This window comes from Tursiops truncatus, chromosome 19, assembly GCF_011762595.2.
Source record: "Tursiops truncatus isolate mTurTru1 chromosome 19, mTurTru1.mat.Y, whole genome shotgun sequence".
In the NCBI taxonomy this organism is placed as follows: Eukaryota; Metazoa; Chordata; class Mammalia; order Artiodactyla; family Delphinidae; genus Tursiops; species Tursiops truncatus.
Window position 1 is genome coordinate 2,029,825 of NC_047052.1, and position 140,994 is coordinate 2,170,818.

The 140,994-nt window shown below is 48.7% G+C and overlaps 3 protein-coding genes across 10 annotated transcripts in view; 2 read left to right on the top strand and 1 right to left on the bottom strand.

Moving 5' to 3' along the window:
• Positions 1–20,871: 20,871 nt before the first annotated feature.
• Positions 20,872–80,198, top strand: ZCCHC14 (zinc finger CCHC-type containing 14). The gene is made up of 13 exons (XM_019934968.3): positions 20,872–21,515; positions 46,351–46,474; positions 53,643–53,716; positions 64,774–64,845; positions 67,490–67,599; positions 68,377–68,471; positions 68,553–68,607; positions 69,629–69,908; positions 71,386–71,477; positions 71,850–71,977; positions 73,198–73,338; positions 73,422–74,915; positions 76,050–80,198. The coding sequence occupies exons 1-13, from the start codon at positions 20,949–20,951 to the stop codon at positions 76,103–76,105; spliced, it is 3,288 nt and encodes a 1,095-aa protein (XP_019790527.2). The 5' UTR covers positions 20,872–20,948; the 3' UTR covers positions 76,106–80,198.
• Positions 80,199–81,772: 1,574 nt separating this feature from the next.
• MAP1LC3B (microtubule associated protein 1 light chain 3 beta) lies at positions 81,773–94,101 on the bottom strand. Its single transcript, XM_019934976.3, has 4 exons — positions 93,945–94,101; positions 86,922–86,977; positions 84,248–84,354; positions 81,773–83,080 (listed from the first exon to the last, which is right to left on the bottom strand). Exons 1-4 carry the CDS (start codon positions 93,982–93,984, stop codon positions 82,906–82,908), a joined length of 378 nt encoding a protein of 125 aa, XP_019790535.1. The 5' UTR covers positions 93,985–94,101; the 3' UTR covers positions 81,773–82,905.
• A 7,369-nt stretch (positions 94,102–101,470) lies between these two features.
• FBXO31 (F-box protein 31) overlaps positions 101,471–140,994 on the top strand; it is a 46,382-nt gene continuing 6,858 nt past the window's right edge. For 2 of the 8 annotated variants that reach the window (XR_004523523.2, XM_033846167.2), the window contains exons 1-8: positions 112,135–115,284; positions 116,399–116,470; positions 119,895–119,981; positions 127,586–127,662; positions 130,235–130,402; positions 131,018–131,092; positions 138,459–138,568; positions 140,183–140,336. Coding sequence is in view for 7 of the 8 variants with exons in the window: in XM_033846167.2 (XP_033702058.1) it covers positions 114,780–115,284; positions 116,399–116,470; positions 119,895–119,981; positions 127,586–127,662; positions 130,235–130,402; positions 131,018–131,092; positions 138,459–138,568; positions 140,183–140,336 (1,248 nt within the window). In the remaining variant the exon portion in view is untranslated. Of the gene's footprint in view, positions 101,851–112,122; positions 115,285–116,398; positions 116,471–119,894; positions 119,982–121,889; positions 122,807–127,585; positions 127,663–130,234; positions 130,403–131,017; positions 131,093–138,458; positions 138,569–140,182; positions 140,337–140,994 lie in introns of those variants that run through there. The other 6 variants (XM_033846169.2, XM_033846172.2, XM_033846170.2 and 3 more) reach the window with 6 other exon arrangements.

Genomic DNA, 140,994 nt, shown 5'->3' on the forward strand with positions numbered 1-140,994 from the left:
ATAAACATTCCTAACATCACTTTTTCTCAGCTGGGGGGCCAAGGGAGCAGCTGGGAGACCTGCAAGCAGGGAGGAGCGTGTTTGTTTTCTGGAGCTCGGGTGAGAATCTTTTCTCCAGGAGACCCCAGGAACTTGTTCCAAACAAACAGAACGCCTGCTGGGGAATCTGGTAGCCAGGAACCCAGGGAGGCCAGTGCAGCCCTGGGAAGCAGGACAGGGTCAGCAAAGGCTGGTGTTGCTGGTACAGGGCATCACTGCTCTGCGTGTCCATGGCAACAACTGGGGGTGGGGAGGTGCGGGCAGGATTGTCCCATCGTCCAGATGAGGAAAGCAGAGGCTCAGAGAGGTGATGTGACGGTCCCGCGGCCAGAACCCAGTCTGAGCTCAGAGCGATGTTTTCCCAACTCTTGTCAACCTCCCTTGGGTCTCAGGCTTATCTGGGAATACGGTTAAAGTTATGGACCCTTTGCTGTAAAAAGTGGGTACAGGCATTTACATGCAAATGTTGTGTGTAATTTCAGGGAGGTCAAGTTCTCCTTGAAAGACTTGGATAAGAATCCCTACCAACCATCCAAATGCATATGTCTCCACACTCCATCGCCAAGCCAGGCGTGGGCTCTGGGTGAAGCGGGGGAGGGACACTGGTCTCCACTTCCTGCCCCTTGAAGTCTTGAAGGGGGGAAAGATCCACAACTGTGCTTTCTCTGTAAGGTCCTGTGCACTTAGGACTGGCACCCATGTGCGGTAGGGGAGCCAGAGCCATCCCCCCATTTCTGGCTATTAGATGCTCTCGTCCCCCCGCCACCCAACCCTCACTCTGCTGAGAAGTAAGAACGACACGGAGCGGGGAAGGGGCTCCTTAGTCCAGTTCTAATAAATCAGTACACAAACGAACAAACAGACAAAATCCTCTAGCAAACACCTTCTCTGTACAGCAGGCCCTCCCCACCAATAAAAAAAAACATCTAGGCCCTCACCATTTGCCTGTAGTCATCCCCGTTACAGAGTTCTCGATTACATAGTGCATAAAGCTAAAATGTTTCCTACAATCGGTCACTGTTTGATATGGGGTTTTTGTTTCCATTTTTGTTTTGACAGCTAATAGACATGAATTCTTTACGGCAAAAACTTTCCAGCACAATATATGTGTGTTTTAAAATTTATGAATTAGACCCATGTGCCTCTGTTCTCATATTTTATGCAAAAATCATGAGACCCATATCAACACGGAAATTTGGTGGGGGGCACGTACCGTGTGGCTTGTGGGACTGACCAGGGATTGAACACTGGCGAGTCCTAACCATTGGACCATCAGGGAATTCCCTCAACAGGGAAATTTTTAAGGGCTGAGTAAGAGATGAAATGATGTTTTTTAATGTCCTGCTAATTGTCAGCTTCTATCATCACTGACTCAAAGCAGAAAGATGCCTTTGGGTGAGGATTTTTGCCAATAATCATGGCTTTTTGAATACGTGTTTCAAATAGACTTCTTGATCATCTGGAATCTGGGGTTGTCTTTGAGGTCAGATTGGATGACCGTCTTTGTTTTCTCCGTGGGACACGTCTGATAAAGAGCTTAGGCAGGAATAGGACAGCTGCCTCTGCCGCTTTCTGGCTCTTACTTGTGTTCAAGTTTCGTAGTATTTGCTTCAATCCTCAGTTTCTTTGCAGGAATCTTTCTAAGGCACGTGTTTAATTTAGTTAGGACTAGACGAGGTGGGTATAGAACCTGCAAATCCACTTTGTGAAGCCAACATGTCACAACTTTATGTTGCAGTAGGCTAAGAGCTAGCAAACCAGCCAATGGGACTTTGCAGGGGAATTCTCGCTCTTTCCAAAGGATACGCGTTGGGAGACGGGTGAGGAGTGACCACGTGCAGCATCACCCTTCCGGGGGCCGAGCTTGTGTTGCCCTCTGCTACTGCATGTTACCTCTCTGCCCCTCCAGCCTTCCACACCTGTTCCACCAGTGCCCTGTGTTGAATTCTCCTGCCAAAAGAGCTGGGGTGGTCTGTTTTCCTGTCTGGACTCCCGTGGATACAGAGGGCCAATGTCAATCCAGAGCCAGATCTCTTAGTCTTCAGAAATGACCTAGGATCTCTTTCTGGTGCTCAGCAGATGGTGTCACCCCAGGAGTGTGGTCACAGCCTGGAGCATTGAGCACACTGCACTTTTTTCTTTTTTATGTGGACCGTTTTTAAAGTCTTTATTGAATTTGTTACAATATTGCTTCTGTTTTATGTTTTGGTTTTTTGGCGGCAAGGCATGTGGGATCTTAGCTCCCTGACCAGGGATCGAACCCTCACCCCCTACATTGGAAGGCGAAGTCTTAACTACGGGACGGCCAGGGAAGTCCCGAGCACACTGCACTTTTAATGCACGTGTTTTAAACTTGTAAGACTAATTTCAGGGACTTCTCTTGGCGGTCCCGTGGGTAAGACTCCACACTCCCAATGCAGGGGCCCAGGTTCGATCCCTGGTCGGGGAACTAGATCCCACGTGCATGCCGCAACTAAGACACGGCACAGCCTAAATAAATAAATAATAAATATTTTAAAAAAAGACTAATTTCTGACCTCCAGAACTGTAAGATAATAAATACATGTCAAGGTACCAAGCAGCCAGAGGGAGCTGCTACACTCACCCGGAAGGAAACATAAATCCATGGGATGTTTCTTTCGGAGTTCCCTGGACAAAGTGAGGAAGCTCACGAGACTTTGAAGTCTGCCTTCACAGGAAAATTTAAACTCTCATTTCAGAGTCTGCCAAGATGTCAGGTGACTACCGGATCAATTCACTTCATTTGACTCCAACTCAGCCACACCCAAGTGTGGTAAGAAATTGGCCCATAGTTTATAAAACTCAGCAGTTTCATGGAGGAGCCCTGACTTCGTCCCAAGTTTTACTGGCCCGAGTCCAGTGATAATGGCACTCATGGCCGCTGCCCCTGGGTGCCAGCCACTTGTCAAGTCTCAGTATCCTTGGTCCCTGAGCCACATAGCAGCCCTGCAATGCGGCGCCCCATTACACAGATAAGAAAACTGGGGTACAGAGGGCATAAGTGGCACGCCCAAAGCCAAGGTAGGAAAGACAGAACCCAAGTTTCCAAAGCTCTGGGCTTTCCCAGCTGTCCCGCTTCTGACGTCGCTGACTGTTCATGAACCCAGATGGCAGGAAGGTTTTAGCCCCTATCAGCTCAGGACCAAGGCAGGGCATAGCCCGTTTCCATGCCAGTGGCACCCACTCCCCACTTAGCCGCGGCAGTGGACCATAAATGGGTTAGACAGCAAATCCAGGGGTGCTCCAGCCTCATGACGCACAGCCACTCGAACCTCCTCCCTCGTCAAACTTCCCAGGGATGCTAATGAGTGATGCAGGCAGACACAACAACTTCCTTCCCAGTCCTAGCATGGCGCTCATTCAGAGAACTAGCTGAGGGGTGGACAAGGAGGAAGAAAGCACGAGAGGCTGCAGAGTCCATCTCCAGAGAAGTGGAGGTGATTAACCTGGCAGACTTGACCTTCACACTATGTTGGAATGAGCTATGGGATTATCTGGGGCTAGACTCTATCTGCCCAGCTATAAGAATAATGATTACGGAGCACCCACACACACATAAGCTGGCTCTAATGGAGTACGATGGTCACCGTGATTATGACCGTAAAAAAGGTAATAACAGCCCTGTAATGATATAAGCCCTTCCCTATCCAATCTTGCCACCTCGTGTAAAGAACCAGGGTAGTCTGGTGGAGAGAGATTTGGGGTGAGACAGATCTGCGTTAGAAATCTGGCATACAGTATACCAGATGTGACCTCCTGCAAGTTATATAACCTCTGTGAGCCCCAGTGTCCTCATTTGCAAGCAGAGCCCTGACATTGTTCTGCCTTCCACACTCTCTGCACATCCATGGGCTTCAGGAGAGGCTGGCTCCAGCCCCAGAAGGCATATCCTGATTGGTCAAGGGCCACCATGATGACTCTCTTCCTCTTGTCTGTGATTAATTTAAGCATGGGCATATGATACAACCTAAGTTAAGGGGCTTCAGTAAAAGATTTTTGTTTTGTTTGTTTTTATTTTTTTGCCCTTAAAATTGTTACACAAAGAAAGATAATCTTTCTTCTTCTTCTGGATGCCAGATGTGATGCCTGGAACAGCTGCAGCCACTTGTGAGCATGAGGAGAGCCAAACTAAGGTCAAGGCTGACACACTGAGGAGGGCAGAAGAAGCTTGGGTCCTCAATGGTGTCCTTGAGCCAATACATTCACCAACTCCAGAATCTTCACACCTCAGGACTTTTTGACAATGAATTTCTTTTTTGTTTAAGCCCCTTTGGGTTGGATTTTCCAGTACATGTAGTCAAGAGCATCCATTCTATTGCAGGGCCGTGCTGAGAATTAAATATATAAAGTGCCCACTATAATCCCTGGTAGCCGGCAGCTTTCATTGCCTTGTGAGGTGATAATATATGAAGCAAGCACAGCAAACCTCCATGATTCCGAGGGCTTTCTTCATTCATGTGTGTACATTATGCTCCCTGGCTAGAGATGTAAACTCCCTAAGAGAGACAGTGCCTTGGACCTCTGTGCTATGCTCCAGTGTCTGCTTAATGAATGCTCTCCTACTACCCCAGGGTAAACAATGAGGTTTGCCTACTGTATCAGGTAACCATGGCCCCAACAATGCTGAATAAAATGTCATCACAAACAGCAATCAATGTTGATCAAAGGGTCATCACAAACATTCAGTTACAAGATGAATAAGTTCTGGGGATCTAATATACAGCATGGTGACTAGAGTTAATACTGTATAGTGCCCCTGAAATTTGCTAAGACAGTAGGCTTTTAAGGGTTCTCATCACAGACCAAAAAAGGTAACTATAAGACACTGATGAAAGAAACTGAAGACAATACAAACAAATGGAAAGATTTATAGTACTCATGGATAGGAAGAATTAATGTTGCTGAAATGACCATACTCCCTGAAGCAGTCTACAGATTCAATGCAATCTCTATCAAAATACCAATGGCATTTTTCACAGAACTAGAACAAATAATTCTGAAATTTGTATGTAAACACAAAAGACCCCAAATAGGCAAAACAATCTTGAGAAAGAAGAACAAAGCTGGAGGCATTGTACTTCCTGACTTTAGACTATACTACAAAGCTAAAGTGATCAAAACAGTATGGTACTGGCACAAAACCAGACACATAGATAAATGCAACAGAATAGAGAGCCCGGGAATAAACCCACACACATATGGTCAATTAGTCTATGACAAAAGAGGCAAGAATATACAATGGGGGAAAGACAGCTTCTTCAATAAATCGTGTTCGGAAGACTGGACAGCTACATGTGAAAGAATCAAACTGGACTACTTTCTTAACCATATATAAAAATAAACTGAAATGGATTAAAGACTTACACGTAAGACCTGAAACCATAAAAATCCTTGAAGAAAACATAGGCAGTACATTCTTTGACAGTGGTTTTAGCAGTATTTTCTTTTTTTTATACCTGTCTGCTCAGGCAAGGGACAAATGCAAAAATAAACAAATGCTACTATATCAAACTAAAAATCTTTTGTACAGCACAGGAAATTATCAACAAAACGAAAAGGCAGCCTACTGAATGGGAGACAGATATTTGCAAATGAGATTTCTGACAAGAGGTTAATATCCAAATATACAAACCACTCATACAACTCAACATAAAAAAAAATAACCTGCTTGAAAAATGGGCAGAGGATCTGAATAGACATTTTTCCAGGTAGACATACAGATGGCCAACATTACATGAAAAGATGCTCAACATCACTAATCATCAGGGAAATACAAATCAAAACCACCATGAGTTATCACCTCACACCTATCAGAATGGCTGTTATCAAAAAGACTACAAATAAGAAGTATTGGCGAGGATGTGGAGAAAAAGGAACCCTCATACACTGTTGGTGGGAATGTAAATTGGTGCAGCCACTCTGAAAACAACATGGAGCTTCCTTTAAAAATTAAAAATAGAACTACCGTATGATCCAGCAATTCCACTTCTGAGTATTTTTCTGAAGAACACAAAAACATTAATTTGAAAAGATATATGCACCCCTATGTTCACTGCAGCATTATTTACAATAGCCAAGATAGTGAAGCAACCCAACTGTTCATTGCTGGATAAATGGATAAAGAAAATGCGGTATGCATAGTCAAGGACTATTACTCAGCCGTAATAAAGAATAAAATCTTGCCATTTGTGACAACATGGATGGACCTGGAGGGTATTATGCTGAGTGAAAGAAGTCAGGCAGAGGAAGACAAATATAATGATTTCACTTATATGTGGAATCTAAAAATCAAAACAAATGAACAAACATAACAAAACAGAAACGGACTTATACACGGTTGCCAGAGGGGATGGGGGTGGGAGGAATGAATGAAATAGGTGAGGGAGATTAACAGGTACAAACTTCCAGTTACAAAATAAATGAGTCATGGGGATGGAATTGTACAGCATGGGGAATACAAACAATAATATTGTAGTAACTTTGTATGGTGACAGATGGTAACTAGACTTATGGCGGGGACCATTTTGTTATGTATAGAAACACTGAGTCATTGTGTTGTGCACCTGGAACCAACGTAGTGACGTAGGTCAATTATACTTCAATTAATAAAAAAAAGAAGCTAACTATGTGAGGTGATGGAAATGTTAATTAGCTTGATTGCGGTAATCACTTCACAGTATATGTGTACATCAAATCATCAGGTTGTACACCTTAAATGTATTTAATTTTATTTGTCAGTTATACCTCAAAAAGATGGGGAAAGCTGACACATGCTACAACATGGACGAACCTTGTAAACATCACGCTAACTTAAAGCAGTCAGTAGCAGAAGACCAAATATTGTACAATTGCATCTATATGAAATGCCCAGAAGAGGCAAATCCACAGAGGTGGAAAATAGATCAGTGGTTGCCAGGGCTGGGGTTGTTGTGGATAACTGAGGAGTGATAGTAATAGGTACAGGGTTTCTTTTTTTTTGCAGTATGCGGGCCTCTCACTGTTGTGGCCTCTCCCGTTGCGGAGCACAGGCTCTGGATGCACAGGCTCAATGGCCATGGCTCACGGGAGGGTTTCTTTTGGGGTGGTTAAAATGTTCTAAAATTGTAGTGATGGTTGTAATCTTTTAATTTTTAACTAAAAACTATTGAATTGTACACTGCTGATTTCTTCCCTTCCTCCGATTTTCCTGCATTTAGTGTAGGATGCGATGCCTGGAGCGGTGGCAGCCATATTGGTACCATGAGGAAAGGCCAAAAAGAATCATGGATGCTGTCCCTGACGTCACTGAGCATCATTGCTGGAGCAGCACCACCAACACTACCCATCTCTGGATTTCTTGTCATGTGAGAAAAACAAACCCTAAATGTTTAACATCACTGTCCATTGCAACCAAAGATATTTCTCACTAAAACCCAGCAGCAATTAGACAGGATGGTCTAGGATGCCTGCTGAGTGGGCCATCAGACTTAATGAGAAAGTCATATGCAACATTTCAATCCAAGTTTCATCAATCATTCAGTCGATTATCTCACATGTACTAGTCACCGTGAGCAAGCAGAGCTGCTCTTGGGAGCTGCTAGTTAGCAGGGCACATGGATAAAGTCAAACCTGATGTCAGACGCATGGATCGACAGTGACCAGCACATGTTAGTGCAAGATGTTAACACATATGAAAAACAGAGAAATTTGGTCAAACATGTAGTTGATCCGGACTTCCCTGGTGGCGCAGTGGTTGAGAATCCGCCTGCCAATGCAGGGGACACGGGGTCGAGCCCCGGTCCGGGAAGATCCCACGTGCCGCGGAGCAACGAAGCCCGTGCGCCACAACTACTGAGCCTGCGCTCTACAGCCCGCGAGCCACAACTACTGAGCCCACGTGCCACAACTACTGAAGCCCACAGGCCTAGAGCCCGTGCTCCACAGCAAGAGAAGCCACCACAATGAGAAGCCCGCGCACCGCAACGAAGAGTAGTAGCTCCTGCTCGCCGCAACTACAGAAAGCCCACGTGCAGCAATGAAGACCCAATGCAGCCAAATAAATAAATAAATAATAGAATTATTTAAAAAAAACATGTAGTTGATCAAAAATCTGAAGAGGTTGTAAATCACTTCAATTACTTTCTGCACCAGCAATCACTCCCCAACGCGGGTGATAAGTGGGTTGGTTGGGTGATCCCTGGTAGCCCTTTACCCCTTTTCTTCATCTGCTAGTTAAGAAGTTAACCTGCCTGACTGCTAAATTCTCTTTCAGCTCAAGTCTTTCCCATCCTGGGATTGATGCTATGTTATAAGGAAATATCAACAATATTTTTGAAAACATTCCACTTTGCAAGCACTTGGGTAGAACCATAATTATACACAAGAGATCATAATTGACAAGCTATCCCACTAATTGGAGAAATTAGCACAGTACCACGATCTTTACAGAAGAAAATGTTTCTGTTTGGGAGAAACATCACAAAAACTTATTTGGGAATTCAGAATGACCACCTCAAACATTTAATAAATGCCTACTATGTACAAGGCAACTGTCTAGAGCTGGAAACCCAAAGTGACAAAAAAGTACCAGACCTGGTCCCTGCTCTCAGGGAACTCAGATTTAATTAAGCCACCAGCACATGTGTTTTGACAGTACTAACCTTCACCTGGGACATCCCAGCATGGCCTTGCTGTCTATTGTAGCCAGGAATGGTTCTGAATGCTCTGTCCAGAAGTTCTTGAGGAATACTGTCCCTGCAGGAAAGAAAATAAGTCTCATGACCAAGAATCACACGTGTGATAGGTGGACCAATGGTTAAAAACCTTAGCCACAGGACATCCTCTTCAAACAAAATCTTAAGCAGAAGCCAAATACATATTAATATATAAACATACATCATACGTACGTATCAGACCGGCTCTGGTGAAAACGCCGGGCAAAGGTCCCTACTTGGTCAGGAAACCCCCATATGGTGATTAGCGTCACACAGCGGGGAGGATATGGGGTCTGTCCTTGCTGGCTGTCTACATGGGCAAGTGGCCTCTCTGAGTCCAAAGAGAGCCGAGCGAGATTATGATGCAAAGCACCGAGCCTCCAGTAGGTCTCGACAGGTGTTAGCTCCTTGACACCAGGGTCACCTGAGCCCCAGTGACCCTCCTCGCCCACAGAGGTGTCATCCTGACCCGGGCTTGATCTTCTGCCTTTCTGGAGGACACAGGGCAGTACGATTTGGGGTCAGGAATCTTTTGTTCTAGGCTGAGCTCCGCCGGTATCTGTTCTCCTTCCCCCAGGCCTGATCGCCTCCTTTACCAGCTGAGGATAAGGATCTATTGATTTCAAAGCATGTTACAAGGTTAAATGAGGCATGAAAGTGCTCTGTCCCCTGGCACTTCTGCCCTTCCTGCTCTCAGTGCCAAAACCCTTAGCTTGGCCAGAGGCACCAGGAGCTGCCGGCCTCGAGGCCTAGCTCTGTCGCTTGCTGTCTGTCTTCTGGCAGGTGACTTGCCGGCGCCGTGCTCTGTGCACAGAACCCATGCCCTCGGTGGCAATGACCATGATGATACAGGGCTGTTCTTGTTCTCTGACGTGGGCGTCTGTAATGTAAACACGCCCACGCGCTGAGGTGAGGGGACCCATATGGTGTCAAGTGCTTGTTCAAAGTCCCGGTGAGAGGGACCGGTCCTCGCCCTAGCCCTGTCTACAGCATTTCCGGTGCTGGGGCTCTTGTGGAGCCTCTACGTACATTAGAACCTGGGGCTGAAGATGCTCCTGGAAGTGGTGGCAGCCGCTACTTGTCAACCATCTGCCACGCACTTGCATCATCTTAACTATCTAGCCACCTTCCCAAGTCGATATCTTTATCTCCATATCGAGGGGGCTGAGGCGCTGGGAGGAGGGGGCGAATTGCAAGCTGGGGGTGAGGGAGCCGCCGTTAGAGTTTGCTCTTCTGACGTCCGGAGCGCCTGCCCTTACCCCTCTGGTCCACCGGAGGGAAGACAGGTTTGGGAAGGCTCCCCGGGGGAGACCACAGTATCGAGGAAGGCATGCATTCGGCAGCAGGTAGCAGAAAACCCGAGTAACCTGACAAATGTGGTTTTATTTTTCTCGTGGGAGAAGCTGAGTTGAGCACCTGGGTGACGTCCCAGCATCGCTGGCAGCGTGGTCCCCAGTGCCGTGCCCCCCTACACTGCGGCCATGCTGTGCTCAAGGAAGCCCCGTCGGGGAGGGTAAAGAGGGATGCCTGACACACTTCTTCTATTAAAGAAGCAGAAGTGTTCTAGAAACTTCTCAGCAGACGTACTTGGGTCTTGTTGGCCAGAACGGGATCATACAGTGACTCCTGGATGCAAGGGAAGCTGGGCACATGGAAATTTGTTTTCCCACGTTTGTAGTCTGAGACAGCAAGACAGAACAGGTTGGGATGGGTCTCAGGTAGTTCATGGGCAGTGTTGCACATTCACCAATCGGCCATCCCCGCCCTGGCCTGGGAGACTGGAGCAGTGTCCTGGGGCGGCCACAACAAAGGACCATGAACTGGGGGCGGGGTGGGGGGGGGCGTTAAAACAACAGCAATGGATTCTCTCACAGTTTGGAGACCTAAAGTCTGAAGTCCATGTGTGGGCAGGGCCGTGCTCCCTCTTGGGGCTCTAGGGAGGGTCCTTCCTGCCTCTTCCAGTTTCTGGGGATCCAGGTATCCTTGGCTTGGGGCTGCCTCCCCCCAGTCTCGGCCTCCGTCTTCACATGGCCTCTCGCCTTTGTGTTTCCTCTTCGTATAAGGACACCAGGCCTAATGGATTAAGATCCACCCTAACGATTTGATCTCAACCTGATTATATCTGCAAAGACCCTATTTCTAATAAGGCCACATTCCCATGTAACAGGGTTCAGGACTTAAACACATCTTCTGGGAGGAAGCGATTCAGCTCAGAACAGAGACCACATCGGCCTTCTGTCTTCTTCGGGAGGGGAGGTAAGGGCCACACCTGTGCCGTCTTCCTCCAAGATCAGACCCCCTACCCCTGCTCCCATTCCTGGGGTCATTCTTGCCTGAGCAAGGGCCGTCCCCAACCCCCTCTCCTGCCTCACGCCCGCCTCCTCAGGAAACCTTCCAGCATCCTCTGATTGTTCCTCCTCACGCGTGAGGGTTGTCTCAGACATGCCTGAAACACTGGTTTTCAAAGCCCTAACTGGTCCGCTCGGCACCGACCCCTCCTCCCACCCACACCTGACACTGCCGTTCAGTGATGCTCAGGGGTCTGGGCCATATTCCCAGGCAGAGGCTCAGCTCCTCCCTAGACCAGGGGATGCTCCGGTGCAGGCAGGGCTGCAAGTCTCCCCTCTAGTCTCACCTTTGTGACGGGACGCAGAGACCCGCCCTGGGTCACGCAGCTTCACAACGGTGATATCCAGGATGGGTGGTGCAATCAGCCTTCCACCTCAGGGTCATCATCCCCACTGCTAACGTTAACTGAGCATCTGCTGGACGCCAAGTGCCCCACACCTACCACCTCAACTCTACGAGGGAGGAGAGCAGCAAGGCGCAGCGTACCCAGAGCTGTGACATGCCCAACACTCTGCCGCTTACTTATTTTTTGTTTTTTCAGTGGGGGGACGGGAATGCAACTTTCTGGGCTGTTACCCTAAAGGGGGAATTGATTGTGTTAAGGGACTTTATCAAGGTTCTTTGGTTCTAGGAAGGTCTAAAACACCTGGATAAAAGGAGGTTAGACTCACCTGGTTCCCGGGTCTTCAGTAACTGGTTGACCACAAGAGGGGCGCTTGGCTGTTTTCCATCAGCCTCTGGAGCAGAGGACCCCCACAGCCAGCTCATCGTAGTGTCTTTCCGTCGCGTGCAGGGACCAGGAGCTCTGGTAGATCCCACGGATGAACACAGGATGGAGGTGTGCCAGTGGAAGAGATGGAGTTGCCTGACCCCAATCTCTGGGTCCTCCCCGACCTGCATCAAGAGCAGAGGCAGGTTAGCATCTCCTGCTGCACAAGTTACCACAAACTTAGTGGCTTAAACTAACACCCACTTATCACCTGACAGTTCCGTGGGCCAGAAATCTGAACAGGCTCTACTGGGTTCTCTGTTCAGGTCTCACAGCCGAAAAGCCCCGTGTCCCCCAGCTGGGCTCCCCTCTGCGGGAGAATCTGCTTCCCCGAGGCTGTGGGTCTGAGGTCCCGTGTCCTTGCTGGCTGTGGGCTGGGGCCATGCTCTGCCCTGGAGGCCACCCGCATTCTTTCCCACGTGGCCCCAGCGGTCTTCAGAGCAGAAACGGCGGCGTGTCACGGCCTCCCGATTCTTCTAACATCTCTGTCAGCCCCCTCAGCCTCCAGCCAGAGAAAACGCTCTGCTTTTATAAGACTCACCTGAATGAGTCAGGGCCGCCCAGATAATCTGCGTATTTTAAGATCACCTGACCTGGGACGTTAATCTGCAAAATCACTTCACAGCAGCACCTGGGTTAGTGTTTGGCTAACGAGGGACTGGGGCTGGGGTGGAGGCTGGGGGCATCCTTAGAATCCTACCTACCCTGGTGGGGTCTTTAGGGGGGATTAGCTGCAAAGACAGCCCTCCCCTGGATCTCCGGGTGGAGACACCACCCCTCTCCTTCTCTGGTACAAAATGGGCCGACTTTTGGCACAGAGGGATTTATAATATGAATTCACCCCTTACACTGAAGGAAAAAGCATAACAGAGGCCAGGCCTCCAGGGGGAAACCCAAATATTTATATCGAACAAGCCTGTCTTCTGTAAGGCTGTGGGGCAGGCCAACTATTCGTTCACACTTAGGAGACTTGGCCTCTGGTTTCTTTTTCCTTTTCTCAGAACATTTTATTTATTTATTTAAAATTTTTTTACAATTAATTAATTTTTATTATTTATTTATTTATTTTTGGCTGCGTTGGGTCACCGTCGTTGCGCGCGGGCTTTCTCTAGTTGTGGCGAGCGGGCGCTATTCGTTGCAGTGCGCGGGCTTCTCATTGCGGTGGCTTCTCTTGTTGAGGAGCACAGGCTCTAGGCACGTGGGCTTCAGTAGTTGTGGCACGTGGGCTCAGTAGCTGTGGCTCGTGGGCTTAGTTGCTCTGTGGCATGTGGGATCCTCCCGGACCAGGGATCGAACCCGTGTCCCCTGCATTGGCAGGCAGATTCTTAACCACTGGACCACCAGGGAAGTCCCTTTCTCAGAACATTTTAAAGTGACCACCTGTCAGTGCTTTTCAAAACTGATTCTCAGAGTAAAGTCTGATGAGTTTCCCAATTCAGCAGACTGTTTGTCACTCCTGAACGACTTCAACAGCAGCATAAGGCATCCATGGAGGGCCCCCAGGCTCTCAGCACACAGGCTGCAGGGGCTCCGGATAGCTCTGCTTTTCCCTCTCTGTCCCCCCAGAATTCATGTCTACCTCGAACCTATGAAGGAGACCTTATTTGGAAATAGGGTCTTTGGAGATGTAATCAAGTTAAACGGGGTCACCTGGATAAGGGTGGTCCCTGAATCCAACTGGTGTCCTCATGAAAAGACGGAAGTCTGGACACAGACACACAGGGAGGAAGCCACGTGAAGACAGAGGCAGAGATTAGAGTGATTGTGGCCGTAAGGCAAGGAAAGCCAGGGATTGCTGTGAATCACAGAAGCTGGGAGAGTGGCCTGGATCAGGTTCTCCCTCAGAGACATCAGAAGGAACCAACCCTGCTGACACCTTGATTTCAAACTTCTGGCCTCCAGAGCTGCGAGAGAATAAATTTCTGTTGTTTTAAGCCACCGAGTTTGTGATCATTCGTTTCCGGCAGCCCTAGGAAACTAATATACCCGCTGTGTGGTTGTGTTTTTTAAATGTAATCTCTGGTTGGCCGTAGACCTCACCACGCCCTATTTTATTCTACCCTCTATAGCTTTGCTCATTAGCTTTCTGCCTGGCTCTTCAAAGCATTTTAAAACCCAAAAAACAGATGGTTTAATGAGTACATCTAATAGAACTGGGTTTCAAAAGCAAATACCTCATATTTTACGTAAGAGTAAACGCCAAGCAGATCAGGGATCTAAATATGACAAAACGAAACCGTATACATAGTAGAAGAGAACATGGGTCAATTTCTTTATAAGCTGGGTGTAAGGAAAGGTTTCCTAACCACAATTCCAAATCCCCATGCAATAAGAGATGAATAAATTTAACTACATAAAACTAAAAGAAATCTTTTCAAGGTAAAAACACCATAAACGAAGTCAAAGGCAATTGACAAATTGAGAGAGAATATTTACAACATAAATCACAGAGAAAGGGCTAATATCCCTAATATACTAAAAAAAAATCTTAAAAATGGACAGAAACAAAGACCCAAAACTTGATAGAAAAATGGGCAAAAAACATGAACAGGCAATTCGTTTACAAAAAGACACAAGAATGGCAACCACACCCGGTTCTCCGACCCTGCCAGATTCTCACTTCTCTGCTATAATTTAATAAACCTGTTTCTGCTCAAACTAGACATAGCAAATTCTGGGTTTGCAATTTATTTGGTGAACACAGGCTATTCCCAGATCTCAATGTACCTAGAAGCATGAAGACTTTTCAGCCTACGGTACATCCAGACATTATTTACACAAGACTCTGGAGACAGTTTTAAAAGAGTTCACGGATGTATTTTCAAGCAATCACAGTTTTCTCTCAGTAAGAGGACTGCATTCCGGGGTGACTACTTTGAAGGAGGGAGAGTTACTGTGTTGGGTGAGCTCTGGTATGATTGTTTGAAAAGAAACTTTCCGTACTTTGGAGTTACACCACCTTGTCACCCAAACAACACGTTCTCTCCCTTTGGAAGGTGGTTTTCACCCACACTTGGGTCTGGGTGTGTCTTGTGTCTTGAGACTTCAAACCAAGAACTGAAGACTTGGCTGGGGAGGCACTGGGAACTACCCAGTGCCTCTGTCTCTGCCCCTGCCTGACACTTCTCAGAAACCCACGCAGGATCTAGAGGAGGCGGGTCAGGCTTCAGCCTAGGGCAAAGTCCAGGACAAGCAGAACTGCCTTTTCAAACTCAGCAGATGACAGAAACAACCTGAATGCCTGACAACAGGGGATTAGTTGAATAAATCACGATACATTCAAACAAGATTCTGGGCCGCCCTTGAAAATCACGATTTGGAAGACATTCCATGACATGGATAGACATCTGGGGTATACTGTAAGGTGGACAAAACAGATGGCAAAAAGGGGAGCACAGTCCTAATTTCGAGAAATATACCATTTTTGTAAAAATAGGTGTGCATGTGTATATATGAATACAATAGTGTCTAGAAAAATATATTTTAAAATGTTAATGTCGGTTATGATTGACAAGTGACATTATTTGACTTTTAAGTTGTTTTAAGTGAGATAATCTCTTTACAAGGAGCATGTATTATCTTGCAATCAGACAAAATAAGTGTTTTTTAAATATATATATATATAACCCCCAATTTATTTGCTTTAAAATACTGCAGAAAGAAAATATATGTATTTCTCCCACTCCAGAGAGAAATAGATGAAATAAAAGTGGTAAACTGTCATCTCTGTTGGACCTGGGGAACGACTACGCTATTCTCTCGACTTTTGGGTATGTTTGAAAACTTCCATTGTAAAAAGGTAAACAAAAGAAACCCAAAACACTCAAAACCGAGAGCAGCAGTGAACAGTTAGCTTTCAGAGGATATCATTCTTTCGGCGTAAGAAACATAGAAATGTAAATAACAAGCAAATATACAACAGAAATAAGGCTGCAGAACTTAATGATGAGAATTATTAATTATTAATGAATCACTAATCATTGGATGGCCTCTTTAAGCCTCAGTCTCCCCACCTGTAAAATAGGGAGATCCAGGACTTCCCTGGCGGTCCAGTGGTTAAGACTCCGTGTTCCCAATGCAGGGGGCACGGGTTCCATCCCTGGTCGGGCAACTAAGATCCCACATGCCGCACAGCGCAGCCAAAATAAAAATAAAATAAAATAAAACAAAAAATAAACTAAAATAGGGAGATCCTTGCAGAATGGTAGGCCTGTAACACGGACTTCACTCTGATTATGACTGCAGTTGTCGACCCAGGGACGCACACTAGAAGCCTGAGAGCAAGAACGCCTTGCCCGAGGGGGGTCGTCCAACTTCTGTGTGCCCCAGGGAGCTCGCCACATGCAGATTCCAAGGCCCCGCCCCACAGAGTCTGACTCAACACCTGGGGTCCGGTTTGGGAATCTGCATCTTAAGTAAGAGCCCAGGTAACTCCCACTGGGGAAACACTGCCTCCAGCCCAAGGTCAAAGACACCCTGGAAAGCAGATCTGCCCTGGAGGAGAACGTGTGGTCACGCAGAAACAGGGCCAGATGTGGCTGGGGTCAACTGCCCATTTATGACCCCAGGTGGACTCTGGCAGCAGTTAGGGCTAGGAAGAAGTGGCATGCCACAGATACCTTTGGAATCTCCAGTTTGCAGAAACAGAGAATAATGACTTGTCACCTTTGTGCTTTCCTCCCTGAGGGACAGAGTCCTGGCAGTTGACTTAGGTCAGGATCTGGTTCCAACGTATCTGAACCGCGTGCCCCCAGGCCCACAACTGACTGCTCTGCATCTGTAAAATGGGAACAACGACAGCACTATCAGGATTCCTCACACCGGCTCGTGGCCATCACTGCCTCATGGCCATCACTGAGGCTATCTGGAGCCGAGGCACCGAGCAAGGATCCCGCAGTAGGATTTAGGGAGGCACTGCTTAAGTCCTGCACATTAGGGGTCCCTTTCCTTTCTCAATCACAGGAAGGCAGGGCCTAGGACAAACAAAAGCATCTAAGTGGAGACCACACACATCCTGGCCACACATCTCAGGGAAAAATAAGTGGTGGGTCCAGGCACGGAGCCTATGTTTTTAAGGCACCCTCATCTTAATCAGAGTCTCAATCTTAATTCTGTTTTCATTTGCCTAACCACAACCTGGCCTCCAGGCTCTTCCTCTCTGGCCGGGATTCTAAGTGAGAGGAGAAGCAAGGCCATGGGGTGGGGGAGATGGAGAGCCGTACTCCAGCTGGCTGACCTCTTGTCTCAGCCTGGTCCCTGCCTACTGAAGTAATTCAACAGTGTCACTGATTCAGATGCAAGAAGTCATCCCTCGCACATCACAGCTTCATTGCAAAATCATTTGGGGAATTTTGGGTGAACCCCAAATCTTTCTCTTTCTCAAAGATAATATTAATTTCTGCTCCACCCCAGCTCTATGGAAAATGCAGACACATTGTCCTACTGTAGACCGAGAGCTCTCCTAGACTGCACTGTCATCCCCGGGCCCTGTGTCAGGCACAGGTATGTGGCAGGTATGGCCTGAAGGAGCGAGTGAGCCTGCTGTCCTGCTCAGCGTTGTGTGGGGAATCTCTCCCTGCTGAACACACAGCCCCACCTCCCTGTTACCTGCAGCCCCCTTTCTCTCACATGGAGGGATGCCTCTTCAATCTCCTCCCATGGGTCCCCAGCCTCTCTACTTTGTAGCAGCTGGAGAAACACTCAAGTCCCAGTGGAAGCCAGGGGTCACCGGCTGCAGAGCAAGGGAAAGTGAGAAGCTCCAAATAGCCCAGGGCTGGAGGCTGTTTCAGGGAAGGATCCCCGGGTGGCTGGGAGAGCAAGGAGAGCAGAGAAAACAGAGAAAACTGCAGCCTCAGGGCCGGCTGGGAGTCAGTGCCCACCAGCTCCGCTCCCAGGAGGCCCCTGGGGAAGGGAACCGTGTGTGGAAGGGAAAGCTCCCTTGTGGACTGGTGGCCCAGCTGCTTCACAGCAGGGACTCCAGGCCGTCAGTTCCTTAGAGTCGGAGGGCCTGGGTCTCATTTCTCCTTGGAAGCCCCAAACCCTTAGTGGGGTCTGGTCCAGCAGGGCAGGGATTTAATATCTGTTGAATTAAATTGAGCTAGACTGAAGTTGAGGGGGAAACAACACTGTATGAGTTTCCTGGGGCTGCTGTGACAAACAGCCACAAACTTGCTGGCTTAACACAACAGAAATGTATTCTTTTACAGTTCTGGAGGCCAGAAGCTCAAAGTCAACGTGTCTGCTGGGCCATGCTCCCTCTGAAGGCTCCAGGGAGGGTCCTTCCTGCCTCTTCCGGCTCCTGGTGTCTCCAGGTGTCCCTTGGCTCCAAAGCTCTGCCTCTGTCTTTGCATGGCTTTTTCTTCCCGAGTCTCTGGGTTTTTTCCGTCTCTTACAAGGACACTCTCCTTTAGGGCCCACTCTAGTCCATGATCTCATCTTGATTCTCATCTGAATTATAATTACAAAGACCCTATTTCTAAATAAAGTCACAGTCTGAGGTTCTGGGTGAACAAGACCTTTTGGGGGACACCCTTCACCCCAGTGCATACATTAAATAGCAAATAGCACAGGCAGAAGTGGCAAGAAGGCGGCTGGGAGCTGGGAGACCTTGATCCAGTTACTTGTGGCTCAGTTGTCCCAGCTGTCAAGGGCTCCCATTAGCATCTCTGACCTCCACTGCCAGCTGGGAGGCGGGGCTCCCGGCTGCTTTTTACAAATGAGGAAACTGAGGCTCAGAGGGGTTGAATGTACGGCCAAGGTCACACAGCCTGCTAGAGCTGGGAGTAGAATCCAGGTCGACTGGCGCTGGAGCTTAGGGATTTCACAGCCATGAAGGGCTGGGTTTGAGGAAAACCCCAGCACCGATAAGGTCCCAAGATCTTTCCATTCCAAGGAACTTAATTTATCAAAAGAAAGCAACGGTGAACTGTTTTGGTTTTCATGTTCCTTCACTTCCTCATGTCGTAGATTTTGGAATGCGGCTACTTCCCTGGAATCACTTGAGAAGGTGAGGTCGAAGAGAACAAGGATTAAATTATTCGCAGAAATTAGTCTGTACTGGAGAAGTAAGGTGCGGAGACCCAGCTGGACCCAGCCTTGCCCCTGTTGCCTGTGAGGACCTAATACACTTGGGAAGCTACACTGACCTTCACCTGGATGCCTGCTCCTTCCCACGATGGCCAGGAACACCAGGCGGTTCAGGGAAGATTTGTCCCAGGAGTGGAGGGGGTGGGGGATTGGGAAGCAAATCTTCTCCCCCCACCCCAAGTATGGCTCTGCAATGTCTGTTCAACTTTGAAGTCCAGAGGTTGCAGAACGTCTTGTTAGGAAGTTTCTAGTACCTTGGACCATGTCCTGAAGAAATGCATTCATTTATTCAATCAATCTCTATTGTGTACTGCCCAGGACCAGGTTGTCAGCTCCAAAGGCGGGAGGGCAGGCTTTGTTCGCAAGGGGCCCCCCCAGGGCTCAGAACCTGGCGTCCACCAGGCCCCCGTCGAGCTGCTGAACAAATGCAGGAACAGGCCCCGTCCTAGACCACAGGACGTCAGAAGAAAGGTTCTACTGAACGGGCAGGGAAGAATGAATTTGTTGCTCCCGGGCCTCGGTTTCCTTATCTGGAGATGGCGGACCGCTGCCTGCAGCTGTAGGGTTATAGGTGGCTGGACCACCAGCCTCTCCCCCGCCTGTCCCCAACCCAGAATCCGTGCCAATGCAAATGCTCCCTGACCCTGGCCGGTGTGCTTGCATCCTCTCGGTTCCCAGAGCTGAGGAAGTAACCCGCTGAAAGGAGGCCGACTTAATGGCTCAATTTGGATGAGGTTTTCGTACATAGCTTGTTCCCGTCACATCTCAAGGCAGGCCAGCCGCCTCAGAGGTGAGGGCGCCGGGCCTCTGTGAGCTCACGACCTTCTCACGGGCCCCGGGTGCGGTTGTCATCACCCTCATTTTCGGGGGAGGCGCCCAGGACTCAGAGAGGCCAAGCGACTCGCCCAAGGTCACACAGCTTCGCAGAGACAGAGGGGGGATGGGGACGCGGGTCTCTGGAGCCCCGCTCCAGCGGCTTTTCGAAGACACTCGCTGCCTTCCTACTGTGACGCTCAGGAATAAAACGGGAAGCCGGGACTCCCGCTTCCACCTAAAACAATGCTCCACGCAGATCTGTGTGAACAAAAGCAACCAGAAATCCGCCTCGGGTTTTCGGCCCGCCCGGCCCGCCGGCCAATTGACTCCGCCGGCCGCCGCGGGGCGGGCCGGGGCGGTTCCAACGTGATCGACAGCCCCACGGAGGCGTGGCCGGGTCAGGGGCGAATCGGATTGGGGACCCGGAACAATCATGGGTAGAGAAGGCGCAGCCCGAGCCAATCAGCTCGGGGGGCGGGCCCGGCCGCCTGGCTGTCGTGAGAGGCGGCCTCCCCGCCCACTTGCGCCTTGTCCCGGCGCCCGTCAGCTGCGAACGCGGCGCTCGGCCCGGATCCGTCCGCGGCGCTGGGAGCAAAGGCGCGAGGCCGTGGCAAGTGCCGGCGCAGATCCCTCCGCCGCCCGCTCCCGAGCCCGCTCCGAGCGCCGCTCCCGAGCCGCCGCGGCCTCCGTCCCGGGTAACGGCCGTCGGCCCAGCGCGGCGGCGCGGCGGCATGGCCCGGGCGGCTCCGTCGGGGGGCGGCCCGCAGTGACAGACCCTGCGGCGCGGGGGGAGATGGGGGCGGCCGCCTCCCGGGCGACGACGACGACGACGAGGAGCAGCCGCCGCCGCCGCCGCGCACCGGCCGCCGCCGGGGACGGGCGCGGGCCAGGAGCCCGCCCGTGAGCGGGGGGCCCGAGGCCGATCGCCGCCCCCGGCCGCCCCGGCCGCCCCGGGCCCCCCCGGCGCCCCGCGCGCGCCCGCCCGCCGGCCCCTGGCGGGGGTCTCGCCCGCGCCGCGCGCCCCCGGCCCCGGCGCGGCCCTCGGCGCCCGGCCGCCCTCGCCCTCGCCCGGCCCCGGCCGCGCCCCCGGCCGCGCCCGCCCGCGCCCCCGGCCCCGGCCCCGGCCCCGGGCGGCGGCCCCCGGCCCCGCGTGGCGGCGCGGCGCGGGCGGCAGCATGGTGGAGAAGCGCTGCCCGTTGCAGAGGGACGGCGTGTACCGCTGGTTCTCGGAGCTGCCGTCGCCGCAGCGCGTAGAGTTCCTCTGCGGCCTGCTGGACCTGTGCATCCCGCTCGAGCTGCGCTTCCTCGGCTCGTGCCTCGAGGACCTGGCCCGCAAGGACTACCACTCGCTGCGCGACTCGGAGATCAAGGCCAACAACCCGGCCGACCTGGGCAGCCTCACCAACCTGACAGACGAGGTGGTGCGCAGCAAACTGCTCGTGTCGCTGGCGCTGCTGGGCTCGGAGCAGCGCGAGGCGGCGGGCGTGCTCTACCGCACGCTCACGCACATCGACTCCATCATCCACAACTACGGGCTGCAGCTCAACGAGGGCCGCACAGGCGATGAGTTCCTGCTGCTCTTCACCATGGCCTCCAACCACCCGGCCTTCAGCTTCCACCAGAAGCAGGTGCTGCGCCAGGAGCTCACGCAGATCCAGAGCAGCCTGAGCGGCGGCGGCGGCGGCGGCGGCGGGGGCCCCGGGGGCAAGAGCGCGCTGCCCACATGCCCGGCCTGCCACAAGGTGCGTGCCCGCGCCCCAAGCCCCCGCCTGAACCCCAAACCTCACACCTCGCTCCCCAAGCCCCCACTGGCACCCCACATCACCGCAAACCCCTACCCGCACCCCAGGCTTCCGCCCCACCGTCTCCTCGCCACCCCAAGCTTCCACTACGCACTTCACTCCGTGTCCCACGTCTCCCTCCTGCACTTCAGACCCCACCCTCACCTCAACCCCCTATTCCCTCCTTGCACTCCAAACCCGCACCCCTAGACCCCGCCCGGCACCCCACGCCCCCTGGGGCCCGTCGCACCCGCCTTGCTCGGGGGCCCGGGGGAGGGGGCTCCGGGACTGGGGAAGGGCGCACCGGGCAGAGTTCGCGGCCCGCCGGGCCTTCGGTACACGTCTTCCGCGGGAAGCTGGAAGCGCGATAAGGCCTTTGTCCCCTTCATCGGGCTCTTGGGCGACAGATAACTGTTACACATTGTGTCCTCTTGGTTTCTCCAAATCTGGTGTTTATTATCAGAAAAGGAAGCCGCTAGTGAGGTGGAGATTAGAAGGCGCTGTAACGATAGGAGACGTTCGCGGGGTGCTGTGCTGGGGCTCCCACGGCCTAGGTGTCCATTTCCCGGGAGTGGTGGGGTCGGCGTCGCCCCGAGGAGGTTAGGGTCGGCGTGGGCCGCAGGCCGCCATGGGCCGCAGGCCGCCGTGTGCACGTGTGTCAGTGTGTGCGTGTACGTGAGTACACGTCTGCTTGAGTGTATGTGCATTGTGTGTATACGTGAGTGTGTGCTCACGTATATATGTGTATAGAGTGTATATGTGTATTTCTGAATGTGTACGTGTGTCTGTATTTATATTGTGTGTAAGAACAGGGCTGTTGTAACAGACGGAAAAGCAGGTTTGGAGCCTTCAACGCATGTGAAACAGTTATTTCTCCGTGACCCGCCTTCCTTTTTAGAAACAAATCCTAGGCTGATTGAGAGTCCAACTAGGATGAGTTAAAAGATCTCCTGTCTCCAAATTAAACAGGAAGGGCAGAGTGGTCATTCAGTTAGAAATGTGAACTTTTGTCTAGATGTTTAAAAATTATGTAAACACAAAGCATTTGGGGCTCCAGTGTCTTTTTAACAGCCCCCTGGGACCCTGTGCCAGAATTGTGCTCCAAGCAAAAGGATTTATCTTTGACCACGTGTGTTGTGTGATTTAGGATTAAAACTGACTTTCTTTGGTAGTAAAAGATTGCAGTCATACCAGTAGTCTAAGTGCTTTTTGATAGTGTCTGTGCTGTCTGAAACTAAAGCTTTGTTTCTCTGGTTTGCTAGTGGTGGTTTTTAAGCTCTTTCAACTGTGGATTGTGGCTTTTAATGATTTCCTTTGAGACGGGGTTGTGATACCTACATTGGTTGGTTTTTTTTTTTTAGCTGCATTGGGTCTCCATTGCTGCGCGCGGGCTTTCTCTAGTTTCCGCAATCAGGGGCTACTCTTACTTGTGGTGCGTGGGCTTCTCATTGCGGTGTCTTGTTGTGGAGCACAGGCTCTAGGCGCTCAGGCTTCAGGAGTTGTGGCACGCAGGCTCAGTAGTTGTGGCTCGCAGGCTTTAGACTGCAGGCTCAGTAGTTGTGTTGCACGGGCTTAGTTGCTCCGTGGCATTTGGGATCTTCCCGGACCAGGGCTCGAGCCCGTGTCCCCTGCATTGGCAGGCAGATTCTTAAACACTGTGCCACCAGGAAAGCCCCCCTACATTGGTTTTTAACGTGTCGTATCTTTTTTGAGATATGAACCACCTCTGAGACTTTGGTTTCCTGTTTTAAGCGTGTGTTCAAATCCCATCCTAAAAATGTTTTTCCAGCTATGACAAAGGGAAAGCAGGGCCCTATAAGATGTCGTTGTCCACAGGGCACTCAGTAGGCTGTGGGGTGCTGGTGTTCATGGGGTTTCAGTCCCTGGTGGCCGGTTTCATGAGGTCTCAGTCCTCTGTTCGTGTTGGTAAACACTGGTAGTGTCGTACTCCCCTCTTGAAGCGGATTCCTGTGTGTGTACGGATGAATCACTTTATAAAAGCAGAAGGTGCCGATTATTCTGGCGGGGCAGTGAGCTAAAGCTAGAACCAAAATACCTTTTTTAAGAGAGACTTTTTGTCAAGCCAGAAACCCCTTTGATGAGACGCAGGGGCTGGGAATTGACCAGCTGTGTGACCTTGGCCAGAATCCTCTCTCCTCCTGGTTTTCCCTTTTGGGGTGGAAGGCAGGTTACCTGTCTCATGGGCTCGTTTGGAGGGTTCCATGAGGTCCCATGTGAAGCGCCCAGGAGATGTTCTATGAGTGCTGTCTTGGCCCTGTCCTCTCTGGCTTTCCATAGAGGAGTGCTAACTTTGTTTTTGGCTGCAATGCTGGGCTTGTAGGATCTTAGTTCCCCGACCAGGGATGGAACCCCGGCCCCTGACAGTGAGAACGCCAAGTCCTAACCACAGGACCGCCAGAGAATTCCCTAGGAGTACTAACTTAAGCAAGGCACGTTGTCAGGGAGTGACATATTTATGTTTTGGAGTTTTGGTGTTTTCTAAGTTGATTTTTGAATGTGTAGTTACTTGGAGCTGGCTTTTTTTTTGTTCTGTTCATCCGTGGGAAATTGGAGAATTTTGCCTGACATTTAATAATGAGGTTATAATGAGGAGCCTTGGGGCCATTGCTTCCATGTTTCAGAAACAATCATGGTGTCTAGTTTTTTTTTTTATAAATTTATTTATTTTATTTTATTATTTACTTTTGGCCGCATTGGGTCTTTGTTGCTGCGCGCGAGCTTTCTCTAGTTGCAGCGAGCAGGGGCTACTCTTCGTTGTGGTGCACAGGCTTCTCATTGCGGTGCCTTCTCATTGCGGAGCACGGGCTCTAGGCACGTGGGCTTCAGTAGTTGTGGCACACAGGCTCAGTAGTTGTGGCTCGCGGGCTCTAGAGCACAGGCTCAGTAGTTGTGGCACATGGGCTTAGTTGCTCCACGGTATGTGGGATCTTCCTGGACCAGGACTTGAACCCGTGTCTCCTGCAGTGGCAGGTGGATTCTTAACCATTGCGCCACCAGGGAAGCCCATGGTGTCTAGTTTTACCTGGTACATCCCCTGTGTCACTGCTGAACTTAACTTCACTCATATTCATTTAACTTTCTGTTCCTTTGCTGCTTTCAAATTTATGCCTGACACTGATGCACAAGTCCTGTAAAATCTAACAAGTAAGCCTTTTGCCTTGTTAGTATCCCTAAATCTAATATTTAGTGCAGTCCTGAAAAAGCAGCCCCTTAAAGCTGTGTTTGCATTTCTTTTGTAAGACGTTGTGTTTTGTTTTGAACTCTTTGAGCTTAGAGACTTTGTGTTTATCTTTTAGAGATAAAGATGTTGATTGTTTTTTATTCTTTATCCTATTTAAAGGGACATACTTCTTGTAATTAAATTTTCTGATATAGTATTTGCAGTTCCTTCTCCAAAGTCTCACTGGGTTATTTTAAAATTCTTCTTGCTCCAAGGACTTGTAGAAGAAGTTTAAAAGTGTGAAGAATGTAAAATAGACCTTTTTACTTTTAGAAAGGAAGGTGTTCATAGGCTGGAGGGCGAGTGGGTGGCCTCACTGCGCTCGTAGCTGGGTGCTGCAGGTGTGCAGTGCGAAAAACGGTCTTTCCCTTTTATTTAATTATAAAGCCATAGTTTTGGGAAAAGTTTAAATTTATCCTTTACCATCTTTTCTATGTATAAGTGACAAAGTGCTGTGGCATATGCTTATTTATTTATTGAGACTTAATTCGTATATCATGAAATTCACTCCTCTGAAGTGTCTAATTCAGTGGTTTCTAGTATATTCACAGAGCTGTGCAGCCATCACCACTGTCAGATTCCAGAACATTTTCATCACCCCTAAGAGAAACCTGTACCTATTTGCAGTCACTTCCATTCACCCTCCCCCACCGGTGGCAACCACTGATCCACTCTCTGTCTGTGGATCTGCCTGTTGTGGGCGTTTCATGGAAGTGGGGTCACACACTAGGTGGCTTTTTGCGGTTGGCTGCTTTCACTTAGCTTCCTGTTCTCAAGGTTCACTCATGTTCTGTGTAGCCTGTGTCAGCACTTCACTCCTTTCAGGTTGAATAATTTCTGTTGTGTGGCTCTACCCCGTTTTGTCTGTCCATCCATCAGTTGATGGGTTTGTGAGTTGTCTCCGGTGCTTGCTTCTAGACTTTTTCATTCACGGCCAGTAGGCTCGTGTCTTAATCCCTTCCACCTAACACTTGCTCAGTCGCCTCCGGAGCATCGCCCACACACGGCCGTCCGGAGGGACCTGGCTCTCACGTTAAGAGTCCACCCGGCGGATTGCTGGGCGTCGGCGCGGTGCCCGGCAGGTCTGTCCCTGGCCTCCCAGAGGAACTGCAGTGAGAGGTGGCGGAGGCCACTCTGCTCTCAGGACTGATGGTCAGCTCCGTGGTCACGCTGTGAGCCCCTCCTGCCCTCCCGTTCCGGAATCCTCGTGATCAGGATCCTCACGGACCTATTTCTAGAGGGCGTCGAAACTGTGTCTAAAGTGCTTAGTGCAGGAGTGTGGTGGGTGGTGGCCCTTCTCTGGGTGTGTGTCCTCCTCTGAGGGCTGAGTGCCCGAGAAACTTGGGGTCCACGCAGATACGGTGAATAAACCTGCTAATAATCTCTTGCCCAAGGCAGGCGAGAGCTTGCTTTGTCTCGTTGCTTTTCGTAAGCTGTTGGAAATCGTTGCAGTTCAGAGGTGAGACACCTGGTGGTTTGTCACGTGCTGTAGAAATGGCTTCCTCTGGTTTCTCCTTTAACCCTAAACCCTGGACTGTTGGAGCTGAAAGTAGTCTGAAACCACAAGAAGGGACTTTGCCTGGAGCTGCTGTTGTTCCCACTCAGGTTAAAGGAAGAGCTGTGCCTGGAAGGCCAGTGCGGCTCCCTGTTCACACTTGTTCCAGGCAGCTGAGGTCCAAGGTCACCAGTCTCCACGCAAGTCTGGCTTCCTTCATCACACTGCAGGAGAGGGCGTCCTGAGAGGGATTGGAGTGGTTTTTTTTTGGCCAGCTTTTATAGGTCCCAAAGAGTGTCCTCTTTCTGTAGTGAAGTACATGATAAGGAATTGAGACATCCTGGGGTACAGTTTTAATTGCTTTTCTGCTGCTGGTGTGTTCATTGAAAATGAAGACCCGTCACCTGTCCTTGGAGTCGCAGTCCTGCTGTTTTTCTCCTGTATAATGGCTCAGATTGTGTGGCACTTTAATGACTGTCTTTTGCCCTCAGGTTAATTTAAGGCTGTTTACTTTGACACGAGCTAGTTAGCATTTGCTTTATTTAACTCAGCAAACATTTTTGAGTTCCTGTTCCACCTGTGTTCTGGAGTATAGTTGTAGAAGCTGGAAGTGTCATGTCATATTAGGGTGTGATGAGCGATGGGGTAGCATTACTGATACAAGTTAGAACGTAATTGCAGATGAACATCAACATTAGCCTCGTTTCTGCAGTTTTTGAAGTTCATTGTTCACTTAGTCTTTATTGTACCCATCTTTCTTCTCAGTCCTGTATACTTTATTTACCTTCCTTTTGGATTGAGGACATTTTGGATTAGTATACGTATTTTCCCAACAAATTCACTTCCGAGTTTTACAACTTGAAAGGAAGCTAGGAGAAGGGACCCGAGCTGGTACATCCTTTCTGTTTGCTAAATCGTTGACTGCTGACCTCCTTAGAGGCTGTTAGTAAATCAGAGGAAAAATTTTATCACATCTAGGAAAAACAGTCTCTACTTCAGTATTCTTTTTATTTTTTCCTGCCTTAGATGGATTGGATTTTAGAAAAAAAGATCCTTTGGGTATCTTTTTTTTTTTTGAGAACCCTCCTCAGAACACTACTTGTCTCATTAGTTTGAGTAGGAACTGTTGCCCCAAGTTCACTAACTGGTTTACAGATTATTGAAGGGTTTCTGATGTTTGACTTTACCCTTGACATATACAGTTTAGAAATCAGTTTCAACCAGGCAGCTTTTCTCCAGTCTCTGTAGCGGTTTTGTGGGAGCCTCCCTATTTTTAATAGCCACTCTATTTTATAGCTGCCCTGTGAGACCTAACATATTATAGCAGCGTTTCCTGTCAAAAGCGAAAAGCAATTATCAAGAACTAATAAAATATTTGGTTAATTCTTAAGCAGTCTGTTTTGTTTTGGGTTAGAAGGCCTGACGTTATTTAGAGTGAAGAGAAGACAAAGGCAAGACCCACTATCTTTCAAGTAATTGCTCATTTCACATAATCTCTTTGGCACAGTATATGGCCAGGACCTCAGAGGCAGGGCCAGTGGACGCGCCTCTGGGGGTTGGAGCTTCGGGTGGACGTTTTGGGGCAGAGGTTGCCTTTCTGTCCCAGGCAGTCCCTCTGTCTCTGTTCTGGTCACATCTGCCTGTTTCCTCAGGGACATCGTTAGGTCACGTGCTGCGCTTTGCTATTTCCTGACCTCCCCACCTCCCCACAGCAACCTTTGACCTCCACTGTTTTCCCACTTGGAGCATCAGCCCTTTCGTGGAAACAGCGAGACCCTTCCTTCCACGTGTCCCCTCCGTCATCCGCTCACTTCTTGGTTCCTTTGTGACCAAGTCCTGCCCCAGAGCAGTCAGCAGGCCTGCGCTCCAGGGAGAGCCCATTTTTAACAGTTTGGTGTGAATCCTTCTGATGTTCTAATGCCTATATAAATGTATACTTATGTATTCTTTGAAAACATCATATATACATAATTAAATACAAATAGGATCTCCCATACATGCTATTCTGCCCGTGTGTGCGTGCACGCGCACACACACACACACACACACACACACACACACACAAACCCAGTGGTAGAGAATACAGCCAGCCTCCTGGAACCTGGCTTCTGCCCCCAGCCTCTTCAACTAGAACAGTTTTTATTAAAGGGAACCCAATAAATCTTTTAAATTAAAAATATTTTAATAGATAATGAGAAGTAAAAAGAAAATTGAAAAGCTACAAAAGAATATTCAATGAAACATCCCCTTCTTGCCCCTCCCCCATCCCCCATGCAATCAGGGGAGGACACACAGGACGTTTCAAGGTTCCTTTCCTTTACCTGGTTGTTGATACCTTTTATATCACATTAAAAAAACAAGTTTTTGGTTTTTGTTTTTTTTTTACCCAGGAACCCATGCAGTTCCGTTCCCCTCTTTATTCCTTGTAGAACCTTCTAGAAAGACTCTCTGTGTTTACAAATAGGTAACTGGTGTCTTGCTGCACACACAGGTCTGTCCCTTGTTTGCTTCTCTCGGCGACTTTCTTGATGAGCACTCTCATGTCAGTCCACAGAGCTGCTTCATTCTATTTCGTGGCTGCCCTGTGTGTCTCTACTGATGAGCACTGTTCCCATCTTACTGTTACAGACAATGTGTGTCACTTCCATATCATGTACACGTCACCTGCATATGGCCTTTCACATGTTGGTAAGCGTGTCTCCAGAGCAGAAGCCTGGACGTGGCGTTGGTGGCAGGTCACATGGTCTGCGCTTATGTAGTTATTTGGGGTGTCGCCGAGCTGCACCTTGTGGGACCTCCACAGCGTGTGTGAGCACCTGTCTGCGTCCCTCCCGGCCTGCGAGGCGTCAGCGCACCGCTGGCTGCTGCCGGACACTTAGGCGAGGAATGCTGCTCAGTGCAGGGACATGTTTGCAGGTGATCCATTTTATTTATCTTTGTTGAGCTCGCCGTATCCTTTGCCCCTTTCTGTTGGGTTGTTGATCTTTTCTTTATTGTTTTTTAGGAGCTCTTTAAGTTTCAAGGAAATTGTCCTTTTGTCTTTAGTGGAAGTTGTAGGTATTTGTTTTCCAGGTTTGGGTTTTTTGCAAAAGACTTTACTATGCAGTTCTTGTTGTTTGTTTGTTTGTTTTTAATGTCATTCTTACCAGTCTCGTTTGGCTTCTGGGTGTTGTGTCCCAATTAGAAATGCAGTGTACATAATGTGTCGTGCCTAGTACTAGACATATGCATAGATTGTGCTCATACACACATCATGCATTATACATGATAACCGTTCCCGGTGGTGTCTCCTTACGGAACTCGTGTGGTTTCTCATTTTACATTTAACAGATCCATCTGGAGTTTATTTGGTGTAAGGTACAAAGCTGGGTCTATATTTTCCAGATGACCACCTAGTTGTCCCAGTGCCATGTGTTGAATGATGCATCCTTTCCCTCTCAGAGTTGAAGTGCTGTCTCTTACGGTACGGCGTGTTTCCCAAATATGTTTCGGTTTACTTCTAGACTCTCTATTGGGTCTCTCTGATGTCTCTATCTTGATGACCTCTTATTTGCCAGATTCGTTGGCTACTTTTCAGCCCTTATCCTTCTCATCTCTCATTTGTTCTGTGGGTTCCCTGCGCAGTGAAATTCCCCAGGGGATGGTGTTATTTATTTTATTTTTTTTTAAACAAATGGGGCTGCTGAGATGCTGGGTTAAAGGGTCTGGGCGGGGCCTAGTCACCCGCTGCCTGGGAGCCGGGCCCCCTCCCTTACTTCTCTGGCACCGCCGACTTCCTCCTGCTTCTATGAGCGTTTGTTTTCCGTTTCTCTCCTGCCCTTTTGATGATGGTATTCCTCAGGCTTCTCTCCTCCTTTCTCTTCTCTTGTTACTTTATAATTCATGACATATTCAGCTGTGATTTTGCCACTCTCTCTGGTTACCCCCAAATCTCTAACTAACTGGGACTGAGCTGCAGCTGGGTGTCCCAGGGAGCTCAGCGTGTCCAGAGGCAGGGTCCTCTCTTCCCATCCTTTACTGCTGCGCCCTTGTCCTGATCCCCAGCCAGGCGCCCACGCCTGCTTTCTCATTTTCAACCAGCTTGTTCTCGGGTCCCAAGCATCTCCACAGACTTACTGTTCTCCATCGGCCCTGCCGCAGCCCAGGTCAGCGTTGGTTCTGTCCGTCTGTCTGTCCCTTGCTCTCTCCCCACCTCACCTCTCCCTAACACACTTGGCATGATGGTTACATCTGTGGGACACTCCTTAGTAGGTGGATTTGGGGTGGTTTATCAGGGATTCAGGGTACAGATTAAAGCCATCTTCTGGGGACAAGCACAGCCCTAGCCCCACGCAGCCCCGCCTCATCCCAAGTCAAGAAGCAGACAGGAATGTGAGTGAGTGACGACCTCTTTGTAGAATTAACTGATGCCATTGTTTTAAGTCTACAAGAGGCAACTTTATAACTTCTCTTTTTTGTTTGTTGATTAAATTTAAAACAGAAATTTCGGTACCTTAACTCCTTTTAGAAATAACGGTGACATGTTCAGGTGCCGACCTTAACCTGGTTGTAGTCTAGTACCACACCTACTTGTGTCCCTGGCCTGGGTCTGTGTACTGTAGCACCCCGTAGTCCCCCTGGGCCCCTCTGAGCCTCTACCGGCAGTTCGCAGGGTGGCACAGGAACGGTCCTGGTAAGATGCCCGTAGGAGGGGTGGCCTCTGGCACGCAGCTCTCAGCATGGTGTGCTGCGTCCTTCGTGATCTGCCCCTTGCCTGGCTATATGCAGCTTTTATATTGCTCCTGTTCACTGTGTTGCCTCGTTGCCCTGAGCCTTTGCAGATGCTGTTCTCTCAGATGGGACACCTGCTGCCAGGGGCACCCTAGCCCACACTTCCTGGTGCACAGTATTAAGTAAGCCTTCTTCTGGCTCCTGCTGGCCTAGCCCTTACCCTACTATGGTAGGGTTCTTTAAGTTTTCATCACCAAACTTTGCCTTATTGGAGGGCAGAGACTGTGTCTCTGTCTTTTAATCCCAGAGGCCAGCGGTCCCTGCCACCTAGTAGGAGCTGTGTCCTGAGAGTCTGTGAAAACCCAGTGGAAGGGACTTGTTGGTGTTTATGAAAGGCCCCCCAGTGAAAACCTTTTCTTCCTTAGTGCTTTTCTTCTCTATGGCCCTAGTAGTAATATCTGTTACCATCTCACTCTCCGTAGCCTTTATCCAATGGCTGTTTCTCTTACGCATTACACAGCCGTAGATTCTAGTGAAATTTTAACATCTGTATCCTACTTGGTTTTTTTTCAAAAGCCAGCATGCAAAAGCTTCTGTTGGGAGAAACTCTCTGAGTGGGATGGTTTGGCTTTATATTACGCTGTGACAAAACTAAGTTTATGGACAAGTACACCCAGAGCTGGGGAGGAGGTGAGAGCTGGGGACAGGGCGTGTGGTCGTCCGGTGCTCTGGTGGGCTGGTCACTTGTGGAGCCGTGCATGTGGATCAAGTCGTCTTGGAGAGGTGGCTTAGAGCTTGTATCTCTAAACATAAGGCTCTTTCGCTGTTTTCCTTTAGTGTTTGCAGAATTGTAAATCATGGTAAGCCTAGATGTTTTTTAATGTGCTGTAGAACGGCAGTAAACCGAGCGACTGTTATCATCCCAGTTGTTAGTTTATGTGTCTTTTATACTTTAAACATTGACATCAGATTCATTATAAGAAGGGAGCATTACAGCATCATTTCCTGGTTATTTGGGACTTTACATAAGAACTTAAGTAGCATTACTAGAAAGAAATTGTATCCTCAATTTTCTTACTGATTCACAGTGAATCTAATTAAAACATGTATATGTAGGAACTACTTCTAGAAATATTATAGTCTAGGCTAGAAAAAATAACTTTGAAAAAGGAGGAGAGTTAATTTGTGGGGAAGAGAAACAGTCCCTTCTCCCATCACATTTGGGCATTTTAATAAAAATTAAAAGCTTGGGAATAATGGTAACAACCTAGCTATAATAAAGTCAATTAAATTAACGACATACTTTGAACGTACTGGGTGTTGAGGTTGTGTGGGAAGCGCTGGGTGGTGCGTGTACTCCACCTGGACGCAATTAAGTATTAAAATACTCTCCGGAACTCCGCTCTTCCCTGTGGGAGGATGATCCTCCTGTCGCCAGCTTCCTGACAGAGTATGTTTCTGGTACGGGTACTTTGCAGGCTGGGATTTTTCTGAAAACACTTATTTTGTGTGGGTTTTTTCCTGTACTTTAAAGACTGGGTGTGAAGCTCGTGACCCAGTGTGCTGTTCATATTCGTGTTGGGGAGGCTGATTTACCAATCACAATGACTCTCTTTCTTTCAGAATTGTTAGGAAAGAGATGAGTAGAGGACAGGTAGCACGCACACAAGAGGGGTACGTGCCCTGTGCGGGGCACTCTGCGGGCTGCTTCTCATGTGTGTGCGCGGTCTTCCCAGTGAGCCTGTGAGGGAGGTTCCATCCCATCCCGTCCTGTCCCCATTCTGGCAGCAAGGAGACAGACACAGGGCTTAAGGATGCGTAACTTCAGAGGTGACATGAGTAAGGGGCTGTGTGTATTATGTGACACCAAAATTATGTTAAAAGTGGTGGGGTTTTTTACTTCATCATTAAAAGTGAGAGGAAAATCCTGAAGAATATGAAATGAGAAGACAAAGGAGGCTAAGCTCTGTGGCTCGTGGAGTAGGAAGTGGGAGGCATTGGCAGTTATGCGAGCTGCGGGCGCCCAGCCACCTCTGGGCGGCTCTGATTGCTCCTCGAACCTTTTGTCATAGTGATGTGGTTCTTCTCACAGCCACCCCACCCCTACTCATTCATTTTTATTCTTTCAGTAGCCTGTCGTTGATATCCTCAGTATTACAGCTCAGTGTATGTATAGTTTAGTTTAAAGGTAAAACTTACATTCTGTGACTTGCACACTTTTTTTTTTCTGTTTTAACCTTTTTTTTTTTTTTCCGGTACGCGTGTCTCTCACTGTTGTGGCCTCTCCCACTGCAGAGCACAGGCTCCGGACGCGCAGGCTCAGCGGCCATGGCTCACGGGCCCAGCCGCTCCGCGGCACGTGGGATCTTCCCGGACCCGGGCACGAACCCGTGTCCCCTGCATCGGCAGGCGGACTCTCAACCACTGCGCCACCAGGGAAGCCCTAACCATTTTTTAATTTAATTTAACTGATTTATTTTTTGTCATCTTTACTGGAGTATAGTTGCTTTACAATGCTGTGTTAGTTTCTGCTGTATAACAAAGTGGATCAGCTATACGTATACATATATCCTCATATCCCCGCCCTCTTGCGTCTCCCTCCCACCCTCCCTATTCCACCCCTCTAGGTAGTCACAAAGCACTGAGCTGATCTCCCTGTGCTATGCGACTGCTTCCCACTAGCTAGGTATTTTATATTTGCTAACCATTTTTTAAAATTAGAGTATAGTTAATGGACAATGTTTTGTTAGTTTCAGGTGTACAGCATAGCGATTCACTTATACATACATATATTCTTTTTCAGATTCTTTTCCATTATAAATTATTACAAGATACTGAATATAGTTCCCTGTGCTATACAGTAGGCCCTTGTTGTTTACCTATTTTATATATAGTAGTGTGTGTATGTTAATCCCAACCTCCTAGTTTATCTATACCGTCCCCCTGTCCCCCTGCCCCGCTATCCCCTTTGGTAATCATAAGTCTATTTCTGTTTTGTAAGTAAGTTCGTTTGTACCATTTTTTAGATTCCACATATAAGTGATATCATATGATGTTTGTCTTTCTTTGTCTGACTTCACTTAATATGATAATCTCTAGGTCCACCATGTTGCTGCACGTGGCATTATTTCATTCTTTTTTATGGCTGAATAATATTCCATTGTGTGTGTATACCATATCTTCTTTACCCATTCATCTGTTGATGGACATTCCATGTCTTGGGTATTGTAAATAGTGCTGCTATGAACATTGAGGTGCGTGTATCTTTTTGAATTAGAGTTTTCATCTTTTCTGGATATATGCCCAGGAGTGGGATTGCTGGATCATATGATAGCTCTGTTTTTAGTTTTTAAGGAACCTCCATACTGTTCTGCATAGTGGCTGCACCAATTTACATTCCCACCAACAGTGTAGGAGGGTTCCCTTTTCTCCACACCCTCTCCAGCATTTGGTGTTTGTAGACTTTTTGATGATGACCATTCTGACGGGTGTGAGATGATACCTCATTGTAGTTTTGTTTTGCATTTCTCTAATAATTAGTGATGTGGAGCATCTTTTCATGTGTCCGTTGGCCATCTGTATATCTTCTTTGGAGAAATGCTTATTCAGGTTTTCTGCCCATTTTTTAAAAAAATTAATTTCTTTATTTTTGGCTGTGTTGGGTCTTTGTTGCTTTACACGGGCTTTCTCTGAGTTGTGGCGAGCAGGGGCTACTCTTCGCTGTGGTGTGTGGGCTTCTCATTGCAGTGGCTTTCTTGTTGCGGAGCACGGGCTCTTAGGTGCACGGGCTTCAGTAGTTGTGGTGCACAGGCTTAGTTGCACAGCAGCATGTGGGATCTTCCCAGACCAGGGCTTGAACCTGTGTCCTCTGCATTAGCGGGTGGATTCTTAACCACTGCGCCATCAGGGGAGTCCTTCTGCCCATTTTTTTGATTCGGTCGTTTGCTTTTTGGATATTAAGCCACATGAGCTGTTTGTATATTTTGGAAATTCATCCCTTATTGGTCGCACTGTTTGCAAATATTTTCTTCCATTCCATAGGTTGTCTTTTCGTTTTGTTTATGGTTTTCTGTGCTGTGTAAAAAGCTTTTAAGTTTAATTAGATCCCATTTGTTTATTTTTGTTTTTATTTCCATTATTCTAGGAGACAAATCAAAAGAATACTGCTATGATTTACGTCAAAGAGTGTTTTGCCTATGTTTTCCTCTAGGAGTTTTATAGTATCTGGTCTTAACATTTAGGTCTTTAATCCATTTTGAGTTTATTTTTGTGTATGGTGTTAGAGAATGTTCTAATTTCATTCTTTTACATGTAGTTGTCCAGTTTTCCCAGCACCACTTATTTAAGAGACTGTCTTTTCTCCATTGTATATTCTTGCCTCCTGACTGTAAGTGTGTGGGTTTATTTCTGGGCCTTTTGTTCTGTTCCGTTGATCTATATTTCTATTTTTGTGCTAATACCATTACTGTTTTGATTACTGTAGTTTTGTAGTATACTCTGAAGTCAGGGAGTGTGATTCCTCCAGCTGCATTCTTCTTTCTCAAGGTTGTTTTGGCTATTGAGGGTCTTTTTTGCTTCCATACAAATTAAACAGTGTTTTGTTCTATTTCTGTGAAAAATGCCATTGATAATTTGATAGGGATTGCATTGATTCTGTAGATTGCCTTGGGTAGTGTGGTCATTTTAACAATGTTAATCCTTCCAATCTGAGAACATGGTATATGTTTCCACCTGTTTGTGTCGACTTCAGTTTCTTTCATCTTGTAATTTTCAGAGTACAGGTCTTTTGCCTCCTTTGGTAGGTTTATTACTAGGTATTTTATTCTTTGTGATGAGATGGTAAATGGGATTGTTTCCTTAATTTCTCTTTCTGATATTTCATTGTTAGTGTATAGAAATGCAACAGATTTCTGTGCATTAATTTTGTATCCAGCAACTTTACCAAATTCATTCATAAGCTCTAGCAGTTTCCTGGTGGCATCTTTAGGATTTTCTATGTATAGTATCCTGTCATCTGCAAAGAGTGACAGTTTTACTTCTTTTCCAATTTGGATTCCTTTTATTTCTTTTTTGTCTCTGATTGCCATGGCTAGGACTTCCAAAACTACACTGAATAAAAGTGGTGAGAGTGGGCATCCTTGTCTTACTCCTGATCTTAGAGGAAACGCTTTCAGCTTTTCACTGTTGAGAATGATGTTGGCTGTGGGTTTGTCATCTATGGCCTTTATTATGTTGAGGTATATTCCTCTTTGCCCACTTTCTGAAGAGTTTCTATCATAAATGGATGTTGAATTTTATCAAAAACTTTTTCTTCATCTATTGAGATGATAATATGGTTTTTATTCTTCAATTTGTTAAGGTGGTATATCACAAAATGCACACATTTTAAGTGTATCATGTGAGTGAGTGAGTGTTTTTCACCACTTGAGTTTTGGTAAATGAATGAACCCCTACCAAGATACAGAACATTACTATCACCCCAGAAAATGTCCTCATTCTTTTTTGGGTCAGTTCCCACCTTTACTGCCACCAAACCCAGCTATCTCCTACCTCCTGCCTTTTTTCTTGTTTTTCTCTTCTATTTTTCCCCCACCATTGATTAGTCCCACCTTCTCTGGAGCTTCATTTAAGGGGACTCATAGACTCCATTTGAGCTGTGGGCTTGCTTCGTTGCACGATTTTTAGTGGCTGGTCCAGGGGTTCCTGAAGTTTCACAGTCTGCCTTCCAGGAGTTCATGTGGAGACTGAGAACCTTGCAGTTGTATTGTACCCATAAGGTTTCTCTGTCCTTCATGCTGTGGTTAAATATGTGTTGCTTCTATATAGGCTGTTTAGTCCTACAATATATTTTTTGCTTTAATAGGAGTATATATTTTTTAAGTTAAGATAAAATATAGTCTTTTACGTTTACCCACGTATTTGCCATTTCTTACAGAAGAACCGGTTTGTTACCATGTCCCTTCAGTCTGGAAATCTTTTCTTCAGCATGTTTCGGAGTGCAGGGCTGATGGCAAGAAATTCTCTGTTTTCTTTTATCCAAAAATGCTTTGTTTTGCCCTGTATTGTTAAAGGGTGTTTTCACTGGATGTAGGATTCTTTGTTGACTGTTCTTTTTCTTCTAGCTTTTAAAAGCGTTGAGACATGTCTCCTGGCCATCATTCGGTTTATGGTTCTGTATCCAAAGTGCTCTTTCCCTCCGGCTGGTTTCAAGATCACCTCTGGCTTTGGTATTGGAGCAGCTTGACCGTGTTGTTTTCTTGAATTTATCTCGTTTGCTGTTCTTTGAACTTCCTGGATCTGTAAATTTATGTCTTTTACTAAATTGGGGAGATTTTCAGCCATAATTTCTCCACGGTTTTTCCTGTCTCCATCTCTCTTTCCTTCTGGGACTCTAGCTGCAGGTATGTTAAACCTTTTGATATTATTCCACAGGTCCTGAAAGCTTTGTTCTTCTTCCCCCCCCCCCCCAAATATTTCTCTCTCTCTGTGTTTTGGATTGGACGCTTTCTGCTGATCTGACTTGAAGTTCACTGACTTTTCTATTAATTCCAAACTGCTGTTAAGGCCATCCAGTGGATTTTTTATTTCAGAAATAGCACTTTTTGTTTTAGAATTTCCATAAAAATTTTTTTTGTTATTTTAGGACAATTTTTAGAGCACTTTTAGGCTCCCAGAAAAATTGATCATGATCACCCGAAGTCCACAGTTCACGTTAGGGCTCACTCTCGGTGTTGTATATTTTATATGTCTGGACAAATGTGTAATGACGTATATCCACTGTTACAGTGTAACAGAGTATTTTCACTGTCATTGAAATCCTCTGTGCTCCACCCATTCATACCCGCCCCCCCCACCCCCTGGCCACCCCTGATCTGTTGACTGTCCCCATAGTTTTGCCTTCTCCAGATGGCACATGGTTGGGATCAGATGGGCTTCTTCACTTAGGAACATGGGTTGCAGCTTCCCCCACGTCTTTTCATGGCTGCAGAGCCCATTTCTCTGCAGAGCTGGGTCATAGTTCATTGTCTGGAAGTTCACAGTTGATTTATCCATTCACTTACTGAAGGACATTGGTTGCTTCCTGAGTTTCCATTTTTAGAAACAGTTTCTGTTTGTCTCCTGAGATCTCCCTTTGGTTCGTATACCATGGGCATATTTTCCCTCCCGTCCTGGAGCCTCGTTACAGCAGCCGCTTCTCGCCCCTTGCCTCGGGCCCCAGCTCCGGCTCGTCTTGTGCCTGCCCTCCTTTTCTCTCTTTGTGGGTCTCGTTTTCGTTTCTTTATGTGGCCAGTAATTACGGATCGCTTCTTGGACTTTGTGTGGGAGGCGTTGTAGAAACTCTGGATTTTGTTCTGTCCTCCTGAAGGGTGTTGGCGCCGAGTTGCGTTTGTTTGGTGTAGTGGACCTGGCTGGGCTCCTCCCAGGCCCTCTCCGGTGTCCGCTGGCTGCTGCGGTCTGTGCGGCTGATTGGTCCTGGGGTGACCGCCAGGAGCCTGCCCTTGGCGCCCGGCTCAGGGCTCACGCGGAGCGTGGGCAGGAGTCATATGCAGGATTTGCCGTTCCCCTTCCGGGCGCTGTCCTTTCGGGGTTTCCCTCTCGCTTTCCAGCTGCTGGAGTCCACCAGCATTCCGATCTCTGGCTTTCTGAGTTGGTGAGGCTTGGGGCCCTCCCTGAGCTTCAGCTGCTCTTCTCTCTGGTGCGGCCTAGGCCTGCTGCACAGGAGCTCACCCGTGCACGTCTCACTTCCAAGCTGAGACCTCCCCCTGGTTTCTCCTGTGTTTGGTTGTGTCGGTTCATTGTTTTATATGCTTTCTCCAGAGCTTATGCTTATCTGCAAAATATTGCTCTGACTACTCAGCTGTTATTGAATGGAGAACCACCTGTGTTTTGTAATCCAAGCGTTGTGGTCAGTGTAGACCATGGGTCCAAGAAGGAGTAACGCTCCCCGAGGAAGTATAGCTGTGAAGGAGTGCTTCCCGCTTGCTGGGACTCGCGTCACTGTCAAGGTGAGGCTCTGGGCAGAGGCGGAGAAATGGGCTGGCCCGGTGCCTTGAGATCAGCGTGTCCTTTGGAGACAGCACATAAGATGCTTGCTGAGGCGTTCTGGCACTCAGGGTGCTGAGGAGGGTCTGGTGTGTGAAAGGGCAGGCCCAGCGCCCATACCCGTGTGCCTCTCAGGTGCAGGGTCTGCTGCCATCTGCGGCTGGAGGTGCCTCTTGAATTTCTTGACCTGAGTGTCTTCTCTGATCACGCGTTGGGCCCTTTCCGGCCTGATCGTTCCCTGAGCAGCTACCTGGCCCTGAGCGGCTGAGCAGCTTGGCCGTGCTCGTCACAGGCGTCTGCTCAGGTGGCTCCTGTAGAAGCAGCGCCCCAGGGCCCGTGTTACTCACGCTCTCTGGACCTTCGGTGCGTCCTCGTCTGCAGCTGGGCGGCTGCTGCTCGTTTCCAGCTGCTTTGGGTGCCTGTTGTCCCCCATCCCCGATGCCCCAGTGTTCTGCACTGAACCCGTATTGTGGCTCGCACCCCGGGGGGTCCAACAGCAACCACCGGAACGTGTGCTGCTCTGCGAGGTTCATCTCTGGTGCTTGAATGTTAAATCTAGAACCAAAATGGTCATTAGAGCCCAGTTTACTCATTATGACTAGACTTTGACTCATGTTCTCAAAGAAAACCCCAATATTTAAGCACACTTCTGGCCATAATGCGCACGCTAACAATATGGTGTGTAGTATGCACTTAATGTCAAAAGTCCTGAGGGTAAAAAGGACCGACTTTGGCTGTGATGTCCACGAGAAGAAACTCTACCTGAAATTGACACTGCCGTGCAGAAGACCGCAGCCCTGCATTTGAAGTGGTTTCCACGAGTACACCGGTCACACGCCTTACCTTTTTCCTAAAGGGGGAGGGGCTGCCTTCCTGAATGTATTTTACATTCAGTGTTGTCTTCAGAGTTTATTGAGATCCCACGTGGCTGTGCCTTTCGAAGTTCTGGGTTTAATAATACTCCTGTGTGACCCCTTGCGTCATTCATGGTCCTCACCACTAACATTGCACCTTTCTTTCGACACCACTGTTTTTAATGCTCTCCCGCCCCTGCCTTAAATTTGCTGCCTGTTGTCTGTTCAGTTCTAGGAGAATACACCTAAGCTGTTGACATTGTTTAAAATAAACCTCTGAATGAGAGGCTGGCAGTGCGGCTCTCCAGACGAAGCCTGTCCTGCTACGCCCTGCGCCTCGGCCATGTCACCAGCTGGACGATGGTGGCCCCTGCTAGGTGTCAGGCTCCGGGCGCCTTCCGCCACCGCCAGGCTCTGGTTTAACTGCCGGCTGCCGGCTGCATTGTGGCCTGGAGTTGAATTTCTGAGCTTCCCGGTGTGCACAGTGAGGCTGGGTGCGCGGTGGGGCTGCACCGCCCTGAAGGCTGCTAGGGAAGAGCATGCTTTCGAGCCGCTTTGCTGGAGCTCATCTGGTTACATACTTGCTACCTTGTGCTGAGATTTTTGAGTGGTAATCGTTTTTTTCTCCCTCCTTTTCTCTTTTTTAATGAGCAGAGCCCTAGGGTAAGAAATATTAAAAGCAGTGTTTTTATGTGGAAAACGGTTTTTGGTTAGCTCTGGCTTCCGCTTGTCCTAAGTCAGCAAATAGCTTTCACTATTAAACTATCTATTTTCTTGTTCTGGGTTTTAGAGACACATAATCACTATTTTAGTAAAATGCTTACAAATCACTTTTCTTTTTGATTTTATGTATTTTTTTCCCATTGACTTAGAAGTATTTAACATGTTGTTCTTTCCAGTATAGAGGTGGTACTTGGAAAACACGTTGAAAATCAGGGACTCTGTTTGTAGTTGCTGGAGTTCATGCTTGTGCTTGGAGGTCCCTGGCGTTCATGAGCTTCGGCCAAGGAGGCCTTGCTGTCCAGCTCTTGGAGACTCGGGGCCCCAACCCATCTGTCCCTGCTCCTGGAAGCCCTTCCTGCAGGTGTTTGCTTGGCTGACTCCCGGTCCCACGAGGCCTCAGCTCCGCCGTCCTCCCTAGACCACAGGGTTTCCTGTCCTGCCGGTGCTGCTCAGCACCTCCGACAGCTCCCAGACCGCTCCAGGCCTGGGGGGGGCAGGACAGCCGCGCAAGGGATGAGCAGCTGCGGCTTTAGAACTTGCTTTTGTTGGACTTTTTCGTGCTGTTTGCATCTTGTAGGAAGGTGCTCTCATTTAGACTTAGTATCTTTAACTTTTTCCCTAATTCTAATAGTGATTGTTCCTTCCAGAAAAATTGAAAAACAGAAGAGTATATTTTTAATCACTCAGATAGTAAATACTATTAAAATTATGGCGTGTTTTCTTCTTTTTTCAATGCCTGTGGTATATGTATCTACACAATTTATATATTACAAAATTCACACATCTAAGTGTGAGTGTTCTCCGTGCCTTTCATTTTCTGAAATTATTTTCTAAAGGCTGCGTAATATTTAATCATATGGATGTAAATTTATTTATTTATTTGGCTGTGTTGGGTGTTCGTTGCTGTGCACGGGCTTTCTCTAATTGTGGCGAAGGGGTGTGCGGGCTTCTCGTTGTGGTGGCTTCTCTTGTTGCGGAGCACGGGCTATATGTGTGAGGGCTTCTGTAGTTGTGCCTCGTGGGCTCTAGAGCTCAGGCTCAGTAGTTGTGGTTCGCGGGCTCTAGAGCGCAGGCTCAGTAGTTGTGGCTCACGGGCTTAGTTGCTCTGCGGCATGTAGGATCTTCCCAGACCAGGGCTCGAACCTGTGTCCCTGCATTGGCAGGTGGATTCTTAACCACTGCGCCACCAGGGAAGCCCCTGGATGTAAATTTATTTACGTACTTAAATATTAATCTTGCTGGATATTTATGTCATTTTTTTTTTTTCGGCCGTGCTGCACGGCTTGCGGGATCTTAGTTTACCAGGGATTGAACCCACACCCTCAGCGGTGAAAGCTCGAAGTCCTGACCCCTGGACTGCCAGGGAATTCCCTATTTTTGTCCTTCTAAAGCTAAGATGAACCTTCTTGCACACAAACCTTTGTATCGCTGGCTGTATTCTTAGGATAGATTCCTCCCCGCGGGATTAGTGGGTCCAAAGGTACAGATGTAATAAAAGTCTGTTACATGCACCTAATTGCTGTTGGGACACCTGCACCGATTTGCACTTGCTGGTTGGGGATGAGACTGCTCGCCTGTGACATGTGAGCATTGCTCGTAAGGGCATTTGTCTACCTGTAGTTGCAGTGTGCTGATCGCTTGTCACGGAAGAGTCCATCTGTAGGTGGAGTGTCTATTTAGAGGGGGAGGCAGCCCCCAGATTCCAGGGACGGGGATGTGGAAACCGTGGGGCTCCCTGGACCTGGACCCTGGGTGTGGTCAGCAGTGCAGCTTTGCGTGCTGCACTCGGGGTGCGGACAGTGGGGTCGAGCACGGACGCTGCCCCCGGATTCGAGGCTGCCCGGGGGAGCTTCTCTGCGGGACCTCGTGGGCATTTGTCGCCTCCACGTGTCCTCACAGCGCCGTGTGTTGGCACTTGAGCCTGTGTGATGGCCTTCATGGCTGGCCGGCACGTGCGATGGTCATGGCAGCCGCTAACATCTCACTGAATCCTGGCTGTTTTTCCAGCACACTTAGCTACTTTAAATGCTTTTCATTTAATTCTCACAAAAACCCTACGAGCTAGGTGCAGTGGAGGAAGCTGAACGTTGCCAGACGAAGTTTTGGCCATGGTGGCATGGTCAGCAGGCTGCGGCCGCAGCTGTGGAGCCGGAGCCGTGCACGAGATGGGGTCGAGGGGCTCCCGGCTGAGGGCACAGCTGGGGCAAAGGCCTCCCGGCCATCGGTCCCACCCCCGGTGGCCGCAGTGGATGGAGCGGAGGGGAGCCGTGGGGGATGTCAGGGCCGTGACAGGAGCCAGACCCCGTGGGCCGTAGGAGAGGCCAGCTGTGAAGGTGAAACGGGAGGTGAGCTGGCCGGCAAGCACGTCGGGCGTCGTTTAGAAATAGAGCCGGCTGCTTGCAGGAAAAGGGACTTTGAGCCTAATGGGAAACATCCGTCCAGGTTGAGCTGGGCTCTGTCATTGGAGAGCATCTTCTCAGCGCCTTCCCAGCAGCAGCAGAAGGCGACACTGGGAACCGAGCGAGTCTTTATTCTCGTGTCCACCAAGCTGCTGACTGGGCCCTGCTTGTGAGCCTGAGTCAGAGAGCACTTGAGCTGAACTGCATAGGTCACGTGGGGCAAATTAACTTGACCAGAAATAACCCCAAACAGCATTTCTGGGAAATGCAAGTGAAGACAGCTTTCAATGTAAACAAAGGAGCAAAGGAAAGATAAAGGCTTGGTTGGAAAAAGTGAACATTTGGAAGAGTAGGAGGAAATGCTTTGCGGAAAAAGTACCAAGGAAAACAAATATTTTTTTCCCAGTAGTTACAGTTTTAAAGAGTTTTCTTTCATGTATTTATGTCAGATGCAGTGCATACATTTCGATGGGGAACTCACAGATTTTCCCCTTTCTGTTCGTAGCCACGGCACATTGACCTACACCCTGTAGCTTTTCCTGTGAATCCAGGGAAGGAGCTCGCTGTTCTCCTCTGGGGACAGTCAGACATCTGGACGTGGGGCCCTGGGAGCTTCACGCACAAAACAAAAGAACCACCCCAGTGTCCCGGCCGCAGTCCAGAAGTCCTGGTTGGTTTGGCGGGGTGTCGGCCTGCATTCTTTTAGTGCCCCAGGGTTCCCCGTGCAGTCAGGGCTGAGAACCCCGTGTGGGTCTGCTTCCCCTGCTTCACAAGCTGCGTTCTCCAACCACAGTGTTAACCAGAGGGACTGGAGGGCACTTGGTCCACTCTTGCATCCACCTCCCCACAGGCTGAGTCTGGAGGATGGCGTTCTGCTCTCGCCGTTTGGGCTGTTGCAGGGTGGGCAGGGGCATGTGTGTCTCTGCTTGGGGCGGAGAGGTTCCTCACTGGCCAGCAGGCCCAGTGTTTCCGTTGTCGGTTGTTGAGACAGCTCAGCCTCTCTCTTCTTAGGACCAGGACCTAGAATTACTTGCCGGGGCAGCTAAGAGAACACAGGGGTTCCTAGGAGTCAGGTCAGATGCGGGGAGTCTGCTGCCGTTATGTTCAGTGTGTAGCTGAAAATAGTAACCTCCTGAGTTGTTTCCCAAAGTAATATTTACTGTTTGGAATTTAAAATCTTGCTCTTTGAGTAATTACTTGTACCTGTTAGTGCTATTATCTTATTTAATAGGAGAGAAGTTCATTTCTGGAATACTCTGACCATTGGATGATGAAAGAAACTTTGCCACACCTAAGGAAATAATCCAATTTAGTTAAATTATAAATATAAGTAACTGAAAAATGTAGCTGTCTTGATAACATCTTGGTAAATGTTATCAAATGAATTGACCTTTTGGAGGAATACTGGGTGGGGAGGAGTTCTTTCCTCGAGCTACATAAACTTGCAGACTAACCAGACCTGCGGTGAGTTGCTGTCCTTGCGTGGGGTCCTTGCGTGTCCCCGTGCACAGCAGGAGGCCTTCCTGGCCAGAGGCTGGCAGGGAGAGCAGGCGGAGCTTGTTGCGGGCAGCCTGTGGTGTCGCTGCGGCTCCGTCTGTGCAGGGTTGGGTGTCCTGTCTCCGAGATGGCATGTACCGTCCTGCCCTGCAGGAGTGGTGCCACCTCCGCCTGCTCCACGCCCTCTGCCTCTGCCTGATGCCCCGGGCCCGGGCTTTACACAGCAGGGCATGGGGCTGTGCTGCCGCCCACCTGCTGTCCAGGTAACAAGGAGAACCAGGGACAGTGAAGGCCGGAGAGCTTCCTGACACGGGGCAGGGTTGGGACCAGAAGGCATGCTCCACTTTTTCCCAGATCTTCTCCTTTGTTGTGTATGTAGCATGGTGTTTCTCCACCTTTTTTTTTTAAATTCATTCATTCATTCATTTTTGGCTGCGTTGGGTCTTCGTTGCTGGGCGCGGGCTTTCTCTAGTTGCAGCGAGCGGAGGCTACTCCTTCGTTGCGGCGCGCGGCCTTCTCATTGCAGTGGCTTTTCTTGTTGTGGAGCACGGGCTCTAGCACACGGGCTTCAGTAGTTGTGGCACGTGGGCTCAGTAGTTGTGGCTCACGGGCTCTAGAGCGCAGGCTCAGTAGTTGTGGCGCACGGGCTTAGTTGCTCCACGGCATGTGGGATCTTCCCGGGCCAGGGCTCGAACCCGTGTCCCTTGCATTGGCAGGCGGATTCTTAACCACTGCGCCACCAGGGAAGCCCCTCTCCACCTTTTAAAACTCACCTCTTTTGATAAACTTTAAAATTTTAATTTTTCTCTACTGTCCTTTGAAATTTTGATGTACATTAAATTGTGAATATGAAGACATTAAAGCATTGGTCATTTTTATTCTTCTAAATCCTACAAGTAGTAAATATATTTGGCTATAAAATTTTCAAATACTGGTCATTATTACGGGGAAAAAAAGAAAGTTATTGCACCCTCCCCACCCTGCCCAAGAGAGCTTCCTCTCATGTCTTGAAATCACTTACGGTTACGAGTTTGCCGTATCCTTCCGGGCCCTGACTGTTTATTTACACATGGACACGTTCACTGTAACCCTAAGACGGGAGGGGGCAGGGAACACTCCTTCTGGCTTCTTTTGGACACTTGGTCTAGGTGAGCTTTCCTTATCGTGCAGAGTGGGGATCTGTGGGCAGCAGTCCTTTATTTATTGGGTCTCTATCAGTAGCTGTTTAAGGTGTTTTCAGTATCTTACTATTACAAATGCTGCAGTGAGCGTCCCGCCCCACATCTTTCTCACGTGTAAGTACTTCGTATGACAGATTCCCAGAAATGGAATTGTAATTTTAGAATCTGCTTTTTAGAAATGTACCCCCCCAATACATCAAGTTGTATTCTGTTCTTTACTGGGTTTTTTTTAGAGCATTTTATTATTTTTTTTCAAGATTTATAGAAGGACTGTATTAAGTTCTGCTGTGTAATTAATTTTATAGGAAACTCTATGATTTAAAGAAATAAAAAATCAGGTTGTACCTCACATATAGGTATATGATTCCTGATGGCTTGGTTAACAGTTTCTATCCAGCGAGTGAACCACTGGCACAAGACATGAACTTCCACGTTTGCTCAAACTGGGGATGTTTTTAAGTTTCAGTGGTGAGGACTGGATTGGTGAAATTTTTGTCTTTTGCTGGAAGTGCTTTCTAGTTGCACTAGCAATACACATTTTATAGAAAAGTTTGAAGATACAATAAACTTAAATGTCTTTTAAATAAAAATGGAAATCATTCCATATGAACTACATGGAAGAAAATAAGATGTTTCTATTTTTGTCCCCTGAGGTCACTCCCAGGACGGAGACCCCCGTCAGCAGTGTCGGTAACAGTTTGGAGAACGCCCTGCACACATCCGCGCATTCCACTGAGGAGTCGCTGCCCAAGAGGCCTGGAGGGAAGCACTCCAGAGGTGAGCGCTTGGTCTGCAGGGTCAGAGGGGAGCAGCGTCGGATGTAGGGGGAGACGTTCGCAGTGGCGTTTGGTTAAATGCTCTCACATCTTTGGGGATGCTAGTCTTAGTGAGATGTACTGTTTTTCTAAATTCTGCAAGTTACACACGAGTGGATCTCGGCTGTAAACATCTCACATCTTGATGTTTATTAAGGGGGAAAAAAAAGTGAAAGTTGTTGTGCCTTTCCCCGCCCCACACGGCAGTGGGTCCTGAATTGTAGGGCAGCGCCGCCCTGTAGCGCTCTGTGTAGTAACGGTACGTTCTCTCTGCACTGAGGCAGTTGCCACCAGCCACACGTGCCTTCCGAGCCTGGAAAATGTGGCTCACGCGAGTAAGGACCTGAACTTTTAGATTTATTTCATGCAGTTGCACTAGCTCAGTGTGGACAGTGCACCTCTGGAGACGGCAGGGCACGTCTGGGAGGAGGCCGAGCTCCCTGGTTCTTGAAGGTCTGGCTTTGTGCAGCCACACTAGACAGAGTCGGGCTGGCTGTCCCCCGGCCAGCTGTGCGGGGTTTGGGGGGCTCGCTGGGGAGAGACAGGGCTCTCTGGGCCTCCTGGTCTAGAGCCAGGCGCGGGTGCCTGGAAACGCGCTCGGTGTGTGTGGGGGGAAGATTGCGCTCCTAGCAGCCCTGGGAGCGCATGGTCGGCTCACCTCTGGCTCAGCTGGAGGGTCAGTCTTTCTGAAGACACAGCAGGACCTCAGTTTCCGGGTGGGTGGTTGTCGCTCACTCGCTCCGAGGGACTTCTTCCTTGCATGTGTCGCCCAGGGAGGAGTGCCTCCCGATGGGGCGTTGCTTCCTTTGTCCCCAGCCCGTCCCCGCACCTTTGGAGCCTGTGTCCTACACCCTCGCAGTCTTAAGGGGAAGGCCTTTCGTTCACCATTGTGCTTTTTCCTGTAGGCACAATTATCAAGACCCCCTCGTTCCTGTTTTTTAATATAATTGCCAGTTGAACGGCTGTGTCTGTCACTCTCTTGCCGATGTGCCTGGGTGCGGAAAGGCAGATCTGTGGTAGGACCGTTATTGTCTGCGCTCAGACATCGTAATCCTTAGAGAATAGGCAGACCTTGCTAATTATCTATGGTATTCTCCAGCCAGTGGTCATGGGGATGATGGTCTCCTCCGCCCAGAAATTGACCAGCAGGTAAACCTGGTTTTGTCGTTCGCACTTTCCCCGGTGCCCTGTTACTGCTCTTCGGAAAGTCTGAAGCCACTCTGAGTGTTATTAAAGTTTTCTTGCTGTCTTTTCTGTATCCCACTTCTGTTGTGGGTTGTCTCTGCTTCTTAGAAGTTTTCAGTGACACAATTTAGCTTGTAAAGAGGTCAGATTTTTGTATTTCTTCAGTACTGAAGCTCAGGGGACAGCAGTAAGGACAATCTGAAACCCTGACTGCTCTTGTCAGGTGGTGTCCAAGCTCGTTACATACACTAACTCATCTGATCTTCCTAAGAACCTGTGGGGCTCAGGTATGAGCTGGTTCATTCTAACAACAGTCCCCATTTCACAGACAGGAGAACTGAGTCACAGATAAGCAGTGTTCCTAAGATAAGCTGGGATCCCAACACTTGTGTTAGAAGAGAGTAGAAAAGGAAACTCAAGTACACATGAAGTGAAAGCATTACCTTTTTCTCTGTACTATTGATTGTGAAGATTTTCAGGTACAGCCTTCCTCGGGAAGCCACTTGGAGTTTGTGGAAGCCCGCCAGGTGATGCCGCAGTCCCACAGAGCACGTTTTGTTCAGGGATTAAATAACTGCGCCCAAGGTCACGGAGCTGGAAAGTGTCATGTTTCAGACAGCCTGTCTGACTGCAGAGCCCCTTGGCTTCCCTGGCCCTGCCGAGTGGGTTGTGGGTCTGTCCTCTCTGCCCTGGCCTCCTGTCACCCGTCTCCGCCACGGCACAGCTTCGTCCAGCACAGGTGCTGTCATCCCTGGGCCTTGACCCCCGTGTCGCTCTGCCCGCTGGGCCCTTCCCTTTGAGGTCTAGCCCCACAGCACTGCTGTGAACTGTGTCCTTTTTCCATCACTTACAGCTGCTCCTGTGCCTCGTGCGTACTAAGGCTGAATAAAACGTTTGCCTTAATACATAAGCAAGTGAATTCCTCAGGCCCCTAGGTTCAAATGTGTATCACTAACCATTCCAATGGAATGTGTGTTCATTTCCTACTTTTGCTACTTTAGAAATGTGTTCTGTCAGCTTTATGTTTTCTGGATCATGTACTGCTTTTGTTTCTATATTTCTGGAGAACTAACAAATCAAATTAATGCAAGGTAGCTAGATGATTAAAAAAATCAAAGAAAAATAAGTTACAGAGTTCTTAAATATAACATGACCTAAAAAGATGTAGGAAAGAGGATCAGTTTAATCAGCATAGTAGTGTATGTTTGAATTTTAAGGACAGTTAAAAGAAGCAGTGTTTTTAAAAAATTATTCCCATCAACACAGACAACTAAATGAAAGTGAGAAAGTAACTTGATGTTTTAGGAACGTCATTATTCACCTGAGACTTTTAAGAATACAGGTTTTCAAGTTTTAGATGAAAACTAGATTTCAGTAATAACGATTGTAAAGCTGGAGGCATCTCAAATATTAGTCTTTAAGTATGAAGACACTGAGCACTGTTGTATACAACTCGAGAGAAGACGGTGTTGTGCTGGAGCATGGCTGTTTCCATCTTTGCCTTTCCTCGTGGATAATACCCTCTTTACTCTGCTTTCTTTTGGCACAGTTTTGGTAACTTGTGGTTTCTTGTTATTGAGTGTACAGAATTAAGCTGTTTCATAAAGACACTTTGAAATCAAGTAAAACACATAATTGGCAGAAAACTACCAACCACCCGGTTTTTTCCAGAAGACTTTAGGGAAAATGTTCCAAAAGAGGGCCGCATTCTTGGGACATATTAAAGCCATCGTCTCTAGGTGTCGTGTTCTCTCGGTGTGAGGTGGCCGGCCATCAGCTCCTGTAGATCGTTCGAAGGCCTTTGGTGGCCCTTAGGCTGTGGCGGTTTTCGCAGGAGCTCCCCGGGCTGAGGTCCGGGGAGTGGTTTTCTGGTCCATCTGTGAGTCCGCCAGACCCCGCTCAGGCCTTTGGGGATGCTTGCCTGGGCTCTTACTGTGGGGCCTTTTACAGTCTCTTCTACGCACATCTCCCTCCCTCCCTCCTTTTTCAGTTACGTTAGTGTTCTGGTTTTTAAATTAGGCATTGATCCAATTATAAAAATGGTAGTTCAGTGCAATTACACATCTTAGTGAAGGCGGTGTGCTCTAACTTGTAAGATTTGAGGAGAATTCCTAGTGTACGTCGTGAATAAGAAAAGAAGAAAGGTTTGAACACACGAAATGTTAAAAGCAGACAGCACACCACCTTGCTCTTTGCATCTCTACGCGAGAGCAGGCTGGTGGCCTCGAGTCCCGGGTTCCCAGCCCTGGGTGCCCTGCCCTGAGCCTCTGCACAGTCTGGAGCCCAGCGGGGCTCACGTCCTTCCCAGCCCCCTAGCGCTCTTCCCGTCGCGCCCGTTTGGGCTCGGGGGCTTTCCAGTTGGTGCTCATCCTGTCTTCGGGTGTGTTCTCTCCCTGCAGGTGGCGGTTTGGTATCTAGCCCCTCAAGCTGACACAGGTTTGCTGGCCCTTTTCAGAAAGTACTGAGACTTCGTGTGCGACAGATGACACGGTCTGCAGGGCTCACGAGGGTGGTGGGAGGGAGGGAGGCCGCATTATCTACCAGTAGACTTTAAGTGGGTCGTCAACAAATTTATATGCGTGTAGGTAAACACTCTAAAATTATGAAACCGCATTACAGAAATTTGGCAGGGAAACTACCCATAATTCCACAACCAAACACAATTAACCATATCATTTTTTTTTTTTTTCCAGTACGTGGGCCTCTCACTGTTGTGGCCTCTCCCGTTGCGGAGCACAGGCTCCGGACGCGCAGGCCCAGTGGCCATAGCTCACGGGCCCAGCCGCTCCGCGGCATGTGGGATCTTCCCGGACCGGGGCACGAACCCGCGTCCCCTGCATCGGCAGGCGGACTCTCAACTACTGCGCCACCAGGGAAGCCCAACCCTATCATTTTTGATAATTTATTTTTAGTCTTTCTTTAACATTTTAAACAACTATAATCATGTTATACATACAGTTTATAATTTTTCAGGTAATATTATAAGCATTTTTCATGTTTTAATTTTTATAAACATAGTCTTTAATAGTTCCAAAATCGAGAGTATGCTTACACACCTTTGAAGCCCGCCCGGTTCAGCACCCCCCAGCTGCCCCTTGTGTTAGCCACCGTCGCCACTCGCATCTGCTACAGAAGTCCGTCTGCACGATCTCTCCCACCCGCCTTGCCCCCGCCCCAGCAGGCCGTCCTCCCACCCTCAGAGCCCCGAGTGGCCACACAGTGGGCGCGGCACCAAGAGAAAAGCAGCAGAACTCGTCAGCCGGCCGTGTATGTGGTCCAGGGCCATCCTGGCAGTGCCGGGGCCGCTGCAGCTGCCTGCAGAGGGCCGATGGCGCGGACACAGAACACCGCGTCAGGTGGGCTGGTGATTCTGAAGAGGTCTCACAAGCATTTCGGTCCTGTGGTCCAAAATGCCTCTTTTATTTGAAAACAGCTGAGTAACATTCATCTGCTTTTCACATTTTCCTGTCCAGATATGAGTCACTTCCCGCTTTCAGTCCAGTTGGGGTTTTTTTCTTTTTTTTCATAAATCCTCATACTCAGTCCTGGAACTTTTAGGTACACGTTGGTGTTCTGTGGCCTGGGAAAATGCCGAATAACATTTTTCTGTATTCATTGACTTTGTATATTCTGTTGTTTAAAAAAGTAAAGGATCTGGATTAGGGTGAGGTCATTGTGGGTAAGTTTTTAAAAATAGTGATTGGGAAAACATAAGAGCTGTTTATTTGCTGACAATCTGACTGGGGAAGTCAGACAGGAACAGTGAGTAGTTTCACTGAGTGAGGTCGGGCAGTGCACAGCTGCTAAATGTAGTGTTTTCTTTGTTTTGCCAGAAAGGAAGAAAACATTCTTATTTTTTTTTTGAGAGTAATTCCTTCCTGTGAGCTATTTTAAGCTAAAACTACTCTAAACCAAATGGGTTCTAGTGTCTCCCAAGATCCATATCAACCCCGATGCAACTTTATAAAATTAGGGAGACTCGTGAGGAAAGTTGAGGGCGTGAAAGCGCTTTTCCCCAACAGGCCGTAACCTCTGTGAGTGCGAGAACCCATGGACGGTGCTGATCGCTGTGTGCCCAGCCCTTGGAACACAGCCCGGGACACAGCAGGAGCTTTGTAAGACGAGTTGGTGAATGAACAGTTGTTGGTTTAGGGCAGGGATTGGCACCCTTTTTTCTGCAAAGATCCAGAAAGTCAGTATTTCTGGCTCTGGGAAGCGTGCGGAGTCTGGCACCGCCGCCGGGCTCTGCCGTCGCGGGGTGGAGAGCACCCATTGACGGTACGTCGGCCCACGGCGTGGCTGTGTGCCCCGGAGCCTGTTTACACAGGCAGACAGGCCGAGGGCAGCCTGCAGCCTGCCTGCCCCTCGCTTAGAACAGTGCCGCCCAGTAGAGCTCCCTGGGGTGACCGGGCTTCTGTGTCTGCTGCAGTATGGTATAGCTGCTAGCCACGTGTGGGAACGCTTAAAATGCGGTTAGTGCAACCGAGGAGTGAGATTTTTAATTTTACTCAATTGTAATTAGTACCAACTTAAGTGGTCCCGTGTGGTCAGTGGCTGCAGCCATGGGCAGTGCAGGGTTAGAACCTTCCCCGAAGCCCGGTGCACAGAGCTGCTCGCTGCTCTCTGGGGTGCTCAGACGTGTTAGGGGAGGAGAGAGTTCTGTGGCCAAAGAAATTGAGGAATTGTGGTTTAAAAATGTAGATTTATTTGTTGCAGGACTTCTCAGAGCCTTTAATATGCTAATGTACATGGGCATCCTACAAAAAGGAGTTTCTCAGATTTTCCCTCCAAACTTTTGAGCACAAAGCTTTCTGGGGGTGGCCCAGAGAAAACTATGGAAGGTATGGCCGACCAGGAGATGGGGCGTCTGCAGAAAGTGTAACTTAATAGCTTTAATAAGTTATGTTGAGTGTGTCATGCTAGACATGTTTTGAAGCTTTGTAGAAATCCCCATAGTGCACAGCCAAGGGACCTCTGGAAATGTCGGTGAGAGATAGTGCAAGAAGGTGCGTGTGCTGTTCAGAAAGTAAAGCCTCCCTCATTTGCCAGGGTCTTTGCATAAGAGCTGACTGCCCGTGTGCCTGCCCAAGGTTCATAAGCTTGAAGAATCAGTTAACTCGGTACTTGAGAAACTTTAGTATTTGAATCAGAAATAGGACATACGTACCTTAATGTGGTTTGGGAGTTTGGAAACTACATCATGTTTGATAAGTGCTGTTTTATTTTCAACAAATATTTGTGCTCAGATAATTGCATCTTAAAGCTTAAGGGCTTAGAAGCTTAATTGTATCATTTTCTTTTTTGAGGAGGAAAAAATGCACCCTTGCGTGTGAAAAGGGTGGTATGCAGAGGTGATGGCTTTGGAACTCTAACGGTGACGACCTTTTCTCATCCCTGTCCACCTGTGCAACTGCGGCCTCTGCCCGTCCTTGCTCTGTTTTGCAGAGGCAGTGCTGGGGGTCTGCAGGGTCTCCTCCGCAGCTGCTCTCCTCACACCTCCAGCCTGGCTTTGTCCTAGAAGGAGGAGATGAGGAGATGCCAGTGAGAGGTTCTGGGCAACTGTGTCTCTAAATAATCACTGTGGAAAACGTTGAGCATTAGTTTTTCAGAAATGAGAACAGATCATAACTAATCTTCAGTTATAATTATGGCCTGTGCACTTGTGCATTTTCAAGCACCGATCTCTTTCTTCTCTATGATTTGTTTTTATTTTTTGCCTGTTTTTTCTGTGTCACTTTCAACTTCGCCTTCCATTCCCGCGCGAGCAGCCTCCTCGTTCCTGGCGAGCTCACCCACCACGGAGGAGACGGGGCCGGGTGTTGGGAGCCGTACTGTGAAAAGTTGCTAATGTATCAATGCAAACTAATCATATGTACTTCAAGCTCTTACTTCATTTTTATAATTTTGTTTGTTGTTGTTTTGTTTTGTTTTGTTTACCTTTACAGTGAGTGTTGAAAAGATAGACCTGAAGGGATTATCACACAAAAAAAATGAAAGAAATGTTGAATGTTCCTTTGAGGTAAGATGCTAAGTTTTTTTTTCCTTTTCTCCTCTAAGGGATAGGAAGGAAACATTTACCATGAAGTGGTACTTTTATGTCTCTAAATAAAAGACGAGTCTTTTGCAAAGCACTGTGCCACTGCTGCGGGAGACAGAAGTGGGGACTGGGCCCTGTGGGTGGACCGTCTCCACGGTGGGCTTGTTGGGCCTGGGGGGCTGCTCCCCCTGGACCTCAGCAGGCTCCACGAGGGGGAGGGGCTGGGCTCGGCCACAGCCTGGAGTGCGCAGTCCTGTTGTGTTCCTGTTCGCCGTGTGACCGAGGACAATGCTGGACTCCTCTGTGCCCCAGCACCTCCATTCAGTCGAACAGGATGGAGTTTGGGGGAGAATTAAATGTGACAGTTCATTCAAAGCACTCAGTACAGGGTCTGGATATAGTAAGTGGTTGCAAAGGTGAGCTGTTGTTCTTCTGTGCCTCCTGGATGACAGAAACTCCTTGGTGTGTGTGGGGAACATTCTCTAGACTGACATGCTCAGCTGCTGGTGGCTGGTCACCAGCGTTGGCTAAAGTAGAGAACTGTGAAAATTGAGGCATACTGTTCATTAGAATCTCAGATCTACGATAACAGTGGCTTAAACAACATCGGAGTGTACAAGGAGTCGGCCCTGGGGCTGGAATGGCATCTGTGCTCCATAAAATACGTAGGGAGCCAGGTTCCCTCCAGCTGACTGCTTTGACATCTCTAGGAGGTGGCCCTTAGCCTCATGGTCCAAGATGGCAGCTAGGACTCCAGCCCTCACGTTTTCATTCCAGGCAACAGGACATGGGATGAAGAGGAGAGTGAAAGGTTACTTTTACCTCTTTTTCATGGAGCATTCTTAAAAACAGCCACTAGAGGGACTTCCCTGGCAGTCCTGTGGTTAGGGCTCCTCGCTTCCACTGCCAGGAGCGTGGGTTCGATCCCTGGTCGGGGAACTAAGATCCCAAATGCCACGAGGCGTGGCAAAAAAAAAGCCACTAGACACTTCCACTTATGTCTTACTGGCCAGACTGAGTTTCCTGGTCCCGCTTAGCTGCGTGTGCGTGGCTGGCTGTGTCACCAGGGTTCTGCTACTACCCCATTGTTGTGCGAGGTTCTCCTTTGACCACGTGCATCGTAGGAAACTGATTGATAAGGAGAATCTGCTTCCAGCTTTACTGGAGAGTGTTCTCAGGCATAGCAGCTTCTGGTTAGTGTCTAGTACTTACACTGTGGAGCTTACTAACCTTTCCAAGAGTGTAGCTACATCAGAATACTTCAGGTACTTTTAATACCACAAGGATAAAACCCTCATTTGATTTGGGAAGTCCTGCATCGTGCAAATCACTTGTCACTCCATAGATGTACGGGAAAGGCTTCCCTTCGGTTTTGGAGGTTGTCAGAGCTTGCGACCAGCAGCCAAGTGTCAGCAACCAGAGAACCTCAGGACCCCAGCATCATCAAGGCCTGCTGGGGTTGGGGAGCCCAGCGAGGCCCTGAAACGCTGGGTGTGTTGGCTCCTCTCCTCTGCAGTCAGCCTCTGGCTGGCGGATATCGCCTGAGGGGCTGGTGGCGGGCGTGGTCCCCGTGCACAGGGCCTGCGTGTGTGGGAACTGCTGAGCGTCAAGCCCTTCAGGTCCCACTCACAGCCCTTCAGGTCCCACTCACAGCCCTTCAGGTCCCACTCACAGCCCTTCAGATCCCACTCACAGCCCTTCAGGTCCCACTCACAGCCCTTCAGGTCCCACTCACAGCCCGTCTGATCAAACTGGGCTTGGACTCGGCCCCAGTCCACAGCCTCTCTGCAAAGAAATGAGCCTTGGCAGGGTAGACACTTGGCCTTGTGATCAGGGTGGGGAGGCGGCAGGCTGGCAGGATAGGGCGCCGTGAGTCTTCTGAAAGCAGAGCGGACAGCTGGGTTGAAGTTCAGTTTAAGACGCTTCGAACCCCAAATGGTTAAGCTGAATGAAGTGTTTTGGTACTTAAAGAAAAAGGTTTGGTTATCGGAAAAGCTTGCTTTTCCTGATGCGATAACTGATAAAAGGATTCTTGTGTTTAGGAAAGTGATAATCCTTCACTAGCCAGCAGTCCGACTCATTTTCTTTTGGGATACTAACTTGATACGCCCTAAGGGATTTACTGCCCACACTACATTTGTTGATGGTAATTTGAGGCACAAAGGAAAGATACAAGGAAGATTTAAAGAAAACACAACCATCTTCTTATTTATAAAGCACACCGTTCATTTGCGCAGCTTAAACTGTGTGCTTGTTCTCTGCAGGTGAGTTGCACTCTCCTACTCGTAAATAAGTGGCTGCTTGTAGGATACGAATGTGTGATATGCATGTGCTTAGGTTTGGGACTCCTGTCACACTCGAAAAGTGAAGCGCCTTGTAGTTACATAGCTTCGGGCGTTTAACTGCCATCTCTCTAGCTTGTTGTGGTCAGGACTACAGTTCTGTAAGAGAGAGAACCTGTGGACAGTGGGAGAACATCTTTCCATGTACCTTTAAACTTACAAACTTTCTGTCATCTTACATGACCACCCGGCAAAAGTAAGTCCCAGTAGCATTTTTCTGTTTTAGAAATCAACAAGACGAGGGGCTTCTCTGGTGGCGCAGTGGTTGAGAATCCGCCTGCCAATGCAGGGGACACGGGTTCGAGCCCTGGTCTGGGAAGATCCCACATTGCCGCGGAGCAACTGGGCCTGTGAGCCACAACTGCTGAGCCTTTGCGTCTGGAGCCTGTGCTCTGCAACAAGAGAGGCCACGACAGTGAGAGGCCCGCGCACCGCGATGAAGAGTGGTCCCCACTCGCCGCAACTAGAGAAAGCCTTCTCACAGAAACGAAGACCCAACACAGCCAAAAATAAATAAATAAATTTCAAAGAAAAAAAAATCAATAAGACGATTCTAAAATTTATATGGAGGGAATTCCCTGGTGGTCCAGTGGTTAGGACTCCGCGCTTTCACTGCCGAGGGCACGGGTTCAGTCCCTGGTCAGGGAGTTAAGATTCCTCAAGCCTCACAGCGCAGCCTGAGTAAATAAATAAATAGTAAATAAAATAAAATAAAGTTTATATGGAGAACACTGTAGAGCAGTCCAAACAATTCTGAAACGAAGAAAACACTGGAAGACTCACGGTACCCGATTTCAGCACCTGTGTTAAAGGTGCTGCTGAGAGGGAGGAGAGGCCGTGCCCCGGGGCAGTGGGGCCCTAGCTAGACTCACATGTAAAGCGCTCAGTTGGTTGTTTTGAAGACTTTAGGAGAATATCCTTGGTGGCGTTTTTAAAGATTAGACGGTTTTAAAATTTTCTAATTGACTTTCTTCTTTACACCTCTGATGCGATAGATTTCACATAACATAAAATTCATCCATTTAAACTGTTGAGTGGCTTTTTTTAATTTATTCAGAATTTTGTAACCATCACCACGATTTAATTTTAATACTTCCATCGTCCCAGGAAGAAGCCCCACACCCATTAGCAGTCATTCCCCACTTCTGCTCCCCAAGGCCCTGGCAAATACTAACCGACTTTCTGCCTCAGTGGATTTGCCTGTGCTGAATATTTCACATAAATGGAATCATACAATATGTGCTCCTTCGTGATTGGTTTCTTTCATGCAAATAATGTTTTCAAGGCTTCTCTATGTTATATCATGCATTAGTGCTTCCCTTTTTATGGCTGAGTGAAATTCCACCGTGTGGATGGACCACATTTAGTTCATCCACTCAGCAGTTAGTTGATGCACTTCTGGGTTGTTTCCACTTTTTGCCTCTTACGAGTAATGCTGCTATGAACATTTACGTACAAGTTTTTGTGTGGACAAGTGCTTCCATTTCTCTTGGATACACACCTGGGACTGGAATTACTGGGTTGCAGATATTTTCTTCCATTGGGTGGGAATTTTCTTCATTTTCTTGATGCTGTCCTTTGACACACAAAAGTTTTAAATTTTGATAAAGTCCAGTTTCCCTACTTCTTCTTTCATTCCTCGTGCTTTTGGTATTGTATTTAAGAAGTCGTTGCCTAAGCCAAGGTCGCAGAGATTCACTCCTGTGTTTTCTGCTAAGAATTGTATTGTTTGTGCTTTTGCATTTAGGTCTTTGATTTCATTTTGAATTGATGTTTTGTGTATGGTGTGAGGTAGGGGTTCGAATGTGTCCTTTTGCATGTGGACGTCCTGTTGTCCAGCACCCTTTGTTTGTTTGTTTATTTTACAGTTTTTTTTAACATCTTTATTGGACAGCACCATTTGTTGAAAAGACCATTCTTTCCCCCACTGAAGGGTCTTCACACCATTGCTGAGAATCCGTTGAGCGAAATTGTGAGGGGTTGTTTCTGGACTCTCAGTTCCATTCATCTCTCTTGTTGTTAGGCCAGCACTGCTCTGTCTTGAGTACTGTGGCTTTGACGTTGGAATTGGGAAGTGTGAGTCCTCTTAGGTCTGGTCTTCCTTTTCAGGATTGTCGTGGCTCTTCTGGGGATGCTGCATTTCCATGTGAATTTTAGGAGCAGCTTGTCAGTTTTGGTGCCAGCACTGGCAGCAACCCAGGCTCCCGCTGCCCGCGGCTCCTTGCAGGGTGGCCCTGGGGTCGGCTCGGGGCCTGGCGGTGGCGACTGCTCTATCCCGCGGGCCAGGCCACGTCTGCTTCGGGCTAAGGGCCCCGGACGCCACACCACCCTGGTCAACTGATTATTGACAAAGGTATAAAGGCATTTCAGTGAAGAAAAGACGGTCTTTTCAGCAAATGGTTCAGAAGCAGATAACCATATGCCAAAAAAAGGAACCTTCATCAAACCTCACCCTTTATATAGAAATTAACTCAAAACTGATCACAGACCTAAATGTACAACGTAAAACCATAAAACTTCTAGAAGAAAGCATAGGAGAAAAGTTTGTGACTTAAACAGGCGAAGGTTTCTTAGGTAGGATACCAAAAACATGAGCCATAAAAGACAACATGAATTAAACTTCATCAGAGTTTAAACTTGCTCTTTGACAGGCGCTGTGGAGAAAGTTAAGCCAAGCCACAGAACCGGGAGAAAAACATTTGCAAATTGCATGTTTGATAGAGGATTTGTATTCAAACTAGAAAAAGAACTCTCAAAACTCAATGGTGAGAAAATAACCCAATAAAAAAGTGAACATTTTACCAAGAAAGGTGCATGGATGGCAAATAGCGCACGTGACAGGTGTTCAGCATCGGTAGCCATTAGGGAAACACCGATTAAAACCACGGTGAGCTCATCCTGCACGCCCGTCACAGTGGCTGAAGTTGACAGCTGCTGGCAGGTGTGTGGAAGGACTGCCATGGGAGTGTAAAATGGTGAGATTACTTTGGAAGACAGTTCGGCAGTTTTTAAAAAGTCAAACATATCCCTAAAATCTGATTCATCGGTCCCGCTTCTAGGTCAATAAGCAAAGGAAATGAAAGTACACGTTCGTACAAAGGTTTGTACACGAATGTTCATAACAGCTTTGCTTGTAACGCCCCAAATATCCATTATCAGGAGACTGGATGTACACTGTGGTATCGCGGCCACACAGCTCAGCGTTCAGAATAGAGGAGTGCATTACCGATGCACTTGGCAGTGTGGGGGAAAGTGCGCAATCGTGCTGTGTGAAAGAAACCAGAAAAAAGGAGCATACGCTGCATGCGTTTATTTATGTAAATTGAGAAAATGCAAAATAACTGCAGTGATAGAACGCAGATCAATAGCTTCCTGGGGAGGGACTGGTGGGTATGTTCATTATATAGATCGGAGTGATGGTGTCATGGGTGTATACGTATGTCCAAACTGGTCAGATTGTACACTTTAAATATGTGCATTTCATTGTCAGTTATACTCAATAAAACCTTTAAAAACATCACCTGAGGATTGGGACTTCCCTGGTGGCACAGTGGTTAAGAATCTGCCTGCCAGGGCTTCCCTGGTGGCACAGTGGTTAGGAATCCGCCTGCCGATGCAGGGGACACATGGTCCGGGAAGATCCCACATGTTGCAGAGAAACTAAGCCCATGCACCACAACTACTGAGCCTGTGCTCTAGAGCCCACGGGCCACAACTACTGAGCCCGCGTGCCACAACTACTGAAGCCCACGCGCCTAGAGCCCATGCTCCGCAATAAGAGAAGCCACCACCATGAGAAGCCCGCATGCCACAACTTTTGAAGCCCACGTGCCTGGAGCCCGTGCTCCACAATAAGAGAAGCCACCACCATGAGAAGCCCGTGCACCGCAGTGAAGAGTAGCCCCCATTTGCCGCAAGTAGAGAAAAGCCCGCACACAGCAACGAAGACCCAATGCAGCCAAAAAAAGAAAGAAAGAAAGAAGTTTACCTGAGGATTAATTTTTGTCCACAGAGCCCTAAATAATTAGGATAAATTGTCCTTTAAATAGGTTGTCTTTTGAACATGGATATAAATAGCTATCGTGCTGTGGCCAGAACAATAAAGAACTTTATTAGGAGTCTTTGCCTTAACCACGGTGAGATGTACCCTCTACTGCTAACAGTATAGGAAGACTCGAGAAGCGGTTTCTTCTGAAAGCTTTCACTCATTCAAGGAGAAGTCAGCGACTTCCCCCTCCCCTTTTTCTCAGCTTTGTTTATCTCTACTTTTAGTTTTTATGTGTCATTGTTTTCCAGGAGACAAATGAAAGGTTGTTATTTTATAGGAAGACGTAAGTAACAAATGGACCGCAAGCAGGAGTTTGAGTTTCCTGTTCTTTTTTTTCATGGAGTTGGTTTTGTTTTTGCTGAAGTTGTAATTACTAGTTACTGAGGAAAGCAAATACAGGAAGAAAATGACAGAATCTTTGAAAATACAAAAATTATTTTATATCTGTGTACATGTGACATGTCCAAATTTTACCAGCTTTTCCAAATTCACTGTTGAATAACTAAAACTTTTTTAAAGTATACTTATTACACATGAAGGACAGGGTGGGAAAAAAACATCAGAAGATTACGCGAACACTTGAAACGCCTGTAGATGGGAGAGCTGTATTGACTTAAAAGGAACTGTGGAGCAATACTCATTAAAACACCCATTCTTTTTATGCCAGTCTTTGTTAAGAACCCAGACATTACATTTTATTTTAGTGCTGTATCTTTTCTTTAGAAGTTTTTCATCTTGAAACAGTCTTAACTGCTCTGAACATTTTATCACTATTAGCTAAGGATGAGTCTTGAAAACTATTTTTCATTTCTTTAGTTGTTTTCATCAGCTCTCTGTGTGCAGAGTCTCCAGTAATTGTGCCTACACCACCCGGAGGAGCAGGGAACTGTTTCTTGTGATAATACACCTCATTGCTTGTATGATAATTAGCCTGACTGTGTGAAGGTCGTTGCTACCCAAGCCATGTGGTATATGCTTATTTAGTACCTTTCCTTTCCGATACTTTATTCTACCGGGAGTTAATTGTCTCTTTTTGTTTGTTTGTTGCTTGTGAACAAGTACTTAGAAAACAAAGTCACCCCTAAAGTTTTCCCTGGTTGTGTTCAAATGCATCCCGCATTCCATCGGTTTCGTCTCTGGAGCTACGGCCCTGCTCCGACCTGGACTCGGCCTGGTGCAGTCTCATGGCGGGGCCCCCGTACCATCACCCGCGGGGTCCCTTCCTCCCTCCTGGCTCTGATACCCTGTTCTCAGCTCTTAACTCATCTATTGCCTTGGGTTAGTTCTAGGTTTTAATAGCTGTTCTAGTAGCTTCTTAGAAAGGGTCCCGGGGAGGTACGGTTTCTGGCTTTCATGTTTGGCAGTGTCTTCATCCATCTGACCTGACATGTGACTGGGAATACAGTTCTAGAGCAGGCGTCATTTTTCCTTAGGAACTCGGAAGCCCTTCTTATTTACTGTCTTGCAGTGTTGCTGTTGAGAAGCATGGATCTGCTCTGACTCCTGATCCAGTGTTGGCCCTGTTTTATAATTTCTAAAGGCTTTAGGATCTTCTCTTAGTCCCCAGCCTTTGCACATTCCTCAGAGCCAGGCTTGGGTGTAGGTTATCATCCACTGTGCTGAGATGCAAGTCAGCCCTTTTAACTTAAGTCCATTAATTTGAGTTCCTTTTCTGGAATCATTCCTTTTGATTTCCTCTGTCCTGTTTTTCTCAGTTTTCTTGTTTTGGAACTCCTGCTGTCTGCCTGTTGGACCTCAAGACTGGTCCTCTGTTTTATTTTTTTTCCCTCTATTTTCTTTCCCTTTGACTTTGATCTATCCTGTGGAAGATTCCCTCATCTTCCATCTCTTGAAGTGAACGTTTCACTTCTGCTGTCCTGTTTTTAACAACAGAGACCTCTGTTCCCTGGCGATTCTTTTTTCGTAGCATCCTGTTCTTGGCGATGCTGTCTGCTCTCAGTTCACTGAGAATCTCGTTGATAGTTTTTAGTTTTAAAAGCGAGTTTTGAGTGCATGGTCCGTGCCACCTCCAGGCTGCCTTGTTCTTTGTGACTGCTTTGCCTGTCCTTGTATTCGACTTCAGAGCTCCTCAGAGGTCTGGTGGCAGGTCTGGTGGCACCGGGTTGCTTGCTTACGTGAGGGCTGTGGCCTGAGCAGTGGCAGGGCCTTTGCCTGAGCTGCTGCCTGTGTGAGTGAAGAAGACGCTGCCCCTTCTCCAGAGGGTGCTGAGAGCTGAGACGGACAGTGGGTCAGAGGAGTTAGACTCTGAGTGTGAAGAAATCCTCAGTACCCTTATGTACTCTGTGCATACCGTGCTTTTCTTTTTTTGGCTGCGTTGGGTCTTTGTTGCGGTGCGTGGGCTTCTCATTGCGGTGGCTTCTCTTGTTGCAGAGCACAGGCCTTAGGCGTGTGGGCTCAGTAGTTGTGGCTCACGGGCTCTAGAGGGCAGGCTCAGTAGTTGTGGCGCACGGGCTTAGTTGCTCCACGGCGTGTGGGTCTTCCCAGAACAGGGTTCGAACCCGTGTCCCCTGCGTTGGCAGGCGGATTCTTAACCACTGTGCCACAGGGAAGTCCCCATGCTTTTTTGTGTATGTTTAAGATACATTAAAATCCATCTCAGCAGGTCTCAGTGGCTCTTTGAGCGACTATGGGTGGTAGAAAAACACTGTGCCGTCATTTGATTGGCAGTGTTTCTTCTTGGTGGTACATCAGCAGTGGGGTAGCTTATGATCGATGCTGTCTTGGACGTGGTAGATCACGTGTCTCTAGCACGTGGCACAGTGCGAGGCTGCTCTCCCGTGTCCATGCCCCTCCAGGGGCCCGCCCTCTCAGGGGACTGGGTCAGGCCAGCCTGCGTCAGGGGGTTTCCTCAGGGGACTGGGTCAGGCCAGCCTGTGTCACCTGCAGAGCAGAGTGCTGCTGAGGTCTGCTGGTCTCCAGTCCTTGCCCCTGGTTGGAGCAGCAAGTCCTTTTGGAAGTCAAAGAAAAATATACCGGGAGCAGACAACCTAGAATAGTTGCGCCTATTTAAAATATGTAATTGTCGGGGAAGCAGATTGTCTGTTTCAGCATAGAATGGTGTGTCCATGCCGTGCTCCCCATTTGGGTGTTGGACTTCACGCTTTAGTTGGGTTAGGGTGCGTTCGTGCCACGTGACATGCGGCATATTTTACTGAGAAAACCACGTCAGCTGTACTTTGGGTCGTACATGTAATGCTAGAAAGTTCTCACCTTTAATCCTGGATGTTACTGGTGTTTTATGTGCGGAGCAGCTCACTCTCCCCCAAACTTCTTTTTAGTGTTGTTAAAAGATTTAATTATTTTAGACAGAAAAAATGGCGTAGGTGCTTTGATTTTAGTGTAGGTAGATTTGGGATGGTACAGCACGTTCATTCAGAAATGCCAGCACTTGCCTTGATAAATTCTGGGAGGCATAGGGAATTCAGAGATGAAGAAGAGAGGTCCCTTTCCTTGATTGGCTTGTATTTTGTGGGGGCTTGAAAAACATACCTTAGTAATTGTTATGTGATGTGACGGCCACCAGAGCAGAGAGGAACTCACGTGAATTTCAACAGAGAGGAGAGACGGCCAGCGCTTCAGGCCCCGGAGACCGTCAGCAAACATGCTGGGCTGCTTCTCAGAAGATGAAGGCCAGCGCGGGGTGGGAGGAGAGCATGAGAGTTGTTTGGTGTCTCCAGCCTGTTTTCTCTAAATCAGTGTAAATACAACGCTTTCCTATTGGTGATAAAATACACTCAGTCATTTTATTTGCCGACTTGAAATCCTCCAGCGCTCCTTCTGGATTTTAGGGTAAACGTCCTCGTTCGTGGTTTAACCCTTCTTGTTATGGACCCTGCTTCCCTCCCATCTCATCCTGTCCCCTCTGTCCTTCTCGCGCCTTCCGAGTTCAGCTCACGCTTTCCTCGGTGCAGGAAAGCCCTCTGCCCCGGGGAACAGTCCATTTGTGGAGTCATGAACTAAAACTGCTGCTGTCGTAGGTGCAGGAAGGGAAAACAGACACACCGGGCTTTGTAGAACTTCCGGAAAGACGTTTCTGATGTTTTCTCCCCGAATTCTTACCCCGCCCCCTGCGATGGAGGATGTTCCCCGCTATTCTGGTACTGACTGCCCTGGCCTGTGTCACCCCCCCCCCCCCAGTTCTGTCAGATTCCTGAGGGCTGGGACCTGGCCTCCTCCCGTCAGCATGCCCCCAGCACTGAAATGTATGGAGTACTTACTGTTTGGATGGGCTCGTTTCTGGTAATTTCTTGATTCCACACGCACAGTTGCGTAGACTGACCTGAACGGAGGAGGTCCCCGTGAGGATGCTGTGCTCACACACATGCTTGCAGTCGGGGTCGTCAGGGACTTTCTGATGCTTTGAGGAGCAGCCTTAGACTCCACACTTGAGTGATAACACTGCTCTTTGAATAATTGCGCAAAACAGGAAGCTAAGCTTTAATGCACTTGAGTTCCGTGAACATTCTTTCTGTAACAAGCCAAGGGGTATATAAACGCTCCAGGCAAGAGGCGCACTAGGGCTCGTCCCACTACTGCGCCTGTACCGGCCACGAATCCCTGGACAAGTGTGTTGGGAATTAAGTATGTGGCGTCTGTTTTTAAGGTTTGTTTGTTTATTTGTTTTTAAGGTCTTGTGGTCTGATTCTTCAGTAACATCAGTAACCAAATCTTCCTCTGAAGTGACTGAATTTATTTCAAAGGTAAGGTGATTTAAGGGCTCTTACAAAAATTAAAAGGGTCTCATTCCCCACGGTCCACTGGACTGCCAGGTAATTTCCGTGGTTGCAGCCTTCAGCGGGTGCAGTGAGTGCAGTGCCGGGGATTCGTGCTCCAACAGGGCGAGTGGCCCTCAGGGCCACGGTCCACATTCCTTCCGGTTGTGGAGAACGAGATGGGACAGAAAGATGTGAGTGTGAAGGTGCCCAAGGGGTGTTTTGTTACAGCTCAGCCGAAGCTGAGTGAGGGGCTCACGTGGCGGCAGTGGGCAGACAGTTCACCTTTTTCCACCTTATTCCGTTTACATATTGAATTTTCCTGTTTGTTTTTATTTTTTAAAGTTGAAATACAGATGATGTACAACCTGTTTGGCTTAAAATTGATTCAAAAGATACCGTTTGAACAAGCTGCACGACTAAAGAATTACCTCTTTACCCCCACGTACACGTGTCATATACGTACACACCTGTGTGTCTAAAGTCCCCTGGCCTGGCCTGTGCCGGAGCAGTGAACCACTGTCTTTGCCGCAGTTGTTCAGCTGAAGTAGTCACCTTTGTTGTGTGGAATAACATAGCTGAAGTGTCTCCAAGGTGTGGCTTGCAATTTGATTATAAAATTAAGGCTATAATCCCGTAGGAGAGAATCGAGTGGATGGATCCTGTGTGAGAAGCTTGGGCGAAGTTGTTTGCGTGTGCCTCTTACTCAGGCCTGCCATACGCTGAAGGACGCCCCAGTGCCGTGCTTTCTAGGATTGATTAGTGATCCTCCCCGGGGGTTCCCTGTTTCCTCTGCACCACTTAGAACACTGAATTTCCTCTCCTTTGTGCCTATCCTCTTGTCTTGTGAAAAAGCGCTTCTCTGGACTCCGCTGATGCCGGCCGACTTTGCCACCCTTTTGTCTGGGTGTTTGCAGTGGCTGATACTCACCTGGCTTTGGGTTCTCTGCCCTGCCTGGTCTCTGCCTTGCTGTCTGTCAGTAATTTTGGAAACTTCTTGTCCATTATCTCTTCAGATATTTCTCCTGCCCCACTCTCTCTTCTTCCGGGCCTTGAATCATGTGTACGTGACCCCGTCTTCAAGTTTACTTACGTTTCTCCTCAGCTCTGCCCAGGTTGCTGACGAGCTGAATTCTTCATCTCTAGTACCATGATTTTGGGGTTTTTTGTTCTTTTGTTTTCTGTAGCTTTTCCGTTTGATGACGTCTTTTAATAGAAAGTTTCCAGCTCTCTGATGAAATTTCCCACTCGTTCATGCATGTTGTTCATTTTTTGAAACGAAGTCCTTTAGTGTGTTCAGCATAGTTATTTTCAAGTCCTCGTGTGATAGTGCCAACATCTGGGTTATTTTCCAGTCTGGTTCCGATGATTATCTTGATGATAGATTGCCCCCTCTTTTTTATCTTATAATTTTTGACTGAACGTGAGACGTCACATCTAGAAACCAGCCTGGAGACGGGCCTGCTGCTGCGTCTGTCGGGCCGGCGGTGGGGCTTCAGGTTGATGTCATCAGGAGCGGAGCTGGGTTTGGGTTTTGCTGTTGCACCACAGGCCTCAGGTTCCTCCAGGGAGGCCTGCTGGTCCCTTGAGCCTTGAGAGGAGCCTGGCGTGGTCTTGCTTCACCTGTGGCACAGAGGGGTCTCCCTGCTCCGCTGACTCCTCCCTCCCTGGGAGACTGCTGTCACCTGTTGCGTGGTGATGCATGCGCGGTGAGGGTGGAGCGGTTCCCCGTCCTGCTGGTGCAGCCTCAGCTCTAGCCACAGGGTCGTGGGGGGCCTTTCTCAGCATCCCTGCCCCTTCCTTCCCCAGCAGCAGCTGACTCGGCTCAGGAGGGCTTTCTTGCCCCTTCCTTGGGGCCAGAGGGGTTTTGTTTTCATCTTCCCTGAGAAGCAGGGTATCTCTGCCTGTGACCTGGTGCCGGGAGGACTTTCCCCTCCTCCTCCAGAGGCATGAAGGCATTTCAGCCCCCAGAAACGGGGGGTTTTGCTTGAGCTCTGGGAGCACGAGCAATCTCGTCCCTCCCCCAGCGGGTTACGGGCTTTTTGCTTTGGATTGAGAGCAGGCTCCAGGGAAAGGCATGGGGTTTCCAGCCTCACCCCCAGGGGCAGCTGCCTCACCCCTGTGCCACCTGTGCAGACTCTCTCCAGCCTCCCCGCCTGTGGAAGGGAGCTCGGGAACGAGGACACAGGCCCCCTGTGTCTGGGCTCCGGGCTGACGGCTGACTGACGCACACTCAGCCTGTGGGGATGTGTTCATCCCAGCCGATCTCTTCTACCTGCTTGTATGGCAGCCACCTCTCCCGCGGGCTCTGCCACGGCTGAGACAGTTCACGTGCCCTGTGTCCTCAGAGGGGCAGGTCCGTCTTGGAATTCGGTTCACCTGGTGGCCTTGCAGCTCAGCCCTCTGCTGGGCTCAAGAGCAGGCACAGCGGTGTGGGGTGTCGAGCTTCTTCTTGATGTTGTGGTGGGTCGTTGCTTCCTGCGTCCCAAGTGGACGCAGAAGCCCAGGTGGCTTCCAGAATCACAGCAGCAGGTGTCAGCAGCCAGGACCTGCCCAAGTGTTTCCCGCAGTGAGGAGTTCTGGTTCCGTAAGATGAATTGTGACATACTTCCCATGCCTTTTCGTCTTTCAGTTATCTCAGCTGTGTCCTGAAGAAAATTTGGAGAAATTCATTCCTTGCTTAGCTGGCCCAGATGCATTCTATGTAGAGCGAAACCACATGGATCTGGAAGCGGACCTGAGGTAATGCTCGTCACCCCACCCAAGGCCACGGCCAGCGGCCCCCCCTGTGGCGCTGTGGCCGCCGATGGCCCTGTGCAGTGCGGGCCGCCGCCGATGGCCCTGTGCAGTGCGGGTGGGGCCCGACGTGAGCTGCCTATAGGCATCTGAGGGGCTCCTCAGGTGACATGCGGTCTGGATGGTTCAGGTCTCCTGTTTGCCTCTAGGGGTTTTCATCAGTTATGGAGAATTTGAAGGATTTTAATAATCTAGGCATGATTTTGAGAATATACAAGTGAAGGAATTTCAAAGTGTATGCCACCATTTAATGTAATTTTGACAGTCTTAATGAAATAAAATCTGCTTCTGTCCTATAGTTGAAAGGATAAAATGAGGACCTAATAAAAAGTCTCTTGGGCCCGGTGGCTCTGGACCCTTGATGACGTCCTGGCGCGTTGGTCTTGTACGTGCGCACAGAGGGCCCCGGGGACTGGGGCCAACATCAGAGTGCCACACAGCAGCTGTGACGGCCCCAGCTGTGCTCATGGCCCGGGTCGTGGGCCCTGAGAGACTCAATTCATACAGCGTAGTACAGTGTAAATAAGGAAAAGGGGCACCAGGAAACAGTATGAATCATACCAAGAATGAAACTGAATAAAGCAGGAAGAATATAGGTTAAGGCACTTCTGTTTAGTTTTTCTCTGCTATATATATCTCTTAATTGAAAGTTAAAATTTCTCTGCCAGTTACTTTTTGGTAACACGTTTTGATGCTGATAAAACCGCTCTGTTTCATTTCTAGGTATTTGGCTTCATTACCTTCTCACATATTAAAAAATGACCATGTTAAGAAATTTTTCAGCACTTCATCTCCCACCCAACAGCTTCAAAGTCCAGGTGAGTTTGTAAAACATAATTCAATAAAAGTAGAAACATTTTTATGGTCTGTAAATAAATTATATCTATTTTAACTTGTAGGTCCTGGCAACCCTTCCCTGTCTAAAGTCGGTACCATGATGGGCGTGTCTGGAAGGTGAGACTTCTACCATGTAACCAACACATTTCCAGTCAGCCTTGTTACAGAGCTTACTTTTCATTTTGTGTAAATAGTTGTTTCTAGAGTTAAGTCACTCTTGATCTTAGTCTTGAATAATAATATTGAGAGAAGAATTGGATAGAGATAATCCACTTTTTGATTTCTTTAAAAAAAAAAAAAAAGTGGTTCTCAGAGCCCCTGGAATTAAAATTCCCAAAGACCCTTATTGCAAATGCCAGTTTCTGGGCCCTGCACATTCTAGGAAACCAAAATTTCTGAGAATCTTCATTTTTACAAGCTCCTGGGGGAGTGATTAAGCCCACGAAGGGCCAGAGTCGCTGCTCTGGAGGCCCCTCTGCCAGCGCAGGGCCCGACAGTGATGGTGGCAGTGCGCGGGTGACAGACAGACTGCACATCTGGACTGACAGCCAGCATTAAGATGGGCTAACATCACAGACGGTGTGTGCACGCGTGCGCGCGCACACACACACACGGTTCTGTGAGTTCTAGTCAGGTAATGAGGTCTTTGAAGGTGCTGACTTTCTTCACCCTCTGCCTGGAGTGTGTAAACATGTAATATGTCAGTTTGCAGTTTAGTGTGGAAGGGGCAGGGACAGAGGGTGATGCTTTGGTCCTTCAGCTTTCTAGAATTTACTTTTCAAAAAAAAAATTTAATTTGAATATTAAAGATTTTGGAGTTTTAATATATGATTATCAGTATCATCCTGTGATAGAAGCAACAGAAAGAAACTAGTCAGCAAAGCCACAAGTCTGGTGGTGACACACAGACGTGTACATATACATAACATGTACACAGGTACAAGCGCAGCATCTAGATGGGTACATACACGTCCGTGCACGCACATGTCCACGCCTTCAGACGTTCACCCCAGGGTGGTGGTGGCTGTAGCTCTGGCGCCAGCAGTGGACGTGGCTGCAGATGCAGTCCAGGCTGTAGGAGCTGGTCCTCGGTGGAGGCCGTGGTCTTTTGAAAACTACCTGTCTGCTGTCCTCGCAGGCCTGTGTGCGGAGTGGCCGGCATCCCGTCGTCTCAGGGCGGCGCCCAGCATCACGTGCAGCACTCGGCCAGCACGTCCGCCTTGCCCCACTGCTCGCACGCGGGGGGTGCAGGCTCAGCTCTGGCCTACCGGACCCCGATGGACAGCTCGCCCGCTATCTTGATGCCTTCCAGCCTGCAGGCCCCGCAGACCCAGGAGCAAAATGGGATTTTAGACTGGCTTCGGAAACTGCGTTTGCACAAGTACTACCCCGTCTTCAAACAGCTCACGATGGAGAAGGTACGTTGGTTGCTAGCAGGCAGCAAGAGCGTGCTTGTTGTCTCAGGTAACCCGTCAATTTCTTTGGACCTCATTCCTAGAGGAACTGAGTTGGGTTTCTGCAGCGTGTGTGTCGTGGAGGCCATACCACCTGGTCCTTAACACCTGCAGATGCGTGTCCCCGCAAGTCCTGTGAGCTTGCTGGAGGGGCCGCGGATTTGAATTTGGAGGCGACCTGCAGCTGAAGCAAAAACTGGATCACAGTTGTCTGTAAACAGCTTTCTTAGGATAGTTTGGGGTCTTCCCAAACGAGACACTCACTGTCTGTGACTGAGGGCTATGTCTCCAGCAGCCCTTCAGTGGGTAGAGGTAGTGAATTGTGGGCCCCGCGTCCCCCTTTCTTAGACGCCCCTCAGCGTAGCCTTTTACAAGAGCCCAGTGCAAAAGGGTTGTCTGATGACCTGCCTTCATGTAGGCTCTTAGAGCTAAAGGAATAGATGAATTTATGTCTTTCAAGAAATCCTACATAGCAGTTATCTTTTACAATACAGTTTTGACAAGGAGCATTTTTTCACTGTTAAAAAAATTCTGAAATTTCTTAAGTTTCAGTGTCAATGGTAAAAGTAAATTGGACCTGTATGTGATGTTTGAACTCTGAGCTCCCCCTGCTGGATAAAGTGACTTGGTGCCTTTTATCTCTGCAAACGTTTCGTTTGTCCAAAAATCTGCAATTGAAGAATCTCGAAATCAAGCTTTTACTGCTAATAAAAAATACATTTTAAGTAAATTTTCAATACTCTCAGTTTAGGATTCACAAGTCTTAAAAACAACAGATTTTACTAACCTTGGTCATGATCAGTTTAAAAAGTTTTAGCGTAATGTATGAGTTGAAAAGGCTAAGATCACAAATCATGTTATGGACCGTTGTGAGAACCAAGTATCATCTTTTTTCTTAGTATGAGGCCAGTGAGTTAGGGCGCCGTTCAGTTTGGATGGCATCTACTTTTCTGGATCATTGGCTACCCAACAAAGTTGCTGTTGTCCCTAAAATGACCATGATCTCAAGAAAAAAGAGCCACTAAAGAAGACTGCTCCTGTCGCTGGCGGGAGAGCCCCGGGAGGGGAGACACTTCCACCAGCTGCATCTCTGCAGCAGTTGAGACGCAGACACTGTTTCAGTCTCCTGCCCGCATAGCACGGACCTTCCAGGTGCCCAGTCTTCACCCACCTGTCACTCGGACGCCTGTGCTGAAGGCTCAGTGGGCACAGCCCGTGACCCTCAGACGCACAATGAGCGTCTTATATTTTGGACCCTGGACACCAAGTCATTTAGCAAGTAAATGTTTGACAGCGATCCCCAGTCTTTTATTATCTACTTAAGTTTGATCTGTTTACATATCCTAGAGGTAGAATACATTTATGAAATTAAACTCCAAGTTCTTTGTCTTCAGAATCCTAATTAATTCTCACACTTTGTAATTTGTTTCTTCTGTGGAAGTTTCTGAGCCTTACGGAAGAAGATCTAAATAAATTTGAATCCCTCACCATGGGAGCAAAGAAGAAGCTCAAGACTCAGCTGGAGTTGGAGAAGTGAGTGTGAGATTGTTTACAGAATGTGTCTTCATTTTAGTTTCTAACATGCGGAACAGACGCTAGGACTTATTACTGCTGATTGCTTATCAAACCTTAATTAATGCTCTTAAGATTCTACAAATGTGGCTTTGGTTTGCTAGGAAGGACCCTTTAGAGTGAATCTGAGAAGTCAGAATGCATTATCTTCCACCCTGGAGATTATTTTGGCAGAAATCAGCCTTCTTAAGTAGAGACTGAAACACGGAGAGGCCCTGCATTAAGTAGAGACTGAAACACGGAGAGGCTCTGCATTAAGCAGAGACTGAAACACGGAGAGGCTCTGCAGCAGAACTGAACGCTCGCTTGTTGCTGTGCTTTCCTGTCGCACAGGGAGAAGTCAGAGAAACGGTGCCTGAACCCCTCGGCCCCTCCCCCAGTCAGCAGCAGCGGAGTGGCCCGCGTTCCCCCCACCAGCCACGTGGGGCCTGTGCAGCCGGTGCGAAGCAGCCATGCTGCAGGTGGGTGGGGCCGGGCGCGCCTGGACCTGGGACCCTTCGGAGGAGGGCCAGGCCACAGGTCACGCCCCTTTTCCCTTTCTGTTTTCTAGTGCTTAGAGTTACTTTTCATTATTTTAGTTTATTTTATTTTTAAATTAATTAATTTAACTTTTGGCTGCGTTGGGTCTTTGTTGCTGTGCGTGGGCTTTCTCTAGTTGCGGCGAGTGGGGGCCACTCTTCATTGTGGTGTGCAGGCTTCTCATTGCAGTGGCTTCTCTTGTTGCAGAGCATGGGCTCTAGGTTCGTGGGCTCAGTAGTTGGGGCGCACGGGCTTAGTTGCTCCACGGTATGTGGGATCTTAGTTCCCTGACCAGGGCTTGAACCCGTGTCCCCTGCATTGGCAGGTGGATTCTTGACCACTGAGCCACCACGGAAGTCCCAAAATTGGGACTTTGCTGTTTCCATTTTCTCATACTTAAGAGTTACTTTTCATTATTTTAGCTTTTATAGTTTCTGCGACAGGAAAATAGAAGGGACGTTTGTGTTAGAAGCTGGAGACTGGTGACTCGCCTGAAGTGGTTTGGGCAAAAGCATTAGACCCAGAAACTGCTCTGGTGAAAGGGAGAGAGTAGGAAGTATGCAAAATAGATGACAGCCTCGCCCCCGCCCCCGCCCCACCACGGCAGGTGTGGAGGCGGCTTCAGGCCGTTGCCCTGCAGGTCCATCCTGAAGTCCCTGATGCCACGCCACCAGCCTTCCTCCTCTTCTCCCTGCCGTCCTCTCCTCGGCAGGAGGGGGAGGGTCATGGTAACAGCTGTTCTGCTGTTTTCCTCATGCACTAGAAATATCAAGAGTGACAGTGAACCAGGAAGAAAAAATGTCAGTGCATCTTTTCAGTGCTTGTTTGACTGAAAAGGTCTTATGTCCCCGTCCTCAGGAAACGGAGGTGTCTGTCTGTGGAGTGTGCTTGTTGTAGCACCCGGTGGTTTGGGGGTCCTTTTCCTGTCCTGCAGCGTCTGCGTGGGGAGGCTGAGAGCACGGCCACGTGTGCGTCCGCCGCCTGGCGAACTTGTGAGCCTCAGCCCTGTATGAATAGGGACAGGATAGAAAATGAGCCCGATAGGCATGCATGCGGGTGGGAGAGCGCGCGGTCGGCGCCGGCTGGCACAGCCCCCGTCGGCATCCCGTGGCTCGCGGACCTTGGTGCCACCTCCGGGCTGTCACCTGTGCCTTCTCCGCAGCGCTGCGGGTGGAGGTGGCGCAGCCCCCGCACCAGACGGCCCGGGAAGGCAGCTCCTCTGAATGTTCCAGCTCCTCGCCCAGCCCGATGGGCGTGCAGGCCCGGGAAGAGAGCTCGGACAGCGCGGAGGAGAACGACAGACGTAAGCACGCCCCGTGTGGCTCGCGCTGTGCTGCCCCGCCCTGGTCTGCGGAAGCTGTGCTGACGCTGTTTCCACCTCTCTAGGTGTGGAGATCCACTTGGAGGGCTCTGACAAGGAGAAGCCTGTGATGCTGCTGAACCATTTCACTTCAAGTTCCGCCAGGCCCACAGCCCAGGTCCTCCCCGTGCAGAACGAAGCAGGCTCCAATCCGTCGGGCCACCACCCGCTGCCCCCGCAGATGATGACGGCGGCCTCGCACATCGCGCCCATCCGGATGCTGAACTCCGTGCACAAGGCGGAGAGGGGGGGCGCGGACATGAAGCTCCTCTCGTCCTCTGTGCACTCGCTGCTGTCTCTCGAGGAGCGCAGTAAAGTCTCTGGACCAAGAAGCGGCATCAAAGTGGACAAGAACTTTGGCAGCACCATGATGGACATGCTACCCGCGTCCACCCCCCATCAGCCCATGCAGGTCCTTTCTGGACTCACCGAGAGCAGCTCTGTGTCGCCCACCGTCTCCTTTGGTCCCCGCACCAAAGTCGTCCACGCGTCCGCCCTCGACAGGGTGATGAAGCCGGCACAGCAGCCGGCCCTGGTGGTGGAGACCAGCACTGCTGCCGCAGGGACGTCCAGCACCGTCTTCCATGTGGCTCGGCCACCCATCAAACTTCTGGTGTCTTCATCTGTCCCTGCAGACTCTGCCGTGTCTGGGCAAACGTCCTGTTCCGGCAACGTGCAAATAAGCGTGCCCCCTGCCATAATAAACCCTCGGACTGCTCTGTACACAGCCAACACCAAAGCTGCCTTCTCTGCGATGAGCAGTGTGCCCGTGGGCCCGCTGCAGGGCAGCTTCTGCGCAAACAGCAACACTGCCTCTGCCGGTAGCCACCCTGCCACGTCCTTTGCAAACATGGCCACCGTGCCCAGCTGCCCCGCCCCCAGCTCCAGCCCCGCACTCTCCTCGGTCCCCGAAAGCAGCTTCTATAGCAGCAGTGGCGGCGGCGGCGGCGGCGGCGGCGGCGGCGGCGGTGGTGGTGGCGGCTCCCCCGGAAACCTCCCCGCCTCGGCCCAGAACCACCACCACCACCACCATCATCAGCAGCAGCCGGCGCCCCAGCAGCCCGCGCCTGCCCCGCCCCCCGGCTGCGTCGTGTGCACGTCCTGCGGCTGCAGCGGGAGCTGCGGCTCGAGCGGCCTAACTGTCAGCTACGCCAACTACTTCCAGCACCCGTTCTCGGGGCCGTCCGTCTTCCCCTTCCCGTTCCTGCCGTTCAGTCCCATGTGCGGCAGTGGCTACGTGGGCGCCCAGCAGTACGGCGGCGGCGCCTTCCCGGTCGTGCACTCGCCCTACAGCAGCGGCGTGGGCCCCGAGCCCGTGCTGGGCGGCCAGTCGGCCTTCACCGTCCCGCCCGTGCAGAACTTCATGGGGGCGGCGGGCGTCTACCAGGCCCAGGGCTTGGTGGGTAGTAGCAACGGCTCCAGTCACAAAAAGAGCGGGAATCTGTCGTGTTACAACTGTGGGGCCACCGGTCACCGCGCTCAGGACTGCAAGCAGCCGTCCATGGACTTCAACCGGCAAGGTAAAGGCCCCCGAGGTGGAGAGCTCCAGACAGGAGCGTCCTTTCTGTGAAAGTAATAGTCAACTTCCTTTTTTTTTTAAAGCAAGCAAGAAGTGGTTTTTCAAATGCTCTCTGAAAAGGCACGAAACTCTTGATGGGCTGTGCAGCCCCCAGAAGGTCTGCTTTGGTTCTGAGACTGTCTCTGTGATTTCAGCCTGCTTCTCATTTTGGAGTGTGGCTAGCTGGCTGTGGCCCAGTGGCTCCTTGGTCTGTTATTTTTGTGCCACGTGACTGGGGAGGAAGCATGGGTGATTTAGTGCCACCGCCGCCGGTGTTTAACTGAGAACCGAGGGCGTGGCATGTGAGTTCAGGCGCTACAGGTGGAACTCGCTGTCCCCGCTTCTCTTCCCCCGTCTAGAGTGGCAGTGGCCATGGCCGTGGGCGTTGTGTGGCGGCTACGTGGTGTTTTCACTCTCTGTGCTGCATCTTCTTCCTTCCCCCTTTGCTACTCTTTCTTGTCTCCTTTAGTCAAGTGTGTGTCTGCTGTCGTTACCACACCAGGTTTGTTCTTGCTGTTTTCCTTGGAAAGATTAGGCTGGGCCTTGGGAAAACGGGTCCCAGCCTGCGACTGCTCACTGTGCGACCTTGGATAGTCAGCCACTTGCTTTCTGGAGACTTTTGAGGGTTGTTCCAGACCTGCCTGTGCCCCTTAGTCACCTGGAGAGCTTTACAGACAACTTGGAATCAGGTCTGGTGGCAGGTGGAGTGACTGTGGGCTGTGGGCCCCCCCTCCCCCGTTGATAGAGGTGGTGCTGCGTCTCCTGACGCAGCGAGCCCGGAGGCCTGTGGTGGCGGCCAGGCCTCCCTTGCCCTGTCCCAAGGAAGGGGGCCAATTCTGTGCTGTCTGAGCTCCCAAAGAATGAAGAAACAGACTGGGAACTCTTCAGTCTTTTTCACCCCTTCTCTGATTTGATAAACTTGTTAAGATAACGTGCAGTTTGCGGGGTGGAGCCAGGGGAGCTGGGAGTGGTCAGAACAGGTGGTCTGGATTTCCAGCACCCAGATCTTGACCAGTGACTCTGGAAATAACTTTGGACAGATCATGGCAGTAATTCTATGGTGATTCAAATTTGATCTCTTTTTTTCCCTCTCTAGGTACGTTTAGGTTGAAATATGCCCCTCCAGCAGAGAGTCTGGACTCCACAGATTGATATTTTTCTCTGGCAACAGAACACTATTAAGCCATGGAGACCTAAGGAAAATTAAATACAAAACTGAGAAGTCTAGTTGCTGTTGAGCTCAATATTTTTAATCCAAAGGTGCTTTACTTTACTAGACTGGATAGAAAACCTAGCGTAGGAATGCATCAAACTCAGTTTTATTGCCAAAATCCTAGACGGGAGCTTGATGTCAGGACTGGCCTAGTGGGTATCTCCACTGTGGGTGAAAGTTGGCCACCTCCACCCTTGGTTGCAATGCAGAGACCTCCCGTCTCCTGAAGAGCATTGCCGTAATTGGTCCTTCTAGGCTCACACGTAATTCCAGGGCAGCTACGTGAGGTTGGAATCGAGAACTGAAGGTCGGAGTTCTCCAAGTGGAGTTCTACCAGTCGGACTCTTGACACCCCTGGTGAGGGAAAATGTCGCCTTTGTTCTGTTCTGTTCTGTTCTGTTTCGTTCTTAAAGTGGTTAGGCACTAATCTCTGGGCTTTTTAAGGATTGCACTACTGAAGAATGTAAACCGATGTCCATCTCTGCAGTTCTGGGAGACAAACTCCCTGAGACCAGTCAGTGCAAGACGCTCAGAGAATCCGTTCTTAGAGTCCGCACCAGCAGGCTACACGATTTAGTACACAACAGAGATTTTAGTATTTCCTTCCCTCCTTAAAAGCACTTGTAGCAGTTTCAGGGTTTTTTTTTTCTTTTTTTTTTTCCTGCAAATAAATTTAAACTACATTATTAAATAGAAATAGTTACTTGCAACAACTTAATTTCTAAAAGGGTCCAAGTCCCAGAGAATCCCTAGTAGTCAAAGCTTTGAGGACACCTTCCTTCCCAGCCCTTCCGAGCTTTGAGTCCTGTCGTCTTCCACCACGAAGGAACTCTGGCAGAGACGCGATAGCGGCACACCTCGTGAGCGGCACTCATGGATGCTGCACGTCCTTAGCCAAGTTTGCAAGTTCTTTTATCTCCCATGGACTTCCCAAGGACCCCAAGGCTCACTGCTAATGGATTCACACTTGAGACAGACATTTCAACAACAATAATACAGTCCTATAATCTCTGAGCAAACGATTGGAAATTTTCTCCTGTCAACTTCTTTTGTATTAGGCTGTGTATCAATAGTTAGTTCCGTTAAAAATTACCTGGAAAACTACAATAGAAAGTGGTAAGACTCTGAAAGAGAATACACTGACAGGACAGAGCTACAAGATCTGCAGAAGTCTAGTTTTACCAAGGTGGGAAATCAAGTCCACCACACAGCTCTCAATTTCACCCCACTGCAATGAGAGCTTTTGGTCCGAAAGTTAGGGACTTAAAGCTTCCAGGCTAAAGGGAATTTTCTGCTCAAACAATATTGTTTTAAATGCTAAAGCCTTCAATATTAAAATATTGATTGGTAAGGTCTTGCCCAGGGATTTTCCAGTTGAATATTTATTTAAAAAAAGAAAATCACAATACTCAGACCACTCTTAAAATGGGACAATCAGCCTCATGTAAAATTGGTGTAAATCAAAAGAATACCCTAGAATTTGAGGCATTGTGATGTAAGGCTTCAAATTTTGAGATCAGTTTCCTGCTTCATGGAAACTAAAGCAGAAAGTTGTTACATTTTTTTAATGAAAGGCTTTTAGTAGAGTTTTTAAGAGTTTTATTTTAGTAGAGTTTTATTTCTATGCAATGCAGAATTGACAGACCTCTGTATTCTTCTCTCTCTTCCTGGTACACAGTATTACATACAGTTTTGAAGTAATGATGATGCTTACAACAGCATTTTGGGGGAATGTTACATTGATCTCTTAAATTATAAACACTACAAAATGTCAAAATTACGAGAACTGACACAACTTTGCCTTAAAGAGTACTAGACTGGAACTTGTCATATTATGTTTAAGGAAGACTTAGAGTGTTCGCTGATGTTTACGATTTTACTATTTCCGAAGGCCCTTACGGTGGCCTGGATGTGTGCTGAAAGCCAAACTTTTAAACTTTTTGGTTTTTTAAACAAAGAACTATTTTAAATAAATCCTATTTCAACACAGTGAAACTGTTGAAAGCCGTCTCATGACAAAAGAAAAAATCATATTTAGGTTTTTTGTTTTAGTGGTCAGTATTGGGGAATGAAAGTGTGTCTGTTGTTACCCTTATAACTGTTTTGATAAATATTAGAGGCTAGCGTTAAATACGACAAAAAATTAAAACGAACTTCAATTTGAAGTATGACATTCAAATTGAGGGAAATAAGTTCAGACATTGTGTGGCTGTGTTCCAGTCATCAGAGGTCTTAGAGGAACTTCCAGCTGTCTTTGAAAGTGCATGTGCAGAGTGACGTCTCCAGTGAGGCCGTTCCGAGTTGAGAGTGGTAAAACGTAAATGTGAGACACCAGGACACAGAGCATTCAGCTGCCGCTCCGTGAGACCTCTTCCCAAGTGAGTCCCATACTTGAACTTGGGAATATTTGCTAGCAGTATTCTCTGATGAAATTTCTCTCCAGAAGCAACCACAGTCAGTGAGCCTAAAGAACATTTGGCATTTCCTCAGAGGACGTCCTCATCAGCTAGAAACACAGATCAGACTGACCCTTGCAACTACTTATTTTCCTGAAATTGTGGGCTCAGTTTCCAAATGCTGTGGCAACCAGGTAGGTGTGGCACCAGCCACTTTGCTCTGTGTAGTCTGTCATATTTTAAAGTTTCTAACCCCATTTTTTATCTCCAAGAATGGGGAAAGTGGAATGTACAGATTGAAGTAGAATACAACGTTGGGATAAAACACTAATCTTTTTTTTTTTTTAAAGCAGAACACTCAATTTTCTACCTTATTTTCTAATTTTTATTTTATGATTATATTGAACATTGGAAAGTGTATAAATGTTAAAAACTTCTAATTGCTAAAGAGCACTGAGAAAATGGGAGCTAGCACTTAGAATAATAAAGAAAAAGCTATTTTCTTGAAAGCAGACATGTGATTGGGTATTTTAAAAAACCAGCATCATTTATAATCTCCAAAAAATTACACGAGTCAGCTTGTTAATACAGTAGTTAGTAGGTTCAGTATTTTAATTCACTATTTAGAATTCTAGGTCCTTTATCGCAAGAAGTCCACCTAGCTAGTTACACGGCACACTGCGTATGGAGCTGCATAGCGGGTAGTAACTTTGCCTGACATTATGCAGCTGTAATGCGTTCCTGTTTGAGCACAGGCTGACCGAGGCTTGCATCTGTCCACTCACTGCAGTGTTGCTAGTGAGCACTTGCTGAGCAGGAAGTGGGCCACGCCCTCCTCGCTCCCTGTCGTCGTCACTCCTCCTGCTTCCGTGGTGGCTTATTTGATGCCTTGCTAGTTTTACACACTGATAACTGATGGCGTTACGTGTTGAAGTCTTAAAGGTTGTAAGGGAAACCCTGACCCTGCTCAGCTCGACCACCCGTCCCAGTGGATGGGCCTGTGGAACCTGAGCGGGTTGGCCGTCCTTTCCAAAGTGCAGATGACTCCCAATGAATGAGGCAGGGGACATTTAAAGCCATGGGTTCTGAAGAGGCTCCATTACTGAAAAGCCCCGAGGTTCTGAATCAAAGTGAGTTATCTTTAATCAACACTCGCAAACTATGTACTGTGCTGGTTGAGGCCAAAGGTCAATGTTACTACACTGTTATTGGAGGGAGGGGTGCGCCTGCCAGGTCACCCCGGTGTTAAGAAGCCCCTCACATGCGTAAAGTTCTTAGATGCACAAAGACAGGCTTTGGTACTGAAACTGAAGACCTCGTGTACACTCAAGAATCTTCCCAGCTTCTATTGGACATATTTTCTTTTTAGGAATGAAGGAAAATTCTCCCATTTTTGAGCCATTCTTTTATGTCAATTCTACAAAATTGCATGTAACTTTATAAATATTTTTAAAAGATATAGTTTTGTAAATATTTAATATTCTGCTAATTTGATTTTGAATTGTAAATGTCAAGTATTCTGTTTTTGGGGTTTTTATGTTTTATTATACTTTGTTAAAAAGGAAAAATTGTACATTTTTAGAATGTTTTTATGAGTCAATTTAATGTACTGAAAATAAAAATTAAAAAAAAGAAAGAGCAGTCTCTTTTTATTAGGTCTTTGTCTCATAGAGTATGAAGCACACAGCCTTTCACATCACGATCCTCCAAACTAGGGAGTCTGACCTTTCCGCCTTCTTCCCAGCCTTGCAAAAGGGACACCTGGTCTTAAATCCATTTTCTGTCACGTTTCCTAGGTGTTTAAAAAATGTCCTTGCTGTGAATAGAAATGTGAATTGATTGGGGGTTGGATTAAAGATGTTCCAGCTCTCAGGTACCCGTGAACAATCAAGGTTATTAGCATTACTAGATCAAGTATCATTTGGACGTTTCCAAACTCATGATGAATGTGCCCTGCCGCCTAAGGCCACGTCCTCTCTGGACTTGGGCTGGTGCTGTGCTCGCCCAGGACTACGGTGCTGTCCTGAGCAGTGCCAGGCCCCAGAGGGAGAATTCTGGGGCTTTTTCCCCAGCAGGAGTCCCCATTTTCTCTTGGTCTTGTCGTCAGACCTGTCGTCACCCGGAGGAAAACGTGCACACGGTTCTCGGACTAGTCAGGGCCCCTGTCAGGTAAGTAGCATCAGGTGACACAGCTGGCCACTCCTGGCACCTGCTAGCAGCCCCTCTTGTTTGGTCACTTCCAGGGCCTCTGAGGGTGGAGGGCATGTGCGCATCTGCTGTTTGTACTGTACGCGGCTCCCCACACGGCCACCTCAGGTCCCATGTGCCGCACAACGCCCCACACACTCAGTACTTTTCGTGTTACACGTCTGTTCATTTAGATCAGGTTTTCAAGTGCCTGTTTCCACAAAACACCTAGGTCGCTCCCCCATCCCGTCTCCCCGTACTTCGTGGCACATCTGTACCTTTAAGAGAATTGAGTTTTTTGAAGTCAGTCAGGACCTTGACCAATGCGAGCGAGCGAGGCGCTTATGACAAGGCAGAGACCTTCAGAGGTGGGTGTCCCTCCACCCTGGCACAGTGAAACCAGCCTCAGCACTCCTCATTGGAAAGGATATGACCCACTTGGCTGTGGATGGTATAGACTGCAAGTCTCAAATGCTGATCCATTAAAGTGAACGTTGATGACAGTTTTTAGTTGTGCCTTTATTCACCTTAGTTCGTTAAAAATGTACTTGTTTTAAAGATCCTATAAATAGGGTAACCACCCACTAATGTGGGATATAAGTAAGTCACCCCTCTCAGCGTGGTACTTTTGTCTTTAAAAAGCATAGTTTCTTAAAGGAATCTTATCGGTCACATAGTAGTTACAAGAATGTCAGATATAATGATGTATACAATCTAAACAAGACAGGCTAATTAAGAATTTACATAATGTAAAAATATACATATGAAAAGTTAGCCACGTGGACAGATGCATGCATCGGGAAGAGTAGTTGAGATCGGGGTTGAGGGCCCATATGCGGTAATGTTGCTTTTTCTTCCTCAGTTACGATAAGTAACTGCCACTCACTGATACAAGTTGTCCACACACACGTCTAAATGCACAAGGGTTAATGGCGACCTGCCACTGTACAGTCGCAAGGGGGCCTGTGAGCCTTCTGCGACAGCTCTCACAAAAACGGTACATAGTGAACCCCATGCAGGTAGTAGGAAGCACTGGTTATTTATTCTAGTAGGACTCTGAAAATGCTTAACGTTTGACATTAATATCTGTGAAGAACATGTTTCCTTTTGCTATTTTCAAAACTGACATGCACATGGAGTGGGGGAATTCTGAGGACTGCTTGACCTAACTGTGATAACTGAAATACCCTTAAAGATACTTAATAACATATTTTAGTCACATACGTAACATAAAACACGGATCATCTACAGCTTTAAGCCAAAAGGTCGAGGAGGTGTATCTGAATTTTAATGCTTTTTGTTTCAGTATCCTGTAGCTTTCTACCTTTGTCCCAAAGAATGAAACCCATGGAACTGCTTGTTTATTTACCAAAGCAGGCACTATTTTGAGCTCTTAAGAGAATATTCAAAACAAAAAAAAAATGTCATTCTCTTTCTCTAGGTCTTTTGAGAAACTTGACCAAAATTATAAATTATTCAAGGTTCCTGTTGAGCAGTGGTATTTTTCTGCGTTACTGCCTAGAGAACAAACCAAATGAAAACTTTATGACAAGAGCACTGATGTGAAATACGCTTATTAGCAATCAGGAACCCTGGACAGCAGCTCAGCTTTCTTATTTCCTATACACTCGCGTCCACCCTGCTTTCTGCCAGCTATTATGGCAAATGGGCTGGGGCTGGGGGTTGGCTATGCCTGACGATTTAGGCTTAAAGATCCTCTTAAGGAGATCTCTCTAGTTGAGTAGAAACCCTTCTATAAAAAGCTGGCAGGTTCTCTTCTCTAGAGAGAAGACTGAATGTCTCTCTGAATGCTCAAATTGCAAGTTCCTTTTGGGGGAAAAACATTAAAATAACTTGAAGGTCTATTTTATTGGCAACTTAGAATGCAACGTATTTTATTTTTAAACTTCTAAATGTGAAAACAAGACAGCCTAGGTTAAATAATGAAGTTTCCCAAAGCTGAATGTGCTCATTTGGAGCCCAGCTTTTCTGCCTGAAGTACAAAAAAACAACTTGCTAAAAACTCCTAGGCAGGAACACTACTACTGTTTTGATGATCTGTGATTAGGTGAACTGATCAATCTCAGTTGGTAACATCCCTTTTTTATTCCTTGGTAAGGGTTTAAATTCTAGAACAGACACATTTTCTTTTAGTCTTACACAGACAATTTCATTCCAAAAGTCTCCTGAGAGGCGTATACCATATACAGGAATCCATCTTCATCCTTCTCGCTTTCATACACTTCACAAATTGGCGTGGACACACTCACCATGCTATGTCCATTCACTAACAGGAAGAAGGCTTGATTAGCGTTGAGCTGTAAGCGCCTTCTGTTGAAAGAAAACGTTAAGAAATACTGATACATCAATACCTAGGGAGAATGTGTAAAAAATATCACCCACCCTGGATCAATATAAAAGTATAAAGATTTTGGGCTTCCCTGGTGGTGCAGTGGTTGAGAGTCCACCTGCCGATGCAGGGGAAATGGGTTCGTGCCCCGGTCCGGGAAGATCCCACGTGCCGCGGAGCGGCTGGGCCCGTGAGCCATGGCCGCTGAGCCTGCACGTCCGGAGCCTGTGCTCCGCAACGGGAGAGCCCACAGCAGTGAGAGGCCCGCAAAAAAAAAAAGCGTACCGCCAAAAAAAAAAAAAAAAAAAAAAGTACAAAGATTTTGTAAATGCTGCTTTTGGCAAAATGAAATATATGCCTTACGATGACTTGAATGTTTCTTCTCATAAGACACAGGATGTTTTCTACGACTATATGCATGGTAAGTATTAATGATAATCCTTGCTAGATCATTCTTACTACTTTCCTGAGGCCAGTTTTATTTATTTATTTTGCTAATTAATTATTTATTTGTTTTTGGCTGCGTTGGGTCTTTGTTGTGGTGCGCAGGGCTTCTCACTGTGGTGGCTTCTCTTGTTGCGGAGCACGGGCTCTAGGCACGCGGGCTTCAGTAGTTGTGGCTCGTGGGCTCCAGAGCGCGGGCTCAGTAGTTGTGGTGAATGGGCTTAGTTGCTCCACGGCATGTGGGATCTTCCCGGACCAGGGCTTGAACCCGTGTCCCCTGCATTGGCAGGCGGATTCTTAACCACTGCGCCACCAGGGAAGTCCTGAGGCCAGTTTTAAAACTAGTATGCTATCTGAGTAGCCACCAGTGTCTAATGTGATAAAAATAGTTCAAAATATAATTTACAAACTAAGATCTAAGCTGATGCAATTTATTACCATTGGACCACGTCTACATTCTCTTAACTTATTTTCCTATATAAAACTTTTCTGATTAAGAGACATCTACATAGATGTTATGATGAAAGGATCAGAAGGGACTTGAGATCCAGCAGGTAAGAAATAGAAAAACTCAGAAGTGAAATGTCTTACAGTTTTATTAAGTTGCATAGATTTTTATCAGAGCTAGACTGAAGATTTATCTGTAAGCCTGATAAAGAATGAGAAGTTACCCAAAGAAATAAAGTAAAAAGATGATAAAATACCTAATTATCTTGATGAGCTCACTCATGTTGACATGATCAGGCACCAGGAACTTTGTTTTATCCAGGACTGGAAGCTGCTTCTCACCTTTGTATCGTTCTATTATTACCTAGAAAAGAAGCCAGAAAAGTGATTTAAAAATAGCCGTTAACAAAGAAAAACCGGTAAGATACGTCCTATGTTGTAGCTGGCACACGCCAAAATGGGGTTTAAAACAGCACTTCTGTTCCTTACGAAATATGGTGCACGAGCCAACATGTCTGCCGTCAGGGAGGGGCAAGGTAGCCCTGAGGTGGGGAAAGAAACTTTGCTATAAATTCTGGTATTTGGAACCATGAAAATATACTACCTAGTCAGAAAAAGACCCCAAGCCTTATAACAGCAGAGACGCTGGGTACCAGCTCTAAGTGTAAAGATCTGAATCTATGCCAGTTCTACATCACCATTTCCTGTGACATGACGAGAGTCTTTTAATAAAACTTTTATTAGAAGCGTAAGTAAGACCTTAACTCTGGTAATAGACTCAAATCCTAAGTAAATATTTGAGAAGCAGAGACCATGATTAGCTGGTCTGGAGATACTTTTTTTTTTTTTTGCAGAAGTCTCGAAGATCCTGCCATTTTGATAAAATATCCTTGATGAACTCTGCAGGGAACAAAAATAGTTCCACATTATGACTTGAAATAAATCCATTAGCTCCTTGCCATGCTTCCTCCTTTCCATAAAGGAAAACATTTTTTCTAGTTCTAAGCCACTTTATGTCGTCTCTGACAGCAAACTGGTGACTGCCCTTGAGCCTCAATGCTACCTGTTTACTGAGCACCAGAGACAGCCTTCTCCACGTAGAGCAATTCTTTACCCTGTCGTGACAATGAGAAGTTGTAAGATAGGAATGGAAAATCTTCAGAAGAGGGAAAAACGCTTGTATGTACATTGTTGCGCTGCACGGGGCCTGCATGAGGTTCTGCGTAAGGCCAGGTCAAGCTGTCGTCACCCTCCCTGGTAAGAGCAATAGCTTTATCTCTGAGGCGTGTTCAGAACATGGTATCTACAAGTATGAATGTGCCTTCTGTAAAAAACCTAAAACTACTAGCAGAAAAGACGACTGTAGATATATGCAGACATTCACATTTCAGAAGGAGGCTATGGAACAAATACTGGCAGACTGTTGGGCTGGCTGTTTGTCTCCAGTGACTGACGAGTACCTGCTAGCAAAGAGACACAGCAGGTACTCAAAAGTGAAGAAAAACCTTGAAAAGGAAATTACCCAGAAGCCTCATCCCCAGGCCGTATGTTGGCCCTGAGTGTGAAGACAGACTGAAATTTCCAACCAGTCCAAGAAACGTATCTTCTAACTACAGAATCCTACAGTCACGACACTGCTGAGCAGACCCATCCTATTCTCCCTTCTGTGCACCTCACAACCCCAGCCCCACTGATCTTCCCATCTTCTTTTCCCCCACTTTGGTATGAGATGATCAATCAGAAAGCCAACCATGAAAGCTTCTGCAGAATTTAGCAGTGGAGTTTCTTTGGAAGTGGTCTGTAAGAGGTAACAAGCATGTCCCCAGAATTATGCAAAATTTTCCAACCACATGGGTGGATTCTCTTCCCATTGTGTAGATGAGGATATGGCAGCTCCTCTCAGAATTTTAGTAATGAGCCCAAGATCACTTAGCAACCTTGAACCTAAGGCCTGAACTCAGCCACTGTCTGAAGCCAAAAGCTCCTTGACCATTTCTCTCTAGACCTAGTGCCTCAGCAGAAACCTATTTAAGGTCCACCACCAAAGGATCCAGGGCACACAGGACACTGTTGGCTGGGCACAGCAATAAGCATCTGAGGTCCCTACACATCACAGGAGCAGCATCTTTCCTCAATCCTGCAAAGAAATAAAATATAAGGAGAGACTTCTTTCTCTGGGGCATCAAAGTCAGGCAGCCTGGAATGCGCCGTCACATTTAAATCTTGAGGGCTACTGATTTTCCCACAGCAGTAGTCTCTGCTTGCTTCAAAAGAGGGTGGATACCAACTTTCACTGATAAAATACCAACAGATCTAGCCCCTCTATCCCTTCCCCCGCAAGTAAAATACCCTTGATTTGTGAAGTGTGTAACATTAACACAGTAAACTCAGACTTAGGAGGAAACAGAATGTGATTAGATTAAACTGTAGATTAAGGTATCTCCATTCTAGGTCATGAAACTGACACACCAGTTGCATAGCTGAGGATTCCTATAGAAACCCATCAGGTAGGGACTTCCCTGGTGGTGCAGTGGTTAAGAATCTGCCTGCCAAGGCAGGGGCCACGGGTTTGATCCCCAGTCCAGGAAGATCCCACGTGCCACGGAGCAACTAAGCCCGTGCACCACAGGTACTGAGCCTGCATGCCTAGAGCCTGTGCTCCACAGCAAGAGAAGCCACCGCATGAGAAGCCCGCACACCTTAACGAAGAGCAGCCCCCCATCACCGCAGCTAGAGAAAGCCTGTGTGCAGCAATGAAGACCCAACGCAGCCAAAAATAAATAAATAATCAAACAAATAAAAAATAAATAAATATAAATTAAAAAAAGAAACCCGTCAGTTAGTCGCACATAGCAGCACTGTACTAAAGTTGTATTTAAGCCGTGCTCTCTTCCGCGTACATTAATAACAACTGAAACAGAGACTACCTACCGGGATTTTGGTAGGATGCTGCTCTCGGATAAGTCGGACATCTTCTACTCTTTGTTCTGCAAAGGAAAGGAAGAAACACAGGCATTATTAAGGGCCAAAAATGCAGCTTCTTTCCTGCATTTTTACCTGGTGACTTCCATATCTGAATCCACCTGTCCTTAGCTGTGGCAGAGCAAAGCAGTAAAGACATCTTCCCTAGAACTGAGAGAAACCAAACACTAACACTTCATACCTGGCAAAGGTTGGTATACAAGATTAACATACAGAAATTGGTTGCATTTCTTTACATTAACAATGAGATATCAGAAAGGGAATGTAAAAAAAACTACCTTTTAAAATCACACCAGGGACTTTCCTGGTGACTCAGAGGTTAAGAATCTGCCTGCCAATGCAGGAGACACGCGTTCGAGCCCTGGTCTGGGAAGATCCCACATGCCGCAGTGCAACTAAGCCCGTGCACCGCAACTACCGAGCCCATGTACCTAGAACCCGTGCTCTGCAACAAGAGAAGCCACCGCAATAAGCCCACATGCTGCAACGAAGAGGAGCCCCCGCTCGCCACAACTAGAGAAAGCCTGTGCGCGGCAACAAAGACCCAACGCAGCCAGAAAAAAAAAAAACACACCTTAGGAATAAAGCTGACCAAGGAGGTGAAGGAGTTATACACTGAGAACTATAAAACATTAATAAAAGAAATTAAAGATGATTCAAAGAAAGAGATATCCCATGCCCTTTGATTGGAAGAATATTGGTGTTTGGTTTTTTTTGGCTGCACAGCATGTGGGATCTTAGTTCCCTGACCAGGGACTGAATGTGCACCCCCTGTATTGGAAGGGCAGAGTCTTAACCACTGGACTGCCAGGGAAGTCCCTGGAAAAATATTGTTAAAGTGGCCACACTACACAAAGCGATATACAGATTTAATGTGATCCCTATCAAATTACCCATGATATTTTTCACAGAACTAGAACAACTAATCCTAAAGTTTATACGGAACCATAAAAGACCCAGAATTGCCACAGCAATCCTGAGGAAAAAGAGCAAAGCAGGAGGCATAACCCTCCTAGACCTCAGACAATACTCCAAAGCTACAGTAACCAAAAGTGTGGTACTGGCACAAAAGCAGACATATGGATCAACGGAACAGAGCAGAGAGCCCAGAAATAAACCCACACACCTATGGTCAATTAATCTTCAACAAAGGAGGCAAGAATATACAATGGAAAAATGACAGTCTCTTCAGCAAGTGGTTCTGGGAAAGTGGGACAGCTGCATGTAAATCAATGAAGTTAGAACACACCTTCACACTATGCACAAAAATAAACTCAAAATGGCTTAAAGACCTAAATGTAAGAGAGGACAACCATAAAACTCCTAGCTAGAAGAGAGCAGAGGTAAAACATTCTTTGACATAGATCACTGCAATGTTTTCATAGGTCTCCCGAGGCAATAAAAATAAAAGCAAAAATAAACAATGGGACCTAATCAAACTTACAAGCTTTTGCACAGCAAAGGAAACATTAAAAAAGAACCGAAAAGACAACCTACAGAATGGGAGAAAATACTTGCAAATGATGCGACCGACAAGGGCTTAATTTCCAAAATATACAAACAGGTCATACAACTCAACAAAACGAAGAACCCAATCAAAAAATGGGCAGAAAACCTAAATAGACATTTCTCCAAAGAAGACATCCACGAAGACATCCAATAGGCACATAAAAAGATGCTCAACATCACTAATTATTAGGGAAATGCAAATCAAAACTACAATGAGGTATCATCTCACACCCATCAGAATGGCCATCATCAAAAAGTCTACAAATAGGGCTTCCCTGGTGGCACAGTGGTTGAGAGTCCGCCCGCCGATGCAGGGAATGCGGGTTCGTGCCCCGGTCCGGGAAGATCACACATGCCACGGAGCAGCTAGGCCCGTGAGCCATGGCCGCTGAGCCTGCGCGTCCAGAGCCTGTGCTCCGCAACGGGAGAGGCCACAACAGTGAGAGGCCCGCGTACCGCAAAAAAAAAAAAAAAGGAAATAATGCCACTTGCAACAACATGGATGGACCTAGAGATTATCATAGTAAGTCAGACAGAGAAAGACAAATATCATATATGGTATCACATGTAAAATCTAAAAAATAATACAAACGAACTTATTTACAGTAAAAGGGTCTGGAGAGCTTCCAGGTGGCAGGAGAGTGCAGTCACCAAACTCCATGGAGACAGAAGCTCCTGTGCTCAGCACTCTTCCGGACCTTACCCCATGCATCTCTTCATTCAGCTCTTCACCTGCTATGCTTTAATATCCTTTGCAATAATCTGATAATCTAGTAATTAAAGGCTTTTCCTGAGCTCTGGGAGCCACTCTAGTAATTTAATCAAACACAAGGTGGTCTTGTGAAACTGATTTATAGCTAGTCAGAGCAAGGACCTGTACTTGCAATTAGCCTTTGGTGGGGGGCGGGGGGGGGGCTGTCAGGTGGGACGGAGCCCTTAACCTGCTGGATCTGAGGCTATCACCAGGTAGCGCTAGAATTGAGTTAAACTGGATGACAACTAGCTGAATTGCTTGTCTGGTGTCAGAAGTGAACCGCAGCGTTTATGGAGTACTGCAGAGGGGACACAAAGGAAGAGTTTTCCTTTCTATCATCCTTAGAACCCCGCTCTATTTCTAGGGGTGTCATGGATACTTCAGCATTTCCCTCAGCCCTAAGACCTGTCCCTATGTCTGTGCTACCCCAGAAAAGACGCTCTACCATCTACACTTAGCTATCAGCCACCTTCACAACAAAAACCTCCATCTTGTCAGAGTAGATTTCACAAGCAAGGGGAAATCACAATTTAATTAATTCACTGTAGCCAATAAATAGTAAGTTTAATACACCCCGAAATGTTTCACATTTAAAAGCTCTTCCAAAAAAATTTAAAAGGTTCAAGGAATCATTCAGGCATAAGGGGGAGAGAATTTTTTATGCAAGGAAAACAGGTTTATTTTGGTGAGTGGAGCAGGAAAAAATAAAATGGGCTCTAAATGTGGGGCTTCAAAGTCAAACTACAGCGTCAAAAGTTTTCTTTATCTTGATTTATCCCCAAAATATGATCCAAAAAGGAAGGCGAAAATGATTATTTTCATTAAAGGTGGGACAACAGAGGAAGACAAGTGACTTCCCTAAGGTGAAAAGAGTAGTACCAAAGTCCTGCAGGAATGTCTTTAGCATCCTGGCCAGTTGTAATAAAAATCCAGTGGTGAGCCCAGAGTGATTAAATAAATATGGTATATGCTGACGCCTAACTCTGAATAGAAGGCTGTTTTTAGAAGCCAACTGTATATTTAACAAGAGAATTACCAACGCCACTGGATCAAAGGCACACGAGAGCACTTCTTTTACTCAATTATTTTCTTAATGCTGTGATGATCTGTTTATCATTTGCCTTTCTCAACAGACTGCCCCTGGCGGTCAGGGATCCAGCTCTAGTCACGTCTGTATTCCCCAGGGCTCAGGCTTGTACGTGGATGATATGCTTCCCCAGATTCCTCTTCCTGTCTCTAAGACCGCTTATAAGCCTTACAAAAATAGAAACTAGGAGTCTAAGGTGTCTTATTTGCAAAGATGCTTTGAGATAGATTCCCTAGGGCATTTAAAGTAAGGCTTACATATATTTTCCAGGATTTAGTTCACTGAAGTGGAACCATAAATATTTTCCCCGATACGCCTATAAATAAAAACCATAAAATCCCACCCATCAGTGAGTGACACAGCTTAAGAGCAGGGAGTGTTACCTAGGTGTTGGCATAAATCTCCTTCTCCAGTCTCCCTGTTACATAGCTGGAGCTATTTATTCTAGACCATCACATGAACTTCCGAGACATGCAGACCTTTTGTTATTGATGGTGAAGCTTAAGATCTAGGTTTAACATTGAATCTCAGCAAAATGATGTCTAGGAGACAGATGTGTTATTAAACTAGGGCAACCCTAGAAGAAAATGGAGTGAGATTATGACATTTGAGAAGACTGAATCCAAAAATGTTTGCTCAAATACAACTTCTGAAGTTGATAAAAATTTTCAAACCATTTGTAAGGAAACACTATTGCCTCTTGACTCAGAGTGTTGGCCCACTTCATGTACTGGAAATGATGGCTACCTACTGGAGGACAGAATTCCTATCAGAAGGGTACAAGTCCAGACTCTGCCACTAGGTGGACCATGATTTCCACCTCTCAGGGCCCCACCCAGTTTCTTTGGCCACAAAAGTAAGTGGTTGTTTTGGGCGAGCCCTAAGATTCATCTCAACCCTTTTAACCCTGGTAGAATATATCACAGCAGAGATATACTCAATTTTTAATTAACCTAAACTCACTCACTTGGGAACAGTACTGTTCAAGCTAACTGGGGCTGGTCTTAGTGTCTATAAAAAAGGTATCTCCAGGGCTTCCCTGGTGGCGCAGTGGTTGAGAGTCCGCCTGCTGATGCAGGGGACGCGGGTTCGTGCCGCGGTCCAGGAAGATCCCACATACCGCGGAGCAGCTGGCCCCGTGAGCCATGGCCACTGAGCCTGCGCGTCTGGAGCCTGTGCTCTGCAACGAGAGAGGCCACAACAGTGAGAGGCCCACATACCGCAAAAAAAAAAAAAAAAAAAAAAGGTATCTCCAAACAACTTATTTCCCTCATTTACTGTGTTACAAATCTCTGAAAATTGTCAGTGCTGATTACCATAATCAGTAGCAAGGAAAGGCAGTAGCCATTAAATGATGTGATATTTTTCTGCAAAATGACTATTTTTTTAAAAATTATTTTTATTTATTTGGCTGCGTTGGGTCTTCATTGCCGTGCGTGGGCTTTCTCTAGTTGCGGCGAGCAGGGGCTACTCTTTGTTGAGGTGTGCGGGCTTCTCACCATGGTGGCTTCTTGTTGCGGACACAGGCTCTAGGCACGCGGGTAGTTGTGGGTCACAGGCTCTAGAGCGCAGGCTCAGTAGTTGTGGCGCACGGGTTTAGCTGCTCCGCGACATGTGGGATCTTCCTGGACCAGGGCTCAGAACCTGTGTCCCCTGCATTGGCAGGCGGATTCTTAACCACTGCGCCACCAAGGAAGCCCTGCAAAATGACTATTAAAGAGCCCTTTTAAAAATAGGGGGGGATGGGGTTAATCCTAGGAGTTCTCTTCACAAGGAGAAAATTTTCCTTTTTTATTTTATCTATGAGAAGATGCATGTTAGCTGAACCTATTATGGTAATCATTTCACAATATATGTAAACCAAGCCATCATACTGAATACCTTAAATTTATACAGTGATGAATGTCATTTCTCAATAAAAGTAGAAAAAAAAGAATCAGAGTCAGGAGACCAGGGAGAAAAAAAGGAGGAGTGGGAGTAAAGGTGAACAAAGAGGAAACTCCACAAATAGACTAATGGAGAAAAAAATGAAAATGAAAAAAAATACCTGCTGGTCTACCCTCAAGGCCACAGGCACCAGGGGAATTCCTTCTAATTCGCTATTTTATTCTCATTTATTCTCACTTTTATTCTAGTTATTCCTCACCTTTCCTACTCTTACCACCTACTCTTCTTGAGCGATTTTTCTAGCTAACCTAAAAATACTCTAAGCAAAAAGAAAGTAACTATAGTATTGGTCATGAGAAAATGGGCATCTTTCCCATACAAATGTCCCCAGTTAGCTTTCAATGCCAGAGTCTGTAAGGACAGAAGCCAGATACAACGGCAAATCTGCTCTAAATGCTGTTCTCATGGCTGCATAAAAAGTAAGCAGTATTCATGAGTATCAACTTGAGTTCATGAACGTCACTAAAGAGAAAATTTCTTTAAAAAAAAAAAAAGACACGTCTAAGTTTTGCTAACCAACCACTTCAAGAGGCTGAAAGGATATGCTCCACAGGTCAGCGTGAATTTCATCTACTGGAGCTTCCAAGGCACAAGAAACAATTATCAATAACGAGATCTACAAAACCATATCCTAGCTCAAGTGAATGCTCGGCTCTTTCTAGACTCCAGGAAACTAGACAAAAGTAGACGAAAGCGATACTTACGGCTCAAGCTCTTAAAGATTAGAGCAGGAAGGAACGCTGGTGCCGCCCTACTCCACCTGGCCTTCCAGGGCTGAGATAAACAAGCCCTACACGGCGATATGCAAGGAGGCCACGTTGTTACTGCAGAACTGTCTTGCTTAAAGGGAGCACCAATCACTTCCTTCCCATGGGTTTTGTGGAGGAGTAAATATTGTGATGGTGTCACCTCCAGTTTCAACCAAATGCCAGCAAGCTAAGTGGGGATTCTAGCCTGAACTGGGAGAGAACGGATTCGCCGCTGCTCTCAAAGAATGCTGTCGCCCGCCGGTTAGAAGAGCCACCCACCCTAGCTCTTGTGCCACAAATAGGACCAAGACGTCCCGGCCACGCGGGGCTGCAGGGGAAGGGGCAGGCGTGAGGAGGCGCGGCCTCGGAGTCACTCCTCTCCACGGAGGGCCTGACGCGTAAAGGGACCAGGTGTCACCCGGACGACGCACCAGAAGACGACTGCCTTGCACCCCCGCTGCCACCACTTCGGAGAACCTGTCCCAGCCCGACGCCCGGGCCAGCCTCCCCTTCAAGGAGGACACCCCCTGCGCGGCTCGCGCTCGTCTCGTCCTGGGGACCTAACACCCCAGGGCTGGAGGGCTGACGGGCCCCGAGCCCACAACCCGCCCGGCCTCCCGGGGCCAAAAGGTGATTCAGCAGCTCCGCGCCAGTGCGCCCTCGGCCCCTCGGCCCCCGCACTCCGGCCCCTCGGGCCCGCAGTCCCCTGGGCCCGGCAGCCCTCGGCCAGTCAGGCCCCCGCCTCGGCCCTTCGGCCGCCCGGGCCCGGCCCTCCCGCAGCCCCCGCCTCAGCCTGGCTCAGCCCCTCAGCCCTCGGCACCTCGGCCCGTCCGCCCTCTCCGGAGCCCCTCTGCCAGGGCCGGCCCCACCGCCTCGGCCCCTCAGGCCCCCGACCCTCCGTCAGCGGCCGGCCCCGCGGCACCCACCGAAGGTTCGGCGCTGTTTGAAGGTTTTCTCCGACGGCATGGCGCGGCAGGCTGGGCGGGGGCGGCGAGGTGGAGAGTCCCGGCGGCTCCAGGCGGTGGCTGAGACGGTTCCGACTGTGGCGACAGCGACGGCTCTTGTGTCTTCTCAGCCCGCAGCCGCGTCAGGTGACCTGCGCGGCGTCCCGGGAGGCGGGGCCAGGAGCGGGCCGCCGCCGTCGCCATGGCGGGCGTGGCGGAAGCAGGACGAGCGCCGCGCCGGGGGAGGGGTCGGGGCTGGCGGGAGTGGGGGCGGTCGGCGGCCCGCGTGGGGAGCGTGAGCGCTGGATCAGCCTGTGACCCGCGGAAAGGCGCCGCGCAGACACGCACGGTGCTGCCCCTGCGGCCGAGCTTCCGCGACTCGGCCTCGCTCCTGTTCCCGGTGCCGGTTCTGATGCCTGGTGATGTTTGCACCTGAAAATAAAGGGGTGTTGTGCCCCTGCCTCCTTTGGGGCTGCTGGTGCTTTTTCGCCCGCGGCTTTTTGTGTCTTTGTTTTCGTTGGCTTCCACGTCAAGTACGTCTCAGTTTTCTCTTCTTTTTTAAGGAAACTGTCCACTGGTAACTTCCGGCACGCATTGTCCCAACTAGGAAAAGAACCGCAACTGTGTTATTTCAGGTTATGGTCGGTAAAGTCCGGCCCTGGAGAAAGTCCGTGCCCTGAGCTCGGCATCCGACCTCAGGTAACTCAGGTGGTCGAATGAGCCCTGGGCATCACCTTCGCTGACAGGGCGCGGGCCTGCCCACACCTGGGCAGGGTTCACTGCCTTTCATTCATCTCTGCTGGTCTCAGATACGGAGTCTTACCCGTGTTCACACCGCTCAGTCTTTCAAACACTAACTAGCTGAGCTACCTTGAATACGTAACCATTTTTCTCAGTCTCCGACTCGTGTGTAAGAGGGCAATACTATTTTAGAACTCCAAGTGCTTTCTGAGGAGCAAATGAAAGGGGCCTGGTAGAATATAGATACTACGCAACATTTAGTTATCAAATCAGTTATTGCCCAACTCAAACATCTGATAAACAGGTATCTGAATGAACAGCACGTGATTCTTTGGCTGTTTTTGCTGTTTAATATTTCACACTTTGAAAGTATTTTCCCCTTTTTGAGTTTGTAAAAGCCTTTCTTAAAATGTCTGTTTCATAAAGTAATTGGATTGTGCTAATATACAGTTATTATACAAACATACAAAACCTACTAAAATATATTTCTCAAAGGGGTTCCAATGCACCTGGAATTTCTTTCTTTACAGAGTAGCCAAGTATCTTCTATAATTAGCTGCCAGAACAGTGATGTTAGTTGTAGCTCTGTACTGTGCCACTATTTACGAAAGAAAAGTGCATTTGTGCATATGTCACTTTCCCAGGTTTTTTTTTCTCCTCTTTCTGTCACAGCTCTTTACCTTGAAAAATCTCTAATAGTGTACAGCTAATAAAGATGACTTAAACATTCTGTCTGTTTTCCAGTGTTCCAAAGGAAGGTTTTAAGCTCCAAGTGTACTATCTTGGTTGTTTTTGATTTATTCTGTGACGATGAGGGGGGCGCGGGGAAATCCAGTAAGTGTACCTACCTTCTGCCAGACACAGAATGATCAGTTTCGAAGTCTTAAATGATTGCGTGGACTGTGTATTGCTTTCTTTTCTGGGTTTTTATGATATTGAGTATTGACGGGTGAGTGCTTTTTTGGCTTAATTGGTAGTTTGTAAGAAATGGACTTTTTGTTCCCTTGCTGGACAACTGTTCCAAATGCAAGAGGAGTGAAAAAAAAAAATCGATATCAGGCATCTGGAGCTGGGGGGAGGGGAAGGAGAGTTTCATATTTTCCCAGTCCCTTAGGCATCCATAAAGCTTTACCAAATAACCTCAGGCCTTGGGTTCACTGCCCCAGGGATTACCTCAAGGGCTGTGATAGAGATGGGACAGGATTACTCTTTGTGATTTTCAAGTACTGAAGTGCACATTTACAGTGATTGCTATGCTATTAGCTCCACTTTCTACTTGAATCTAAAACCACACTTCCCTATAGGTGTCTCAGAAAAATCATCCAGAGCAGTTGGTGTGTAAAGGTGTCTCACGAGCATGTAAGAACAACACATTGAAATAAAATATAAATTATATTTAGTTTACTAATTTAGTCATATGCAAATAAATATCAATCAAGAAGTACCATAACTTCATGTAAAATTTGAAAACAAGTGTGCTTGAGTGTATGTGAAAAATTTCATGTGCCCCCAGATTGCAGTTTTGTTTTTGTTTAGTTTTGGCTGTGCCATGTGGCATGAGGGATCTTAGTTCCCCGACCAGGGATGGAACCCGTGCCCCCTGCAGTGGAACTGCAGAGTCTTAACCACTGGACCACCAGGGAAATCTCCCCCCAGATTGCAGTTTAATATATGTTCGACGTAGTAAATGATATTCAGAGTGGTAAATTAATATCATGATCTATTTTAAGCTAGTTAATATAAGAATAGTACGGTTTATTTTTAAACGATTAACAAATATTACTCTTCTTTGAAATAATCCACATACAGTAGAAAAGACCGCATCTGTCATGTGAATTTATTCAGTGTTTTCTCCAGAAATCTCATGGTACTCTTAAGCTATTAAATAATCATTCTAGAAAACCAAGCAGTGTCAGTTTTAAGTAACTCTTGCCCTATTTCTTTCTATAAGGTAACAGCTAGAAATTGAATATGATGTCCCAGCATTAGTGAAGTAACATGCTGTAAATCATGCTGTCTCGCTATTTCTAAGAATCTGTTAAACGAGGCATGAAAAAAAAACAAAAACACGAAGCGTGAAACATTAACTGGCGGGGCAGAACACGTTAGGGTTATTTTGCCACACTCAGTATGGAGGGCAAGTCACACTGAGACTTAGTTCAGCTCTTCAGGCCTGCCCGGCCTGTCCTGCCTCTCTTCTTTCTGATTGGGAAAGATATTCCACCCTCCTTGCTGTCTGGGCCACTATTGGCCAGTGGTCCAATCAGTCTTGTGTCATCTCTGCTCTTTAGCTAAAGTAAACAAACAAGTATTGCTCAAGAGCAGTGTTCCCGCTGTTCTCAGAAAGGACTCAGCCAGGAGGGTTTTGCAGTTGATGCTCCATAGCTTGCAGTCCTTAGGAGTGTCTTCACCAGGTCCAGGAGGGATTGTCCGAAGCGAGAAAGGCACCATGTGGAAGTGCTTCCTCTCCCAGGACGCTCTGGCTCTGGTGTACAACTTCAGAAACCAGCACACTGGTGCATGCAGGAAAGTGATCTCAAATCACTCCTAAAACCTAACATTGTCTCTTAAGTGAGTGTGTAACAACTAATGGAGCTGGCAGGCATTCCACAGGGTTTTCTCTGTTGTAGTTTTTTGCTTGTTTAATTCCAAACAAATTCTGAAGGATTGCTATTTTTCCAGCTTTTTGCCCATGTTGGGACTAAAGGATGTAATCATTGAGACTCTTATTTCACACCTCAAACCTCTTGTTTAGCCTTTGAATATTTTCCCTTCTTTCCATTCACCTTGACTGTTTCTTCTGAGCAGTGGGCAAGATGCCATTTTTTCACATCTGGATTCTGAGAACCAGCATGGGGAAAGTTAACAGGGTTTTCTTAAGTTCGAGAACTACTACTTTCAGGGGCAACCTGAAAGAACGACTACTTTTGAGGCAACCAATTGAGAAATGCCTCGTCCTGTACTCTACTAATTTCCTTAGTTGTTATCAGTTCTCACTAACAAAGACTTCATTCTTATATTCCCGACATACTGTTAAAACAAATGATCTCTTGGTGCAGCCGCTGTGGAGGACAGTATGGAGGTTTCTCAAAAAATTAAAAATAGACCTACCATATGACTCAGCAGTTCCACTCCTGAATATATGTCTGAAAAAAACCCCACTAATTCGAAAAGATATATGCACCCCAATGTTCATAGCAGCATTATTTACAATTGCCAAGATATGGAAGCAACCTAAATGCCCATCAAGAGATGAATGGATAAAGATGTGATATATATATGTGTGTATATATATATATATATATATGTATACACACACACACACACACACACACACAATGGAATACTACTCAGCCATAAAAAAGAGCAAAATTTTTCCATTTGCAGCAACATGGATGGATTGGAGGGCATTATGCTAAGTGAAATAAGCCAGACAAAGACAAATACTGTATGATATCACTTATACGTGGTATGAGTAAAAAATACAACAAACTAGGCAGCTACTCACCTGAGTCTGCCCACTCTCCCACTGAGATGGTACTTTCGCTTAGTAAATCCTCACTTTGCTTTCTTGAAAAAAAATAATGAAATTAAAAATACAACAAACTAGTGAACATAACAAAAGAGAAGCAGACTCACAGATACAGAGAACAAACTAGTGGTTACCGCTGGGGGGGGGCAATATAGGAGTGGGAGAGAGGGAGGCACAAATTTTTGGGTGTCAGACAGGCTCAAGGATGTATTGTACAACATGGGGAATAGAGCCAAAATTTTGTAATAACTGGAAATAAAAAGTAAGCCTTAAAATTGTATAGAATTTTTTAAATTTTCCATAAAAAGGGCCTCTTCTATCTAGGTTTTTCTCATTTATGAATGTATCCTCCTTAGCGTTCTTTGTAAGGGATACAGTTCTATATAAGGGATTGTAAAAGTTCAAAGGACGCAAAGCTTTCAGGGTTCAATGTGTAATAGTTCTCTGCTACAGCCTAACTCTTCGCCTCTGGTTCCTCTCCACCGATATGGATTACCCAAGCTCTCACGGCCATCCTTTTCTTTCTGTTCTGATGGTCAGCACAAATTCCATCCTTTCACACCTTTGTGGGTTATTGTACACAGCGCTCTGTCGTTCCTGCTGTCAAGAATATATAGATTTAGAGGTATCTTTTCACTGAATTATGCATTATTCAAATTATGAACATACGTTAACCATTCTTCTAAAGATGGAAATTTTTGTACATTTTAATGTACTCTAAACTGTATTTTATTAATACTGTATTTTATTAATAGGACCTGAGAATACTCTATTTTATTAATAGGAGAATACTGTATTTTATTAATTGGTGAATACTGTATTTTATTAATAGGACCTAGTAGGGAGTAGATAGATTTAAGAAAACAAACTGATTGAAATATACAACAGCAAAGTTCATGCTTTACAATCTATGGGTCCACAGAGAACATAGCATGTAGGTTAGTCAGGCATTCTATAAATATTTATTACATTAGTTAATGCATTTCTGTTTGCTGGGAGACTTGCTAGCTTGGATGGTTCAGGTGATAAATCCACTAGTCTTCTCTAAATCTGGTTCACGTTCCTCACTTTTTAGCCTTCTAGCCAGTTTATCATTTGTTCCTTTTTCATTGAACATTTAGTCAGTACACATTTGCTGATTACATGATGTGTGTTAGCAGGTCTATCATGTGACAGGAGATACATCTAGTAAGGCTGCTACTAAAGGAAGCAAATGTTTGTAACAAAACAAATGATGGTGCTGTAATAAAGGGACATTCTGAGAAGGGGTGGCTGTTTACTGGCATAGACTGGGGAGAGGGTTCTCCTGGCAGAGGAGACAGCTTGAACAAGGGGCAGACACGGTGAGTTTCAGTAGAGACACAGGAGATGACGCCAGACTGGGAAGTTAGGACAGGATTGTGAGGTACTTTGTGTGATGTCATAAGAAGTCAAATATTTCTAAATAGGTGAGTGTAGTGATGAGTATGCTTTTGTTTATGTGTTGCTATTTGCAGGAAGAGAGTTCTGATAACAGGGTGGAGGACAGTTTGAAAAACCGTTGAGATACAGGGAGGGCAGGTACATGTTTTTCTTTTTTTTTTGAGTGCGGAGTCTTTTTTTTTTGAAAAATTTATTTATTTTTATTTTTGGCTGTGTTGGGTCTTCATTGCTGCGCGCGGACTTTTCTCTAGTTGCGGCGAGCTGGGGCTACTCTTCGTTGCAGTGCGCAGGCTTCTCATTGGATGGCTTCTCTTGTTGTGGAGCACGGGCTCTAGGCGTGCGGGCTTCAGTAGTTGTGGCACGTGGGCTCAGTGGTTGTGGCTCGCGGGCTCTAGAGCGCAGGTTCAGTAGTTGTGGGGCACGGGCTTAGCTGCTCCGTGGCACGTGGGGTCTTCCCGGACCAGGGATTGAACCCGTGTCCCCTGCATTGGCAGGCGGATTCTTAACCACTGCGCCACCAGGGAAGTCCCTACATGTTGTTTTTCAATTGCCTGGAGTTGAGATGGTCGAGGTTTGAAGTACAGAATGGTTACTTCTGTCAGAAGATGAACTTTCTTGTTTATGGGATTCTGTGAACTGGGGTAGGCAGCCCTCTCTTCTGCTTGGAGACCTCCTTAGGGAGGTAGTGAATAGCCAGGACTTTGTGGAGGCTGGGCCCAGGGAACTGGCGCGGTCACTATTTTCTATTTGAGTAGAAATAGAAACACTGACCAGAAACACTGGGGTGGGCTGTGGATTCTTAACTTCCTTTCGGGCTCTGCTTAGTCTTCCTTTTGGGCTCCTGAAGGGCTCTCCAGCACTTCAGGGCGTTGAAGTCAGTCTTGACCAGAAAGGATTTGGGCCCACCCAGGCAGAGGCTCCTATAATCCTGTAATCTTGTAATCACATCCATACCCTTGGCCCTCCTCTCTGGACAGTTTCTTGTTATCAGCGCTCCTTAAGGTGAAGCCACTGTCAGGAGAAGGTCTGCACATTCTCCACCCCCGCCCTAGGCCCCAGTCAGCCTCCAGAACCCAATAAATAAGGTAACTAGGGCACAGCAAGATCAGACTGACTACACACCTAGCGCGAGGTTCTTGGGGTCCCCTGGGGAGTTCTGGTGGGCTCCTCCAGGCCTTCCTGGGAGGTCCTCGGAGCAGTGTCCTCTGGGCTTTCCTGGAGGATTCTTCATGGAAGGGTGCTCGGGGGGGGTTCTTGGGGGGCAACTTTGGGCCTTCCTGGGGGGTTTTGCAGGGGCCCTTCGGGCCTTCCTGGGGCATTCTGGGTTGGGGGGAGGTGCCCCGTAGGGTGTTCGGGGCTGATCTCGGGAAGAGCGCGTCAGCCACATACTCGGGAGGTGGTAAGTTCAGCCCTCACACCCGACAGCGCGCCATTTGCTGCCCAGGCGCCGGTCCCCCCGGGGGTCGTGGGGTCGTGGGGCCGCGGGGAGACGGTCTCAATGACACGGGAGGGCGGGGGTAGGCGGGAGGCATTCGGGTTCGGCCCAGGTCTTTGCAGGTTCTCCCTGGTGGGCGGGGCCAAGCCCTAGACCGCGAGGTCGCCTATGCATTCGGGGCGTGGCTTGACAGTCGGGAGAGGTGTGGCTCGAATCCCAGGGGCGTGTCTTGTTTTCCTGGGGCAGGGGCTCGGATCCTCCGGGGGGCGGGGCTCGACTCACCAGGGGGCGGGGCTAGACTCTCACCGGGGCGGGGATAGGCTCTCTTGCGGGGTGGGGCGGGGCTCGGCTCTCTGGCGGCGCGTGCGCACCGGCGGCGGCGGCGGCGCGGCGGCCGTCAGTCGCCGGCATGGCGGTGTGCGCTCGCCTCTGCGGCGTGGGCCCGTCGCGGGGATGCCGGCGCCGCCAGCAGCGCCGGGGCCCGGCCGAGGCGGCAGCGGCCGACAGCGAGCCGGACACGGACCCCGAGGAAGAGCGCATCGAGGCGGGCGCGGCGGCGCTGGCCGGGGCGGGGGACGGCCGGAGCGCGGGCCCCTCGTCGCCCCCGCGCTGCTCGCTGCTGGAGCTGCCGCCCGAGCTGCTTGTGGAGATCTTCGCTTCGCTGCCCGGCACCGACCTGCCCAGCCTGGCCCAGGTCTGCACCAAGTTCCGGCGCATCCTGCACACCGACACCATCTGGAGGCGGCGCTGCCGCGAGGGTGAGTGCGTCGGGGCGGGGCCTGGTTGAGGGGGCTTGGCCGGGGGAAGCTCTGGGCGGGGTCACCACGGGCTCTGGGAGGGCACCTACCTCGGGACGGTGCTCCAGGAGGGTCCCGGCCGCCGGGGCGTGCTGTGACCCCGGGGGGCCCTGCCACAGACCCGGGACCGCGGGTTCCGGGCGCGGTGGAGTTCCGGGTGGGCGGCGGACCGGGTTCTGCCTGCATGGGGTGATCAGAGAGGGGTGAGGGGTCCCCCAGCTGCGGGGGCCAGGACGCCGAGGGCAGTGACGCGAGCTGGGGCTGAGTTTAGGCCGGGGAGCAAGCTGACGTCTGTCCTTGGTCCCCAGTCCTTGGGGGCGGAGCTGACGGGAACGATGAGGGTGAACTTGAATAGTTAGGGGAGCCCGAGGGTTTGGAGTGTCTCCTGAGGGCGAGGACCTGGTCTGTGGAGCGGTGGGTGGAGCCGGGCAGTGCTGCAGGGGGCTGATGCCTCCCCTCAGGGATGGTGGTGGCCGAAGTGAGGATAGTGAGTAGTTTTGTAACAAATCTCAGGAAGAAAGCTTTACCTAATCCATAGTTCAAGTCTCTCTGTTCATTTGAACGTTGATAGATCTCTGATGTTCAGTAAGCTCTCATGTTTTGGTAAAAACAATAGGTAAGAAAAAAAAATCAAACAGCGAAGGACAACAAAGGGAAGAAAGTAAAATATCTTCCGGGACCCCTGCAATCAAAGATAAGCCATTCTTAAACTTTTGGAAAAATTTAGTATAAAAAAAGCTTCACAGTGTTCCACTGTCTATGTATGCCACAGACTAGTCCCTTACTGATAGACGTTTAAGTTTGCAGTTTTTTCTTCTTGTAAACAGTGCTGTCAAGAGTGCCTTTGTGCCTTTTATAGGAGTTCATGGGACTTACATGGGACTTACATGTACCTTTTAGAACTTCTGAGATTATCTTCTTGGAGTGTACTTCCCAAAGTGGGGTTGTGGGCAGTGGGGTGTGCACGCTGATAACACCTTAGATACTTATTGCCCAGCTGTTGGCATTTGCACCCCCAGGAAGACTGCATGAGAAGGCCGCTTTCCAGATATCCTTCCCAGCAGGGGATCAGTCAGTCATCTTCTTTCTGCCATAAGGCTCAGTGGTCAAGACTGATTTGTAATCTGTTTATCTGCTCTGAGATCCTGGAGACGCTGCTTCACCTTCCCAAGTGTTATTGGCAAGTGCTGCTCCCATAGGGTGACTTTGAGGGTTAAATGGGATGATGCAGATGAAGCCCTCACCCCCTAAATGGTTATGATGCTTCTTGGCCATTTTAATTTCACTTCTTGTGAATTCCATGTTTGTGTTTTGTTTTGGGTTTTTTGGTCTCATTTTTTCTTAGGGAGTTTATTTTGTCTTACAAATTAGTAAGAGCTTGTTGAATATTAGCAGTGTTTTTTTTTTTTTTTTTCTGTTGAGGTAAGTTCCCTCTATCCCCACTTACTGGAGAGTTTTTATCATAAATGGGTGTTGAATTTTGTCAAAAGATTTTGCTGCATCTATTGAGATGATCATACGGGTTTTTTGTTTGTTTGTTTTTTAATTTATTTATTTTGTTTATTTATTTTGGGCTGCTTTGGGTCTTTGGTGTTGTGTGCGGGCTTTCTCTAGTTGCGGTGAGCGGGGGCTACCCTTCATTGCGGTGCGTGGGCTTCTCATTGCGGTGGCTTCTCTTGTTGCGGAGCACGGACTCTACGGCGCGCGGGCTCAGTAGTTGTGGCTTGCGGGCTCTAGAGCACAGGCTCAGTAGTTGTGGTGCACGGGCTTAGTTGCTCCGCGGCATGTGGGATCTTCCTGGACCAGGGCTCGAGCCTATGTCCTTTGCATTGGCAGGCGGAGTCTTAACTACTGCGCCACCCGGGAAGCCGGATCATATGGTTTTTATTTTTCAATTTGTTAATGTGGTGTATCACATTGATTGATTTGCATATATTGAAGAATTCTTGCATCTCTGGGATAAATCCCACTTGATCATGGTGTATGATCCTTTTAATGTGTTGTTGGATTCTGTTTGCTAGTATTTTGTTGAGGATTTTTTGCATCTGTACTCATCAGTATATTGGTCTGTAATTTTGTTTTTTGTAGTATCTTTGTCTGGTTTTGGCATCAGGTGGCTTCGTAGAATGAGTGTGGGAGCGTTCCTTCCTCTGCAATTTTTTGGAAGAGTTTGAGAAGGATGGGTGTTAGCTCGTCTCTAAATATTTGATAGAATTCACCTGTGAAGCCATCTGGTCCTGGACTTTTGTTTGTTGGAAGATTTTTAATCACAGTTTCAATTTCATTACTTGTGATTTGTCTCTTCATATTTTCTATTTCTTCCTGGTTCAGTCTTGGAAGGTCATACCTTTCTAAGAATTTGTCCATTTCTCCCAGGTTGTCCATTTTATTGGCATAGAGTTGCCTGTAGTAGTCTCTTATGATGCTTTGTATTTCTGTGGTGTCCGTTGTAACTTCTCCTTTTTCATTTCTAATTTTATTGATTTGAGTTCTCTCCCTCTTTTTCTTAATGACTCTGACTGAAGGTTTGTCAATTTTGTTTATCTTCTTAAAGAACCAGCTTTTAGTTTTATTGACCTTTGCTATTGCTTTCTTTGTTTCTATTTCATTTATTTCTGCTCTGATCTTTATGATTTCTTTCCTTCTACTAACTTTGGGTTTTGTTTGTTCTTCTTTCTCTAGTTCCTTTAGGTGTGAGGTTAGATTGTTTATTTGAGATTTTTCTTGTTTCTTGAGGTAAGATTGTATTGCTATAAACTTCCCTATTAGAACTGCTTTTGCTGTATCCCATAGGTTTTGGATCATCGTGCTTTCATTGTCATTTGTCTCGAGGTATTTTTTGATTTCCTCTTTGATTTCTTCAGTGATCTCTTGGTTATCTAGTAATGTATTGTTTAGCCTCCATGTGTTTGTGTTTTTTACATTTTTTTCCCGTCATTTATTTCTAATCTCATAGCATTGTGGTCAGAAAAGATGCTCGATATGATTTAAATTTCTTAAATTCGCTGAGGCTTGATTTGTGACCCAAGATGTGATCTATCCTGGAGAATGTTCCATGTGCACTTGAGAAGAAAGTGTAATCTGCTGTTTTCGGATAGAATGTGCTATAAATATCAATTAAATCTGTCTGGCCACACATATTTGTGTCATTTAAAGCTTGTGCTTCCTAATTAATTTTCTGTCTGTTTTTGTTTTTGTTTTTGTTTTTGCGGTACGCGGGCCTCTCACAGTTGTGGCCTCTCCCGTTGCGGAGCACAGGCTCCGGACGCGCAGGCTCAGCGGCCATGGCTCAGGGGCCCAGCCGCTCCGCGGCATGTGGGATCCTCCCGGACCGGGGCACGAACCCGTGTCCCCTGCATCGGCAGGCGGACTCTCAACCACTGCGCCACCAGGGAAGCCCTAATTTTCTGTCTGGATGATCTGTCCATTGGTGTAAGTGAGGTGTTAAAGTCCCCCACTATTATTGTATTCCTGTCGATTTCCTCTTTTTCAGCTGTTAGCATTTGCCTTATGTATTGAGGTGCTCCTTTGTTGGGTGCATATATATTTATAATTGTTATATCTTCTTCTTGGATTGATCCCTTGATCATTATGTAGTGTCCTTCCTTGTCTCTTGTAACTTTCTTTATTTTAAAGTCTATTTTATTTTATATGAGTATTGCTACTCTAGTTTTCTTTTGATTTCCATTTGCTTGGAATATCTTTTTCCATCCCCTCACTTTCAGTCTGTATGTGTCCCTAGGTCTGAAGTGAGTCTCTTGTAGGTAGCATATATATGGGTCTTGTTTTTGTATCCATTCAGTGAGCCTGTGTCTTTTGGTTGGAGCATTTAATCCATTCGCATTTAAGGTAATTATCGATATGTATGTTACTATTACCATTTTCTTAATTTTTTTTTTTTTTTGCGGTACGCGGGCCTCTCACTGTTGTGACCTCTCCTGTTGCAGCACAGGCTCAGACCGGGGCACGAACCCGTGTCCCCTGCCTTGGCAGGCGGACTCTCTACCACTGCGCCACCAGGGAAACCCTTGGGTTTGTTTTTGTAGGTCCTTTTCTTCTCTCTCTCTTTTTTTTACATTAAAAAAATTTTATTTATTTATTTATTTATTTATTTTTGGCTGCATTGGGTCTTTGTTGCTGGGTGCGGGCTTTCTCTATTTGTGGTGTGTGGGCTTCTCAATGTGGTGGCTTCTGTTGTTGCAGAGCATGGGCTCTAGGCACACGAGCTTCAGTAATTGTAGCATGTGGGCTTAGTAGTTGTGGCTCACGGGCTCTAGAGCGCAGGCTCAGTAGTTGTGGTGCATGGGCTTAGCTGCTCCACGGCATGTGGGATCTTCCCAGACCAGGGCTCGAACCCGTGTGCCCTGCATTGGCAGGTGGATTCTTAACCACTGCGCCACCAGGGAAGTCACTTTTCTTCTCTTGTTTCCCACTTAGAGAAGTTCCTTTAGCATTTGTTGTAGAGCTGGTTTGGTGGTGCTGAATTCTTTTAGCTTTTGCTTGTCTGTAAAGCTTGCTGGGTAGAGTAATCTTGGTTGTAGTTTCTTCTGTATCATCACTTTTAATATATCGTGCCACTCCCTTCTGGCTTGTAGAGCTTCTGCTGAGAAAGCAGCTGTTCACCTTATGGGAGTTCCCTTGTATGTTATTTGTTGTTTTTCCCTTGTTGCTTTTAATAATTTTTCTTTGTCTTTAATTTTTGTCAATTTGATTACTATGTGTCTTGGTGTGTTTCTCCTTGGATTTATCCTGCCTGGAACTGTCTGTGCTTCCTGCACTTGGGTGGCTGTTTCCTTTCCCATGTTAGGGAAGTTTTTGACTGTAATCTCTTCAAATATTTTCTCAGGTCTTTTCTCTGTCTGTACTCCTTTTGGGACTGAATAATGCGAATGTTGGTGCGTTTAATGTTGTCCCAGAGGTCTCTTAGACTGTCTTCATTTCTTTTCATTCTCTTTTCTTTGAATATTAGCAGTATTAACCTTTTGTCATCTATTTGGCAAGTGAGTTTCTTTTGACATTTTAAAATAGAGGCAAAGAGAGTTCCACCTTTTCATTTGCTTTGTTTTGTATTTTGTACACCTGTGAGACCCAGGTTCATCACAGATGTTCCTTTGTGCTCTGTGGAGTTTCTCCATCAGTCAGCCAAACCTGTGTGGTGGTCTCCGGGTGTTGTCTCTGGGGAAACTGTAAGGTATGTAGCAAGAGAGAGTAACGGAAGACTTCTGTATAATCAGAAAACTCAAAGGTATGCCACATAGTAAAATTAACTGGAGGTACAGCTCAGGGCAAATTCTTAGAATTGCTAGTGGAAGCATAAAAAGTCCTCACGAAGATGTGGAAAGACTTTGGGGGGCAGACAGGGAAGGACTCTTCAGTCCTTCTTTGCCTCCTTCTGTGCTTCTCAGTTCAGCTTTTCTGGGACAGCAGACACTGTGATGGTAGGATCAAGGTCTCTTCTTCACCCAGGTGGCTTAGCAGCTAGGAGAATTTTCACTTTGAGAAATTAAGAAAATGAAAAACAGACATGGTAAAACAGGCATATTCCTAGTCATCCCCAGTAAATAACAGTTAAGTCTTCTGTCATATTTGCTTTTGAATTCGCTACCTTTTTTTGAAAGAAAACCTCTCAGGCAGCATTTAAGTCCCTCCTGATCACCCCTGTCCTTCCCACTCCCAAGAAGCAACCACTATTGTGGGTTGAGTTTACTTGTATATACATACTCCTGTAACATCCCCAATGTGTAACATTGTTTTACGGTACTTTCATTTTAAGAAATATATCATACCATAAGTATTGTGCATCTGCCTTTTCCCCCTGTCAACTTGTGTTTTTAAATTCTGTCCATGTTAATATATTTAAGTCTGGTTCAGTCTTCTTGAACACTATGTGGTGGTTCATAATTTGAAGAGGCCACATGTGTTCTTTGCTCATTTTAATTTTTTTCATACAGTGTACACAGTGTTACAGCAAAGAAGCTCTTACGTGTCTTCAGACGCAGATAAATTTGTAAATTTCTCTAAGGAATATATCCAGAAGTGGTGTTGCCGGGGTAGTGGGCTGTGAGATTTGCAGTTTTACTAGATACTGACCAGTTATTTTTTTGGAGTGATTCTTCACTCCAAATATAACATAGTTGTATTTTCCTCTTTGCACACCTGTCACGAGGGTGTGCACAGGCAAGTCACCGAAAGTGACAGGAATGCTCTGTGTTTGTTTACACAGTAGCTGTCTTTGTGGTCTGGGTTCTTTAAGTTATCTCATTTAATCCAGTGTCCTCTGAATTCTTTCTAGTTTGAATGATTCATTTCTAAAAATCTGTGTCAATCTGGGTGAGAAACAGCATCTCATTTTAATTTGCAGACGGCTGATAACTCATGAAGATGCACATTTAAGAAATAAAATTGTAGGCAATTTGGATTTCTCTTATTCGCGTATCCTTAATCTTTGCCCTTTTTCTCTATCGTTATTTTTTCTTATTGATTTGCGGGTTTTATTTATTTAACCTGGGTCGATTTCTGTTTAATATACGCAAAACATTTTCTCATAGTCAATAACCCTTTGCTTTTTAACTTCATTTACAGTGACTTTTGCAAAAGTTACTGCATTAGTCAAAGTGACTTCTGCAAAAGCTACAGCGTTAATCAAAGCTACGCACTTTTAACTTTGGGTTTAAGTAATCATTGTTGTCCCGAGGTTATGAAGGTCTTCAGTTTCACTAGTTCATTCTGGTAGCTTTCATTTCCAGCTCATCTGGGTCCAACATTGGATGGTTGGCAGTTCCGTGCGTAATTCATAGGCATCTCGTAGGGTTAGTCTAATTATGACTGGAATATGTATAAGAATAGTCGCATGTGAGACAAGTCTGATCTTATTTCCCTGAGCCCCAGACTTCTTCCATCCTGAACTAGACATTTGGTTATGGTGGGTGTTAAGGCCAAAGTCATGTCCACAGAGGCAAAAACCAGTGCCCTCAGCCTTGGTGAGCAGGAGCTGGGTGGTCCTAGCCCAGCAGGCTTCCTGGCCCAGAAGCTCCAGGTCCGACCCTGACACGGCACGATGGTGCTTCCATTTGTTAGTGTCTTGGGAAGGTGAGTGAGACGTTAGTGAGTCTGCACGTTTACTACTCAGTGTTTACACGTTTGCTTTCTGTATTTTGATAATTGGGTTTCCCAGAGGAGAAGACAAGCCACAGAAAGGGGCACAGGGAGGAGGGTGCCACGCACCTGTGTTTTATTGTTTCAGAGCGTTTGGGGCTGTGATGGACTTCCAGGGCATGGGCAGGGCGAGCATGTCAGTGGCTCTTCATAAAATGAGAGGATGACTCAGGGGCAGGGGGGCGTAGGGACGCTACAAACTTAAAATGAGAAGGCTTTATAGCGCTTGATGAGAATCTCACAATTTTCAGTGTCCTAGCAATAATAAGTCAACAATAATAATCAGTTGTTTTTATAGAATTTGGTCTTTTGAGCCTCCTGCCTGTTGGAGCTATTTGATTAACTATTTTCAGGTGGTATTTCTGGGGGCGGGTGAAAGAAAGTTGCTACTGAGAAGCCCAATCTGTGTTCCTGTTTTGGGGGCAGATACACCAAATAGGCGCTATTCCCCCTCTTACAGGAAACCAAACCAGAGCAACCCCAGCCGGCAGCGTGGGCGCGGCGTCAGGAGCCCAGCAATGTTTTGATGCATCCCTCCTTTGGCTTCAGGCCTCCTGCAGTTACTGGCATGTGGGGCTATAAGTAAGCCATCACTTCTCAGAGCAGAGCGTAGCAGCCGAGTTCGTTCTTTGTCTTTGACCGAGAGGAGGCTTTTTTTGGTTAACATTTCACTGTTTAGTTGGTGAATTTTTAAATGCTGGCTGGTCTACCTGAGGCTAAGGTGTTTAGAAAATTCAGACCATGGTTCTAAATCAGAACATTCAAATAATAACAAAAGAAGCATTTAAAAGCAAAGGAAGTGCTCCCACGTGTATTTTCCCTTCTACACCAAACTCTTAAATATTGAGACATAGAGTGAGGTTTTGAATTTATAATATATATTTGTCCATTTCTCCCCTTGATGGTAAGTGTTTTAATGACACCTGGAATCATATTTGTATAATATTTTGATCACTTGTGAGTCTAAAGTGGGCTTCAATTCCATCATAATTAGAAATACCCTTTTCCCAAAATGTATGAGCTTTATGACAGAAATGGGAAGTTAAAAACCAATATTTAATTTTGTATTTGCATGCAGAAGAAAACGCTTTCTATTCTGTTTGATGTGCTGATGTGAAACGTGAGAAATGCGGCTTTTGGTAAACATGGCTGAAATTGGAAGGGTCGTCTTGGGAAGAGGTGAAATGGGCAAGTCGTAGGCTTTGAAGTCGGCTTTGGGCATATTTTATGATTCTTGTTGAGCCTTCCTGTTTTGGGGCTGGGGTGGGCGGTGTTGAGGTAGGAGAAGCGTACCTGCCTCAGCCGTGAGAAGAGGAAAGCAGGCCCCCTCCTGGACGTACAGCAGGATCTCAGAATCGTAGGGGGACATTTATCCTTTTCTTCTCCTGGACGTACAGCAGGATCTCAGAATCGTAGGGCGACATTTATCCTTTTCTTCTCCTGGACGTACAGCAGGATCTCAGAATCGTAGGGGGACATTTATCCTTTTCTTCCGCTTTGCTCTTGTCAGGACTACAGTCTCTGTATTTTTGGAAGTCCAGTCTCATGTGCTGCTTCACAGAGAAACCTCATCCGTCCAGTTAGCGAAGTAGGAGAGGGTAAAGGAAAACGGTGCCTCTTGAGGGACATTGCTAACCTTACAAAAGCGAGCTGGAAAATGGACCTGGCCCCCAGAAAGCACCGAGTGAAGATTTCCCCTTGGCCTTGCTTAATTGGGCAGATATGGTTGCCTTGCCAGGAAGAACTGATGGGCCATTTTCACTGTTTCGCTGTGTTTACAAAGTGATTACATAATGCATTTGGTTTGTCTTTCTGGCTGGAAAGAGTGTGCAAATACAAGGGCATCTTTGGGACTTTGGAGGAACAGGTGTCCTGTGAGAAAGCCAGGACCGGTCAGAGGGCGGCCTGGGTTCTAACTCATGAGTCAGCATCCTTTGCCAGTGACACCCTCACTGTCTGCCCAGTGGTGATGGACAGGGGAGGAAACCCAGAGTAGCCAAGCCTGTATGAGGAGTATTAGTGGGGAGTCGGGAAGTGTCTGAAATCTGAGAAGGGGTCCGGGGCGAGGTGATGGCAGAGTCAGACTCTGCTTACCTCCTGGCCTCACGAGTGGCTGGCGAGACCGAGCAGGTGTGTGTGCACTAGGAAGAAGTGTCCGGGCATGACAGGTGGGCTTCCACTGGAGTGGGACTCCCTTGGCCAGGGATACCTGTCGTGGAGCTGGACAGGGTCAACGTCCTCTGGCTGGCAGGGCGAGGCTTCTCGAGGCTGCTGTTGGCACCAAGACTGTTCATCTTTGTAGGGGTGGAGCTGGTTGGGAAGAAGTCGCGTGGAGTATGTAGGTGCTGTCAGCTGTTCTTGGGAACTATTGGTTAGCATCCCGAATATTGTAGGTGTTGAATAGGAGATGCCTATGGGCTGTATCCAGGTTTTGGTTTTTACATTCTTCCCATCCTAAGATGAGCTGTCTGCACAGTGTTTTTCCAGATCTGCTACATTATCAAAAAAAAAAAAAAAAAGGCATTTCATGCAGTTATAGTAATAGCTAAGGAAAGCAGCGAGCTAGGGGACACACAGGGCTTTGGAAGCGGCACTGTGCTGTCGCAGGGGTGTCCTCGGAACAGTTGTGTCAGGAAGCCTGGGGGCCAGTTGCCTGACACCCCTAAGCCTGGCGGAGCCCCCTCCCCACCAGCTCCCTCCCTTGCCTCTGCCTCCTTTATCAGCCTCAGAAGTAAAGGTTTTATTTATTTATTTATTTTTTTGGCTGCGTTGGGTCTTAGTTGCAACACGCAGGATCTTTCACTTTGGCGCTGGCTCTTCCTTGCGGCGTGAGGGCTTCTCTCTAGTTGTGGCGTGCAAGTTTTCTCTCTCTAGTTGTGGTGCGCAGGCTCCAGGGCGCGTGGGCTCTCTAGTTTGCGGCCTGTGGGCTCTCTCATCGAGGTGCGCGAGCTCAGTTGTTGTGGTGCGTGGGCTTAGTTGTCCCGTGACATGTGGGATCTTAGTTCCCCCACCAGGGATCAAACCCGAGTCCCCTGCATTGGAAGGCGTATTCTTTACCGCTGGACCACCAGGGAAGTCTCTCGGAAGTAAAGTTTTAACCATATTTTATTAAGGGATATAATTATTCCCTAACTTAGTGCAAACAAAAATGCGCTAAATTTGCAATCAATACTGCCTTTTGGTTTTATTTGGAAAACGGTGTGAGTTTACAGCAGGTGGGAAACAAGCCCGCAGCGCTCCTCCACTCTTCCTTCTCCCACTCTCTCCTGCCTGCCGGAGGCCACAGCTGGGTTCCAGCTGGGTTCCCCCATCCTTTCCTGCCACCTCTGACTTACCTGGTGGTGCAGTGGCCTCCTCACGGGACCCCCCACCTGCGTCTCCAGGTGTGTCTCCGCTGGCTCCACCCACAGGTTACCCAGTCCAGGCTGCTTTTCTACCTGAGACTCTTCAGTGCTTCTGCGTTTCCTGTGGACTCCCGGCTCTGGCAGGACCAGAAGACCACCCCCTTTCCAGCCTTATCTTGTGTGCCCACCAGCTTGCTTCAGACACTGTCTTAGTGCTGTGCCCTTCCAACGTGGCAGGGACCCTTATAAGTGGCATTTATGGGGAGCATGGGGCTAAGTTCCCTCTAATTGCAGGTACCAAGGCAGGTGCAGTGCATAGAATTATGATGTTAACTTTGTCATGTTCCATTCCGATGCAGAAAGCGTGCACATCTCAGCCACGGCTGGCACAGGTACTGCCTCTGTTAATCTCCGTTAATCTCTTCGAGGGAAGGAACCTCAGGAAGCAGCATGTATTCCTTAGGTACTCCTAAGGAACAAGAGAGTGGAAAAGAGGGAGAGAGAAAACTCTTCTCACCCATTCCCACCCGCAGAGACTGAATAGACTTCCTGCACATTCAGACACATGCTCTGGGGGCAGGGGTTTTCGGTAACGACCGTCACACAGTACTGACCTCACTGGACAGGAAGTGCGCCCCTGGCAGTCAGGTCACCAGAGGATGGAGCTTCAGTGTCGACTTGGCCCAGATTCCTGGGCTCTTTTTTCGTCTTGGCAAAACATTTGTTCAATAGCTTTCTGGAAATTTTCTGATTGGAGTATTTGAAGTGGCAACTTAATTTTTTTATTGTGGTAACATATACACAAAATAAAATTTACCACTTTAACCATTTTTAAGCTACAGTTTAGTGATATTAAGTATGTTCACATTGTTGTGCAGCCGTCACCCCCATCATCTCCAGAACCTTTCCGTCTTATCCAGCTGACACTGAGTCCCCATTAAACACTGACTCCCCGTTTTCCCTTTCTCAGCCCCTGCACTCACCATTCTACTTTCTGTCTCTGTGAAATGTGGCTATTCTATAGGGACGTCATATAAGTGGAGTCATACAATGTTGTCCTTTTGTGACTGCTTATCTCACTCAGCAAAACGTCCTCAAGGTCCGGCCAGGCTATAGCAGGTGTCAGACTCTCCTTACTTTTTTTTGTTTGTTTGTTTTTTGGTGGGTTTTTTTTGCGGTACACGGGCCTCTCACTGTTGTGGCCTCTCCCGTTGCGGAGCACAGGCTCCGGACATGCAGGCTCAGCAGCCATGGCTCATGGGCCCAGCCGCTCTGCAGCATGTGGGATCTTCCCAGACCGGGGCACAAACCCGTGTCCCCTGCATCGGCAGGCGGACTCTCAACCACTGCGCCAGGGAAGCCCTCTCCTTCCTGTTTAAGGCTGGATAATATTCCATCGTGTGGATGGACCCTGTTCTGCTTGCCCATCAACCATCGGTGGGCGCTTGGGTTGCTTCCCCTTCTTGGCTATCGTGAGTAGTGCTGCTGTAAACATGGGTGTACAAACATCTCTGAGTCTCTGCTTTCATCTCTTTTGGGTACGTACCCAGAAATAGGATATAGCTGTATCATATGGTAATTCCATGGTTAATTTAAATTTCCTCAAGTCCAGCTGACCCACTTTTCTCCCCCTTCCCAACTTTCTTTTTACTTGCTGCCATTTTTGGAGTAGACACTTTGAAAACAGACTTTCACAAGCTACTTTATGTCATAGATTAGCAAGGAAAGTATTTGAATCGGCAGCCTGCAACCCAAATTTGGCACTTAGAAAGCAGCTGTGGGCAGCACGGTTTGCTGTGCTAACTTTAACCATCTTGGGTAGGACGGCGTTAATGCTGGTCTTGGGTAGGATGGCGTTAACACTGGTGAGTTTTTCTAGGGGGAAGGACCCGTGGTTCTGCATGTACACTGGCCTTAATGCTATTTTAAGGGCACTTTCCCTGATGACTTATGGGAAGGTTTATGGAACAGTCAGAGTATGTGGAATTGTTCCGAGCCACTGTTTAAAAAAAAAAGATTTTTCCATCATGTGAAAAATACTGAACATTTCTTGAAGGAGCAGTTGGGTCAGAATGACATTGTTCCGCTTCGGTGAATTTATTATCTTCTGGGAACATTAAGAAAAACCCACTAAGCATTGCTGTATTTATGAGCACTGCCTCATGCTTTTGCTTTTCTTCTGATTGCTAGTGGCGTTCCTGTGGATGGTTTGTCTGCTCGTGCAGGGTCATCTCTTGTGTGATATTATCAGCACCTTTTCTTGACACGATGTGCAGAGGTTCTTGACAATTTGGTCATCCTGGCTAAAACCCTTAGAATCGCTTGGAAGTCTGAGCGGGTGCTGGGACGTGGTGCGTTGTCTCTAGCAGGTCGGAGGATCGCTGGGCTCAGATGCGAAAGTCACCCACTGGGTCGGCAGATGCTGTGGGGCAACACTGCTGCTTCAGTGTGCTGCAGGCCACCGGGGCACACTCGGATGCACCTTGGGTCTGTGCCCTGCATCTCACCGGCAGAGTGTCCACGTGTATTACAAAATCGCGCAGTTCAGAGAAGACTACCCCGCGCCCCACCCGTACCCCGGCTCCCAAACTGTCTCGTCAACAAGGCAGCAAGAGGTGCATCTCATCTATCCCGTGCGCTGGTCACTGCTGGAACCGGGAGAGGACCTGTCCTTTAGCATCACATAGGAAACAAACCGAGGCACCAGTCTTGTGCGGTGACGGTTTTGGAGTGCCTGGTTGGTGCGAGGGAAGGACACTGTTTATGGAGAGCACACGAGGTGGTGACAGCCACTGTGGTCGTCAGGAGGGCCACCTGGCTGTGGTGGACATCCCAGAGCAGACGGGGAATCATGAAGACAGCTCGTTGTGGAGCAGAGCTCTTCTCAAGAGCACAGGTAGACCAACTGCAGCTTGGTCGCCAACAAGGGTGGGAGTGGCCCTTCCAGCTGGTCCCTGGCATGGTCGGCAAGGATTTTGACAAACCAGGGCCTCTCAGTTGCTGGTGACTCATGTGACATGCAGGTGTCACCCCGTCCAAGGTCACAAACAAGCACATTTTGTTATCTAGTTCCTGACACGTTCTTGTAACTTGCATAACTCTCCAGAGTGGAGTCCACATTCTTCCTGGCAGGAGGATAAAACGTGTGTTTTTGTCTGGTGACGAGCAAGGCCATGGTCTGCTCATCGGCAGTGGAAGCAGGGGAAGCAGCACCGTCGGGCAGACCCATCTCAGGGAGGTTTGCCAGGTGCTAACCGCCTTGCCCCAACTGGTTTCTCCACCGTCTGCATCTTGAGCTTGGCTTGGATACGGTCAAAATCCTCGCAGAAGCGCTGGGTTAGTGTCGTCATCCATTCCACTGAAAAGAGCAGGCCTTGGGGCCGGGGTGGGGTCTGTGATGTGATGAGGTGGACAGCCTTTTGCTGGCCAGACTGCAGTCCGCCTTCTGGAAGGACTGCTGAGTCACCAACCTCTCCACGCCTGGGTTTCTCTCCCGGAGGTGGGGCAGAGCGCTGGCCGTGGAGGTGGGTGTCAGGGATTGGCTTCAAGGCCGTCCTGGGCAGCCCCAGCTGTGTCTTCGTTTCACAGAATCAGGAGGGGCTTAGGGGGGCCTTCGTGGAACCCTGACACCAGTGATGGTCTCATTTCCATGGGAACTCGCATCGTCTCCAGACTCTGAGTTTCTGCCACACCGTGGTCATAAACCAGGGTGTCTGGTTGTGAGTTTGAGCGATTAGGTTTCTAGAGCTTATCAGAATAGACATGGCAGGTTGCTATTTCATGCGGAGTGGAGTTGCCTAAAAATAGAGTAGTGGCTTCATTGGTGAGTGAGGGTGTTGACTGTGGAGAAGGGCCATGAAACCTCCACAGTGAAAGAAGGGTCAGGCTGAGAAGACAAGGCCAAGGCTGAGGCGTGCCTGCTCCACCCCCACCCGCACGTCTGTCTATTAATATTTCTGCTGCTTTATGACTTCTTGACTGTAATTTCCAGCAAACGTTTCTTGTTGCAGAGTACGGCGTTTGTGAAAACTTGCGGAAGCTGGAGATCACGGGCGTGTCTTGTCGAGATGTCTACGCGAAGTGTAAGTTAATCTGTCACCATCTTCTGTTAAATTGTTCCAGAAGCAGGTGCTCAGAGACATCAGCCACGGAAAATAAAAGTCCATGGCCCTCAGCCCACAGGTGTGTTCTCAGATACGCTTTAAGTTCAGTTTTGATGTTGTAGAGACAGCGCTGGTAGTAACAGCACTGACAAGGCCGGGGCTCTCTTCTCCCCTTCTGAGTGAATCATGACCCTGATTTTGCAGCACAGGTGGATGAAGGTGTCTTTCCTCTGGGGAACGTGGCTGCCCTGGAAACAACTCTGGTGTGCTTGGAGGTGCCCGTCTCTCTAGATCCCAGGCCCGCAGCCTGGTTGGAGACGTGGACACCAGGAGCAACTGTGACATGCAGCCGTGACAGCTGCCAGGGCCCCTCCCCGCCACCCTGACCGCACCAGCCCCGGCCCTTCCTTGGCTTGTTTCCTGCAGGCACGTTGAGTCTCCCAGCGCCCCCATTTCTTGTCCCCGCCCCTTTGCTTTCCAGAGTCGCCAGCAATGCTCCATGATGCCTAGAGCCCCCGACCCCAAGCACCTCTCTGCTGGCCCTTCCTCAGGGCCCGTTGCATGAGGCTGTGAGGGTGTCCGTTGGCACTGACATCACCCAGGGGCAGTGGGCACACCGTCCCGCGGGGAGCAGCCCGCCTGTCCCTGCCCGGCGGGGTGTGGCGTGTGTTGTTAACACTCGGGGCTGGGTAGTAAAGGACGGGGAAAGAAGGATCACGATGGCCCGCTCCTCTTTGGCCTGAGGTTGACCTGTTGACCTCTCTGAAAAGGACCTTAAGTGTTCATCTTAAAACCAGCTTGGTAGATTTTGGCTTACACATTCTTTATTTTTTTTGTGGTATGCGGGCCTCTCACTGTTGCGGCCTCTCCCGTTGCGGAGCACAGGCTCCGGACGCGCAGACTCAGTGGCCATGGCTCACGGGCCCAGCCGCTCCGCGGCATGTGGGATCTTCCCGGACCGGGGCAAGAACCCGTGTCCCCTGCATCGGCAGGCGGACTCCCAACCACTGCGCCACCAGGGAAGCCCTGGCTTACACATTCTTTTGAACTCTGCACCAGTTCTGCCCTGAACACCTAGACCAGATGATGCTTCTTACTTAAACACCGAGAGGCTGGGGACTGGGCTCCTGCTCGGAAAAACCTGTGATTCAGGATGGAGGGACTTCCCGGGGGCCAGGCTGCTGGGTGGGAGCCAGCGTGCTGGAGGCTTCCTTCCAGTGTCAGGGGCTTGCTCGTTGGTGTCGCTTGCTGTGTTCCCTCTTTTCAGTGGATTTGCTGCTCTCAGAGTCCCCCTGGGAGACGCCTCTCCTCCTGTGTCCCGCATCCCCCGCACAGGTAGAGTGTGGACTTCTGCGGAGCGTCAGCTCTGTGGGGAGACAGCCCAGGGGGGGCGCAGTTGGTCCCTGAATCTGGGCTGATTTCTTCATCCCGTCAGACTTCTCTCCACCTCGATCCCGTGGCCATTTGGGATGTTGGGTTGGCCAGTGTTCCTGGGTTAGAGTTTGCTCACGAGCGGGGAGATCTCCTGTTGGAGGCTCTAAGTTCTTCGTGGACCTTCCCCGGCCGCCCTGGGCACGTGTGGTTCTCGATGTTGGTGCTTGGCTGTGCCTTCGAGGCTGTTGCCCCTCCCACCTTCTCTGGGAGCCCTGTGTGTCCCAGCCTCACCTCTGCCACCTCCCCGTATCCCCTTGTCCCCACTTGCCGAGGGGCTCGGGCTGCATCTTCAGCCACCCTCAGACGCCATCCCAACCTAGCGCCCCACCCCACCCCCGTGCCGCTGTCCTTGGTCCTGAAGCCCAGGGCAGGGCTGGTCTGCGCAAGGCCTCCCGCGCCTCCTTCCCTGTGCAGCTTCGCACTTTGGTTTCTTCTCTGGCCTCTGCTTCATGTCCCACCCACCCAAGAGAATGCGTGTCTCCAGGGGAAGTGGGTCTTGGGGCCCGAGTGGTCACGTCTCGTGAAAATGTAACTCCTTCCTGTCTTGTGGTCTCAGTGGTGAGAACAGTGCCACTTTGAACCCTGCAGAGCCCGGAGTTCCAGGGCTGGAAAGGTGGTTGTGTCCCCTTCCCTCCCGTCCCGCCCTCCATCCTGGGGGTGCCCCCAGGGCCCCGCTCCACTCTCTGCTTCAGTGTTGCTCCCCAGCGTCCATGTCTTAAGTCTCCCAGAGCAGAGAATCCAGGAGGCCGCCCTCGCTATGGACGTCGTGTCCAAGTCAGAGGCACACTCCCCACAGGAGTCCCTGTGAGCGCAGAGAAACGAGAGGTTCCTGGCTTTGGGGACGGTCAGCTGTTTCCATGAGGATCTAATATGAGAAGTCCTTATCATCTCACTGCTTTTTGAGTTTGTTAGGCCATTTGATGATATCATCTCAAAGCCACTTGAGTTCTGTCTAAGAGTTGTAAGCCCTCAAAATACTCCTGGAGGGAGGCAGGTGCTCGTACCTGCTAGGTGTTGGGGGCTGAAGCACCCAGAGGGGAACACGTGTGAGAATGAAGGCCCCCACAGAGCTCATCTCAGCTGTGGGCAGAGGGGTTGCCCGGGCCTTGGGGGCATCTGTCCTGTGGAGGGGACGTCTGGGCACAGGTGGATGGGCAGGTGAGTAGGAGAGAGGGGGAGGTCCAGGTGGGCCAGGGAGAGGGGACAAGGGCCACGGTGAGGTCACCGTGAGGCAAAGGAGGACGTCTGTAGACTTCTTTGACTGCTGGTTCTTAACCCCTTGAACATGGTTGCCAAATCCAGAGACTGATTCATATTATCTGTTATCAGCACCCCTGAGCGTTTGATCTGCCCTGGCCAAAGCGAGCTTCAGTTTTCATCTTCACAGTGCAGGAACTGTGTTTTTGTGAATTTGCTTTGAAGGCCTTATCCAGGAGAAAATCACTTAGCTTCTGGAATAGGTGGTAGAAGACAGTCGTCCCTAGTTCCTGCTTAGATGGTAGAGTCAGCTACCTCAGTCCAGGGGTGAAGGGGTCTGATTGAGTTAGGAGGCTGGCAAACACGGTCCAAAACACACACGTGCAGCAGGTGAAGGACCATGCCAGGTGTGCAGCGGGGCACAGGGTTCCCTACACAGCCACCCCAAATATCTGTGAGCTGTGACCTCTGCCCTCCCACCTCGGTGAGCCCCGCTGATTGTGGTGGGTGATGGGGAGAGAGCCCGGAGGGGGTCCCGAGCGGGCCGGCCATCATGAGTTCCTGGTGTGGATCACTGACTGACAGGAGCACCTGTCACCACAATTCCTTCTTGGCCAGACCTGCCTCCTTGGCAACCGCTTGGTTCTGGGGGTCGAGGATGTAGGGAAGCGTGTGATGTCGGTGAGGGACAGGCGTTGAGTCCTGTGAAAATGGTTTCTACAGTCGAGAAGGCAGAACCATCTTCAGCCCTTTCCCTGCTGTGTCTGTTCAGGTATAAACCCTCGTGTGAAGTCGGGCCGTTTCATGAAAATTCTTCCCGATTACGAGCACATGGAATACAGAGATGTTTACACCTGCCGTACGTATCTCCTGCTGGCTTCCGCTTTTGTGGGTGAGCAAGACCGGGAAGCTGCATGGATAGGGCCTCTCACTTACAGCACGAGGCAGCTTCGGCCCCGAGATCGAGCTGACCTCCTTGGCGTTTGCTGGTTTGCACTTTGCTGCAGCGTCCTCCGTGGCTTGGCACAACCAGGGTCACTCTTGAGCGGCGACTCCAGGGCAGCTGCACAGACGGGCTGGGTGTCCGCAGCAGCTTTGGGTTTTTGGGTTGTACCAAGCAAGACCACCATGTTGCTGTGCATTTTAAAATTTATCGCTTCTTGAGGCAGAGTGGAAGCCTCAAAACCTCCCTATTGCAAAATGGAACGTAAGCGTTCACATCTGGGCTTTGTTAGTCAGTCACGTTTGCACAGCATCTGTCAATTCAAAGTGTACACACACACACACGACAAAAGTGTGTAGAAACAGTTGATTACTTAGGTCCTGATTCCTCCTTCGATTGGCATTACTTGAGCTCTGGAGATTTTCTAAGCCACATTCCATAGGTGATGAATGCTGTCCCTGCCTTTTTTTTTTTTTTTTTTGCGGTACGCGGGCCTCTCACTGCTGTGGCCTCTCCCGTTGCGGAGCACAGGCTCCGGACGCGCAGGCTCAGCGGCCATGGCTCACGGGCCCAGCTGCTCCGTGGCACGTGGGATCTTCCCAGACTGGGGCACGAACCTGTGTCCCCTGCATCGGCAGGCGGACTCTCAACCACTGCGCCACCAGGGAAGCCCGCTGTCCCTGCCTTTTATTGGGTTGAGCCGAGATGCACTGAAAGCTGTTTTTTTTTTCTTTAAGTTATTAATTTTATTTACTTATTTTTGGCTGCGTTGGGTCTTCGTTGCTGCACGCGGGCTTTCTCTAGTTGCAGCAAGCGGGGGCTACTCTTCATTGCAGTGCGCAGGCTTCTCATTGCGGTGGCTTCTCTTGTTGTGGAGCGTGGGCTCTAGGTGCGCGGCTTCAGTAGTTGCAGCACGTGGGCTCAGTAGTTGCAGCCTGCAGGCTCTAGGGTGCACAGGCTTCAGTTGTTGTGGCTCGTGGGCTTAGTTGCTCTACGGCATGTGGGATCTTCCCGGACCAGGGATCAAACCTGTGTCCCCTGCGTTGGCAGGTAGATTCTTAACCACTGAGCCACCAGGGAAGTCCCGAAAGCTGTTTTTATGTTTCAAGAAGCACAGGGACACCCTTCTGCTCTTTACTCCACCCCTCCGAGTGCTCCTCATGTCGGTGTTGCCATCGTGGGGCAGACCCACTCCTAGGTCTTAGAGGTGCATGGTTTCGGGACTTCCCTGGTAGTCCAGCGGTTAAGACTTCGCCTTCCAATGCAGGGGGCTTGGGTTCAATCCCTGGTCAGAGAGCTAAGATCCCACATGCCTAGTGGCCAAGAAACCCGAAACATAAAGCGGAAGCAATATTGTAACAAAGTTAATAAAGACTTTAAAACTGGTCCACATCAAAAATGATCTTTAAAAAAAAAAAAAAGAAGTGCCCAGTTTCTAACAAAACCTACTCAGAGTAGAGGGAATAGAGTCATTTGTGGATCTCCTCCTAACCCCCATCAGACTCCAGCCACCTAGCTGCCATGTGCTTGGCTGGCCCCATTTTACTCGGGGTTATCCTGGGGTCCGGACAGCGCTGCCTGGGTGTGGGCAGCATGCTTTGGGGGCGTGTCTGGGCTAACAAACCCACCTTGTGTGTCACCCAGGCCCTGGGGGGATGGGTGTGGGAGCGATCACCACAAGTGTGGGGCTGGGCCGGCTGGCTATGAGGACACAAGTTCCGTTCTTTTCCCTGCCATCTCAGCAGTAGGCTCTCTAGAACATTTTGTCATGGACTGGGCTGCTCTCCCTGCTTAGCAGTCACTGAGCCCTGGTGCCTTCTCCAGCCCCACAGGAGAGACGGTGACGTAGCGGGTATTGATGAGAACAGCGGATCAATGACACTGGCTGTGCTGACGGGAACTGGGTGCCGCGGGATTTTCGATACAAGCAGACAAGCACTTAGAGGTCCATTATGTCACACCGCTGTCACAGACTTCTTCTGGAACAACAGCCCATCTGGAACTTAATACCATGGGGCTAGTGTGGAATTCTGACCCACCTCTGGGGGTGGCCAGGACCTAGGAAGCACCTAGAGTTGTTTTGGGGGGTGTTCTTTTTGTCCCCAAGCGGTGGACAGAAGCTTCCTGCAGCTGATGAGGACGAGTTCTGCGTCCAGACTTCCTACCATGCTTCTCGGAGACCACGTCCGACGAGAGCCACATGCCGTGATGCCCCCCAGCTGCTTGTAGCTGTATTGCAGACTTGTTTTAATTGGGGACTACTGTCCCATTGAGGTGTGAGTGTAGTTATAAAAATACAGTAGAAAACTTGAAAGATCTAGAAAACATAATGAAAATAACCAGTTGTCAGCATTGGTTGCCTTTCTCTGTGGACTGGTCTGTTACCTGGATGGTCTCCTAAAACATCAGTGAAAAACTTACGTGCGTGAACAAAAAACCAGTTCCAACTGAATTTGAAACCTCTGTACGCCCAGGTGTCTGTGTTCCAGCGTCCTAGCGTGTCCTAACCGAGGGCAGCTCGGGATTCATCCTCTGACGCTCACCAAAGCTCCAGAGACGTGTGCTGTGATGACTGGCTTGTAAGGAACAAGGCCCTGGGGCTGTTCCTCATCCACTTGTGCTCTTCCTAGAGCCGTGGGGCCTCGTGTCCCCTCGTCCTCTGAAGTCCTCTGGGCCACGTTCCCTTGGACCCAAGAGATGATATCTCCCCACAGCCTTGTGGCCCAGATCAGCTGCTCTTGGTGTGTGTATGTAGCTTCCTGATGGTCTTGATAATCCATGTCTGTAAGGCGTCGGGAGTGTCCCAGGGGGTATATTGCCTTTACGATGGGTCTAACACGTGTCTGTATGTGCTAATCGACGGTGACTGTCCGAGTGCACTTTGAACTTAAAAATAACGTCGTGTACCTGTAGGGCTCTGGGTTTTGAGGTTCACACCCAGCATCTTAGCAGTGCTTCAGATTGCTCGAGTAGATGTGAGGGATTTGGTAGAAACCGCCCCCCTCCACTGGTGAGGAGACAGACAGACCACTTTTAACCCTCAGGTGCAGATAACACAGGGTAGAGTCTTTGGAGGGGAAGGACCAGTCTGCCAACTGGAGCTAAGAGCACATTGCAGGATGGTTACTGAGGAAGGAAGGAGACCATTGGTAAGAATAAAACAGAAGGGGGCTCCTGGAAAGGGCAGTGGGGCACCAACGGTATGTACGTCTGAGAGAGGAGAGACCCTCTGCTACTTACGTGTCTATGGAATGTTTCTCCTGATTTTGTTCTGTGTATTGATTTTGTATCCTGCAATGTTACTGAATTCATTTATTAGCTCTAATAGCTTTTTGGTGGTGTCCTTAGGATTTTCTCTATATAGTATCATGTCATCTGCAAATAGTGACTGTCTTACTTCTTCTTTTTCAATTTGAGTACCTTTTATTTCTTTTTCTTGCCTAATTGCTCTGGCTAGGACTTCCAATCCTACATTGAATGAAAGTGGGGAGAGTGGGCATCCTTGTCTTTCAAAAGATTTCAGCTTTTCATTTTGAGTGTGATACTGGCTGTGGGTTTGTCATACATGGCCTTTACCGTGTTGAGGTACATTCTCTCCATACCCGTTTATCATAAATGGATGTTGAATTTTGTCAGAAGCCTTTTCTGCATGGATTGAGATGGTCCGTGACTTTGTAGCCTTCACTTTGTAAATGTGGTGTAGTGCACTGATTGATTAGTGGGCGTTGCACATCCTTGCATCCCTGGGATAAATCCCACTTGGTCATGGTTTATGATCCATTTTGGTTTGCCGATATTTTGTTGAGGGTTTTTGCATCTATGTTCATCAGGAATATTGGCCTGTAATTTTGTTTTATCGTGCTGTCTGTGTCTGGTTTTAGTATCAGGGTAATGCCGGCTTCATAGAATGAGTTTGGAAGTGTTCCCTCCTCTGATTTTATTCTAATTACCAAAAGCTTCTAGCAAGTGGTGGGAGATACCATTAGTTGCATGTATGATTTGGCTTTGGGCAAGAAACCTCAGTTCTGCAGCGACAGATGTGGTGATTCAAGAATGATGTTATGGCCTTGCTGGGTGGTGGGCCGCTGTCCCGAGTGTGGTGGGCAATGACAGCTGCTGGTAGGACAGCGGGGAAGCGACTGCTCAGTATCAGAGCATGCTGTGCAAGGAGAGCTGGATCTTTCGGGTTGGGTGTTGTCCAGTGTATCGGAGTTTCCCACTTGGCCTGTTAAGTGACCCTTCCTGTTGGCAGATGAGAACCCTGCCTAGGACTCTTTTCCTGTTAGCTCCTGAGCTGAGCCGCCCCTTAGCCATCTTGGACTGTTGTTCCTATTTTGGGGAATAGGAGGGTTGTGTTAGAGCCAGGGATGGTTTTCTGAACACAACTATGCTGACCTCGGGGATCAATGGTTGGAAGAGTCTCTGAGCTGGTGTTCGTTCTGGAAGGCCCAAGTCCTGCTTCGTGGGGCTCAGAGCAGGAGTGTTGTCGTTATTCTGACTGAGTTTAAGTGTGGTTCTCTGGTGTTTGGGTCCCCTTGCCCACGAATGCCTGTCTTCTGTGGTCTCCTAAGAGCTGGGCCCTTTCAGCACACCTGTTTCTGACAGGAAAGCACCCGAAGGGTCTGACCCAGTCCACTTGCTGTCCTAGGTCCCAAGCCCGCCGTCTGCACCTGAGCCGGTGTCATTGGGACTTAATCCCGTTTACTCTCCTGCATGGTCAGTGGTTGTTTGGAAACAGCGTCGGGAGGACTTGTTGAGCTGGATTCTTCTTCCAGGCGAGGAGCCCTGGGGTGTGGTCAGCGCCTGGGCCAGGAGGTGCTGTGGATTCTGTCTTAAGCCCGCAGGCCCCTTGTGTGCCCTAGGCAGGGTCCGGGTGCGGGTCAGAGGAGAGCACAGGGGCTGGTGCCTGAGCTCATCGTGCTCCGTACCTCCTGTGGTGGTGACGCCTTAGAGCTGCCCTGCCCGGCAGGCCCCGGGCACACAAGGTCGCTGTGGGGACAGGCTGCCCTCCCACTCCTGACACCTAGAGTTTCATGTGACTCAAGTGGACTCCTTCTGTCTGAGTGCTGCCTGGACTTGCTGAGTCTTTCAGGTCACTTCTGCCAGACTAACTGAGACTTCTTAAAGAACACGTTATAGAACACAGGTGTCACGTGGCCTGAGGAAACCCCGTGCCTCACGGTCCACATGACGACGTTGGTCTCTGACCTCCCCTCGGATTGTCCTGGGTGGGCCCAGGCTGGGCGAGCCAGCGTTGTGTCAGCGGGGGCGAGGGGCACACCTGAGTCTTCTAATGGGCACAGAGCTTAAAATCCAGAGACAGTTGCTGCTCTAAGCGCACATGGGAGGCTGAACTTTTATTTCAAAGAGATGTTGCTTTTAAAGCAAAACAAGGAACTCCCCTTTGGGAATTGCTGAGTCTGGGGCACATTCTTTGAACAGTCTTTCCAGGGGCTTCGAGATCAAATTGATTGATCTTGGAAAGAACCAGACGTTGTCAGCAGTCAAGTTGGGAGATGAGGGGAGGGGAGACAAGAGAAGACCATGCTGTATGGGCCCATTTAATTTTTTATCCACTATTTTATCGTGAAATTTTAAAAACACACAGAAAAGTAGAAAGAATTGTGCAGTGAACACCCATTTACCCGATTCCATAGCACCCTGCTCCACTTCACTCCCACACACCCGCCCCTCGGTCCATCCTGTTTGCGATGCATTTCAAGGTAACTGGCAGCCATCAGTCAATTTCACCCCTAAACACCTGAGTGTGTGTTGCACTGTCTGAGTTCAGTATTTGTTTATGGCTCCTGACCCTGCTTATTATTGCTTGTTTAACAAACGCAAAACCCATCAGGGTATGGCCATAAAACAACCACTGACTCTAATGTGTGTCTTGTAAACGGACGCAGAGGACTGCACGCGGCTTGAGTGGCAGGTGCCGTGCAGACCACCGAGGCTCATTTAGAGAAGTGTGTCTTTAGGCTGAAACCTAGGGAACGGTTGGTATTTTCCCACCAGCCGTCGGCATGCCCTGCAGGCTTGGGATGGTTCTGGCCTCATGTTCCTCTTCTCTGTTCCCCAGACCAAGTGGTGGCTGGAGAACTGCTGTCTGGGCTCAGGTCCCTCTGGGCTCTGCTGCTTGGTCTTCCTTCCTGAAGTCGGTTGTGATGATGCAGCTCCAGCACTTGGAGACCGTCCATGGCTCCCACTGAGTATTAGCCAGGGTTTTCAGACACACAACCAATTTCTTCATGTATAAAGAGATTATTATAAGGAATTAGATCGCACAGCTATGGAGGCTGACAAGTCCCAGGATCTCCAGTCAGCAGGCTGGAGACCCACAGGAGCTGATGGTGTGGTTCCAGTCCGAAATCCGGCAGCCTCCAGACCCAGGAAGAGCCCATGTTTCAGTTCGAATCCAGAGGCTGGAAAAGACCAATGTCCCAGCTCACCGCAGTCGGGCAGGAGAAAATTCCCCTGTGTTTGTGGGAGGGTTAGCCTTTTTGTCCTCTTCAGGAAGAGCCCATGATTTAGTTAGAGTTCGAAGTTAGAAAAGGCTGATATCCCAGCCTGCAGCCAGGCAGCAGGAGTGTCTCCTTACTGGTGGGAGCACCAGCCTTCTTCTGCTCGGGCCTTCAACTGATTGGACAAGGCCCACCACACTAGGGGGGGCAATCTGCTTTCTCTGTCCACAGATTTAAATGTTAATCTCATCCGGGAACACAGACATACCAGAATAATGTTTGACTACGAATGTCTGGCCCCCCCATGGCCAAGTCCAGTTGACATATAAACTTTACTACCACACACTGGCTGCAGAGAGACCCCAGACCCTGAAGCGGGCAGGCAGGGCCCTGCATGAGCTGGTTGTCTTCTTTGTGCAGTTTGCTCATTGTTTCACTTGTTCACTGTTCACTCAACAAATACACATGCAGAGGAAATGGAAGCGAAGGACTCTTCCCAGGGCATTTACTGTGCTGGCCATGGCCGTGCAGTGGGGTCTCAGGTCGGCATCAGGTGCCCTTTTCTCCCGTTGCCATCAGTGAATATACATGCGCTGCTTTTGAAATAAGGGGGAATGTGTGTGTGTGTGTTTAAAAGAAAGACAGCTGATCCAATTAAATCTTACTCTACAGCCCCATGATGTTTTGGACTCTGCCCCTGGTAAAGAGTCCCACTTCTCCTCCGTTGTGTAGACTGATGGGAGGGGAGATTCATTGCTTCACAAGGGCGCCCACTGCACGTCCTTCGAGGCAGCAGTTCCTTGTCATTGGAGCTGATACACAGAGGCTGGGTTTCAAAATGACCCAGTTGTCTGTTACATTTTTACTCTTAGAATGATTTAGACACTTGTAATATTTGCTTGAATCCACATTTGTTTGGAAGGCTCTGTTACGAGCCTCCGTTAGGGATTTCTTCACACGTCCCTCCTCTTCCTCACGCTCTTTCCTCCGATTATTGACTGTAAAGTGAAGATCAGCTGGCTCTGATGAAGTCCTGTCCTCTCTCTCTCCCTGTAGTGCTTCACCGATACAGACACATTTTGGGACTGTGGCAGCCAGATATCGGGCCGTATGGAGGACTGCTGAACGTGGTGGTAAGTCCCAGAGCGTCGGGCCTGGGTTCTTGCGGACGGGACTGCGTCCTCCCTCCAAGGGGCAGGCCAGTTGTTCACAAAGACTCATTGGGCCAGGTTTTATTTTCCTAGCGAGCAGAGATTCATTTTAAGTAGCTCTTGGCTTCTGCCACACCTACGAACTTCGTGGTGACGGGATGCCTTCCCTGGTCCCTGCCTCTTGGACACTCGGGGCCATCGGCCTTCACACCCCCGGGGCACTCCAGTGTTGGCTTGTGCACTGGTTCGTTGCCCTAAATCGGGTCTGCAGGCTAAAAGAAAAGGAGGCCATGTGGGGCCCTCGGAGGCTGGCCCTAGACAGAAAGCCCACGCCAGGCCCGCCCCACCCAGGGACCAAGTGGCATAGGCTTGGTGTCATGGCAGGTGTCTGTCCCTTCTCTTCAGGCTTGCCCCCTGAGGTCTACAAGCAGCATTTTAACTTTACTTTATTCAGGCTTTATAGCTGATCTCAGCAGGAGGGGCTGTTTGATACAAGCTCCTTGGTCGTAGCCAGGAGAAGAGTCTTCTGGTTTTAATTTTTATATGCTTCTAGGTCACTTGCCTAGAAGCATATAATAGCTGCTCATTTTTGGGTCCATTTGAGAAACTCAGATCTGACTTTTCTTGGGCTTAACTGGTGTCGGTGTCTAGCAGGATGCAGCCCTCGCCGGTGCTCTTGCCAGGCACGAGTGGTGCCTCTGGGACAGAAGCCGGGACCTGAGTGGGGCCATTGTACTTGCTGAGCTCTGGGCAGGGGCCTGGCCTCGATGTTGCCGCAGCTGATGGTGCAGGGAAAACACAGCCAGGTGCCCTTTGGCCGGCGCTGCACACGCGCTTGGCAGGCCAGAAGCCAAGTCCAGGGGACTGGCCGCAGCTCGTGTCACGGCTCACGGGTCTGCCTCGCTGTGGCCTTTGGGGCCCCCAGGGAGCCTCCTCGTGGCCTCCTCCGAGCCTGGTTCACGTAGGCCACGGGGTGACTGGTTACTTCGTCACTCTGTATTTTGCTCACCAGGTGGGGTTTGGGCAGGGATAAATATTGCTTCATATTTTTTATAATTCGATGGAAACATCTGTTAAGAAACTTGCTTTATATTTGTTCTGTTTAATGTCACTGGGGAAGCCTTGCTTTTAGAACATTCTCACAGGGGCCAAGACAGGCAGCTCCCAGCGTGGGCAGGTTCTTTCCTTTCTTTTAGTCGGGGAGGGTGATAATTGTTTGTCTTACTGGCAGTGAGTAATAGAGTTAAAAAAAAAAAAAAGGCTTCTGAAAGCAGGGGATAATTAGGGGAAAATGGAGCCTATGACAGAACGCCGCCAATTGGCTCTTGTCTCAGATGGTTAGCGATTAAGTTCTCTCCTCTGTCGCTAGAGCCGGAAGCTGTGGACCCAGGCTCCACCAGGAAGGCAGGAGCGACTGCTGGGCCATCCCCAGTGGGCTACAGAGGCCACCCCCTTCCCTCCACTGAGAACGTGCCTGGAGACTGCCCCCTCCTTTGACCTGATCACCACTTTTATCATTTGCCATTTTGAACACATACAAGGGTAGTGGGAATGGCTGGGTGAACGCCCACAGACGCCCACCTCCTGGACTCAGAGGTTGGCTGTAGTGCGCCAGGTTCACGGTGTCTGTCTCTGCCCCTTTGCCTTTTCTTTTCCGTACTTTAAAGCAGATCCCAGGCCCGTGTCAGTTCATGTCTGTACTTCAGTGTGGATCTCTAACCATGTGGGTGTTTCGCACGTTCCCACACATGTGAGGTCCTGACCACGCCTCACAGCAGTGGCAGTAGTTCCTGGATTACCTGAGGCCCAGTCCACGCTCGAGGCTCCCTGACGGTCTCAGAACCGCCTTCGACAGCTGGCTTGTTCACGAGGATCTAAGCAGGCCCTCGTGCTGCCTGCTTTGTTTTGCCTCCTGAGTCTCTTCTGTGGAAAGCAGCACTCCCGTTTTCCTCTGGTCAGTTGCCCTACTGGGTGTCGCACTTTCTGGATCATTCCTGCTTCTTTCTTATGTCTTTTAGCTTGTGCTCCCGGCACCTACCCACCCCCACTTCATAGCGGAAGTTCTCTCTAAAAGGTTTGCTCGGATTTGGGGCTAACCACTATATTTTCTATTAAAACATTTAGTTACTTTTTCAGCTTTATTTAGGTATAATTGACAAAACTGTAAGATATATAAAACGTACATTGTGGTGATCTGATTTGATGTACAAGTACACTGTGGAAGGATTCTCCCGTCTAGTTAATTAACGTACCCATCACCTCACATTTTTATTTTTTTTTGAGGGGTGGGGAGAGCACTGAGTTCTATTTCTTAGTAGATTTCAGTGATATAGCAGCGTTATCAACTTTAGTCACCATGTTTCATGTTGCATAAACCACTTTTCGATGAACACACACTGGTGGGCGGGGCCGTGCTCGTCCTGCTGCGCTAGGTGGGGCCCCAGGGTCCCTGCGGGACCGGAGTGTGAAGACAAGAATGGTCCTCGTGGTGATCTGGGGGGTGCGGATACTGAGCCTCCGCCTCCCCCTCAGCCGTGTGTGGACCTCTGCACAGGTGGATGGCTTGTTCATCATTGGCTGGATGTACCTGCCTCCCCACGACCCACATGTGGACGACCCGATGCGGTTCAAGCCCTTGTTCCGAATCCACCTGATGGAGAGGAAGTCGGCCACGGTGGAGTGCATGTACGGCCACAGGGGGCCCCACAATGGCCACGTCCAGGTGAGCACGCGGGGCAGCGTGTGCAGGTAAGGGGCTGGGTCTCCTCACTTCGTCCCGGGCCTGCTGCCAGCTGTTTGCCAGGGTCTTCCCAGCTGTGCACCACGCCCATGCCGGCCAGCAGGACCGGGAAGCGGGCCCTGGCCCGGCCCTTCTGTGCGCTATGCCGCTGTCGCTCCTCAGAGATTCACTTGCTGGAGCCTCCCCTGATTCTGCCTCTGGTTAGAGCCAATTGTCCTTCCAAGAGAGATTCCTCACTGTTCCTTTTTCTCCTCTTCGCAAGGGCATCAACTTGGAACCAGACGTTCTGCTCTCGGATGTGGGCCTGGCAGGTGGCCAGCCCGAGAGCAAGCCTGTTCTCTATCTCAGTAGGAGAGCGCCAGCCCCTCTGTGCTGCTCTCGGACCCCCCGGGGGACAGCGACGCCTGGCCCCCTGGGAGGGAAGCGTGTGCTCAGGGGGGTTCCAGCCTTCCTTCTTAGAGCAGCCGCAATCTGGTGGCCTCTTGGGGTCCTGTAGATGAGTGGGATGCGTGGGTGCGGGAGGGACTGGTGCACGCCTGCTCTGGTGGGGGTTAGGGGCTGACTCGTTACCCTTTCTCCTTGTTGTGGACACTCAAGATCGTGAAGAAGGACGAGTTCTCCACCAAGTGCAACCAGACGGACCACCACAGGATGTCTGGTGGGAGGCAGGAGGTGAGGCCGGACCCTCCTGTCCTGCGGGGCAGCTGAGAGGGTGGGTGGTTTGAAGGGAGGGCCGCTTCCCGGGCTCATGCTGGCGCTGTGGGCGTGTGTGCTGGGCCCAGGTTCTGAGTCCCCACCACCCCCAGGATGAACGGGCCGAGTAGAAATAGTTCTCTACCTGGTTCTCCGTCGCCCCTTTGACAACAGGCCCGTGGGCGGTGGGGTCTCTTCCTGGATGTGAATTGCAGGGAGACCAGAGGCCTTTATTGGCGTGAACCCCGTGGTGGAGGTTCCCAGGTCACAGCCATGTGGTGGGTGAGCCTGCGTGAGTGTCTTCGGGTTTCCTTTCTGCACGAGTAATCTCACGTCGCCTTTGAGTTTTAGTTACACCACCATCTCAAAACATTCTTAGGAGAACCTCAGACTTTTAAATGCAGGATGCTCGTTGCATTTATTTGTCGGGTGCATCTCTTAGCGTTTCTGAGTCTGCTGGGTCCCGGGTAGCCAGGGGTCTGCAGGGAGACAGCGCAGATGGAGAGTACGCACGTGCTGCTTGGAATCTGTTGAGGGTAAACGAGGCCCTTGTTTTCCCGAACGCATGGTATGTGAAGGTGACGGTAATGACGTGCTTCCTTCCCTAATAACACTGTCATTCAGTCTCACATACAACCACATACACATCAGTGGCTGTTCCAAGTCCACTTTTAAGTGAAACACGTCAACAGCATATTTTCCAAGAATAGAACCTCCTCAGCTGTTGAGACCTTAAAAGGGCCATGTAATGGACTTCTGGAAATACTCTGGGATCAGAGAAAGTTCCTGCGAGCCAACTGCCGTGTGCGGCCTCACCAATTTGGAGACGGAATGGTATTTTTTCTCATTATGAAGGTAATAACATGCTCCTTGTGGAAACTAGAAAAACACCTAGAAGTTACGGTGAGAATAAAATGCTTTGTTGGAATCCTGACTTTGGTGGTTAATTTGCATTTCTCTTATGTCTGAGGCTAGGATTAGTGTCCTGTGGTTCCTTTTCTGTGAAATCTGTGTTCATACCCTTTGCCTGGTTCTGTTTGGTGGTGTTATGTTTCTAATTGATTTGTAGGAGTTTTCATCCTGTGAGGAAGTGAACCCTTCAAGATACGAGATGCAAATATTTTTTCCTCCTTCATTCTTTTGTGTTTTGGTTTGAAATGAGGTATGTTTTCACTTGGAGAATTTAGTTTTTAATTTTTATATTTGCAGTTGTATATGTCTTTTCCTTTTTTTTTGGCCACACTGTGTGGCTTGCGGGATCTTAGCTCCCCGACCAGGGATCAAACCTGGGCTCTGGGCAGTGAAAGCGCAGACTCCTAACCACTGGACCGCCAGGGAGTTCCCCTTCCTGAATAGCTTCTTAGTTTTTTTCTTTTTTTTTTGCGCTATGCGGGCCTCTCACTGTTGTGGCCTCTCCCGTTGCGGAGCACAGGCTCTGGACGCGCAGGCTCAGCGGCCATGGCTCACGGGTCCAGCCGCTCCGCGGCATGTGGGATCTTCCCGGACCGGGGCACGAACCCGCGTCCCCTGCATCGGCAGGCGGACTCTCAACCACTGCGCCACCAGGGAAGCCCGTGAATAGCTTCTTAGTTTGATGTCATCTTAAAATCCTTTCCCCACTTTGAAATTATACTTACAGACGCGCTCGTGTTTTCATTTTCACGTGTTTGTTTCCCACATTTATCGCTGGTTCTGTGGGTTTATTCTGTAGAGTGAGCTTCAGCCCGCCTTGGCTGTAGTGCAGGTACCCCTCAGTCACCCCAGCACTGGTGCTGAGTGATGCAGGTTTTCTCTACGATTCAAAATGCCATCTTCGTCCTGCGCTGCCATTTGAATTTGATTTTCTTCAGATAGATCGTGCAAGTTTGTTGTAAAGCGTCTGGTCTTTCGTTGCTGCTGTAAATGGACTCTTGGCTCTCGTATCTTTCAGCTGGTGACTTTATATATAAAAGCTGTTGCACGCCACCCATCTTACTGCCTCTTCTCTTTCATTTATGAGCACCTTTGAGTTGATTACCTTGAGTTTTCCAGGATAATACTGATTATCTGCAAATAATGACATTTCCTTCTTCCTTGACCCCTTGTGGTGAGGACAACACCCTTGTCTAGTGGTGGGTGTGGTTCACATGGTCCTGTCACGAGGCAGCAAGGTGGCCTTGGGGTCAAGATATACGTTATTATGCTAGGGATGGAGCTGTTTATTCGTGTTTTATTAAGAGGGCTTTGTTTTAATTGAGAAATGATGTTGAATTTACCAGTTTGTTTTAGCATCTGTGGAAACCATCAGGTGATTTTTTTCCCCCTTAATCTAGTAATGTGATGACTTATGTTAATAGATTTCTAACCACTCTGAAGTCGTGAAAAGAGAGCTTGTTTGATCGTGGGGCACAGTTCTCTCTGCTCCTGGATGCTCTTTGATCCTGTTTTATTTAGGACTTCTGCATTGATGAACGGGCTTGGTCTAACATTTTTTGTGCTGTCTTTGGCTTTAGGAGCAGTCTTTTGCTGGCTTCTAGAACTGGGGAGCCTTTCTTTTCTCTCTAGGCCTGGGAATCATTTAACAGTGGACTTGGAACTCCTGCCGGTCTGGGGTGGGGAGATGCCGCACGTCTGCAGGCAGAGCAGGGGCTGGGCTGCCTGAGGTGCCGAGGGATGCATCCTAGAGTCATGGGGGCAGGGGGGCTTGCTGTGTGAGGCACAGTCACTCTGTCCATCTCAGTTGCCCGGGGCCACTTTGCTGGCTCCTTGTGCCGTCTCCTGTCTCCCTCCCTCTTGCCCTCCAAGGGGGGAGCTGGGGGACTGGGGGACGGGTTCTCCCATGGATTCCTGTGTCAGCCTGAAACATCTTCACTCTGTAGCTGAGTCTTTCAGACCCAGAGCGTGGCTTCAGGCTCCAGGGAGAGAGAAGGAGCCGTGAGGTGGGCACTGCCGTGTGTCCTGACAGCTCTGAAGAAGAGGTGAAAGTCTCGGCCCCGGATTCCGGGCTGCTCTGCGCTCTGATGGTTGATGGTCACTTAAAATTCTGGGCCACAAGGGTGCTTCCCAAGGGAATGGAGGACTCCTGGTGGCCTAGGAGGGTAGGAAGGTGAACGGGCCTTGCTTATCACTGTCTCCAGGCAGAAGGCTGTCCTTGGCACCGTGGAGAGATGTGGAGATGCCCGCCCCAGCCCCTGCAGGCCGTGCTGGCTGTGATCCCTTCGTCACCACCCAAGGCCAGCTCTGCATAAGCTGCATCCTGAGGCTGCCAACCGCCCCATTCCCCATCCCAGTCCCCAGTCCTGGGCCTTCTGCCAGCTTTGTGCACCTTCCAAGGCCACGTCCTGCGGCGGGATCTGGCCCCTCAGGACTGGGGTGTCCTGCTTGCTCCTTACGTGCCCCTCCTGGGGGCCCTCCCTGTGCTGCTCAAACTGCAGCTTCATCTCCTGGGCCTTTGAGAGCAGCTCAGGCCTTCGCCCGCCCAGACCCCAGCAGTGCGTCTGCTCTCTGGCTCCCGCTGCAGACGCTGCCTGCTCTTCTTCCTGGCTCTTCCCTCCCTGCCCGCGCCCGTCCAGGCCCTGCAGCCTGAGGCTTCTGGAAATCGGGGTGGGGGGGCGCTGTGAGGGGGAGCAGAGGTTGGGAAGGGCGTGTGGCCTGGCCCTACCTGCGGTTGCTCGGCCCTGCAGAAGGCTCTGGCGCTGGACTCCCCTCAGTTGCACACAAGTGGCTTTTATTTTGCTTTCCTTTGTCTTATGTACTTTCTCGCCACATTCCTAAAATGATACCTCGTCATCATCAGATCCGAAATCCTCAGAATCGGGAGGGAAAAGAGTGCTGACACAGCCCCACAAGGAGCGGCCTCCGTGCCCATCCTCCATCATCCCTTCAAGTTTCCTTCAGCCTTCGTGATGTCATTGCAGTCTAACTATCTAATTTGGATAGTTTTTCTATTTTTTTTTAGCTTAACCGTTATTCCAGAAACATTTCCCAGTCTCATTAGAATTCTTTACGACCTTTTTTTTTTTTTTTTGGCCATGCTGCGCAGCCTGCAGGATCTTAGTTCCCTGACCAGGGATTGAACCCATGCCCCCTGCGTTGGAAGTGTGGAATCTTAACCACTGGACCACCAGGAAAGTCCCTACAAACTTTATTTTTAATGCAGCGTTCCATCTGTCATCTGCTGCGCTGTAATGACTGTAGGTGTGTGACCATCCTGCAGTTGGACTTGGGGTTTGTGGTCAGATATTCCCCTGTTACCCTCCTGACCATGTGACTCAGTGACTTAGCCTCTGGGAGCCTCAGCCCTTGTCTGTAAAATGGGGCCATGAGATTACCTGCGGTGCCGAGTGATTCTGGAGGGTTGAGTAAGACGCTGAATGACTTAGTGCCAGAGCTGGTCGGAGCCGCCCAGGAGAGATGCCGGGCATTATTACTGTGACCCACTGCCTGAACTCTGCAAAAACGTTGTGGTTTTGGATTGTACAGAAATGGAATTGGGTAAAAGGCCCTGAAGGTATTCCAGATTCTCTTTACGTGCTGTCAGTTTGCTGGTCCCCGTTTACAGCCCACCAGGGCACGTGAGCCCCCTGCCTCACCACGTTCCTGCCAGCCTTGGCATTGGCCCTGGCAGAGATGAGATCGGTTAGCACGTGCCCTTTGGTTAGGTTTAATTCTGCCACCTGCTAGCTGGGTGGCTCTGGAAAGGTCTGTTGACTTTTCCAAGCCCCAAACCTCTGTAGAACAGGGAAGATGTTAGCACCCAGCTCCTAGGCCGCTGTGCAGAGTGAAGCAGTGATGGGGCGGTGTTGGCCGTGGTGGACGAGCCCTGGGTCCATAGTGGACTGAGTCTTGTCTGATATGTTCTAGGCCCCTGTGTTTTTCCTTGTGGATACATATCTGGTAAGATAATTTCATAGTAAGCATATTTGTTCTGAGTAATTGGGTCTGCTTGGTATTCTTAATGACTGACCTTCTCATGCAAAGTAAATAAGATTATGATTGTTCACAGGCCAGCTTCATGGTATTTAGCTCAAGTCTGATTATGCACCATGGCAACACTGAAATCACTACCTTCTTTTACTTCCATTTGTATCTGTTATTTCTCTATTTGATTTTTTTTTTAAGGGCCTACCCTTCATGAGTTAAGCCACTTAAGTGGAAGATTTTGATTTGGGTGAAGTCTAATTTGTTAAGTTTTTTCCTTAGTGGTTATTGTTTTCTGTCTTAAAAAACTTTGCTTACCCTCCAGTTGCAAAGAGAGTGTCTCTCTCTCTCTCTCTCTCTTCTTTTTAGAAGTTTGGTAGCTTCACTTTACTTTTCGGTCTGTGACCCATCTTGAATGGTTCCTGTGTGTGGTGTGAGGTGGGGATCGGGGCTCCTTTGCTCCCTGTGGTTGTGCAGTTGTTCAAGCACCATTTGTGTAAAAGACTTTCTTTCCCTGGGAGGTGGCTTGGATGCTGTGATCGAAAGTCCACTCCTGAGACACACGTGGGTGTTTCCAGGCTCTCTCTCTCTCTCTCTCTTTTTTTTTTTGGCTGCACAGCTTGCGGCATCTCAGTTCCCCAACCAGGCCATGGCAGCAAAAGCCCGGAATCGTAACCACTAGGCCACCAGGGAGCTCCCTCCAGGCTCTGTCTTTAGTTCTGCCCTCTTGCTCAGGTACCATCTCGGTTACTGTCGTCTTGTAGTGGGTCACAGTGCACGCTAGTGTACATCCTCCAATCTTGTTCTTTTGCAAGATTGCTCTGGATGTTCCAAACGAATTCCAGAATCAGCTTGTCAGTTTCTACAGAAAGCATGGTGGGATTACGATTGGCCTGATGTTGAGTCTGTAGATCAGTCTGGAGACAGTTGCTGACCCAATACCAAGTCTCCCGGTTCGCAGGTGCCTCTGCTCTGTAGGCCTCTTCCCCCGCCTTTCAGCAGCATCTAGTGGTTTTCGGAGTAGAGGTATCACACGTTTTGTAATGTTTATTCCTAAGTCCTATGTCTTTTGAGGCTGTTGTAAGTAGGATTTTTAAGTTTTTTTTTTTACTTTCCAGTTTTGTGCTGCTAGTATACAAAAATTCAGTTAATTTTATACATTGACCTTGTAGTTCTAATAGTTGTTTATTTCAGTCACTAGTAATTTCTCTTCTTTGCCAGGGTTTGGGCAGTAACATATTAAAGCAATTGACAGATTGTAGCTTTTTTTTTCTTTTTGTAAATTGCTTTTGCTTCTGTTTGTAGAGCTAATTCTAGATATTCATTAGAAACACTCTGTTGAGTTAGGATCCCAGAGCTGTGGATTAGTTATGTTAGGTGTACAGAATGAAACTGTTAAGCACTAAATATCCTTCATTGTTCGATTCCATAATGAATTATTGGGCTTTGCGGATGAGGTATGCATAAAAGTTTTCTTTTTACAAATATACTTACTGAACATAACTGTGAAGGCACATTTTATTTTACTTTATTAAAAAATTTTTTATTGAAGTGTAGATGATTTACAATGTGGTGTTATTTCCTGCTGTACAAAGTGAATCAGTTATACATATGCATATATCCACACTTTTTAAAATTCTTTTCCCATATAGATTATTACAGAGTATTGAGTAGAGTTCCCTGTGCTGTACAAGTAGGTCCTTATTACTTATCTATTTTATATATAGTAGTGTGTATATGTCAATCCCAGTGAAGGCACATTTTTTTTTTTTTTTTTGTGGTACGTGGGCCTCTCACTGTTGTGGCCTCTCCCGTTGCAGAGCACAGGCTCTGGACACGCAGGCTCAGCGGCCATGGCTCACGGGCCCAGCCGCATGTGGGATCCTCCCGGACCGGGGCACGAACCCGTGTCCCCTGCATCGGCAGGCGGACTCTCAACCACTGCGCCACTAGGGAAGCCCTGAAGGCACATTTTTAAAAGGAGAATCCACCCACACTCTCTGCCCCGCCTGTCCCTGTCCTGTTCCTCATTGGTGGCTGCAGAAGGCAATGCTGCTGACTTGGCCGGCACGGGGGTCTGCTGTGCCCACTCCCCCAGAAACCTGAGAACCAGGCTCAGTGTAGACGCCACCTGTGTGGGTGGCACAGAAGCGAGGCTTGCCCAGCTGCCTCCTAGGCGCTCTCGACATGGGCTGCGGCCCCATCCTCCCCGAAGGACCCCCACGGTCCCTGCGCTTCCTTCCTGTTGAAGTTGGGCGGGGGAAGTGGGGACCAGAGCCCCTGGTGCCACGCCTCAACAGGAAGGAAGGCCAGGAGCTGGGAGACCAAACACACAGCAGCCCCCCTCCCTCCTGCCCGGCCTCTGTCTTCATCCCATGCACTCAGCGTCACAGCCTCTCCGAGCCCTAGTGTTGTGGCGGTTTTCGTGACCTGTGTTCTCTCGAAGGAATTCCGCACGTGGCTGAGGGAAGAATGGGGGCGGACGCTGGAGGATATTTTCCACGAGCACATGCAGGAGCTCATCCTGATGAAGTTCATCTACACCAGTCAGTACGAGTAAGTGCAGCCCCTCGCTGGGTGTGAGCGGCCTGTCTCAGGTACTGTGAACACGGTCTCCCGGTGGGTACTGTGAGCACAGTCCCTCTCTGGGTACTGTGAACACCGTCTCCCGGTGGGTGCTGTGCGCACAGTCCCTCTCTGGGTACTGTGAACACCGTCTCCCGGTGGGTGCTGTGCGCACAGTCCCTCTCTGGGTACTGTGAACACCGTCTCCCGGTGGGTGCTGTGCGCACAGTCCCTCTCTGGGTACTGTGAACACCGTCTCCCGGTGGGTGCTGTGCGCACAGTCCCTCTCTGCGTACTGTGAACACGGTCTCCCGGTGGGTGCTGTGCGCACAGTCCCTCTCTGCGTACTGTGAACACGGTCTCCCGGTGGGTGCTGTGTGCACAGTCCCTCTCTGCGTACTGTGAACACTGTCTCCCGGTGGGTGCTGTGCACACAGTCCCTCTCTGGGTACTGTGAACACCGTCTCCCGGTGGGTGCTGTGCGCACAGTCCCTCTCTGGGTACTGTGAACACAGTCTCCCGGTGGGTGCTGTGCGCACAGTCCCTCTCTGCGTACTGTGAACACGGTCTCCTGGTGGGTGCTGTGCGCACAGTCCCTCTCTGGGTACTGTGAACACGGTCTCCCGGTGGGTGCTGTGTGCACAGTCCCTCTCTGGGTACTGTGAACACGGTCTCCCGGTGGGTGCTGTGCGCACAGTCCCTCTCTGCGTACTGTGAACACGGTCTCCCGGTGGGTGCTGTGCGCACAGTCCCTCTCTGCGTACTGTGAACACGGTCTCCCGGTGGGTGCTGTGCGCACAGTCCCTCTCTGCGTACTGTGAACACTGTCTCCCGGTGGGTGCTGTGCGCACAGTCCCTCTCTGGGTACTGTGAACACCGTCTCCCGGTGGGTGCTGTGAGCACAGTCCCTCTCTGGGTACTGTGAACACGGTCTCCCGGTGGGTGCTGTGAGCACAGTCCCTCTCTGGGTACTGTGAACACTGTCTCCCGGTGGGTGCTGTGTGCACAGTCCCTCTCTGCGTACTGTGAACACTGTCTCCCGGTGGGTGCTGTGCGCACAGTCCCTCTCTGGGTACTGTGAACACTGTCTCCTGGTGGGTACTGTGAGCACAGTCCCTCTCTGTGTACTGTGAACATGGTCTTTTTCTCAGGGTACTGTGAGCACACTCCCTGGCCCACCTCGGTGTCTGTTTTCTGTCTGTTGGACTATCATCATCCACCAGCTGTGTGCTGTCACGGGCCTGGCCTGTGTGTTAGAGCCTCATAGTTGCTTTCCCATGTCTACCCGGGGGGCCTCTTAGCCTCCCTGCTGCCGTGCCCTCTGCCCCCGGACCCTGTCGCATGGCCCCTGTTTAGCCCCTTTGCAGTCTCAGGGGTCCCTGCCCTGGGGTGATGGAGAAGGTGTGAGGTGTGCTGTGCACATGTGGGGGAGCATAGCTCAGGAACGAGGGGTGCCCCTAGTGGGGAGCTAACCCTGGCTGCCCTGGGCCACCCTGCCCAGCCTGGCCTGTGCAGCATGGCCGGAGGTGCATGAGCTCTGTACTCCTGCCCCTGCTCCCGTGTGGCTCTGTGGCCGAGCTCTCATGCTGCCCGCTCCCCCTGCAGCAACTGCCTGACCTACCGCCGCATCTACCTCCCGCCCAGCCACCCGGACGACCTGATCAGGCCTGGCCTCTTCAAGGGCACCTACGGCAGCCACGGCCTGGAGATCGTCATGCTCAGCTTCCATGGGAAGCACGCCAGGGGCACGAAGATCACGGTGAGTCCAGGGGCTGCCCTGGCAGGCCCAGCACCGTGTGGACTCCATCACATCGGCGTGGCGTAGTGTGACTCGGGCCGCACCCTGGCTGCTCAGTGTGGGCCCCGGACCGTGGCACTGCTTCCCCGGGGAGCTTGCTGGGAACGCAGGCCCCACCCAGACCTGCTGATCCAGGGCCTGCCTTCCATAGGATCCCCCGGCGATTCTGAATGTTTCCAAGGCAGCCTTACCACACGGCTCTCAGCCCTGGCCACACCCTGGATCCCTGGGGAGGTGGAGGAGACACTGATGCTGGGGCCCCATCCCAGAGATTCTGATTTAATGGGGGTGGGCCGGGTGAGGGGCTCCAGGAGCTCCCTGGGTGACCCTGAGGTGTGGCCATGGTGGACACCCTCTGCATTAGCACTCCGGCCCCCGTGGCCCGTCCTGGCCTCAGCAGCTCGGGAACGCAGTGGGAGGATTTCTGAGCTGAGTGGGGGTCCCGGATGACAGGCCCTCTGTCACCCGCTCTAGGGGCTGCTATCCACGTGCTCGCCTGTCGCTGTACAGGTGTTGGGGGGGGAGTCTCTGCGGAGGCGCAGAGCAGGCCTCTTCCTGGTCCTCACAGGGCACTGCTCGCAGCTCCGTTGGCCGGGCTCATTGTGGACGAGGGGCTGGG

What these genes read in the sequence shown, in the direction of transcription:
- MAP1LC3B (XM_019934976.3), bottom strand. Translation starts at nt 93,984, where the DNA reads ATGCCGTCGGAGAAAACCTTCAAACAGCGCCGAACCTTCG. An exon ending in CAAACAGCGCCGAACCTTCG is followed by an intron (nt 86,978 to 93,944) that starts GTGGGTGCCGCG and finishes TTTCCTTTGCAG; the next exon opens with AACAAAGAGTAGAAGATGTC. An exon ending in AGCATCCTACCAAAATCCCG is followed by an intron (nt 84,355 to 86,921) that starts GTAGGTAGTCTC and finishes CTTCTTTTCTAG; the next exon opens with GTAATAATAGAACGATACAA.
- ZCCHC14 (XM_019934968.3), top strand. Translation starts at nt 20,949, where the DNA reads ATGGTGGAGAAGCGCTGCCCGTTGCAGAGGGACGGCGTGTACCGCTGG. An exon ending in TGGAGGGAAGCACTCCAGAG is followed by an intron (nt 46,475 to 53,642) that starts GTGAGCGCTTGG and finishes TTACCTTTACAG; the next exon opens with TGAGTGTTGAAAAGATAGAC. An exon ending in ACTCAGCTGGAGTTGGAGAA is followed by an intron (nt 71,478 to 71,849) that starts GTGAGTGTGAGA and finishes CCTGTCGCACAG; the next exon opens with GGAGAAGTCAGAGAAACGGT.